General features: G+C 43.1%; 1 protein-coding gene across 1 annotated transcript; it reads right to left on the bottom strand.

Moving 5' to 3' along the window:
* Positions 1–3,301: 3,301 nt before the first annotated feature.
* On the bottom strand, positions 3,302–108,964 carry LOC124797797 (solute carrier organic anion transporter family member 74D-like). The gene is made up of 11 exons (XM_047260814.1): positions 108,682–108,964; positions 92,738–92,971; positions 89,367–89,561; positions 84,384–84,524; positions 51,706–51,879; positions 47,852–48,215; positions 42,807–42,954; positions 41,017–41,210; positions 23,560–23,663; positions 11,912–12,013; positions 3,302–3,828 (listed from the first exon to the last, which is right to left on the bottom strand). The coding sequence occupies exons 1-11, from the start codon at positions 108,950–108,952 to the stop codon at positions 3,698–3,700; spliced, it is 2,058 nt and encodes a 685-aa protein (XP_047116770.1). The 5' UTR covers positions 108,953–108,964; the 3' UTR covers positions 3,302–3,697.
* Positions 108,965–109,881: the final 917 nt, after the last annotated feature.

Raw genomic sequence — 109,881 nt, 5'->3', positions numbered from 1 at the left:
ATGTCGCCAGTGTTGGTCCAGACTGAAATACTTCCGCCACAGTACCGTAGCACGCCACTAGAGGAGCCCAAAGAAAATGGCGCAGGCCACCGGTGCAGTGGCGGTGGCTCCTCTAGCGGCGTTCTGCTGCACTGTGTGACGCATGGGTTTCAATCTGGACCGTTACCGGACATGTACCCGCACATAAACAAAACGTTAATTACGTAAGTTTCAACACTCCCAGTGCGTTAGCAAGACCAGTCACAGAACCTATTGGTGACTCGGCGTGGTTGCTAGTGGGGACACGTATGTCTGTCGCATCTCGCTGTAGGTACCTGAAATACTGTGTCCTGTGTCTTTCTGATGATGGTGTCCCCTCTGCACAGTGGAAGTGCTGGTCGTGGATTCGCCACACTTAGAATCAGGATGAATGACTGTAATGGTGTAGAACGATGTGAAGTCTGTCAGGACTTAGTAGTCGAATAATAGAGCGCAAATTTTTAAAGAGATTTACGAAATACGCTTACACAATCACTTATTATCCATCTGCGCCGTATGCAGATTACAACGGTCTTGCACTAGCGTATCGTGTCAAAACAATGACAGTTACATTTTAAAAACTCTAAACAGTGCAATAATTTAACTGATAAGGCATGGTGTACCGTGATCAGCCGGTTCTATACCCGACACGCAGCCGCTCACGTCCGCCGTTCCTTCTCGCTTTGTTACTTTAACACACAGCAGGAAACTGCTTCCTTGTGTTTTTAGCCAGTCAGAGCCTTCCGTAATGTTGCCTATATATATGCTGCCTTCTGGGGCGACCAGTGGCCGTTTTCTTATGTGGCTGATGTAATGCCACATCACCTAGGACGCTACGCAGGGCAGTCCTTGTCCCCTAGTTCATCTACCCTCTCTCTCTCACACACACACAATCCACTGGGAACATATTGTCCAACAGTGCGTAATCTTAGGTATTACTCATTGAGTACCCCTAATAACATAAACTTTATAAAGTTTACGTTTTCGGGGTGAATATTAAACTTTTATGACAGCCCCTCGTGACATCACTACTCTCCACAGCACAATCGAATAGTTTGGCTTCAAACGCGTGCATTAATAAAAGACTGTTTACACAAAGTGAGGCATCTTAGCTTCCGATTATTTGATTTACAGTTTGATGGCGTACCGGGGACTAGTGCGTAGGTTTCTTCTTCATCTCTGTACCTGTAGCTAGACTGAGGAGTACAGATGGGAAAAACGTCGAAACTTGAGATAGAAGAATCAAAGTGGGTAAAGCGTGCTGTTTTACATGCTATAATCTCAATTCATGGTTGTAACTTTTGGATTTTAACTGAAAATTTTTCACCCTCTAACTACCAGCTACTCAGTCATCGTCAAACGATACCGTAAGTAATAATACAAACTGTACTCAAACAAAATTTTCTGAATGAAAACCGGCCGCTCTTTTTTTTCTCATTGTATTACGTGAATTCAGTCTGTCCTTCATACAGCCATGTAGAAGCATGTAAAACAGAAGAAACAATTCGGTTGAGAATGACACAGAAGGTAATAGGTAATGAATGGGACAGTGTCAGTACTCATGGCGCTTCACTCCAGTTCTCATCGACCTGTTCATAAAAATCAAGTGACACAACGTGGTTGAGATGTGAGAAGGATCAAGATCTGGTCACATCTGAAAACATGTCACGGGCGAAAGCGCACCCATTTAGAATGAAAATATATATTAGCACACCTGTAAATAACATTACTGTACAAAAAGCTGAAGAGCATAATTTTGGGTTTTCGTTGCTGTTTCCATCAATTTCAACACTCAAGGAAAGGGACAGGAAGTTATAACAGAAGAGAGTAAATAATTTAGCAGATCATGAAGCAATAATCAATCTTTGCTTCGTAATGTTGAAGCTCTAGCATACTGATGGACAGACGTGTAAGTTAACTGGCACTATACTTGGTTGCAAGTTTCGCAGCATTGGTTTATTTTAGCCAGTAGTGATAGATACTCTTAATTAGGACCAAAATACTGGAATTAATTCATATACGTAGAAGCATCACGACAGTATTGCGATGGAGCTGGATGGTGTGCCTGCGTCACATGGAGAAGAAAAACATGCGGCTGAGATAAAACGAGCTATCTACGTTAATCAAAAGATTATAACTATGCAGAAGAACATGCCCACAGGGCATCATATGGACCCAGAAATTTCCAAGAACTGACACTGCTGTTGCATACTGTTATTCCAGTCGAAATAAAGGAAGGAAGGAATAATGCTCTTTAATATGTCTTGTCCATCAGTCAGATAATATACAGCTTCAAGCTCATATGGCTTACGAAGCTGTACGAGCCTTCCAGACTCTGGCAACTGAAGGTGACCTTACTGAAATAATTGCCATAAGTAACAACTGATTCAAGATTACTGAGATGGATTAGAGTGGGAAACTATTTATTTGCTGCCACAGTTGTAAATAAGTGGCAGTAAATAAGACTGTAAAAATCATTTACGACAGTATTGATATGATTTAAAAGACGTATGAATATTTGGTGAGCACTATACCCACACGATCGTGACATGATTATTTGTGGAATATAATGTGTGAACATAGTTGCTAAGACAGTACAAGGTAAACAATATACTGAGTGGACGAAGCTGCTAAGAAACAAATAATGCAATGAGTGGTCGAAGTTTCTAAGGCAACACGAACTTAATCCAATTCACAATGGTTGAGATATTCAGTTTCATATTTATATTTCTATATTTTTGAGACTCGTCGAATTGTAAAATGAAATACATTCGATTTTTAATTAACTTTTGACAAAAGAGACACATGTTAGATGAAAATACTTTACTTAAGATAATCATTCCTACTGTTGGACAATAATGAGATATATATCAGTTCTGGTCAGGAAACAATTATTTTAAATAAAATTTTAGTCACTGTAAGTGTCAGATCTCAGCCACTGTCTCCATCGTCTCGTTTACAAGCACGCAACTCACTGTCAGGCATTTATTTCTTATGTACTGTGATTAGCTTCAACACTAGGCCACACAGACAGTATCGAATATCCATTTGATACGATAAAATAACACTGAATAGAAATCTTATTCAAGTGAATCTAAAGTGTTCCGTGCTAAAACTATCGTATTTGTATGCAAAAATCTGTTATTTTTTCAACGAGTTCCCGTTCCCAATAATTTATTTCACTAGGTCTCACGGAAAATTTGATACCTTGTTTGTAGAAAGAAATATTGGATGACTGATGTGTACAGCTATGACATTTTAAATTTCTGGAGATGAAATGTAATTGCACTTTTAATAAACATTTTATTTTTCAGACTTACATATATAAACGCTTAATGACTTTCTCTTGCAAAATTGTATGCCTTATCCTGACATTTTCTTTTTAGTTACTGAATATTCCGTTGGGTGTCTCTTATGGGGACATATGATTACTGCAGTAATTACTCGAGCAGTGTCCTGTATGGTAAGATTACAAGAATTTTTCGGTGTCGCACTTTATTTCAGCAATACAATATTTTGGAGAGAGACAAGAGAGTTGCAGAGACTTTGCTACTCGATAATTCTGCCTTCTGCCAAGCACTTCTTGACTCAAAATACACTCAATTTCCTGTTGCCTCAGCTGTGATATTTACAGACGGTAATGATCACAGGTATTTTCTCCCACTGTTTCTTATAAGTGTCATTCTTCCACGACGATCTTCTCTTGCACCTCCTCCACTTCTGTCGGTTTCACTTCCTCGTCAAATATCTTCAGGTCCTTCACGAAGTACCACACACCAGCGTCAAACAGCGTCCCAATAGCTACGAAACCTATCGAAGAAATAATAGGTTAGTATCAGCGTAAATTTGTCTTCTGAGCTAGGTTTATTCATTTTCAAACAAAATATACAACGTAGGAAGTACCTCTAGACTTATTTAACACAGGAATTTCCCAAATATAGTTTAAGTTCCTTGTACGTATGAGGGGTAAAACTATTTTCTCGAATCCTCACTCATGGAGAGATAACATTTGCTTTCCTCTCTTTCCTCTCGAGCTTAGTGTACTGTTGGGTATGAACCAGTAGCGTGGTTCATTTTATTATCCCCACGATGTACTGAACTTTGACAGGATGGAGTCTATGTTTGAGAGAAGACATCTACTAGTTATCACACTATCAAATCAAACTCCAAGGCGATAATTAAACAGTAACACCTCGTTTCAAAAGCATTCTCCTAGGTGTGAGATCACTTCGTGATTTACAATAAAATGGCATTAGTTCCATGAGACTTCTAGCAGTATTTGGTTACTGTCGTATGTGTACCATATATGTGTACGACTGGATCCGCAAAGACGTTGTTAATGACAAGGTCTTCTTGGCAGCCCGCTGGACGATTGCTTGTCAGGATCCACGTGGAGAAGTGACTCTATACAGGGTGAAAATCAGTAACACCGACAAATTGCAGGGACGGATGGCTGACTGGAAATGGAGGAAAAAAGTTCTACGAATATTTGTCACGGAACAAAGGACAGAGCCGCATAGCATCCACGTCACAACATATGTTCCATGGGATTGCAGATGACAGGGATAGTAGCGTTTGTCATGCAGGATACACATAACCGTACTTTGGCTTTTACCATGTTGGCGGGCCACTTGCCTAGAGCTAGGTTTCGTCTCAGTATCCTGTAGAACATTGTCCTCCAAATCTGATGTACGCACAGTCCGCCACCTCCATGGACGTTCGTCTGTCTGAAAGGACCCATGATAATATAAACACCGCAGAAAGGGCTTGAAATGTTGGGTGATGTGCTTGGCGTCTGCGAGGGTACTTGTTTTGCATGACCATACACAAACACCATCTCGGCTTGTTCCCAGCACGCATCTCCACCGGTTTCATCCGCATGGCCATACACAAACACCATCTCGGCTTGTTCCCAGCACGAATACCGGACCATTCTGCTAATTACAGTACGCGGCGTCAGTCACACAGAATGCAAGTAAAACACGGCATGTTGTCAGAGGAACTGTCATTCGTCAGCGCTGTCTACTGTGGCAACGGTGCATTTCCGGTCACATGTTTATAGGATCTTTTTTCCTCCGTTTCCAGTGAGGAATCCGCCCCTGCAGTTTGCCTGTTTTATTAATGCTCACCTTGTGTAATCCATCGATGGAGTGTTTAATTTATTCTCTGTTCGTTGAGCCGTGAATCAGCCGTAAGCTGGTACAGTAGCGTGTTTCTGCTGATGCAATTCGCAGTGGCATATGGAAGTTGTGGGTAGTTATCATTGTTTCTAATGTGGTGTACCACGCTAGGTATTACAGCAAAGCGGCAGTATGAGGAGAAAGCAGACAACACCTGTGTCTAACGTACTTCCATCCAGAGAAGGAATTGCAGTGTGATACAGAAGTGTGTGCTTGCATGTGTATGTGTGTGTGTGAGTATTTGTGTGGTTGTGGGTATATATATTTATGAACCATGGACCTTGCCGCTGGTGGGGAGGCTTGCGTGCCTCAGCGATACAGATAGCCGTACCGTAGGTGCAACCACAACGGAGGGGTATCTGTTGAGAGGCCAGACAAACGTGTGGTTCCTGAAGAGGGGCAGCAGCCTTTTCAGTAGTTGCAAGGGCAACAGTCTGGATGATTGACTGATCTGGCCTTGTAACTGCGAACGGCTGAAAGCAAGGGGAAACTACAGCCGTAATTTTTCCCGAGGGCATACAGCTTTACTGTATGATTACATGATGATGGCGTCCTCTTGGGTAAAATATTCCGGAGGTAAAATAGTCCCCCATTCGGATCTCCGGGCGGGGACTACTCAAGATGATGTCATTATCAGGAGAAAGAAAACTGGCGTTCTACGGATCGGAGCGTGGAATGTCAGATCCCTTAATCGGGCAGGTAGGTTAGAAAATTTAAAAAGGGAAATGGATAGGTTGAAGTTAGATATAGTGGGAATTAGTGAAGTTCGGTGGCAGGAGGAACAAGACTTCTGGTCAGGTGACTACAGGGTTATAAACACAAAATCAAATAGGGGTAATGCAGGAGTAGGTTTAATAATGAATAGGAAAATAGGAATGCGGATAAGCTACTACAAACAGCATAGTGAACGCATTATTGTGGCCAAGATAGATACGAAGCCCACACCTACTACAGTAGTACAAGTTTATATGCCAACTAGCTCTGCAGATGACGAAGAAATTGAAGAAATGTATGATGAAATAAAAGAAATTATTCAGATTGTGAAGGGAGACGAAAATTTAATAGTCATGGGTGACTGGAATTCGAGTGTAGGAAAAGGGAGAGAAGGAAACATAGTAGGTGAATATGGATTGGGGGACAGAAATGAAGGAGGAAGCCGCCTGGTAGAATTTTGCACAGAGCACAACATAATCATAACTAACACTTGGTTTAAGAATAATGAAAGAAGGTTGTATACATGGAAGAACCCTGGAGATACTAAAAGGTATCAGATAGATTATATAATGGTAAGACAGAGATTTAGGAACCAGGTTTTAAATTGTAAGACATTTCCAGGGGCAGATGTGGACTCTGACCACAATCTATTGGTTATGACCTGTAGATTAAAACTGAAGAAACTGCAAAAAGGTGGGAATTTAAGGAGATGGGACCTGGATAAACTAAAAGAACCAGAGGTTGTACAGAGATTCAGGGAGAGCATAAGGGAGCAATTGACAGGATTGGGGGAAATAAATACAGTAGAAGAAGAATGGGTAGCTTTGAGGGATGAAGTAGTGAAGGCAGCAGAGGATCAAGTAGGTAAAAAGACGAGGGCTAGTAGAAATCCTTGGGTAACAGAAGAAATATTGAATTTAATTGATGAAAGGAGAAAATATAAAAATGCAGTAAGTGAAACAGGCAAAAAGGAATACAAACGTCTCAAAAATGAGATCGACAGGAAGTGCAAAATGGCTAAGCAGCGATGGCTAGAGGACAAATGTAAGGATGTAGAGGCCTATCTCACTAGGGGTAAGATAGATACCGCCTGCAGGAAAATTAAAGAGACCTTTGGAGATAATAGAACGACTTGTGTGAATATCAAGAGCTCAGATGGAAACCCAGTTCTAAGCAAAGAAGGGAAAGCAGAAAGGTGGAAGGAGTATATAGAGGGTCTATACAAGTGCGATGTACTTGAGGACAATACTATGGAAATGGAAGAGGATGTAGATGAAGATGAAATGGGAGATACGATACTGCGTGAAGAGTTTGACAGAGCACTGAAAGACCTGAGTCGAAACAAGGCCCCCGGAGTAGACAATATTCCATTGGAACTACTGACGGCCGTGGGAGAGCCAGTCCTGACAAAACTCTACCATCTGGTGAGCAAGATGTATGAAACAGGCGAAATACCCTCAGACTTCAAGAAGAATATAATAATTCTAATCCCAAAGAAAGCAGGTGTTGACAGATGTGAAAATTACCGAACTATCAGCTTAATAAGTCACAGCTGCAAAATACTAACACGAATTCTTTACAGACGAATGGAAAAACTAGTAGAAGCCAACCTCGGGGAAGATCAGTTTGGATTCCGTAGAAACACTGGAACACGTGAGGCAATACTGACCTTACGACTTACCTTAGAAGAAAGATTAAGGAAAGGCAAACCTACGTTTCTAGCATTTGTAGACTTAGAGAAAGCTTTTGACAATGTTGACTGGAATACTCTCTTTCAAATTCTAAAGGTGGCAGGGGTAAAATACAGGGAGCGAAAGGCTATTTACAATTTGTACAGAAACCAGATGGCAGTTATAAGAGTCGAGGGACATGAAAGGGAAGCAGTGGTTGGGAAGGGAGTAAGACAGGGTTGTAGCCTGTCCCCGATGTTGTTCAATCTGTATATTGAACAAGCAGTAAAGGAAACAAAAGAAAAATTCGGAGTAGGTATTAAAATTCATGGAGAAGAAATAAAAACTTTGAGGTTCGCCGATGACATTGTAATTCTGTCAGAGACAGCAAAGGACTTGGAAGAGCAGTTGAATGGAATGGACAGTGTCTTGAAAGGAGGATATAAGATGAACATCAACAAAAGCAAAACAAGGATAATGGAATGTAGTCTAATTAAGTCGGGTGATGCTGAGGGAATTAGATTAGGAAATGAGGCACTTAAAGTAGTAAAGGAGTTTTGCTATTTGGGGAGCAAAATAACTGATGATGGTCGAAGTAGAGAGGATATAAAATGTAGGCTGGCAATGGCAAGGAAAGCGTTTCTGAATAAGAGATATTTGTTAACATCCAGTATTGATTTAAGTGTCAGGAAGTCATTTCTGAAAGTATTCGTATGGAGTGTAGCCATGTATGGAAGTGAAACATGGACGATAAATAGTTTGGACAAGAAGAGAATAGAAGCTTTCGAAATGTGGTGCTACAGAAGAATACTGAAGATTAGATAGGTAGATCACATAACTAATGAGGAAGTATTGAATAGGATTGGGGAGAAGAGAAGTTTGTGGCACAACTTGACCAGAAGAAGGGAACGGTTGGTAGGACATGTTCTGAGACATCAAGGGATCACCAATTTAGTATTGGAGGGCAGCGTGGAGGGTAAAAATCGTAGGGGGAGACCAAGAGATGAATACACTAAGCAGATTCAGAAGGATGTAGGTTGCAGTAGGTACTGGGAGATGAAAAAGCTTGCACAGGATAGAGTAGCATGGAGAGCTGCATCAAACCAGTCTCAGGACTGAAGACCACAACAACAACATATATATATATATATATATATATATATATATATATATATATATATATATATATATATATATATATACGTGTGTGTGTGTGTGTGTGTGTGTATGTGTGTGCATTCAAAGTATATTCTGAGCTCCACAGATTAAATCATCTAATTTTTAACACCAAATTGCAGATACTAAATCAGTATTAGGAATCACCTCTCTGATCCTGCAATGTGTCTTTCGGCTGGAAACACAGAACTATCCACAGCTCATAAGTGTTCGCCGTCACTATCTCGCAGTACGCAGCCTTTCACACTTTTAAAGACAGCTTGGGGAATGGCAGCCCATTCTTCATGGAGTGCAGCACTGAGGAGAGCTATCGAGGTCGGTCGGTGAGGCCTGACATGAAGTCGACTCTGTGCAGGCCAGTCCATTACAGGGATGTTATTGGTTGTTTTGTGGAAGGAGACCAGACAGCGAGATCATCGGCCTCATCGGATTAGGGAAGGACGGGGAAGGAAGTCGGCCGTGCCCTTTGAAAGGAACCATCCCGGCATTTGCCTGGAGCGATTTAGGGAAATCACGGAAAACCTAAATCAGGATGGCCGGACGCGGGATTGAACCGTCGTCCTCCCGAATGCGAGTCCAGTGTCTAACCACTGCGCCACCTCGCTCGGTTCAGGGATGTTATTGTCGTGTAACCACTCCGCCACAGCCCGTGCATTATAAACAGGTATTCGATCGGGATGAAAGATGCAATCGCCATCCCCGAATTGCTCTTCAACAGTGGGAAGCAACAAGGTGCTTCAAACATCAGTGTAGGTCTGTGCTGTGATAGTGCCACGCTAAACAACAAGGGGTGCAAGCACCCTCCGTGAAAAACACGACCACACCACAACACCACCGCCTCCGAATTTTGCTGTTGGCACTACACACGCTGGCAATGGCGTTCACCGGGCAGTCGCCTTATCGACACACTGCCATCGGATCGCCACATTGTGTACCGTGATTTGTCACTCCACACAACGTTTTCCACTGTTCAATCGTCCAATGTTTACGCTCATTACACCAAGCGAGACGTAGTTTGGCATTTACCGGCCTGATGTGTGGCTTATGAACAGTCGCTCGGCCGTGAAATCCAAGTTTTGTCACCTCCCTCCTAAGTGTCATAGTACTTGCAGTGGATCGTGATGCAGTTTGGAATTCCTGAGTGATGGTCTGGATAGATGTCTTGCTATTACACATTACGACTCTCTTTAGGTGTCGGCGGTCTCTGTCAGTCAACGGACTAGGTCGGCTTGTACGTTTTTATGCTGTACGTGTCGCTTCACGTTTCCACTTCACCATCACATCGGAAACAGTGGACCTAGGGATATTTAGGAGTGTGGAAATCTCGCGTACAGACATATGACACAAGTGACACCCAATCACCTGATCACATTGAAAGTCCGTGAATCCGCGGAGCGCCCCATTCTGCTCTCTCACGATGTCTAATGACTACCGAGGTCGCTGATAAGGAGTACCTGGCAGTAGGTGGCAGCACAATGCACCTAATATGAAAAACGTATGTTTTTGGTGATGTCCGGAGATATATATATATATATATATATATATATATATATATATATATATATATATAGGGAAAATGTAGCCTCATTTAATCATCTAATAATCCAATTGACAGTTGCTAGGCTCTTCGTCTAAGTTCCAGACACTTAGAAACTTACCTTTCTTAATAACTAACAATAATAGTAGTAATGATAGTAGTAACAGTAATAATAATAACTGTTTGTCTGAAAGTGCTGTTTATGATGCTTCCACATTCAAAATATGCAGGCCGAAAATAAGTAAAAGAATCGTCGAATCTTTACAGTGCTTCGGTACTCGTAGGGATACTCTATATTAGTAACAAGAGTATAAACAGGTATTTCTTTTCGATGTCTACTGTTTCGGTATCCACATCAACTTCTCAATAGATTTTTAGACTACTAAAGCAATAAATAATAACGTACCGGCTTTGAAAGTATCAGATGATGCGCAGAAAAGTATTTAATAGCAAAAATACTCGTATTTGTTACAGATGTATTAACTGCACTTGAAAATATCGCTATTAAACATTTGCAACAAATTTTATGGCAATTAAAAAGCTTGTAATTTCTATGTGGTATACTGGACAGGTCAGCGCAGTAGTAAAGAGTAAATGCACATGCAGCCTCTAACTAACTTACCATATTTCAGGCACATAAAGCAGGTTACATACGTTCTTTTTTTGTGTAAACTCAGAAAATTTGGTGGATATTTCGTATGTATTTGAATTACATTCAGTTACTAGAAAGCAGTAATAATTGAGTGTTGTTTGTTACGTTCTGTTTTGGAATACGGTTTAAATAATTCAGAGTATGAAGACAAGGTGAACTGAACTTATTATATGACTGATACATTCCTAGACTTCGTGAGCATCGATTAAAGAAAATACGTATTTAGAATCGAGTTCCATGTGTGAAAGCAGTTAGTGAAATGAAAATATTTATTCTGCAATATGTTCTTCTGGTGAGTTTATATAAACGTACCCACAAAAGATTTTGATTTTAGGAAAATGTGTTACAATGTTTTCGATCGCAAGAAGCGCAGGGGACGACTCATCAGATGTACCTATTTCTATTTTTAGCGAAATTTATAAGTTCTCGGAAATAAATGACTGTGGCAAGTGCTAAACAACCAAGCAAGAATTTATTTTCTCTACAAAGAACTCGTCTTGTTCAAGACAGGACCACATTCACTCGACAAATAAACTGGACTTCTGGCTAAAAACATTAAAAGTATTAATTTTAGGCGATGTGTGGTAAGAGTCGTAGCCCAAGCAGACACGAGGTTTCATTATAAATATGTTTGCATTGCTGCAACATAAAATCTATGTCAGGGCCCTTATTTTTCTTTGTACTTAGAATATTAGAACCTTACTGCTGATTTTTATTTAATACAAAACTGGCATAATTCGCATATTTTGCCCTGCATTCTAATTTAGTACTTGTCTACTATACAAAACATTGAAAATTCAGTAAAGGACAATCGGTGCCTTGCGATACGGCTGCTATCGATACTTTAATTGCAACTTTTTCGAAGTGTGTCAATATCGATAGGAAATATTGCACCTGAGCGAACTGCGCTACGACTCAGTTACAGAGTGCCATTGTGCTGACTACGTGAATGATTGCGACTTACCTGCAGCCGTGAAGTTGAGCGTGTACCTCAGTGTCTCTCCGTTGTACAGCCAGCAATTGCCCGTACCCGAACACGTCTTACCCCATACCAGGCATGTAGAGTCTGCAACAACGACACAGTTTTTTATCCAAGATCGTTAACGAATATTTCTATGTATGAATATAAAAGAATTCACATGCACATCGATCTGTAAACAACGAATCAATTTTTAGCGAATTTAAGAGTATGAGTCAGCAATGCTCTTCGAATATGACAGTGAGAGAGAGAGAGTGTGTGAATATCCTGTCGAGGTTTATCTCAACAGTTCCTCCTAGGTTTTACTCGTAGATGACAGTCAAGGGTGCAGAAAGTGTTGCGGTTTATTGCTGTTAGACATTTTTCGTTAGATGGCGAGACGTTTAGTTGAGAGTGGACATTTGGTGTGACAGCAACTGTGAGCGGGTACACAAGAGCGTATATTTCGGCAGAACTGCCATTTTCAAATCTGAGAGTTTAGATGATAGCACGAAATAACGTGCGTGTATGCTGCCTATTCGTCCTTGTTACGCTACGAGTGACGGAGGGCGTGACAAACTCTGTATGTCTGATTTACAGCTGACAGTTGCTGCGTATGACAGACTGCACACGCAGATTAAGAAACGAAGTGTGAACTAAAGAAGACCGGAGAAGAACGTTATATCACACCTTTATTTAATATTTCCCCAGTGGTGTTGCAGAGTCGCGTTAGTGTCAAAAATTGATTGTTAATCTGTGTCTCTATGCTGGTGGCTTCGCTCACAGTATATCTAGGATGAACTATTTTGTCCACTCATTACGTTTTACATCTATTCATTTTAAATCACTATAATACAAGTTTTGAGCTGTACATTAAAGGACAGGAAATCTGAACACGCAATGAACAACCTGATATCTTCTCTCAAAGACCGCTTTTTCTGTCTCTGTTTTCGATAACTGAAACGGCGTGACAGACACGTCTTCGGCCTGGAATCTCATTGACTGGAGTGGAATTGTCTTCAATGATGAGACCCGCTTTGGAATGAGCCCCTATGACCTTCACCTACCTTCATAGATGACGGAAGGCTAGAAGTTACTCCGCATGATGAAAGCAGTACAGTACTGCTCCCAGAAGGGGTTGAATGCGTCAGAAGTGTGAGAGCTATTCCCAACAATACTAACGCACGCAAATAAATCATCAACGGGTGTGCTTCATGACCCACTGGTAATGCATGTGGGCCTGTTAGTAGAGAATGATAAAAACGACACCCCGCTTGTACACAAGTATCAAAGTGAGGAATAACAGCTAATACAGACTGACCTTTTAGAAAGTAAATTCTTCCAGGCTAAGATCAATCGATACAAGAACGAACTGAGTAATGTGATGTCGGAATGTGCTTTGGTGCCGTCAGAAACATCGGCTGCTGTTACAGAAGATTTACAAAGAGTGCTGGGCGAAAGACGAACTCCTCTCTCCTATAGAATTTACAAGACTCTTGAAAGCTACTACGCATTCTAAACCTGTCCTGTCAGTGGAAAAAACTCTTCGAAAAGGACATACATAAACTGCAGAATGAAAGCTATCAAAACAAACCGAAACTGAAACTGTGTCGTGCCTTGGAAACAGAAAGGTCATCATGCCAGAAATCTGGTGCATTCAGATCATCCTGTAAAGGTCCCACGCCGAAACATATTGTATTTTGCACCTTGTACGAGAAAAAAATATAGATTTAGGTTTTGTTCGGGAGCCATACTGTACAAAAATAAAATATCTTGAATTATGCGGAAGTACCGAACTCTCAGTGCAGGAAACGAAAGGGAACTCGCCGCTGTTAACAATTATCAACAGAGGAGTAGACGCACTAATGTTAACCAGTATTGATACTAGTGTACTGTGGTGGTAGGAAAAGCAACTGTATACTTAAGATTCTATTCAGTTAGCATTTACTTCTATATGGCAAAGAATATACCATCTGATTTATGAAAGTTTGATAAAATTTTGTCTATTAAGAACGAGGTTGCTATTTTAATTGCCACCGACAGTAATCCAAGGTTGAGTCTGCAGCATGATTCAGTTAGTGATAACAGAGGTAGAAATACGGAACAGTACTAAGAAGACACAGTCACTTACATGCTTGATTATTTTGCACCATCAGACGAGGAAACAGCAGATAGTGAGCACTATAAACAAATACGACGACAGACACAGAATCTATCAAATGACGGAACAAGAAGTTCTTGAAATAATAAAAGTAACGAATCCAACTAAGAGCCCTGGCGAAAACGAAATCAGCAGGAAAGATTCCTTCGAATGTTCCGACTTGTTTTAGAGTATGTAACGATAGTGTACAGCATTTGTTTAGAATCATAGTTCTTTCCCTAACTAGTGGAAGAAAGACAAAATAATACCAATAGCAAAACCTACAAAGAAGTATAGTATAAAAATTACTAAATATCGCCATCAGACTCCTGTATACGGAGGAAAAATTGCTGGAAAACTGTCAATAAACAGATGTATGCACTATGTTTCTTCACAGGACTTTCTTCACAACAACCAATATTTGTTCACTCCGCATAAAAGCACTGTAGAGGCTTTAGAAGCAGCAAAAAAATTTTTCAGACCGTCTGGTGCTTGGCCGATATGTATTAACGCTAAGCATGGAGGTACGAGAGGTCTTCAATGCCGCTTGGTAGCCTTATATTCTCATTGCTCTACGGAAATTGCAGTTTTACTGAAATTTGCACAATTTAGTTAAACGTTATTTTGACGAGCTAATGCCATTTCAGCCTGTCAACAACGTCAAGAGTGAGAGGTAAATAACGGAAGGGTGCTCAAAAGGCTTCTGTAGTGCACCACGATCTCCTCTGCTGATGATTTGGTGATACTGGTAAAAGGAAGCAGCGACTAGGCACCTGAGAGCGCTTCTAATATTGAATTACGAAAAGTCGAAGAATGGGATGAAAATACAAATTTATTTCAGTGGGCAGGAATCGAAAGCACACTACTGGCCATTAAAATTGCTACACCAAGAAGAAATGCAGATGATAAACGGGTATTCATCTGACAAATATATTATACTAGAACTGACATGTGATTACGTTTTCACGCAATTTGGGTGCATAGATCCTGAGAAATCAGTACCCAGAATAACCACCTCTGGCCGTAATAACGGCCTTGATACGCCTGGGCATTGAGTCAAACAGAGCTTGGGTGGCGTGTATAGGTACAGGTACAGATTCAACACGATACCGCAGTTCATCAAGAGTAGTGACTGGCGTATTGTGACGAGCCAGTTGCTCGGCCGCCGTTGACCAGACGTTTTCAGTTGATGAGAGATCTGGAGAATGTGCTGGTCAGGGCAGCAGTCGAACGTTTTCTGTATCCAGAAAGGCCCGTACGGGACCTGCAACATGCGATCGTGCATTATCCTGCTGAAATTTAGGGTTTCGTAGGGATCGAATGAAGGGTAGAGCCACAGTTCGTAAGACATCTGAAATGTAGCGTCCACTGTTCAAAGTGCCGTCAATGCGAACAAGAGGTGACCGAGACGTGTAACCAATGGCACCCCATACCATCACGCCGGGTTATACGCCAGTATGGCGATGACGAATACACGCTTCCAATGTGCGTTCACCGCGATGTCGCCAAACACGGATGCGACCATCATGATGCTGTAAGCAGAACCTGGATTCATCCGAAAAAATGACGTTTTGTCATTCGTGCACCCAGGTTCGTCGTTGAGTACACCATCGCAGGCGCTCCTGTCTGTGATGCAGCGTCAGGGGTAACCGCAGCCATGGTCTCCGAGCTGATAGTCCATGCTGCAGCAAACGTCGTCGAACTGTTCGTGCAGGTGGTTGTTGTCTTGCAAACGTCCCGATCTGTTGACTCAGGGTTCGAGACGTGGCTGCACGATCCGTTACAGGCATTGGGACCCTGCACGGCGTTCCGTATTACCCTCCTGAACCTACCGATTCCATATTCTGCTAACAGTCATTGGATCTCGACCAACGCGAGCAACAGTGTCGCGGTACGATAAACCGCAATCGCGACAGGGCTACAATGCGGCCTTTATCAAAGTCGGAAAGGTGATGGTACGCATTTCTCCTCCTTACAAGAGGCATCACAACAACGTTTCACCAGGCAACAACGGTCAACTGCTGTTTGTGTATGAGAAATCGGTTGGAAACTTTCCTCATGTCAGCACGTTGTAGGTGTCGCCACCGGCGCCAACATCGTGTGAATGCTCTGGAAAGCTAATCATTTGCATATCACAGCATCTTCTCCCTGTCGGTTAAATTTCGCGTCTATAGCACGTCACCTTCGCGGTGAAGCAATTTTAATGGCCAGTAGTGTAATACTAATAACAAGAAAAAGATAAAGGAGCAAAACAAAAGTTAGCGTTTTCTTGAACAAAAAAGAATTGGACAAGTTGATTTTCTAAAGTATCGTGGAATAACTACTGCCGTTAATTTCAGATTCAGTGACACACACACACACACAGTAGTAATGAGAGGATAAAGACTAATTAAGTTGTGCAATAAATTTCAGCTAGTAGTAGCAAATAAACTGTTCAAACATTTCAAGAGGAGGAACTATACGTAGAAAACACCGGGAGGTCCGGGAAGATTCCAGCTGGATTACATCTTGTTCAAACAGTAATCGTGAAACCAAATATTGGAATGTAAGGTGTATCCAGAGGCATATGTAGAATCAGATTAAAATTTAATAATGGTGAAGAATAGACTAAAATGTAAGAGAGTCGTTCGGAAGGTTCGGTGTGGATAAAAATGGGATGTAGAAGTACAGAGAAATGATGAAACACATTTAACGTTCGCTGAAGACGTGGATACTGCGACAACAAATACCACCGTACGCTGTTCAATTGAAGAGAACCGGAAATCTCTAAAAAATGTAATGTTGGAAAGACAAACATAAATACTAGGAAGCTAACGGCGAAGAAACCTTGGGTAACAGATATAATATTTCAATTGATCGACGAGAGGAGGAAGTGCAAAAATGTTTAGGGAAACACTGAAATACGGCAACATAAATCGCTCAGAAATTAAATAAATAAAAAGTACAAAGAAGCCACGGGGATAAGGCTGCAGGATGAATTTGAAGAAATCGAAAAAGAAATGGTTGTCAGAAGGAATGACTCAACCTATAGAGAAGTCAAAACAATTCTACTGTCAAACGCAGAGCGGAAAGCGGATACATGGAAAGAGTACATTGAAGACCTCTGTGAGGCGATGAATACTTGTCTGAGGACGTGATAGAAGAAGAAATTGGAGTCGATATGGAAGATATAGCGGATCAAGTGTTAGAACCAGAATTTAAAAGAGCTTTGGTAGACTTGAGATGAAATAAGACAGAAGGTACAGATTGCATCTCACCGGAATTTCTAAAATCGTTGGCGGAAGTGGTAACCAAACGACTATTCGAGTTGATATGTTGAATCTATGAGACTGGCGATACAGAATCAGACTTTTGGTATAGTAATGAAATGAAACACCTGCAGCCGTCATTTAGATGTTATTTTATTATATGACAACCAGTTTCGGTGACTCATACACCATCTTCAGGTCTGTATTCGTAAACAGTAATGATACCATCATCAACTTACCAACCATGCAAATACGAAAGACAGATTAAAAACAGAATAATAATCAAGGACAATACTCTATAAGCGAATTTACAGTAATTACTTGACAAAATGAAAATGTCGTGTGTGACTAGAGCCTCCCGTCGGGTAGACCGTTCGCCGTGTGTGTGTAAGATTTGACGCCACTTCGGCGACTTGCGCGTCGATGGGGATGAAATGGTGATGTCTAGGACAACACAACATCCAGCCCCTGAGCGCATAAAATCTCCGACCCAGCCGGGAATCGAACCCGGGCACGTTATTTTTTTTAATCTCATTTTGTTCGTTTTTGTTCGTTGTATCTGCTCGGGGCGGAGGTCGCAAGACACCCGTTTCAGTTCGTCGTTGATCCATTAACTCAGTTTTTTTTATTGAGAGGGCAGCTAACCCTCTGGCCGAACACGCTGAGTTACCGTGCCGACATTCTATCCACTGCACCAACTGTACAGCACAGCCCTTAGGCTTGACATTCTGTCGCGCTGACCACTCAGCTACCGGGGGCGGACAGCATTTGATAAAAATCAACAGATACATCGATCGATCGCCCCATATTTAAAACAGAATTATATCATAACGAATTTCCACTATATAATATTTCATGGTTATAAATTTGTAAGGTAGGTGATACACTAAACTGAAAAATCCTGATGTAACCTACCTATCTACTAAAATGGGTGTAGAAAATAATAGATACATGAAAGAAGCTAGAACATCAGAACTTAGTGATACCACACAGGATATAAGACGAGATTAGTGCTGGACTTGAACTTCTCTCCACTGAGAGATGCGCTTGAAAAACTGTAATTCGTTACAATGACAACTACGTTGTAATTCCTACATTTAGATATCATTTTTTCGAGGAAGCTGAAAGCTATTAATTTAGAGATACGTATGCCATTTATAGTAAGGGCAACTAAATTACCTGATTTTTATTTTGGTGAAATAACGTGTTCAGCAGTGAAAAACATGCATTTGTGGTGCCAGTTGAAGGTCGTATGTGGTACCCTGCAAAGCGACACCATGATTACCTGCGGCGCCCATCAGCCTTGAGTGTTGCCGTCCTATAAGGGGTTCCCCGTATGCACCTCTATCAACGTGCCGGCAGTGGTGCAACAGAGTTCATTTTGGTAGTCGTATATTTGACTGTGAATTGTGTGTTATAGTGTACTGCATTAGTACCTTTAAGTAAATCCTCCTGAAAAGAAAGATCGAGTTCCCATTTTTCTGACGTGCTTTTCGGCTTCGAACTTCACAGAAACACGATCTCTATTTCGTTAAGGAGTGTCGAATTTGAGACGTATCTCTAACCACAACAAACACATTATTTTGTTTTCCGTGGTTCAGACTTTCCAATGCGCGAATGAAATTTTTTCTCTATGTTTCCGATTTTCCAGTGTGCGAATGGTAGTGAGTGCGACATATTAAGAAAAAACGATTTATACAGCATTCTAGAACTTTGTATAGCGTCAGTATATGAAAACACTTTTTTTACCGAATCGTTAGGTAAGTGCTAGTTCACACCAAATAACGAAGTATTGGTTCCTGCTGATGTGTGTTACGTATGGTAGTCTTCAACTGTGCAAGTTACCTGTAGTTCACTTTCAAATGTCTACGCGCAAACATTAACTATTTGCTTCTGTGATACACTATCACCACTGCATTCATTTACTTGGATGAAAATATTTTAGTTGCCTTTTGTAACTTAATTTAGTTTACAGGTGAAACACAGCATTTTTCAGATTTTGATTCAATGCAAGTAAGAAACAGCGATCTCATTTTGCTACTGCAATCGTGTACGCACAATGTCTTGATAATACAGCAGTTCTCAGCGTACATTCAGCCACCTTCAGTAACGGCCTGGTGCAAATTGTATTCAAATATTTGTGACGTGGCACATAGTATACCACAGAAATGACGATGGGTAATGTAGGCCTGAAATCCTATCAAGATATTATATAAATATGACGCCTCTAATGACAATAGAAGTCCATAAATAATTCGTTCATCTGCGTTTTAGTCTTCCGGATTTCTCGCTGTTGTTGTCATTTCCCGATGGAACTTGGTCTTATGAAGTGTTAATGCAAATGTTCTATGTAGCATTTATCTACTTCTTATGATTATCGTCCTATTCACATTTACGTCTTATGTATGGCAGTTATAATTTAAGCATTTATCTACTTCTTATGATTATCGTCCTATTCACATTTGTCTCACGTATGGCAGTTGTAATTTAAGAGTATTTGATTTACTGTGAATTTCATGTGGCTGTGAATTGAGTGTGCTATTTCATACACTTTCAATTACTGCAGTTACGTGCTATCATGGAAGCGGAAATATAAGTGAAAATGTATTGTGTTTGTCATTGCAGAAATATGCATTTGTTAACTGGATTACACACAACTTAACAAAGAAAAAGAAAACTCAATATTCTTCTCTACAGAGCGAAGTTTCGCTCCTGCTTGTCTGTAGCTGTAAGTTTTCTAAGCGTATAATGTTTACATGAAGGCAGTGATTTTAGGACAGGACCATTATCACCTTTTTCACATCTCCACGATTTCTCTTAGTCATTCGACAGGTCATTCGTAAACTGTGTCAACTGAAGAAGGATGACTTAGTTTTTAGTGAAAACTATGACTTCAGGAAACAAGAAAATTACTTAAAGATAGATAATTTTTTTTGTTAAAAGTAATATTTTTTAATCACTGTAAACGGCATGAAGTATTTAAGCGCTGTGGTATGTTAGTTTCGAGCAGGCTAAAGATTACGTTGAGTAAGCTGAATATTCTGTTGCTCTCTCAACACTGGTCTTACTGTACTCAAACTTTGATCTCCCTCTACAATATGTAACCCACATACTTCCCTCCGTTATATAATTTGACCATTCTTCGATGTCTCAGGATGTGTCCAATCAAATGGTCTCTTCCTGTGTTTAAGTTGTGCCATAAATTTCTTTTCTCTTAAATTCGCCTGAATGTCTCAGAATCAGTTAACCGATCTATCCAGCTAATCTACCGCATTATAATGTGGCAACATACTGTAAAATTTTCTATTCTCTTCTTGTCTGAACTATTTACCGTCTATGTTTCACTTCCTAACACATGAATTTATACTTGACGTTAGAAAATTTCTCTTTTGTTGTTAGTCTGCATTTTGTATCATCTCTTATTCGGCCATTGCCAAATAATTTTCGGCTCCAAATAGCAAACCTAACTGACTACTTTCAGTGTCTCATTTCCTAACATAATTCTCTCGGCATAATCTGATTTACTTCGACTACATTGCGTTATACTTGTTTTAGTTTATCTTCTCAAGATACTAGCCACCCCGTTAAACTGACCCTCCAAGTTCTTTGCCATCTGTGACAGAGCTAGAATGTCATCGACAAACCTGAAAGAATGTTTTTTTTTTTATTCCTGATTTTTAACTTCTTTTCCAATTTTCTCCTTGATTTCCTTCAGTATTTGCTCAATGTATAAACCGAATAACATCGGGGATAGGCTACAACCTTGTCTCACTCCCTTCTCAATTGCTGCTTCCTCCTCGAGTTCTCGGTTTTCATAATTGCGTTCTTGTTTCCGCAAAAGCTGTAGATAACCTTTCTCTCCCCGTACTTTTTCCTTGCTACATTCAGAGTGTATTCCAGTCAAATCATCAAAACATTTCTCTAAATGTGTAGAGCTGGGCTCTCTTCACTCTGTCTTTTAAAAACCTCGTAGGGCTACTATTGCCCCGTCTTTGTGTGTCCATCCTTGTAGAAGATGATGGCTGCGACGTTGGCTGGTCAATTTGACTTAAACAGCCTTCAGCTATAAATGATGAACTGTTTATTGAGCTACCGGTTTTAATGTTATATTACGACTTCATCAGGCCCCTGTACAAGCAATGTAATCAAGCGTAATAATCAAAAATAATAAAAAGGTCAATAATCTGATGATGATGGGACAAGTAAATATTGCCAATGGGTTATGCCCAAAAGGTATATAAGAACTTATAAGAATATATATGATCAACAAAATTCAGTTCAAGCAAGGTATCTCACCAGTGCGGATGTCATAATTAGTAATATTAAAGTGGAATCCATGTAACATAATTAAAAGTAATAGGAATCAACTATACATGGTACCCATGCGATATAAAAAGTATAGAATAACAAGGATCAACACATATCAGTTGAAAGTTCACAGACGGTAAATGACAAGTTTCAAACAATATAGGGTGTTTCATTTCAGTAATAATAAAATAATATGAAACGGACTGCCAGAGGTGACTTTAACTAACTTCCAATACGTAAAATACCCGAGTAGCATGTAAAAGATAAATATGACGTTCACAAATAAAATCATAACTACATAATACTATATTCATTAAGTGAATAAACCATGTGTGGGCATGTAGGCACTAGATCAAGTTGAAATTGTTTGCACATGAAGTGACAACTTGATGTTGTACCTACCTACCCACCCATGCCTTATTTACTTCATGAATATACTCTTTACCTAGTTATGATTTTATTCGTGATTTGTCTTTTACATGTCCCTTAGGTATTTTAAATAGTGGAAGTTCGGTACGTTTAACTCTGGTAGACTGTTTCAGGTTATTTTATTATTACGGAAGTGAAAGACCATACATTGTTTCAGATTTGTCATTTACTGTCCCTTAACTTCCAATGCATTTCGGTTGATTGTCGTTATTCAATAATTTCTGTCTGGTTTGGGTATAATATATACTTTTTCTCTATTACTTTGAATTATTTTATACGGACTCCACTTTAATATTACTGATTATTACGTCCGCATTGGTGAGACACCCAGCTTAAATTGAATTTTGGCAATTACTTTCTTTTAACCTGCCTATTACATTAAGTTATTCTTATGTGTCCATTGTATGACCCGTCGACAATACTTACTTGCCCCAAACTACCGTTCGTTCATCAGATAACACACATCAAATTACACACGTTACACAAATGCACGCTGGAAACACGGTCTTGGTGATTAACGACCTCAGCATTTCACAGTGCCATTGCATTACCAATGCTCTAAAATTTTATATAAGGGAAAAATGAAAATTTTCTTTTCTCTTCATTATGGTTGATAGAGCCCAAATAGCAAAATTAATCCACTACAAATGGTTCAAATGGCTCTGAGCACTGTGGGACTTAACTTCTGAGGTCGTCAGTCCACTAGAACTCAGAACTACTTAAACCTAACAAACCTAAGGACATTACACACATCCATGCCCGAGGCAGGATTAGAACCTGCGACCGTAGAGGTCACGCAGTTCCAGACTGAAGCGCCTAGAACCGCTCGGCCACTCCGGCCGTCCTATTTATATTATTTTTTATACAGCGCCTGATGACAATTTAATGCATCATCGGAACCGGTAGCTTAAAAAAAAGTTTAAAATTCACGACTGAAGGTGTACTGCTGTTTACTATTGCCTCTCGTGTCCCTAAATTTCTGCAGAATCCGAAATGATATTCATCAATTCTGGCTTCTATCAGGCTTTCCATTCGTCTGAAAATAATTCGTGAATATTGTGAAACTCAAACCGGAGAAGAATGCCGAAACAGGATTTAGTGGAATGATATAAACGTGGAGAAGAGTCTGTTACGAATGATTTGGTTCAAATGGTTCAAATGGCTCTGTGCACTATGGGACTTAACATCTGTGGTCATCAGTCCCCTAGAACTTAGAACTACTTAAACCTAACTAACCTAAGGACATCACACACATCAATGCCCGAGGCAGGATTCGAACCCGCGACCGTAGCAGTCGCGCGGTTCCGGACTGAGCGCCTAGAACCGCTAGACCACCTCGGTCGGTGAATGATTTGGTCTGTGATGCTCTATGTACAGGTACGGACAGCACAAAGACAGGAGCCGATCTGCGAAACGTGAAAACACCCTCAGACTATACGGAAGCAACTGTGGGCGATGAAATCCAGAATGGTTGCAACGTTTTTATTTCCAAGTTGAAGAGTATGTGAAAGCAAAGTGGTGTTACTCACCTAGGAGGTTACCATAGAATATGGGGGCGGGAAGGAAGGCGAACAGGCTTATCAGGACGATGCCGACTCCCATGGCAGCAGACTTGTCCTTTTCGTCGACACACCTGAAAACGTTAAAACAACGAACCAAATGTAAGATGTTTGGTCTTGCGCATGATACCTTCTTTCTTACAGTCAGACTAAGAAACCAATAAAGATTTGTGCGAAATACACTGACGGAAAAGAAATCGCACCACCAAGAAGGAGCCGGCCGGAGTGGCCGAGCGGTTCTAGGCGCTACAGTCTGGAACCGCGCGACCGCTACGATTGCAGGTTCGAATCATGCCTCGGGCATGGATGTGTGTGATGTCCTTAGGTTAGTTAGGTTTAAGTAGTTCCAAGTTCTAGGGGACTGATGACCTCAGAAGTTAGGTCCCATAGTGCTCAGAGCCATTTGAACCATTTGAACCAAGAAGGGGTTGTTACGGATGTCTTTACACCTGACGGATGATATCTGTTCAAATTTCGCTCCAGTCGCATAACAGTGGCGTCAGAATGCCTTTAAGACGACAAAGACACCATTATCCACACCTTACTGAGTTTGAACGAGGTCGCGTAATAGGGCTATGAGAAACTGGATGTTCCTTCTGCGATACTGCAGAAAGACTTGGCAGGAACGTAGCCGCTGTACATAACTGCTGTCAGCGGCGGTCACAAGAATGTACGGTCGCAAGAAGTACGGGCTCCGGATGGACACATGCCGGGAAAGAAGACCATAGTTTTCGGCGTATGGCTCTGGCGCGTTGTATTACATCTGCAGCAGCAGTCTGGGCAGCAGCTGTCGCAACAGTGATACAACGAACTGTTATGAATTTCTTACTTCAAGGACAGCTCCGACACAACCGCCCCGTAGCGTGCATTCGACTGAACCCAGACCACCGCCATGTGTGATTGCAGTTGTGTCAAGCGAGAGATCACTGGAGGGCAGGGTGGAGGTTTATTGTGTTTTCGGATGAAAGCTGGTTCTGCCTCGGTACTAGTGATGGAAGTGCAATGGTTCAAAGGAGACCAGTTGAGAGCCCCCAACCAACCTGCCACTGACCGCTGTGGCCGAGCGGTTCTAAGCGCTTCAGTCCGGAACTGCGCTGCAGCTACGGTCGCAGGTTCGAATCCTGCCTCAGGCATGGATGTGTGTGATGTCCTTAGGTTAGTTAGGTTTAAGTAGTTCTAAGTCTAGGGTACTGATGACCTCAGATGTTAAGTCCTACTGTGCTTAGCGATATTTGAACCATTTGAACCAACCTGCCTGCGTGCTAAACGCACTGGACCTACATCTGGATTTATGGGCTGTGGTGCGATTTTGAACGACAGCAGGTGTACTTTCGCAGTTATCTCACGCACCCTGACTGCAAATTTGTACGTCAAGCTGGTGATTCGACCTGTTGTACTGTAATTCATTTGAAGGGTTGTTTTCCAACAGGAGAACTCTCGTCCATATGCATTTGCAGTGGCTTATCTCACGCTTACATTAACCTGTGACCTTGCTATGTTAATCACTTACATACGTTATCTGCACAAATGTATTCCCAAAATTTCATTACTCTACATTAATAATTTTTTGGTGCTGCGATTTTTTTCCGTCTACGCACTTATAACACAAAACAGCTCAACTATTGTCAATAACAAGAACGATGAAAGGAAATAAATAAATATCAAATGATAATTGCATTCATTAATTTATTTTGTCAAATCACCATGCATCAAGTAACTAACGTTCTCAAAAAAAAAAAAAAAAAAAAAATGAGAAAAAGGAAGTCTTAGCTCAGAAGCATTCTGAGAGTGCAAGTCTGAATCGAATTTGCTGGTGTGCCTGGTGCATTTAGTAAAGAGTTAAAGCGCGTCCCTCCGTAACATCACGGTAGCATCACTTAGATGGACACTAACACGTGCATCGAAGACAAATTTTTAACTAGTGCTTTTAGAAGATCACTGTTAAAAGAAGACTCGAGACGTGACATACAGTGATATTAACGTCATCTTGTTCTGGTTACCGATAATTTATTCTTTTACATTCTAGTTAAGTACAATCACGGTATGCGTAGCCTAACTATTTCTGTTTTCGAGACAGTTATTATATTATATGTAAATGAAATTAACTGAACCCTCTTTATGCTTTTAAATACATCCTACAAATTATCATTATCTTATCATTTCATTGTGAGGCTACCCAGTAATTATTCACTAAAACCGGGTTGATACCGTAGCCTACACAAAACTGCAAATTATATATGAGTCACTCCTGTCCTTTTATGCAAATACATAGACAGAATCAAAAATTTTAGAAAGAGATAAATGAAATAATAGTTACACAAATTAACTTAACCAAATAAAAAACCATTGTTTTGCAATTCTTCAGATCACTCAATACAAATAAAACACTTATATATGAGACACAACAGGAATGATTAAGGTGGAGAATAAACCAGTAACAAGCCTGAAATTTCCCGTATGACAACAAATACAGATAAAAGAGTGTAAGAGAGATAGCAACAAAACTAAAGTCATGCGTGTAAGCATAAAAGACAGCGGCGCTTATTCGTCTGACCTGTTTCAAGTATAATAATACACGGAATTAATTGTGAAATTAATTTAGTAATCACTGAATTAATTATGATATATGTTTACCAGGAACCGGCCTTCTTAATTCCATCGTTCTACTGTAATGCACAAAAATACACTGAATTTTTTTCTCTCTCAATTCAGTAGCTTCGTTCCCCGTGTATGGAATTACTCTAGAGCAGCCTCTGTTAATTATAACTCACGCTGGATGAGTGTGATCAACCGAGTTCATCATTTTGACAAAAATGTTCTCGTTCTTCAAACGGATGACGCAGAGTATCCCTTCAATAATATGATTCTACACAAGTGAACCTTACGCAATGAAATTTAGACAGCTATCACATAAGATTACGCTATTAGCTACATGTTGGAATGACGAAACACAGTGATGGAAATTAGTATAAAGAAACGTAGTTATTTATGAAAAAAAATGTTTGTTCAAGTATTTGGTATCGCACGCATTTTATCGTACAATTTATAACAAAGAAAAACAAAATACATTCCCATTTTACCATTAGTACTGGTACTTTAGAAATTTAATGAAACAAGACAACTTTAGAAGTGGAAGTTGTTATAAACGAACTTCTGAATGTTGTTAGAATAATCTAACGTATACAATATACAATTATGACCTAGTATTTAGTCGAACCTTTAACATTAGTACTGGTACTTAAGAAATTTAATGAAACAAGACAGCTGTAGAGGCGGACATTGATATAAAGGCACTTACGAAACCGAGCGAGGTGGCGCAGTGGTTAGCACGCTGGACTCCCATTCGGGAGGACGATGGTTCAAACTCGCGCCCGGCCATCCTGATTTAGGTTTTCCATGATTTCCCTAAATTACTTCAGGCAAATTCCGGGCTGGATCCTTTGAAAGGCCACTGCCGACTTCCTTCGCCATCCTTCGCTAATCCGATGGGACCTATGACCTCACTGTTTGGTGCCCTCCTTCAAATCAACCAGCACTTACGAATGTTGTTAGAACAATCTAACATATACAGTGTATATACCACAACTATGACCTACTAATTAGTCGAACCGCTATTGGTCTTAATAACTGCGAAACTCGTCTTAAACTACGACTGTATCTCTTCTTCCGTGATTGAGGTTCACTCCACTCGAATTGTAGTTTTCAGCTCGGTCACAGTCCCAAATTGTCGTCAAACGAGTAAACACGTCGTGCAAGGATTCGACATAGATTCTCCATGGCATTCTTCTAGTCAGCTCAGAAGTGGAACTCCTTTATCATAAAACCACTACTTTGTCTTGGCAGACCTGTGACTCCCAGCGTTATTGTACTGGCATAGTAAACTGTCATCGTCGAATCCCTCATACATACGAACCAATTCTATGTCAAGCATTCCTGTATAATGATCGTACTTCATCTTGCAGTGCAGCCATGCTATGTTGGACGTACCATTAGCACAAGATGCTTCCCAGATCTTAGATTTGTCACCGCCAATGTTTCTGCTCATCCGAACGTGTTCCTCTCTTTGGAGATCATGACAGTAATACCGAAAACCATCTGGCACATCGAAATTAAACTTCTTCTGATCACTAAAAATTGCTTCGTTCCGTTCTGCGGTCCACGGTATACGTTCTTCTTCAAATGTCATTAAAGGTGACTTACGGTGCTGTTTCGTGATTCGCATCTTGAACCAGGATTTGTCTAACATGTCTGGAAGTGACTGATAACTGCAAAATGGTTCAAATGGCTCTGAGCACTATGGGACAACATCTGTTGTCATCAGTCCCCTAGAACTTAGAACTACTTAAACCTAACTAACCTAAGGACATCACACACATCCACGCCCGAGGCAGGATTCGAAACTGCGACCGCAGCACTGATAACTGCAGATCAGACGCAATTTGAAAGGAGCACAAGCCGTTGACTTTTCATTTATGCACAATCAAACGTGTATCTGATGCTGACAGTTTTCGTCTCCGGCCATATTTGCCATTTTTGCCAAATTGTGCACCCAATCGGACAAAATAATCAATAACACAAATGGAACGCCCTAATTTCTTAGCAATATGGTGATTAGACAGGCCCACTTCTTTGTACGCCTCAATACTTGCTTGCTCGTTACCCGATAGAGACTTTCCACGTGGCATTATCACAAAATTACCCCACGACGTTAGCAGACACACCTCCAAATTGTAACTCTAGCGACATGTTGACATTCACAATTGAATGTGTCACCTAGTGGACCTGCCATTATGCCACATCCCGCCCCTCCCCACCCGAAAGACCGCATTTTTTTCAATTTTTAAGTACTCGGCCTAATTCTCATGGTGAAATGAGAATGTATTTTGTTTGTTCTGTTGTAAACTGTACCGGAAAAATGCGCGCAATACCAAATAAGTATTTTAATTACAATCTTGGAGGCAGGGGGATGGGACCATGAAACTTTTAGTTGTTTTAGTACTTCTTCACACATTATCCCTTAGATGTGACTAACTTTTCCAATTATGGATGACTTGTCGATGACCTTGATGCAGAAGTCTGAACTTGGGTTATCCAGGAAACATTCCCCTCGAAATTCATCTCGCAGTTTCTGTGTACTGGAGTACACCGATTACGCTGCGTAGTTTCCACGAGGTGCATTGTCTTGACAGCCTTCCATCACCTTCTCCGGCAGTAGTTAATCCACGTTTCCACTGCTTGCTTTGTTCCTTAGGCTCTCGGTCATAATGACGCAGGACTGCTAATTCATGATGATTACGCTGCTAAAGAAGTCATCGGGATTCGTATGACAAGGCAGTAAAATTTCCGCTCGGGTTTGGCGACCGTCTTCAGTGGGTATGAGCAGCCACGGAACCCAGCTGCCGGTGACTTTTGCTATGTTCAAAACGTCATGCAAAATGGTGAAAACTGATTCATGACCGATTTCCACTCTTTGCACTCTAGTTTCTATTCTGATACGCCGGTATTCGAGTATCGGAGTCTCTTGTCTATGAGATGTTCTGTCACTTGAATGCTCATCATTGATCCTTTCTTTGGCGGCTTCGGAACCGTTTGTGAAACTTAGCAGCTGTGTCATATTTTAACGAGCCTGCTATAATGAGATCAAAAAACATCGTGAGAAATTTCCCTTGCTTACTATTGCGCAGCGTAACTATGGGATACCGAGATGAACGCGTTCGAGACTATTGCTCAGTACATGCAGATGTAGTGGGGCGATCTTCTGTCTAAAACAGAGAGAGACTCCCTTTATTGTATTGAACCTTTAAACTATCGGTTGTTATAAGTACACTGACGGAAAACCAATAGCAACACGAAGAAGGAGCTGTGCAACAAAAGCGGAAATTGGTAGGCGTGTTTCTACGTATGAAAGGTGACGTTTATTCAGATTCGTGCCGGCCGCAGTGGCCGAGCGGTTCTAGGCGCTTCAGTCTGGAATCGCGCGACCCCCACGGTCGCAGGTTCGAATCCTGCCTCGGGCATGGATGTGTGTGACGTCCTTACGTTAGTTAGGTTTAAGTAGTTCTAAGTTCTAGGGGACTGATGACCTCACATGTTCAGTCCCGTAGTGCTCAGAGCCATTTGAACCATTTTTCAGATTCGCGCCAATCGCATAAGAATGGCGGTATTAGCATCACTACGAGGATGCAAATCAGGTTAGCTTTAAATACACGCTGCAACGGTCGTGAGCGTTAGTTACTTTTGAGGTTGGATGTGGTGAGTTGATGTTAGTCAAGAATGCCTTTAAGACGACAAAAACGCCTTTATCAATACCTTACTGAGTTTGAACTAGGTCTTGTAATAGGGCTATGAGAAGTTGGATGTTCCTTCTGCGATACTGCAGTAAGACTTGGCAGGAATGCAGCCACTGTACAAACTCTTGTGGTTATCCCACGCACCCTGACTGCAAATTTGTACGTTAATCTCGTGATTCGACTTGCTGAGCTGCCATTCATGAACAACAGTCCAGATGTTTTCCAACAGGATAACACTCTCTCACAACCGCTGTTGTAAGCCAACACCATCTACAGAGTGTCGCCATGTTGCCTTGACCTGCTCGACCACCAGATCTGTCTCCAATCGAGCACATACGGGACAACATCGGGCGTCAACTCCAGCGTCATTCACAAACAGCATTAACCGTTCCTGTACTGACTTAGGAAGTGCAACAGGCATGGAAATCCATGGGACAAACTGACTTCCGGCACTTGTACAATACAATTCAACTTCTGGTGGATACACGGGTTATTATTGTAGCACCACATCACATTTTCAATGGCTTATCTCGCACTTACATTAACCTGTGATCTTGTGATGTTAATCGCTTAAATATGTTACCTAGACAAATGTATTCCCTAAACTTCATTACTCTATATCAATTATTTTTCGGTGTCGCCGCTGTTTTCAGCCCCAGTATTTATCTTATAGATATAGAACGTTAAATTACTCAGAGATTCTCCGCTGCCAATAGGGAGGCTGTTGTAGTCAACTCGCCAAACTCACTGCCAAGAAGACGTGTATAAGCAGACTAGTTGAAAACATTTCCATAAGGCTTTGCGTAGCTAGGACATTAAACTATAGTAGTATGAGCGGTTAAGATGTTCTTCCTACTTAAATAACCTTGTCACTTCATTTATGTGCTGCTGGAACACAAATACATTTTTACAGGTAAAATGCTTTTTTTTTATTCTGAATAGGCGTTAGTTGCTAACCTCAGTAGACAACATCTATTATGTTCTGTTGTATTGTTAATTGCGATCGACTTCTTGTGCCATGAGAATCGTCTTGCAGCATTGCTGTAGAAAGTATTTCGCTTACTGCTCAGGTAAATCTGGAGTAATAGTTCGAGTATAACAATTTTTATTTTGCTACAAGACAGTGCTAAACGTCAAGGCCAAACGTTAGGGTTGGAGGGATCCAGCAGGGAGTGAAGGTAAGGATGCTCCCACAAACCTTGGCCGTTTGACAGGGTCAAATATTAGTTGCCCAACCTCGGGATGTGGCAGGGAATCTGAAACTCCACATGTTTACGTAGAACACGAGCTTCTATCGTCAATAACTTTTTTGCATATGAGCACAAAGACGTCAACTCTGTTTGAATAACATAACCAAAACTAAGTCTGATTACCCAATTATTATTGCGACCGTAGTAAGAAAAGAATTTAGTAACATTTTAACGATTGATGAAGCCAGAAAATTAAGACTGGGAGTATCTGGGTCTTTTTGTCACCAAGATGAAGATGTTTGAGGCGAAAACCAGAGACCATTGCAGAAGGTTCAAGGATATAGGTGTAGGGCAACATGTGATCGGAATAGCTGAGTGTACCGAGTTTATTACGGGTAGTGAAACGTTATCTCATCTACCGACATTCAGATGGTACCTGTTTGCGATTGTACACTAATCGGTTTGTACGTAACCCAGAGTCTTCCGCTATTTCTGCGTTGAAAGAGAGGCAACCACAAGCGCCAACAGGTTGCAAAGGTTGCCTATCTCTCGGGCGTCGGGCATCAACTCCATGCGTTCCGTCCGTGCGCTCGATTCGATTTTGAGGCGGTAAATTTCGGCGGAACGCTTTAATACGTTGACACAGCATTAGAATAAATGCCTTAATTTGTTGATCTAAAGCAGGAGATTAGTCACGTAAATTTTACCAAATGGATATTAAGTACATATGGAAACATACGGGGAATCCCAAGCCTCTATTGTTAAAATTACGCGGTCGGTAGATCCCATTTGGAAAGTAATAGTCGGAAATTAATATTTATTTAATTACTGACATGAAAAATAGACAAATTATAGCAAAAATTTAACCTTTTAGCAACTGCCGGCCGGAGTGGCCGTGCGGTTCTGGGCGCTACAGTCTGGAGCCGAGCGACCGGTACGGTCGCAGGTTCGAATCCTGCCTCGGGCATGGATGCGTGTGATGTCCTTACGTTAGTTAGGTTTAATTAGTTCTAAGTTCTAGGCGACTGATGACCTCAGAAGTTAAGTCACATAGTGCTCAGAGCCATTTGAACCATTTTTTAGCAACTCTTGTAAGTGCTGACTGCTAGTCACAATGAGTGCATTCCACCATAACAACTGACGCAACTGAGTACGAACACAGTTGGCTTCGTTGTTTGCATGCGTTTTGAACAATGTAGATTTAGTTACAGGACTACTAGTTTCCTCTGCATTGCATTTTTTGAAGTGTGCATTCAATGCGCGAGCTGAAGCGTGTTTGTTGATGAATCTCCTCCGACAAGGTCCAACAACATCTCATCAAATTAGACTGTGCGAACAGTTCTATCTCGGCAGTTCGGCCTCCTCTCTGTGTCTTGAAGGGCCCAGTTTTGCCGTAAGCTTCAACCTGCGACGGTAAACACGTCTTCTAGAACCTCACTGCGAAAGTTACCTCTGCAAACTCGTTAGGATTTCTGGGTTGTACATCTTGCTGCTTGATGCAGTAAACGAATCCTGGAATCTCCTGTAAGGAGTGATTAACTATAGAGTGTTGTGAAATTCCACTGTGGGCATATTACAGACCATTGTGTATTTTTTTAAGCAGTGTTGGCAACTTCGATGCAGAAACCAGCTATTTGTTATGAAACTGGAGCAGTTTACCATCACGAATCTCTCACACTGGTTCTCGTACAAGTCCTCGTAGCGCGTAAAATATCTACTACCCATTTCCTTCACTCACAATATTGAATTTGGGGGTCCTGTAACAACAGTATAATTTAGACCCTAAAACTGTGATATATCCCGTATGAAGATATTTTCACTAACTTAGCGCTGCGATACCGGTTTAATATGACGTAAGGACCAATCGTCATGCAGTTACAGAGTTTAGCATACAAATATTAGATCGTAGTTTTCGGATTGGCTTATGAAGGTACATCCATAATCTATCTTTGCAGACAAAAAGTAATTATTTTAAACTGTTTATTGCCATACATGTACAGTAGCGTAGAAACCTATTGTCATATTATAAGGGAAAAACATCGTGTCCTGTTATGCGAAGAAGTCCGTAAGTACCTGCTGCATGTCCTCGTGCGGCAGAAATTGCCAATTCTTCAAGGTCTTTTTGAAGGGTCGAAGGCGTGGTAATAACGTGGAGAAGGATCAGGACTATAGAGGGTGCTAGAGTGTCTACCACTTGAGTTGACGTAACTTCTGCGTTGCGACATTTGCGATATGTGGAGGTGCGCTATCATGAAGCAGCAGCGCGCCTTGGCGTACCATTCGAAAACGGTGGTTTTCGACAGACCTTCTACCGTATACACATCCCTCTTTCTCCGATAGATATCTACCATTCTTTGCTCTTCGGCAGCCAAGAAAAGAACAGCAGCACGTTGAATGTGTTTGGACGCATTTGACAGTAATATCGCCATATTTCACGAATCCGCATTTGCGACACGCACGTCGCAAAGACACGAATGCCTCACTAATCCCTTTCCTACATGGGAATACACGCATCGGAGTCTCGTATGTCGTATATACCCTCAAAGGAGTGATTAACTGCCGAGATAGAACTGATCACTCAGTGAAATTTCCCTCAAACGGAAACTTCTTGATCCGCCCTTACACATAAAACCAAATTACTGTGACTTTTCTTTTCATGTCAAAATAAAATTTTGCAGTTTATTTACTGATTTCAGCTGTAGTTTTAATGCAATTACTGACTGAATGAAAGTACTGGTTATAGGCGTTATGTGGTAGAGAATATAGCGGGACTCTACGTAGTGCTATCACCATTATTAGCGCTTCTGTGGTACCAGTAAATCCCCCACTCTTTAAAGGATTGAAGTCTGGTGCATAAAATAGCTTCAAACGTCTGTTAAGTATTTGAGAAAACGTGTATTGCTAGCCTACAGACACAGCTTACACTACGTCGTCCTGTTAGTAATACAGCGGAAATAGGCAGTTTAAGTTTCACCTTATTGGTTTTGTACAGCTGGTGTCTATCGGATTTTATACCCTATGGAATGTTATTGGCCGGGCTCATTCAGCAGTCATGCTGTATACATTTTGACAAGTATCCTTTGAGTGTATTTAGTTTTATTGTGACATCACATCATTGTGGTCCAACTGACAACGTCGATAACTTCCCGAAACCTGGGACTCCGTAATTGTCCATCTACGTTATGGAAATATAACCATTACAAACCTGAAGGTGCGTCTGTGCCGACGTGAAATGAGTAGTTGCCAATAAAACACCTTCATACAGCTACGCGGCTTTTGGAAACATCTCATTATTCTAACAATTTTTATGATAATTTGAATGTTTTGTGGGTGTTGAGTGATATTACTGTGATTCGCGATGTCTCTGAGGTGTGGCTGCCCTTCCCAGAAAGTTGTTTGATAAATATTTGAGTTTAAGCATGTCAACGATACAAAATTTAGGGACGGTTTGACATTACGCTTAGAATTTATTAGAAGTCGCCAAATGGTGTGTAATTTGCACACCACTTTAAGCAAAAGCTTGTTTGTCACGCATCTCAATGTTTATGGCGTCGTATTTCCAAAGCTATGTGTCGTACAATGACATAATTTTGCAGTTAAGGTCAGTGGTTATGTGGAGACTGTGTGCAAACAGTGTTGCGTGTAGAGTCGGTAGGACAGAAGTAATAAATTAAAACATCCTGCCTGATCCTAAAGTTAGACTGCATGAATAGCGAACATATAGTAAGCGATAAACTTCATTCAGATTGGTTCAAATGGCTCTGAGCACTATGGGACTTAACATCTGAGGGCATCAACCCCCTAGACTTAGAACTACTTAAACCTAACTAACCTAAGGACAGCACACACACCCATGCCCGAGGCAGGATTCGAACCTGCGACCGTAGTAGCAGCGTGGTTCTGGACTAAAGCGCCTAGAACCGCTAGGCCACAGCGGCCGGCAAACTTCTTTCCTTTCATCATTTTGTGGAAGGGAGCTAATGTAAGCGACAAAAAGTTTTGTGAAGATTTGAAATTATGTGTAAAGTTTCTTGGAAGTCACTGAGTGCTCTGTTCCTCCAATAATGGATGAATAAATACGTGATATTTGCGTGTTGTCAGTTACGCTGTCCCAAGACAAACATACAGGTTCTTACTGTAATAATTATCTTATTGTGTTAATTTTTAATATACGATTATACCTCTTCATATGGAGATTATGATACAATTTTAAATTTTTAACTTCGGTCAATAATTACGAAAAATATTGAAAATCAAATCTACATTGCCCCTGAAAGCCGTTAGATAGGTGGCCTGCATCTCGTATTGAGTTCTGGATAAGAGTTTAGTAATGAAGACGAAAATTTTAGACAGGAAGTCGTTGATTTTTATGGACCAACTACATTTATTCTATTTTGGGATTGCATCTGTGATTCAACAGTAAGCAAATGCAGACGTCCCGGCTTCGATGTCCGGTGATCCAGTTGGCGTTTACTGCAGTGATATCGCCTCATCTTCTTGATGTCAAACGAGAAACTGATGAATTAAACAGGCAGTGGTATTGGCACTCACGTTACCGAAGTGGCGTCAGCTACATCATAAATGCTTTTATTTCCAAATGACGTACCCATTTTATAACTCGACAAGCTTGATAGTGTTACCCCTTACAAAACTTCTTAATATATTGCTCTGAAGTGTTCAAAATAAACCTAATAACATACTTAAAGAACAAGGAAACAATGAAGCCGGCCGGAGTGGCCGTGCGGTTCTAGGCGCTACAGTCTGGAGCCGAGCGACCGCTACGGTCGCAGGTTCGAATCCTGCCTCTGGCATGGATGTGTGTGATGTCCTTAGGTTAGTTAGGTTTAATTAGTTCTAAGTTCTAGGCGACTGATGACCTCAGAAGCTAAGTCGCATAGTGCTCAGAGCCATTTGAACCAACCATTTTGAAACAATGAAGTGCCAATTCTATTAACAGAAATCTCAGGGTTCCTTTCTTGGAAGGTGCTTGTTAATGATTTCGAGGAAAACTTAGCTCTGGTAAGTGGATGTACTGGGATATCTTAGAACACGTCATTATTAAACAGTGATTGGCTTGTTGGTGAGGCCGCCATCGCACGGTTCCTGGTTGCGTCACGCTGTGCTAAGATATGCAGCCGGCTAGACAGGACAAGAGCAATGGCTCTGACTCATTGCCGTCGCTTACTCTCGTGACAAAAGTCTTCTGCAGACTTGCAACAGAGTTTAGTAGCAATGTTTCATATGACGCACACCTCTTCTCAAGTTTTCCGCAGTAGAGGTCTGTCGTGTCCCAGGTGCTATGCGAATCTTTCTCTGGACGCGACCAGCTAAGGGTTTGAGTTCTGTCAGTAGAATTGAGTGTTAGCAATAACAGTTATTCTTTTCTCTCGATAAGAAGACAGATATTTGCAGAAAAATGTTACCTTCCAATGTATTTCAGAGTTGGCCTAATAATTCATTTGTCTTCATCTCTCCCAGAACCTTCAAGTCCTACTCCCCTCTGGCTTGCAATGTTTCTGTCCCTTTGACAGAGCTCTTGTTCGTCCATTGTACCCTATCACTGATCCTCAGACGAGCACTGTGCGGCTCTCTCTCACAGTTGCCATGGCGATCGGGATGTATCTGGGGTGTCACTAACTGTGAAAGTCATCAGACGTGATAACCATCAGCAGTTTTACATCGCTAGACAAACATAAAGACATTTTGCATAATTAGGCAGCGCTTACACTCTTTGCATGCTTTTAAATGTGCTGAGACCCATCACCAGCTAGATCCGCACAGTTGACAGACAGCAACCCAAGAGGTGACGACACAATGCTCGCCACGACGGGCAACAGTCGCAGCCGGTTGCAAAAGTAAGGGAAGGTAGGCGTTCTATCCCCTGCTGTCACAGCCTCAGTGTCGTCAACATCTCGCTATCGTTGGATCCACAGTAATTTACCATGTTTTACACCCTTTTCAATCTGAGCACTTCGTTCTTGGTCTCCCAAGCTTTTTGTTCCCTCTTGGCTCTTGTACATATCGCATATTACCAGTATTCCCCTAGAGCTTATGCCTATTTTCACAGAATTTTGAACATCTTGCAGCGTTTGTCATTGTCAAACGCTTTTTCCAGGTTGACAAATCGTATGTACGTGTCTTGATTTTTCTTTAGCCTTGCTTCCATTAACAACCGTAATGACAGAATTGCCTTTCAGGTGACTTTACCTTTCCTAAAGCCAAACTGATCGTCATCTAATACATCCTCAGTTTTCTTTTCCGTTCTTCTGTATATTATTCTTGTCAGCAACTTAGATGCATGAGCTGTTAAGCTGATTGTACGATAATTCTCAAACTTGTCAGTTCGTGCAGTCTTCGGAATTGTGCGGATCATATTTTTCCAAAAGCCAGATGAATGTCGCCAGATTCATGGATTATACACACCAACATGAATAGTCGTTTTGTTGCCACTTCCCCAATGATGTTAGAAATCCTGGTGGAATTTTATTTATGCCTTTGGCTTATTTGATATTAAGTCCTCCAAAGCTCTCTTAAATTCTGATTCTAATACTGGATATCCTATCTCTTCTAAATCGACTAATATTTCTTCTTTTATCGTACCAGACAAGTATTCCCCCTCATGGAGGCCTTCAATGTACTCTTTCAACCTATCTGCCCTCTCCTCTGCACTCAATAGTGGAATTACCGTTACAGTTTTAATGTTGCCGCCCTTGCTTTTAATTTCACTGAAGGTTGTTTCGACTATATGCTGAATAGGTCCTTTTGACAATCATTTCTTTTTCTATTTCTTCACATTTTTCATGGAGCCATTTCGTTTTAGCTTCCCTGCACTTCCTATTTATTTCATTCCTCAGCGACTTGTATTTGTGTGCTCCTGAATCCCCTGAACATTTTTGTACTTCCTTCTTCCATCGACCAATTAAAATATTTCTTCTGTTACCCATGGTTTCTTCGCAATTATCTTCTTTGTACCTATGTTTTTCTTTCCAACTTCCGTGAGCGCTCTTTTTAGAGATGTCCATTCCTTTTCAACTGTACTGCCTACGAACGGTTCCTTATTGCTGTATTTTTAGCCTTACAGATATTCAAGCGTATCTCTTCATTCCTTAGTACTTCCTTACCCCACTTACTTCCATATTGTCTCTTCCTGACTATTCTCCTAAACATCAGGCTACTCTTCATCATTACTATATTGTGATCTCAATCAGTATCTGCTTCTCGGTACGCCTTACCATCCAATAACTGATTTCGGAATCTCTGTGTGACCATGATGTAATCTAACTGAACTCTTCCGGTATCACCCGGCCTTTTCCTAGTATTCTTCCTCCTCTTGTGATTCTTGAACAGAGTAATTGCTAATACTAGCTGAAATTTACTACAGAATTCAGACAGTCTTTCTCGTCTCTCATTTCTTGTCCCAAGCCCATATTCTCCTGTAATCTTTTCTTCGACTCTCCCTAGAATTCCATTCCAGTCCCCCATGGCTATTAGATTTTCACCTCCCTTTACGTACTGTACTACACTTCCACTACTATACTTCCTCTATCTCTTTATCTTCAGCTTGCGACGTCGGCATATACACCTGAACTGTCGTTATCGGGGTTGGTTTGCTGTCGATTCTGATAAGAACACCCTATCACCGAACTGTTCATAGTAACACACACTGTGCCCTACCTTCCTATTCATGACAAGTTCTGCTCTCATTGTACCATTTTCTGATTCTATTGATTTTACCCTATGTTAATCTGACCAAAAACCCTTGTCTTATTTCCATTTCACTTCACTGGCTCCTACTATATGTAGATTGAGTATTTGCATTTCCCTTTTCATATTTTCTAGGTTCCCTAAAACTTTGGAGCTCGTGACATTCCACGCCCTGACTCGTAGAACGCTATCCTTTCTTTGCTTATTCCATCTTTTTCTCATGGTCACCTATCACTTGCCAATCCTCTCCCGCAGATCCGAATTGGGGACTATTCCGGAATCTTTTGCCAATGGAGATATCATCAGGACACGTTTTTTCAATTACAAGCCACATGCCCTATGTACACACGATATGTCTCTTTCGTGCAATGGTTTCCATTCCCTTCTGCATCCTCATGCCATTGATCATTGCTGATTGTTCTGCCATTAGGGGCAGTTTCCCACTCCATGGACAAGAGAGTATCCTGAACCTCTTCTCCTACTCCGCCCTCTTTGAAAAGGCCGTTGGCAGAATGAGGTTGACTTCTTATGCCGGAAGTCTTCGGGCGCCAATACAGATTATTATTCAAGATTTAAGCCGTGGCGGGATTCGAACCCGGGACCGAGAACTTTTTTTTTACTAAACCCCTAGACCACGGGTGCAGTCCACATGAACTCACGAAAATTCAAAGAATTATTTATTGGCCATGTTGCTAATATATAATTCAGGCCGATGAAATAAAAACTTTGAGGTTTGCTGAAGACATTTCAATTTTGTCAGAGACAGCAAAGAACCTGGAAGCGCAGTTGAATGGAATGGACAGTGTTTTGAAAGAAGGATAAAAGAGAAACATCAACGAAAGCAAAACAGGCGTAATGGAACGTAGTCGAATTAAATCAAGTGATGCTAAGGAAATCAGATTAGGAAATGAGTTACATTAAGTAGTAGATGTGTTTTGCTATTTGTGTAGCAAAATAACTGATGATGGCCGAAGTAGAGAGGATATGAAATGTAGACTGGCAGTGATAAGAAAAGCATTTATGAAGAAGAGAAATCTGTTAACATCGATAGATTTAAGCAAAATGGTTCAAATGGCTCTGAGCACTATGGGACTTAACATCTGAGGTCATCAGTCCCCTAGAACTTAGAACTACTTAAACGTAACTAACCTAAGGACATCACACACATCCATGCCCGAGGCAGGATTCGAACCTGCGACCGTAACGGTCGCGCGGTTCCAGACTGTGGCGCCTAGAACCGCTCGGCCCCTCCGACCGGATAGATTTAAGCGTTGGGAAGTTTTTCCTGAAGGTATTTGTCTAAAGTGTAGCCATATATGGAAGTGAAACATAGATGATAAAGAGTTTAGTTAAAAGAGAATAGAAGCTTTCGAAATGTGGTTCTACAGAAGAATGCTGAAGATTAGATGGGTCGATCACTTAACTAATGAGGAAGTACTGATTAGAACTGGAGAGACAAAAAATTTGTGGCACAACTTGACATGAACAAGAGCTCGATTGATAGGACACATTCTGAGACATCAAGGGATCACCAGTTTAGTACTGGAGGGAGTCTGGGAGGTAAAAATCGTAGAGGGAGACAGCAACTATAGTAGTGTTCGACCAGTAACATTTGTAATTCTTGCACATTTTACAAACGTTGAAGTACTCCCCCAGATTCTCTAAAGAATCGAACTCCCATTTATGAAATAGCTACAAGATTACTTTACAAATGAGTTAATGTGTTGAACATTTGACGTGAAGTATGTAAGTGAGAAAGAGTTTATGAAATGTTTGAAATAACGTTTAAATTTAAAGTGCAAAGTTGTTAAGTGCGCTTATTATGAAACATAGGATTAACGTGGTCTGCGCAATTTACGCTCCATTTTAAGCAAAAGCTAGTTTCTCACACATCTCTACATTTTCGTCGTTATATCTCCTGAACTGCGTGTCGTAAAATGATACAATTTTGCAGGCACATTCAGTAATATATGGAGACACTTTCTGCAAAGTGTGTTGCGAAGTTAGTTAGTAATAAGAAGTAATCAATTAATAAGTCATCCTTGCTGCTGAAGTTTTACCGTGCTCCACTTGAAGCAAAAGCTAGTTTTTCACGCATTTCCTTGCTACGACGTCATAAATATAAATTATATAATTTGCATTACTCTGGCAGCTCCAGTGCCGTCTCTCCCAAACGTCAACTAGCTATTCACTCGAATGAGCATCAGCCATCGTTTTGCCAGTGACCTCGTATCGTGGCTTACCTGACGGAGACGAGGAAGTTGGAGGCGCGTCCGGTCGATCCGACGAACTTGAGTAGGCAGACGGTGCACAGGAAGATGATGAAGGGCCGCATGCAGTCGACGGGGCACGCCCCCTGCAGCACCTCCCCCCCGCTCTCGGCGACCAGCGAGCCGTTGACGCCGACTCGCGGCACGCACGAGCAGTCACTGAACACCTGCGGTGGACATTACAAGCTCCTCTAATACTGAAGACATCACCAACTCTTTTCCTCCAAGAGACATTGTAAACCAGATACAGAAATGTTTGTCAGATATCTAACTACAAACATTTATGCGATATCATGCTTATCGTTTCTTTTTCTGCTGCTTAACACGGTACACAGGCGGTTGAATGGTACAGTGATTACAGTGGTGAACAATCTTCTTTGGCGTTTTTCATTTTATGCTTCTTTATCGCTCAGTGAAAGCTATTATCTGAGACAACAGGGAAGAACTTTGGAACGACGGTAAGAAAATCCTTTGACTTAAGAACTGGAGACACTGATTCCCACATTATTTCTCGAAACATCGTTAGTGAGATGCTCATAAGAAACAGCTAAACAGAAATGGCGGAAATTATTTGCACAACTTGCGCATGTCATTCCTACATCACGACAACTACACCGGCAAGGGAGCTTTGGAACGCATTGTAGCAGCGGTTCTGGCCGGTATTGACTCGATAAGTGCCTGATAGGTTTCTGGAAGTACGCGTTATCAGATGTTTACGCATAGGTGACATAGGAGGTCGGTAGTTTGTGAGCACGGAACCGGCGCCCGATACTATAACAGATGTATCTGGTACAGATCAGGCGAACTTTGTGGCCAAGACAATAGCGTGAGTTCAGTATCATGTTACTCAAATCACGGTAGCACGATTCTGACCTTGTCACAGGGACAGTTAGCCTTCCGGAAGATGCCATCGTCGTCGGGGAACACATCAAGCCTGATGAAACAGCTTTCGTAAATCATCGTTGCCATGGTGCCCTCGAGTACTACCAAATGTCTCACGGAAGCCCAAACATAAAACATGTAACTGCCTCGTCCGTGATGCGGTGGATGTTTCGGGCAGCCGTTAACCTGAATGACGGCGTATGCGGACACGACCATGGACCTAGAGTAACAATAAAAGTGGTTCACCTAACCAGGCAACACGTTTCCATTGATTCACTGTCCAATTTCAATGATCTCGTGTCCACTGCAATCGTAACTTCGATTTCGTTGGGTCTTGGGAATACGTAGGGGTGATCTGCTACGGATCTCCACGTTCAACAAAATGCGCTAAACGGTGTATCTCAGAAGATACTTGTGCTTTCAACCACTTTACAGAGACACTTACGACAGAAGCACGCCAGTAGTCGAGATGGTTGTTTGTAGGCACCATCCCATGACGATCTACCCTTTGCCGGAGTCGCTTATGTCGGTAGATTTCACTATATGCGGCCCATATATACGCTACGATGATTACCCATTCGCACCTGTTCTGCTTACCACATCACGTGCCCGAAACACCACGAGGAGGATTTCATTCTTGCGGTGGTCATTTTTTCTGCTCTTCCGTGTAATTTCTCAGTTAAACGGGCAGTCTCGTTTCTTCGGCGTCGAGATAATGTGTATAACGCACAACTGAAGACGCAGGCAGTAAAAGATTTGAAAAGTTGAAGAGTTCACCAGGAGAGAGGAGGTGAAAGAAGGAGATATCAAACCAGTGCGTAGACTAACGACTAAAAATTCTTGTCATTAAAGACATGCGGTCAGTGGTGTGCCGGACTCACCCTGGTGCCGTCGTCGTTGACGTAGGAGGAGAGGCAGCCGGCGTGGCAGGCGGACACGAAGCTGGTGCGGCCGTCGGCGGTGCAGACGGGAGAGTACGTGACGTAGTCGCAGTGGCAAGCCGCGTTGCACTCCGTCAGCGTCGACAGCCTGCCAACAGCGTCCCGCTCAAAAGCCTGCCCACACAACCCCGTAAGTCCAAAGAGGTTTCGAGACTAGATTAATAAAGAATAGGGATGATTTAATATGACAGTTTTAATGCTTCAGGTGTACAATGCACAAAACGGTCATTAAGCCACGTAAACTGACAGAGAAGCCATTCTTTGTCAGATCGTTGATCCTTACTTCATCGTTTTGTGCTAGGTTCGTAATGATAACATCAAATTTCGTCACCCGTGACGATTTTCTTCGCAAAACAACCGTTTGCGTTCCGTATATCAGTCAAGTCGCAGTAGGCGTCCACGCGTCTTTCTTTTTGTGCAGGAATCAAGGTGACAAAATTTGCACACACTTTTCTCTTCTTGAAAACCTTCCGAAGAGTGTCTTAAACACTAAATTTAGAGACGTTACTCCATCGCGATTTCTGACACAACAGCTTTGACACACTACGGTCGCGCGTCCACTGCTGAACACTGCCTGCTCACAGCTGACTGGTCGAATCCACATCCTTTGTTTACAACAGTTAGCTCACGTAGTTACTGAGGACATGTCGCTCATACGCCACAAATAAAACCACTCTTGGAACTTTATAGACGGTCGGTGTATAACTCAGTTGTCTACAGAGAACGTTACGTTATTTACGACGATCACGTTGATGCCTATTGAATCCAGTGAATAACATCTATAGTGTAGGTATGAAGCCCAAGTTGATCGTAATTTTGGGCAGACATTGTGTCCTAAAGTTATTGAAGTTTAACTAATTGTGTTACGAGTGTGTAATTCACTGAAACGGAGACAACAGTATTCACTAAGGTACATGTATTTGTGCTTTGGGATCATTTTGACCATCGTCAACTTAAGTTGTCATTGCAATGACTTGAAACAGCACGTATTCAGGTTTCTAGTCATAAACTTACCAGCTACATTACTTTCTTATTATGCACCGGTTTAGCAGTCTTCCGATTGAAGACAACAACAACAACAATAACCGTAGTTCACGAGTCTGTCGCAGGAGACCTATTGCACAGAACATATACTTGATCCGACACCAAATGAGAATCATCCAAGTTATGACCAATCGATATATTGAATACAGGGTGTCCCAGTTATCTTGTCCACCCAAAATATCTCTGGAACAATAACAGCTATTGGAAAACGACTTTCACTGGTATCAATGTAGGGCTGGGGCCCATGAATGTACATATTTGGAAACATTATAAAACGAAAGCATAAGTGTTTTTTAACACAAACTTATGTTTTTTTAAATGGACCTCCTATATTTTTTCTTCAGCAATCCATAGCATGACAAAGCACATACACAATGGCGTTGATTGCATCGCAATATTCCCATTACATCCCGAGATATTAAGACGCGAAGTTGACGCTTGAAACACCCGACATGCGCTGCTAGCGCACGTCCTGAGGCTCAGGCGTGAACCCCATGCTGCCCGTAATCGCGATGTGATTGACATGCGTAATCACACTTCCATACTTATCAACTTTTTTACGTAAACAACGGTAAAACTTTTAGTCCACTTGCTCGTTTCACTAAAACCATCAACATGAATTTTACTATTACGAGTGAATGATTAACTGTCACTTGCGCTAGATCTACAGTAAAGTAAAGTTTTAACGTTGAACGGCATTACCTTTTTAGTAACGGATTAACGATAAGCGAAATTAACTTCGTGACTAACGTTGCGGTACACAGATATGTTACAGAACCGCATCACCCCTAGCCTATGGGATAAATACCTGTTGGAATGTACGACGTTAATGCAGGATGGCAGCAGACCGTATTATTCGTTTCGGACCTCTTGATAAGTATAGCTGTTATTGTTCCAGAGATATTTTGGGTGGACAAGATAGCTGGGACACCCTGTATAATTCACTTACCTGTAGAGGCTAAACTGTGCACTGAATTAACCTGGTGTAAATATAGCTACCACCAATAAAAACTGACAATTATTTTGATCTTAATCGACCCGGAAATATGAGATACGAAAGAGTAAGCTTCACGTTTCCTCGAGCCCGATCGTACTTTCTTGACGTTGTTCAGGATCTGGCGGGATGGTAGCTTTATTCAGAGGTCGTACGGAGGTGGTAGGCCAGATAAGTAAAATTCTTTGGAGGAACTTTCTGGAATATTCCTTTTTCAGAAAAGTAGGAAAACGTTTCCCAGCAAATTGCTAATGTTTGTCAGACCGGTACTAGAACCCGGGACGTGGCCTTTCGCGAGCATGCTCGTGCCTAATTTCTCCAAACAATAACAAAAGATCGTATTTAATTGTTTAAACACTCCACACGTTTGAAACAAAACATTAAATCTTCAGTAACTGAGCGCCATGAATTCTGTTATCACGAAGTAGATTTACGTTAAGGCAGTAATTATTAGTACATGCCGTCGAAATCCGTTACAACGAGCTAAATTCCAACGGATGTTACTGCTACAGGCTCCCGGGTATATGGATTTCAGCTAGCCTGCAACGGATTGTGGGGACAGTAAACAACTCTCTTGGAGCTGCCTTGGCCTTATTTTTGTTTTTGTACTGCCCATCAACCAACGGGAAATGACATAAAGGCAATATTATGAAAATGGAATAGGAAATATATGAAGAGGAGACGGGAGGTACTGCGAGAATAATTTGACAGAGCAATGAAAGAGCAAAGTGAAAACTAGGTCACTTTGAGTAGACAACATTCCCCCAGAATTACTGAATCCTTGCCGGCCGGAGTGGCCGAGCGGCTCTAGGCGCAACCACTACTGTCGCAGGCTCGAATCCTGCCTCGGGCATGGATGTGTGTGATGCCCTTAAGTTAGTTAGGTTTACGTAGTTCTAAGTTCTAGGGGACTGAAGTCCTCAGAAGTTAAGCCCCATACTGCTCAGAGCCATTTGAACCATTTTTTTACTGAATCCTTGGGGGAGCCCGCAAACACAAAACTATTTCTCGTGGAGTGCTGATGTGCGAGATATGTTAGAGAGGTGGATCACCTTAAGATTTTAAGAATGTAAGAATTCCGATTACGAAGATAGCAGGAGGTGAATGTTAGTGAACCATCAGTTTAATAAGTCATTGTAGCAAAATACTGACAGGAATTATATATAAAGAATGGAATGACCAGTAGATACCGACGTCGGGGAAGATCAGTTTGGGTTCCGGAGAAATGTAGGAACAACCGAGGCAATACTGGCCTTATAACTTATCTTAGAACATGGACTGAGGAAGGATAAACCTATTTTTATAGCATTTATAGCTTTGGAGAAGGCTTTTGACGGTGCTGACTGGACTACACTCTTTGAAATTGTGAAGGCAACAGTAACAAAATACAGGGAGCGAAAGGTTATTTACGACTTCTACAGAAACCAGAGTCGAACAACATGAAACGGAAGCAGTGGCTGAGAAGAGAACGAGCAGATTTGTAGCCTCTCCCAGATGTTACTGAATCTGCACATTGAGCAAACAATAAAGAAAATTAAGGAGAAATCTGGAAAAGAATTTAAAGTACAGGGAAAGAAATAAAAATTGAAAAATTCCTAATGACACTGAAATTCTGTCAGAGACTAAAAGGAATTGAAAAAGCAGTTGAAGGCAATGGGCAGTAAAAATAGATTATGAGATGACATCAACAAAAGTAAAAGAAGGGTAATTGAATGTAGTCAAATGTATCAAGCGATGCTGAAGAAATTAAATTAATAAATGAGACAATAGAAGTAACGGATTAGTCTTTACTATTTGGGTAGCAAAATAAGTGATGATGGTCGAAGTAGAGAGGATAAAAAAATCAGGTTGGCCATAACAGAGAACGCATTTCAAAAAATGAGGAATTTGTTAATATTCAACACAAATTTAAGTGTTGGGAAGTCTTTTCTGAAATTATTTGTCTACATTGTAGCCCTGTACGGAAGTGAAGCTTGATCGATAAACAGTTCAGATTTGCAGAGAGTAGAAGCTTTTGAAATGTGGTGTTACAGAAAAATGCTGGAGGTCAGATGGATAGATCGAACTGAGCGAAAAAGAATTTTACAGGACAACTTAACTGAAGGGAATGAACAGTTATTAAGGCACGTCCTAAGGCATGAGGGAGTAGTCAGCTTAGTGGTGGAGGTAAATGTCGGGTAACAACTGTAGAGGGAGATTCATAGGTGAATACGAGTACATTAAGCTGGTCGAAGAGGATGTAGCTCCTAGTACTTATTCAGTGATGAAGAGGTTTGCACAGGCTCATCAAACTAGTAAATCACAACAATTACAACAATTGTCAGTCTCTTTGGTTTTCTGCCATTCCTTCCTAACCAAAGGCCGATGGCATGTTAATGGCAGCCTGAGAGATTTTTACACTACAATTCAACTTCTTCGTAAAAAGCGCGTGAGAACCCGAAGCCGAGTTTCGGCTGTATTGAACCCACTCCATCAGAATTTGGCCACTACAAAACCCCTAAAGCAAGTCCCAAAAGTGGCTCAAAATATGAAATTTGTTGAACAATTAGAAGAGGGAATGTCGTGATATAAAAAACCAGAACATTTTGCTCCCAGATTAAAGCGAATTTATAGCGCAATAGTTCACCATAAAATAAAGCTGTCACCAAATCTAATGTTGGTTTGATATTACTGTAGTTCAGCAGACATGATTCTATTGTAAGCAGTATGCCCTTTCCTTCGTCTTACCTTCGAAATGGCGTACCTAACGAGATACCTGCTTAACGTGGACCCCTAACCACGTTGGAACTTGACGTTTCTCAACTGTACAAATCAAAGGTGAAAGCAGCAGCAACTGACAGAGAAAATCCTCAATATCCGTGTAAGTACGTACGCAGATTCTGGCACCCACCTGAGCACTTAGCGACTTACAGTACAGCGCAAGGAAATGATAAATGGGCTCACTCACTCTCCAGTGGGCAGCAGGGTCTTGTGCGTGTCCTCGCTGGTGTTGCAGCCGAGGAAGACGTAGGAGATCATGCCCATGACGGTGATGATGCCGACGATGACGTTCCAGGCGGCGAGGTAGCGCGCGCGCGGCCGGAACTTGGAGATGACCAGCCCCGAGGTGAGGATGCCCACGGCCGAGAACAGCAGACCCACCGTGCCCGTCACCAGGCTCGAGACGCTGGCCGACTGCCGGAACTGCGTCTCGATGTACTTGGGCATGAAGATCCAGTACGGCGCGTAGCCCACGAAGTAGAAGATGCCCGCCAGGTTGTTGCACATTAGCGTCGCGTTTCTCAGCAACCGCCAGAAAGTCTTCACCATGTCTGTTGGGTACACGAGGAGCAAGTAACAGCTTTATAGCTGTATTACTGTTGATCGATTTAGCTGTCACGTTTTGAATGTGATGTACCTCACGAACGCATAGTAGGACCTATGGTCTTGACGTGCTTATTGTATTGAGCAAGCCGCAGACAGCAGGAGCAAAGTAAGGAGAAAACGGTACTTACTTCGTCCGTACATGTTACTCAGAGATGTAGAGAATCTAATTGTTGGTCTACTGGTCCTTAACCATTTTCTCACACTCAACACAATTAAAGATATGTGCCCCATATACGAGAGGACTTGAAAAAGTGAGTTACACGTTACACTGAGGTGAAAAAAGTCATGGGATACATCCAAATATCGTATTAGACCTCCTTTTGCCAGACGCAGAGCAATAATTAGATGTGGCAAGGACTCAACACGCCACTGGAAGTCTCCTACAGAAATATTGAGTCATGCTGTCTCCATAGCCGTCCACAATTGCGTATGTGTTGCCAGTAATGGATGTTTTGCACGAACGGACCTCTCGATTATGTCCCATAAACGTTAGATGGGATTCGTGTCGGGCGACCTGGGTGGCCAAATCATTCGCTAGAATTGTCCATTCGTTCTTCAAACCAATCGTGAACAATTGTGGCCCGATGACATGACATCGTTGTTTGAGAACGTGAAGTCCATGAATGGCTGCAAATGGGAGTCCAAGTAGAAGCGCATAAACAGTTCCAGTCATTGATTGGTTCGGTTAGACCAGGCGAATCCGTCCTTTCCATGTAAACACAGCCCACACCATTATGGAACCACCAACACCTTGCGCAGTGAAGATGGACCAGAGTGCCCGGTCCATTCCATCATCAGTTCTTAATGATTGAAATCGGAACTCATCTGAGCAGGCCAATGTCGTCTAGGGTCCAACCGATTTGGTCACGAGCCCAGGAGAAGCGCTGTAGACGGTGTGTTCTTAGCAAAGGCTATCGCGTCTTGCGTCTACTGCCATTGCCGATTAACCACAAATTTCGCTGCACTGTCCTAACGGATACATTAGTCGTACGTTCCACATTGATTTCTGCAGTTTTTTCAACCAGTATTGCTTGCGTGTTAGCACTGACAATTCTATGTAGACACCGTCGCTCTTGGCTGTCCATGGTGACATCTAAAGCCTGAAATTTGGTGTTCTTGGTACACTCGTGACACTGTGAGTCTCCGAATACTGAGTTCCCTAACGATTTCCAAAATGGAATGTCCAATGCGTCTAGGTCCAACTACTATTCGATGTTCAACGTCCGTTAATTCAGTCATGCAACCATAACCACGTCGTAAACCTTTTCACATGCAATCACCTGAATACAAATGACAGCTCCGCCAATGCAGTGCCTTGTTTACGTGATACTACCGCCATCCCTATACGTGTACATCGATATCCCAAGACCTTTCTCACCTCGATATAAGACACACATAAAGTAACTAATCATCGTCATTATCCACAAATAAAATCGTTGTACACTATTAAATATTGTAAAAATTGTCGTCCATATCTCACAAATCAAATTACACATCCTAAGCTCAATTGTTCTGCTTGCGGAGGCGCGATCTTGTATGCACACAGACATCCATTCCTCTGGCGTACCACAGGGGAGTGTTACTGGGCCATTGCTTTTCACAATATATATTTATAAATGACCTCGTAGATAGTGTCGGAAGTTCCATACGGCTTTTCGCGGATGATGCTGTAGTATACAGAGAAGCTGCAGTATTAGAAAATTGCAGCGACATGCAGGAAGATCTGCAGCGGATAGGCATTTGGTGCAGGAGGTGGCAACTGCTCCTTAACACAGACAAATGTAATGTATTGCGAATATGTAGAAAGAAGGATCCTTTATTGTATGATTATATGACAGCAGAACAAAGATTGGCAGCAGTTACTTCTGTAAAATATCTGGGAGTATGCGTACGGAACGATTTGAAGTGGAATGATCAGTTGATATTAACAGTTGGTAAGGCAGGTGCCAGATTGAGATTCATTGGGAGAGTCCTTAGAAAATGTAGTCCATCAGCAAAGGAGGTGACTTACAAAACACTCGTTCGACCTATACTTGAGTATTGCTCATCAGTGTGGGGTCCGTACCAGGTCGGGTTGACAGAGGAGATAGAGAAGATCCAAAGAAGAGCGGCGCGTTTCGTCACAGGGTTATTTGGTAAGCGTGATAGCGTTACGGAGATGTTTAACAAACTTAAGTGGCAGACTCTGCAAGAGAGGCGCTCTGCATCGCGGTGTAGTTTGCTGTCCAGGTTTCGAGAGGGTGCGTTTCTGGATGAGGTGGCGAATATATTGCTTCCCCCTACTTATACCTACCGAGGAGATCACGAATGTAAAGTTAGAGATATTCGAGCGCGCACGGAGGCTTTCCGGCAGTCGTTCTTCCCTCGAACCATACACGACCGGAACAGGAAAAGGAGGTAATGACAGTGGCACGTAAAGTGCGCTCCGCCACACACCGTTGGGTGGCTTGCGGAGTATAAATGTAGATGTAGATGTACATGTACTGTTCGGCGTGTCGCTAGCAAGTTTGGCGCACAACTAGCTACTGAAATGGACTGCAAGAATCGCTTCCCTGGGGTGTCATTCGACGCTAAGTTGATGGCCCAGGAAGTGATTCGCCTCCGTTTCATTTTTCAAATATACTCCAAAAAATTAATATAAAATAAAATTGTGGTGATAGTTTGTTATTGAGAAGTTTTTCCCCATGATTATAAAAGAAACCTGAAATATTCTGTATTAATAATTAAATAACGAAATTGCTGGATTGGACACTCTGATCACCTTCTACCACGGCAGCCACTCAGATTGAAAGACTGTTAAGTTGGTACAGTTTTCCACGGTAGTTGTACTCGTAGTACCAACTCTGGTTCGTACCTCATTCCACCTCAGTACGTCATGGATTAGCCACTGCAATTTCGCTCAGATTTGATATCAAGGATGGGAATAAATCTTGTGACCCCCAGAGTAAGAGACCTTTCGATGTGCTACAAGGCTTATCGACTTACTAGGGTCTTCGCGATGCAACACCTGTCATAGTGTCCGAGAACCGTGCCGGAGCGCCACGCGATGAACACACACAACAACCTACAGGTGTATCGGTTATCAAAAAAATGGTTCAAATGGCTCTGAGCACTATGGGACTTAACATCTGAGGTCATCAATCCCCTAGAACTTAGAACTACTTAAACCTAAGGACATCGCACACATCCATGCCCGAGGCAGGATTCGAACCTGCGACCGTAGCGCTCGCGTGGTTCCAGACTGTAGCGCCTAGAACCGCTCGGCCACCACGGCCGGCGCATCGGTTATCGCTCAGTGCCGGACAAAGTGCTTGAATCCTACGTGAAAAAGCCTGCACTTTGGTGCAAACGGAATCACCACCGTCTTAGTGTTGCATCGAGGTGAACAGGCCTCTGTTTTCGCCAGCTGCGACCAGTGAATGAAGGGCGCCTCACCTGAGAGCGACGTCCGGTGCGGCTCCTGCGCCGCCCTGAGCGCCTCCTTGTCGCCCTGCGCCTTCAGCCTCTCCTGCTCGATGAGGCGGCGCACGGCGGCCCGCGGCAGCTGCTTGGGGAACATGCCGGTCAGCGTCGACATCACGAACAGCACGCCCGCCATGATGATCCACCCTGCAACAGGAAATAATCAGCTTGCTCCAGTCGCCGCAGTCGGCAAACAGTGTTGCTGTGCTGTGAAGATACATAGCAGCAACGCATTGTTGTTCGTAGTCCTTCCGGACAGATAGAAGAATGATTTTTCCAATTCAAAACCTCCAGCGTTACCTCTGAGTTCTCGTTGGGACTGCGTTTTGGATGTCTTGGTGAGCCACCTATTTTATCCAGTAGATAATATCAGGTTAGCATAGCGCTACTGAGGAAGAAACGTGACCACCCACAACACCTAGAAGATAAGGAGATGTTCAAGTCCAGGGCGATCCTTCCACACGTCGGCAACCTTTCGTCTAAAGTAAGCTGGATCCTAAGAAAAGATCAACTTACAGTAATCTTCTGGTCATTGGCGAAGATTGGTGCCCTCCTCGGTTCGTTAAAGGACGATCCAGGTCTGCAGAAGGCTGCAATTTACAAAATTCCTTGCCCCTGGGACGAAGCTTAGATAGATGCCATAGGCGAGGTGGAGTGCATGGCGTTCCAGGATTTGAAGGGATTTGTAGAAGGTAGGAGGGGCGGAGATCCAGGCGGGATGGGCATAGCAAAGGATATGGCTGTGTGCCCCGCAATATTGGCGGTTGACCTTGAACGAGTTTCGCTCGGCCGCCGCTAGAGCTCGGAGGATCGCGCTAGAGTTTTAACTAAGCGCGATCCGCAGTTAACTGTGCAGCTTCCGGCCGCCATGATGGATTATCAGCGCGCTACTTCCTGCCGCGCCCAGTTTGGCGGCGCTTATCAGTAGGAACTTCCGCAGTGCAGGCAGCTGCACGCTCATTCGACTCGAGGCAGCCGCACTGAGCACACAGCCATGCCGAACAGGAGGTATGGAGGATGGTGGAGGCGTCCAGACCCCATGTGCGGCCAGAAAGGAGCTGGAGGAGACGGAGTCGGGAGTGTGCCTTGGCTTGGATTGTTCAGAGGTGGGGGCTCCAGGAGAAGCGACGGTCAAGGGTGACGCCAAGGTACTTTGAAGGTGGAGGTGAGGTTGATCGGACCGCCGTAGGTGGTAAGATAGAAATCAAAGAGACGGAAGGAAGGGGTGGTTTTGCCAACAATGATTGCCTGGGTCTTTGAAGGTTTGACCTTGAGCAACCACTGGTTACACCAAGTGGTGAACCGGTCGAGATGGGATTGGAGAAGGTGTTGCAGGATGGGGGTGAGGGCGTACTGGAGAAGGTGCAGGGGGGGGGGGGTGAAGGCGGCGGCATGTCTGCCGTACATAGAAGGTAGAGAAGAGGGGAGAGGACGGAATCTTGGGGCACACCAGTGGAGGGGTAGACGATGTAGGAATCCGTGTTATGGATGGTGACATAGGAAGGACGTTAGGAAAGAAAGGACCCAATCAGACGGAAGTAGTTAATAGGAACGGCGAGGGTTTGGAGCTTGAAGAGGAGATCGGAATGCCATACACGCTCGTAAGCACGTTCAAGGTTGAGGGAGAGGAAGATGGCGGAGCGACGGGAGTTGAGTTGTTCGGAGAGGAGGTGAGTGAGGTGAAGGAGAAGGTCATTGGCAGAGAAGGATGGCCGAAAGCCACACTGGGTAATAGGAAGGAGGCGGTGCTTGCGGAGATGCTGGTGGATGCGTCGAGTGTGGATGGATTCCAGGACCTTTCTGAAGACCGAGGTAAGGTTGATGGGATGGTAGGAGGAGGCAGCGGATGGCGGTTTGTCGGGTTTGAGGAACATCAGGATCTGGGAGGTTTTCCACAGGTCGGGGTAGACTGATCATTGTATTACCACATGACATTCTATGGGTCATTCTGCCACATATATCTTGGCCCCGGCGAGATCCTTTTGGGATTCAGTAATTAAAGAATCTGTGGAGATACGGCTAGCACAAAATCTTGTAAATTGGGTCGGCTGCTTTCAGCTGGACATAGCTTGGGACCTAGTGAACTCTTTAATCTCTTCTGAGAGAAGACATTTTATTCATAATGAGACGTCTGGCGACATCTGACGTTTGGTTTTGGCGACAAGAGCGCGCACGCCGACATAGGCGGACATGTTGTTTCATCTTTATGCATGTGCCTCGGCGCCACAGATGGAATGGTATTTGCAGAGGGCGCGGATTTCGATAGAGGACGCTCCTGTGACGGCCGCCAGTGCGCATGCGTTTCCGCGCCAATTTTCGCTATGAACCAGACATCGGCAACTAGCAGTCTTCCCCTCCTAAATTCCTATATTCTATAAAGCCCTCCAAATCCTTGAACACAATGAGCTCCATCTCGCTTCCCACATCCATCTCCCAATCCCCACGAGGATCCTCCCACCCCTTCCCCTTTTCGTTGAACATATCCGTGTCCTCTACACCAACCACCACCTCAATCCCACTCACCCCCTGGTGTCTCCTTTCCCCTTCACTCCCCGCCTGCTGCAGCGCCTCTACCAATGTGTTCCACCCGCTTTCCATTTCCAATCCTCTCCTAAAGAAACTTCCGTCTTCCCATCCCCCATGATGTGCTTCACCCCGATATTTATCCAACTCTGACCCTCCTCTTCCCCTCCCCTCCTCCCTAGGGATCCCTCTCCTTCGCCCTCCCCTTTGCTGTTTCGTCCATCCTCCTCCTTGTACTTCTCCTTTCTTGGCGCTCCTTCCTGGCCTGCATCCTCCCCATCCTCCCTGTCTCCGCCCCTTCCTCCTACGCTCCTCGGCCGACCTCTCTTTCCTCTCTTCCTCCTCTCTGGCCTCCCCTCCCTTGGCAGGTCCTTCCAATTTTAATCCAGTTACTTGGTCGTGTTTTGGTGCCCGCCATGCTTGTAACGTACTTGCAGTGTGTGTTCAGTGTCGCCGTCCCGTGTGGCTCTCACTACTGTGACGCCGTTTTATAATTGTGCTCTTCATGCCGTCAAGGTTTATGTGGTACGTCTTCGTCGAGTGTCATTTTAATTATATGTGGATTTTGTGTAAACATGCCTCGTGAAACTACCCCTTTTTCTTTTTTTGTATTATATTAACTTCCATTGTATCCCTTTTTCGTGTGGAAACTTAATCTTTTATCCCAGTCTTTTATTATTTAAAATGTAATGTTTTATTTTATACAGTCTCTTGGCTGAAGAGCGGTGAGTTCTGCCGCTGCCATCCCACCCTGCCCACGTGGGGCAGGGACATGAAATGTCGATAAAGGAAAAAAAAACTAGTAGTCTCCAGTGGCGAACACTCACCTGGAGATGGATGGACGTTTGCCAGTCGAAATATTGGGGCAAGAAGTCGATATTATCCAAATGCAATCTCGAAACCTCAATAAAAATCTGCGTTGAGAATCGTAGAACGCCTTCATTTTGTTCAAATAACTCAAGGGAGTGCAGTCTGGTTAAGTTGTCTACAACTGCCGATATTTCGACAAGAGCACATCTTGCCATTTTCAGGGCTAAACTGTAGCAAGTCAGCGCTGTACAAGGAAAATTAAAATCGCAGTTTTCAGATAAACTACGGGAAGGTAGCAAACACACACGCTGTAAACACTAGCGTCATTACAAACCAAAGGTGACCGACGTCAGAAATTATGGGTAGCGAAATTAATAATCAACGGATGAGGTAGCATAAACTCTGTCCCCCTGTTCCTTGAAAAAGGAGAGAAGATCATCTAAGATCAGAGTGCAGCGTCGTATTCTGCGCGTTTAAATATGTCTGTATTTGAATACGCATGCCAATACCAGTTTCTTTGGCGCTTCAGTGTATAACGTGATGATAACTAAACACGAAAATACTGTAAACACCAATATGACATTTTCCATTTTGTTATTACAACAAATCGTACCAATAACGATGCGATCTAGAGGCAGTCAATGTGCTGCCGCTTAGTAACAGCATAGGGTGTAAAGTATAATATGAAACCAACCGAATATGGGGTTCTACTGAACAAAACAACTGCAATATGGTGTCTTGCTTCCCCTTTCCGCCGACCTCGAGATTTCTGCTTGTGACGTAGGGGGCGTTCTTGCTTCCTATTGGTTCTGCCCTACATGACACTTCTCCGATATATCGCAGAACTTATTTGGTGTTTCACGTGACGAAATTACTCCTCATCTTGAAATAGCTGGAAGTAACGTCACAAAACACGTAGAGCACCACGTCAACGTTAGCTAATGCGTCCCGTCTGGCGACGGTTTAAGGCAGATTTCTACCGTATTTCTTTCAGTTGTGGCATGTCTTAAATTAGTAAGACTATCAGTACAGTGCAGGACTTGTGTACTCAGCGGCACACACCCTTACAACTGCCGAGCAAATCCGCCATTGCAGAATATTGTCTTGGCACCGGCCATCCTACGCAGTATAACAACACGAACATTCTGGCATGCACTTCCAGCTGTTGGGATAGTGTTGCTGTTGAAATTAAATTAGCAAGTAGCTTTATAACTAGAGTGGGTGGTTTTTGTTTAAATTATGCATGGAATCCTGCTGTCATCCTTGTCAAGGAACAGAGGGATAGAGTTTATGCTTGCTCACCCGTTGATTGTTAATTGCATTGTCGATAACTTCAGACGTTGGTCATCCTTGGTCTGTGATGACGCTAGAATTTACAGCGCATGTGTGTTACCTAGGTTGCACAGCGCCTACTTGATGCATTTTTTGCTTTGAAAATGGCAGTGTGTGCTCCTGTCAAAATATCAGCTGCTGTCGACATCACTCGTCTGCAATTCTTCAAGTTATCTGAACATTATATACGCCGCGAGAAACTCAGGTCTTAACTTCACGTTGTTCCTGCGTGTTCCTCACGTCGTGGGTGGAGTAAGGTACAGAGTTCAGATATGTGCCAAGCGAGCACATGGCGATTATTGCCACTGGCGTGGGGGCGCATTAGAAGAGATTTCGCGGAGTACATTACAGAGGAGTGGACATCCTTCCGCGATCAAGATACAAATTGTGCGAGTCATCTTCTACAGGAGCGACATCTGTCATGTCTTATGCTAGCAAAGGAGCAGCTCATTACGAAAATTGCTGTCCACATAATTTTGGACGTGGTTACGTATAGCAAACATTTTGCGCAAAATATGTATAGCATTTTCCTGCCTTAGGAAAGATCCAATTATAGTTGAAAAGTGTATTAATCTCAGCGAAATAGCAAAGATCGAAACCACTATCTTACGTCAGCCTTTACTGGCGTCGAAACGTATTGTTTAGAGTTTAGACCGTAATCCACTCACGTAAGGACTAACAAGCGAATGCGTGTGCCCGAAGAAACCAAAGCACACATGGGTGAGAGCTTTGAAACAGAAAATGAGAATGATACTGGTAGTGTTGATAGATTACTACAGATGCAGAGAACTTACGTTCGAAGGACAAATGGTCACCGGCTATTTCTACAAAGACAAGTGTGTCATCCGTATTACAATGCAGGAAAAAGTGGTTGCTGCTCTACGTAAAAGCTCAACGACTTTTAAACTCTTTATTACCAAAATGTAATTGACAGAACTGCTTCATCTCCTATCATCACCCAGTGGCGTTGACGGATATCTTTTACTTCCTGAAAGTAGAGTGTGTCTCACACGACTCCATGACTTAACATCGAAAGATTAGTGACTGACCACCAGAAAGTTATTTGAAAAGAATATATCTCAGATTTGTTCCAAGTAATAGTTGACGTAAACAAAGCACGTATTGACGGAAAAGGTGAATATGTAAAAAGTTAAATGACTAAAAGATCTTGCACATCCACGTGCGAGTCATTATTCACAAATCCGGGAACTTACTACGCAGACTTTGTGGTGAAGTAGGATATCGAACTGGGTTAAATAAAGGCATTTTGTTTCTGTAGCGTAAATATTGCGTACCTATGGAGTATAGTCTCAGTTGTGTGACCGGGTTCGTGACTGCATGTCAGAGAGGTCAAATTTCCTAATGACTGACGGAAAGTCATTGAGGAGAACACAAGTGATATCCGGCGTTCCCAGTAAGTGTTATAGGTCCTCCGTTCTTCCTGATCTACATAAACGATTTCGGAAACAATCTGAGCAGCCCTCTTAGATTGTTTGCAGATGATGCTGTCATTTACCGCCATTTAAAGTCCTCAGATGATCAAAACGAATTGCAGAATGATTCAAACAACATATCTGCAAGGTGCAAAAGGTGGCAGTTGACTGTAAGTCATGAAAAGTGTGAAGTCATCAATATGAACACTAAAAAGAATCCTCTAATTTTCAATTACTTGACAAATTACACAAATGTAAAGGATGTAAACTCAACTTAAGTCTTAGGGATTACAATTACGAATAACTTAAACTGGAACGATCACATAAGTAACGTCATGGAGAAAGCAAACAGAAAATTGAGGTTTATTGGCAGAACACTTAGAAAATGTAACAGGTCTACTAAAGATACTGATTACACTAAGCTTTTCCGCCCTCTTCTGGAGTATAGCTGTGTTTGTGAGATCTGCATTATATAGGAATGACGGAGGACATCGAAGAGGTTCAAAGAAGGGCTGCCCGTTTTGTATTACCGCAAAATAGAGGAGAAAGTACCACGGATATGATACTTGTGGTGACAGTTATTAAAATAAATGCGTTTTTCGCATCGGTAGGGCTTTTTCATAAAGTTTCCATCACCTTCCTTCTCAGAGGGTGAAAATATTTTGTTGGTGCCCACCTATATAGAGAGAAATGATCATCATAACAAAATAAGAAAAATCAGAGCTCGCAGGAAAGATTTGAGTGTTGGTTTTTCTGTGTGATGTTCGAGAATGGAACGATAGAGAAGTAGTTTAAAGGTGGTTCGATGAACGCTCTTCCAGGCACTTACTTGTGAACTGCGGTATAATAACGTAGATGAAGGTGTATATCATAATCATCTTCGTCATTATTCAGCAATCACCAGCCCTGCATACCAAGTGCTACCTCAGTAAGTTACCTCCATCTCTTTTATTAACAGGCTCTTGAAGTGTCCTATCTTTTTACAGCTCAGCCAGGTAGCGTGCTCTTTGTCTGCTAAATGGGCGTTTTTAGCGATACTTCCTTCACTGTAACACACGGCATAGACTCGTCGGGCATTCTTGCCGAAGGGCCAGCCTCCCACTCCTCAATATATCTGTGATGATGATCTTGCATCAATCTCTTCGTTTTTCTAGTGTCTCCACTCTTCCCCCATCTTTCATTGAAACTACGAGGCGTCTGGCAGCTGCTTTTCAAATTTTCCGGCTTCTTTTTATCCTCCTACTTGGTTGTCCACGTACGCCATAAAAAACAAGTGGTAGAATGATGCCGTGTTGTATCTTGGCCTTACTGCTACTTGAGAGCACATTGGATGCCATTATACTCCGGCCTCCTAAATATTGCATAGGAACGCAAAATATGTTGAGTCACAGATGTACTAGATGCATTCATGTGTACTTTGGGTTATAACTGTGTCTCTTCGGAGGTAGCGTAGCTGGACTTCACGTTCTACGCATATTACGCATTATTCTGGCCTTCTAGTTTCTTTTGTAACGCCTTGTTCTTTCGTGAATAAACGTCCATACCACATACCATGTGTTAGACGTCTGCTGCCAACAGATTTGTATCATATTTACCAGCAACTAGGGGACTTTTTGACTAATATATTCCATGTTGTAAGCCAAGTGCAAGAAGGCAGCCTTGCAACATCGTTAGCAGCATTGTTTGCGAACTCGGCGCAGGAACAAATATAGAGAAAGACATTTTAGTTCATTTGAACAGTTTGGACACAACTTCAGTGTCGACAAGAGCGCTGAACACGCTCATATCCTCATAAGATGGAACTGCGGTCCGCGAGTGATACGCAAGTTCGGTATGATCCTCGAGTCCTAATTACTAAGCTTAAAACTACAAATATAATGAATCAAGTATTATTACGTTGAAGCAGAAAATCAGTACCGTGCCATTCAAAGCTCCAGGCATTTACAGAAGTTGTAGAACAGTGACTATGGAAATTCTATGAGAATAGGCCAATACACCTGCTGTATCTGGTTATATCGCATGAAACAATTTTTAAGAAGTGAACAGTGCAGATATGAAAGCGCGAATCGGCTCTCAGAATACAACTAGATTAGCTACTCTGTAGTAAGAGACTGGAGTGCTGTGATCGTACCCTGCTGGTGGTTAACTCATAGTTGCGTTGTGCGCCAAGCGGCCGAGCGAGCAGGTCGTTGTTTACGTATTCGCTCCGCCGTAGCATCGCAAGTGTTTGGGAGTTTAATGCTTCAGTGGTGTTTGTGCCTTAATGTGTGTGACATCGTCGTTGTCTCGTCCTTCGGTGTATGTCTGACAGCTGCCTAGTCCGCTCCTGTTTTTCCTCATGGCGTCCAAGAGTGCTCCACGGAAAAGTACTGTGAGTTTTTCGTTTGAGGTGCAGCCTAGTCCTTTAGAAACCCATGGCTGGTTAGTTGAAACTTTCCATGTTACTGCGGAACAAGTGCATACAGCCGATTTTGATACTGAGAATTGAGAGTTCTTCGTGAAATTCGAAGATGCCCTACAAGCTGACACGTTCCTATTTGAGCACGGTACTCACGTTCGTTTCCGGCATATCTACTTCTACATCTACATGGATACTCTGCAAATCACATTTAAGTGCCTGGCAGAGGGTTCATCGAAGCACCTTCACAATTCTCTATTATTCCAATCTCGTATAGCGCGCGGAAAGAATGAACACCTTTCCGTACGAGCTCTGATTTGCCTTATTTTATCTTGGTGATCGTTCCTCCCTATGTAGGTCAGTGTCAACAAAATATTTTCGTATTCGGAGGAGAAAGTTGGTGATTGGAATTTCGTGAGAAGATTCCGTCGCAACGAAAAACGCCTTTCTTTTAATGATGTCCAGAAATGATTCGGTTAGTATGGTGCTGCTTGTGAATGTGCACATTGAATCTACGAAGGTTCGAACATTTAATCTTCATCGTGAGGTAGAAGATATTTCTCTTAAGGAAGATTCGGTGCCACATGATGAAGCGACTCATGTCTTTCAGTGCTCTGTCAAACTCTTCACGAAGATACTGCGTGAAGAGTTTGACAGAGCACTGAAAGACCTGAGTCGAAACAAGGCCCCGGGAGTAGACAACATTCCATTAGAACTACTGACGGCCTTGGGAGAGCCAGTCCTGACAAAACTCTACCATCTGGTGAACAAGATGTATGAGACAGGCGAAATACCCTCAGACTTCAAGAAGAATATAATAATTCCAATCCCAAAGAAAGCAGGTGCTGACAGATGTGAAAATTACCGAACAATCAGTTTAATAAGTCACGGATGGAAAATACTAACGCGAATTCTTTACAGACGAATGGCAAAACTGGTAGAAGCCGACCTCGGGGAAGATCAGTTCGGATTCCGTAGAAATGTAGGAACACGTGAGGCAATACTGACCCTACGACTTATCTTAGAAGCTAGATTACGGAAAGGCAAACCTACATTTCTAGCATTTGTAGATTTAGGGAAAGCTTTTGACAATGTTGACTGGAATACTCTCTTTCAAATTCTAAGGGTGGCAGGGGTAAAATACAGGGAGCGAAATGCTATTTACAATTTGTACAGAAACCAGATGGCAGTTATAAGAATCGAGGGGCATGAAAGGGAAGCAGCGGTTGGGAAGGGAGTGAGACAGGGTTGTAACCTCTCCCCGATGTTATTCAATCTGTATATTGAGCAAGCAGTGAAGGAAACAAAAGAAAAATTTGATGTAGGTATTAAAATCCATGGAGAAGAAATAAAAACTTTGAGGTTCGCCGATGACATTGTAATCCTGTCAGAGACAGCAAAGGACTTGGAAGAGCAGTTGAACGGAATGGACAGTGTCATTAAAGGGGGGTATAAAATGAACATCAACAAAAGCAAAACGAGGATAATGGAATGTAGTCGAATTAAGTCGGGTGATGCTGAGAGAATTAGATTTGGAAATGAGACACTTAAAGTAGTAAAGGAGTTTTGCTATTTGGGGAGCAAAATAACTGATGATGGTCGAAGTAGAGAGGATATCAAACGTAGACTGGCAATGGCAAGGAAATCGTTTCTGAAGAAGATAAATTTGTTAACATCGGATATTGATTTAAGTGTCAGGAAGTCGTTTCTGAAAGTATTTGTATGGAGCGTAGCCACGTATGGAAGTGAAACATGGACGATAACTAGTTTGGACAAGAAGAGAATAGAAGCTTTCGAAATGTGCTGCTACAGAAGAATGCTGAAGATTAGATGGGTAGATCACACAACTAACGAGGAGGTATTGAATAGGATTGGGGAGAAGGGATGTTTGTGGCACAACTTGACTAGAAGAAGGGATCGGTTGATAGGACATGTTCTGAGGCATCAAGGGATCACAAATTTAGTATTGGAGGGCAGCGTGGAGGGTAAAAATTGTAGAGGGAGACCAAGAGATGAATACACTAAGCACATTCAGAAGGATGTTGGCTGCAGTAGGTACTGGGAGTTGAAGAAGCTTGCACAGGATAGAGTAGCATGGAGAGCTGCATCAAACCAGTCTCAGGACGGAAGACCACAACAACAACAACAACAATGATGAAGCGAGAGGCATTAGCCGTGAACGTTGGTGAAGTCAACGCAAATTTTAAAATTTGTGGTAAGGTCTTATGGGACAAAACTGCTGAGTCATCGGTGTCCTAAGCCTAACTTAAACTAACCTACTCTAAGGACGACACATACAGTCATGCCCGAGGGACGCCCTAGACTGCGCGGCTACCACGCGCGACTGAAGTCAACACAAGCTACAATGTTATGGCGTGATACGTTCGGTGCAAATGCTATTCAAAAAGAACATTCCGTCTCATTTGCATGCATTCTGGCTATAGTATTCCTGTTACGTATAGGGGACAGGTGGGTACCTGTTTTCTGTACAAAGAAAATGGCCATCTCTGAACCAACTGCCCGAGGTGAGTTTTTGTTTTACGGTCTTCCTTGGAACAGCGCCACAAGTTAACGGTTGCTGACCTTGTTCTCTCTAGAAACAACCTTGGGGCTACATCTTCCCTCCTTTCTGGACATCATCTGACAGTTCCCATTATCACTGATGGTGACTGTCCGCCGATGAAAACAAAGACTGAGCCAATTCCTGCTTCTGCTTTGACGGCGGAATGCGCGATTCATAATAAGCGCGCCACACTCAAGATGATGATGAGTTAGTTGTGCTTTCGCCTGTCCCACCTTCCCCTGAGCCACGTTTGTCTGTTATTCCCACCAGGAGTGCGGTACCATTTGTCCTTGGCGAGGTGGAGATCGGGGAGGCAGCATCAGGTATTCCAGCTGCTGCAGGGTGGCTCCCATGGCGCCGTCTGGGAGCGAGTGTGTGTCAGAGTTGTCTCTTTCGCAGCCTCCACTATATGTCCAACCAGTAACACAGCAATGCCCTCCTGTTACTCTGTGTGCTCTCGGCGATGGATTTGCCGCTCATTGCGACTCCCGTTGCGGAAGCTGTTGTCTCAGAGTTGCCTCCCGCTATATCTGGGATTCACTTTGATTCCCCTCCATTAGGAAGGCATGCCTTGCAACGTGACCCTTCTGTAAGGCAGGCCTTGGACCCTGGTTAGTTACAGACTGATATGAATGTGGTGTAAGATCCGTCTACGCCGCTACTGCAGAGGTTATTACGCCTCGCAGCCGACTTAAACAATGTGTGCAACCGGAACGTGCAGTGGTGCAAGAAATAGCCAAGGATAAATTAGTCAGCTGTGGCCGGTACTGGCCCCCCGTTCTCGGATTAGTTATTGGTCTCCGCGACGGATTATGCCGGGTGACAGTGCTACGCTGTTGTTCTTTCTGTGTTCTTTCCTTTGACTAATGGCTCAGGCGTATATATTTGTCACACTGACTGTTAACAGAGTGGTTTCAGAGCTGCCCCTAGATTCGATGCGTCAGTTTATATATGACTCCTGTGCAGCTGTAGTGTTCCTGAAAGAGGTTTTATTTACTAGTTTTCCGCTTCGTGGATTTCGCATGTTTTTAATGTGGAGCCGGAGTTTTCTACGAGAATTGCCTTATTCTTTCGAAAAGGTATTCCCATTGATGAGGCAGAAGTTCTTGCATCTGATAAAGCTGTAGACTTGTTGAGCTCACCTCGGTTGTCTTATATGCTCCGTCTGGTCACACAGTGCAAAATTCGCGTTTTTATAAAGAGGAGATTATTTATCTTTTAAGTAGAAGTTCGAAGTCTGTTGTTGGGAGGTGGTTTTCATTGTGTTCTGCGTCCTATTGATCAGTCTCTCCATTTTAATTACTGTCGAGATTTAAATGAAACGATACACTCGAAGCACTTGAAAGATGTTTGGGAGTGTAAATATTCGACGTTGGTTAAATTTACGCATTTTACTGCGACTTTTAGTAGCAAGATTGACCGATTACATTCATCGGATTGGATGCGCGGCCCCATTCTTGCAGTTGACGCTATCCCTACTAGCTTTTCAGATCACTGTGCTTTGGCCGCCACTCTCCAACTTGAGCGGCAACGGGTGAAACTATTTCGTTCCCCGTCGATGTTAAATGTCGCTCAGTTGGGAGATCCTTCTCTCGATGATGTGATACACAATGTGTGGGAGCGTAGTATTCGATCCGCTGCGAGGTACTGTATACCACTCTGGAATCGTCGTCTGTCCTAGCTAAACCGAAGCTCCGTCAAACATTATTACTTATTGTACAACTAGGGCAAGTAATTTTTGGATAACACCTGAATTTTATTATTCTCTCTTGCGCAAATTGTATGACGGTGCGGATCGTAGCCCCCCCTCCTCCACTGAGGATTGCAGATGTGCGATGCTTGAAACCAAAATTGTTGCAGTTGAAACGGCGGCAGGGTTGCGTGTACGATCGAAACCACGGTCACTAGTGGTGGAGGAACTGGCTTCGTTACACCATTTGCTTCGACATCAAGCTCGGCGTCACCGCTTTTGCACTACTTCTTTTACAGCAGCTGGCGGCCGTCAGCTAACAGCGCAAGCTGGCATACTTCACGCCTTTCATCAGTGCTATGTGGATCTTTACGACGTGAATGCACCTAGCGACTTTCCCTTCGACCTGGCTATTGGAACCGTAAGTACGCCACTAACACCTGAGCATAACACCGAATTCTTGGCCACCTTTCACTCAGATAATGTACACGATCTCATAGTTACCTCTCTCTCACACAAATCGCGAGGTGTGGATCTTTACGACGTGGATACACCTAGCGATTTTCCCTTCGACCTGGCTATTGGAACCCTAGGTACGCCACTAACACCTGAGCATAACACCGAATTCTTGGCCACCTTTCACTCAGATAATGTACGCGATCTTACAGTTACTTCTCCCTATCACAAATCGCGAGGTATGGAAGCGCTCCATAAGGAATTTTATGTGCATTTTTGGCTCCTCTTGGGCGTCAAATTTATGTTCATGTTGAACGAGGTTATCGAGGGGGAAGGGGGACAGTTTGCCCATTCCATGCAAGATGGGGAAAATTGTGTTGATACCTAAACATCCTGGTGGTAATACTGCTGATAGTTTTCGTCCTCTCACGTTACTGAATCTTGGTTATAAGTCAGTGGCGAGGGCGGTTAATCGCAGGATGTCTGCATTGCTCGCAGCTGTTCTCGGCGAGTATTAGAATCGTTTCCCTGGTCTCTCTATTCTTACCCCTGTGACCGAACATCGTCATGTGGTTTCGGTTGCTGCCGTTACTTCTGTCCATCGTGCCTTTGCCGTTTTGGAATTTTAACAAAGCTTTCTATTCTGTAAATCATGACTTTCTGCTTCGGATTTTGGAGTTGATCGGGTTTACTGTTGAGGCTGATAGAGTATTATCGAACAGGGGCATTGCAGATTCGGTGGTTGTGAATGGGCAACTAACGCCCCTGATTTGCATCTGTGGGGAGTACCACAGGGAAGCCCACTCTCGATATCTTTGTGTTATCTCTGGAGCCGCTGCTTCGGAAGGCTGCATTCCAGCTTCAGGGTTGGAGGCTTTCTGGGAGGACCCTCGCTGTTCGCGCGTACGCTGATGATGTGGTGGTTTTACTCCGTCGTTCACCGATGATTATTGCCTTGTCTCGGGAGCGGACTTATCGAGGGTAAAAGTCAAGTCCTTAATTTAGGGGGTTTCTTTAGAGCAGTAATCACGTGAGTCACTGCTGTGGATAGTCACACGTCACTAGGAGTTGTTACTGATCGTTGTCCGCTCCAAATGGCGACTCTCAACTGAAAATAGCCTAGTGATAAGATTCCACGGGAACTACTGGAGCATGAACGACTCTCTCTTGCGCTTCTTCAGAAGGTACGAATTTTGGATGCATATGTGCTGTGCAAGGCTTATTACACAGCACAATTTTTCCATCTTCCTTCTTTGGTGGTTAAGAAACTGAAGCAGTTGCCTGGTCGCTTTTTATGGAAGCGTCATGTCCTTAGATTGTGGCGAAGCCACAGTCCCTCGGCGGATTGGGCCTTTCTAATATTAAGAGGAAGGCGTCTGTCTTATATGTTCGGCATAGCATTTTGACAATTACTCAGAAGGTACCTACCTTTACGCCTCGGCTGTTCGCCTTATTGCGTCGAGCGAGTCTTGATCCCCTGTTGATGTTAGTCGTCTACATTTTACACTGATACACATTCGAGAGTTCTACTTAGCTGTGAGCTATTTGGGAGCTGACGTGTTGCAGCGGCTGGTGCTCACGACTCTCTGGTAAGGGATTCAGTGCCCCAATACTGTTGAACAATTATCACCGCATATTTCCTGGGAAACTGTGTGGGCCAACATATGCTTCTCAGTTCTATCAATGGCAGTAGTCTCCTCCTGGTACAGGGTGATCAACAACTTGATTTCCACCAACGAGCATTTATATCATTTAGGGATGACACTGATAAAGGCAGTAGATGTGCGTTCCTAGATACGCTGCAGCACCGGTTTACTTGTCCTGTTCACCTAACGAACTGGTGTTGGATCAGGAAGCAATTGGCTTTCCTCACTCGTTCCGTTGAAGCTGCATATTCCACTGATATCATTTTGCAGCTGGCTATTTCGTTTTTCCGAGGACGAAGAATAATATGGTAATTTGTCTGGTTGATCATTTTGTACATTTTGTAGTTGCTAGTAACAGGACAAATTGACGAGGCAGTGGAAACCCTTACCAACGCCGTCCGGGACGCAATGGCAGGCACCATACCTGATCGCACCTCACGCAGTGCGGCCCTGCCCCAGGAAATTCTGGGCCTAATCTCAATGAGGAATCGCCTCAGGAGACAATGGCAGCGCACCAGGCGTCCGTACTTCAAACGGCACATTAACAGACTACAGGGCATCATACACGATAAAATACAAACACATAGAACACAACAGTGGAATCAAAAACTCGAAGGGCTGGACACCGCACGACCTGGCGTGTGGCAGCTAGCCCGACATTTCACCAGGGAGAAAATATACACCCCAACACTTCAAGGGGCTGACGGACCTGCATACTAAGCGGAAGAGAAAGCAGAACTAATGGCTCGAACACTCGCAGCGTCATTCACACCGAACCTGGTACCATCAGATCCAGTGTTCACACTTGCTACTGACCAAGAGGTTACACGCATTCTAGCCCAACCATCGCGCGAACAAAATTCGACACGCTAGCACAGCCGAAGTCGCCTGGGCTATAATGCATTCCGCTGCTAGGAAAGCCCCTGGTCATGATGACATTCAAAACCGTGTCCTCCAGGAGTTCACGGATAAAGCAACTGAGTACCTAACACACATAACGAATGCCATACTAAAACACCAACACTTCCTCGCCTTTTGGAAGACGGCCAAGGTCCTGATGTTCAGGAAGCCGGGGAAAGACCACAGCCTCCCACAAAATTACCGACCCATCAGCCTTCTGAGTTCGCTCAGTAAGATTGTTGAGAAGGTGATTCTCAAACGCATCACTAGGCACTGCATAACAAATGACATCCTGAGACCGGAGCAATTCGGCTTCAGGAATCACCACTCCACAACACAACAACTCCTACGGGTCGTTGAACATATAACACATGGCTTCAACATAAACAAAGCTACAGGGGCAGTGTTCCTGGACATCGAAAAGGCTTTCGACCGTCTATGGCACAACGGCCTCATCCGCAAACTCAGCGACGCGGGATTCCCTGACGGGCTGCTGCGTCTAATACACTCATACCTCACAGACAGGAGTTTCAACACTGACGTGCAGGGAAAACAATCAACACAACACGGTATACACGCGGGAGTACCCCAGGGAAGCATCCTAGGGCCCCTGCTGTTTAACCTCTACATAAACGATCTCCCAACCACACACAACACAATGATGGCAATCTACGCGGATGACACAGCCATCCTTGCGCAAGATTGGAAACCATCAAACATTACGTCACGCCTACAGACTGCACTCAGAGTGGCCGAGCCTTGGTTGGAGAAATGGCGTGTTAGAGTAAACGTCGACAAGTGCGAAGCCGTTCTGTTCACTAGAAGACCGAAGCAACTGCGCAAACACCGCTACCGCAGACCAATAACTCTACATGCACGCCCAATACGTTTCCGTGAGAAAGTCAAATACCTCGGTGTCTGGCTGGACCGGAAATTACTCTGGGGGGACCACACACAACACATGACCAACCGAGCTAGCGCGAGGCTCAAACAGCTCTATCCTATGCTCAACAGGCGTAGCACACTGAACAGAAGGGTGTCGAGGTCCATGTACATGACACTTATCCGACCCCTGATGACGTACGCAGCTCCTGTCTGGGGATACGCTGCGCCTACACGTCTGCGCCGTCTGCAGCTCATACAAAACAAAGTACTCAAAATCATAAGCAATGCTCCACGATACACACGCATCGCGGACCTTCACCGGGAATACCGACTTGAGACTCTCACGGAGGTAATCCACAAACTCACCACAAGACTATACAGAAACTCCAGACATTCGCAGAACCCGTTTATTCTGAATCTGGGGAACTACGACCACAACCATAGATGGAAACATAAAAGACCAAAAGACATACTTGTAAGGACATAACATCTATGGCCTAGCATACGCAAACATAACGGCACAGGCGAGCCCCTGTTAATCAGACCCATTACTGGATATCCAGCTGGATTGGAGTACACTGCCGAATAACTGGCACCACACAGGGAAGCCGTACCGTACACTGCATGCAAACAAGCTCCACACATCCCCCACACAGTGAGATGATCTATGGCCGATCTCCCACTACTGTATAACGATCTTGATTGTTCCAGGAATGCAGCAGCAGCAACAACTGGGACACATCGCCATCGCTTGTCATGGTAATGATGCATGATACCTATACTAACAAATCCAACCTTGCATGAACTATCGCAGCTAGTAAGCCACTACTGCTCTTACTACCCATACCACTGTCGCAGAGGTTTTTTTCCCACGGCACGTGCCATGGCACTTTTTTTCCTCTGCTCTTCAAATCGCTACCCTCACTCGCGTTTCGTCCACTATCTATCACCTGATGGACCGTGTTAATGCGTAGCCTTACCCAGACGCACGGACAACATCACAGCCCAGCATCCTGTGATCCACATACTAGACAACTAACATGTTTACGGAGGTGACAGTAGAACTTTTGGTTTGGTCACCACGTTGGTGCGGGCGTGGAGGGGCCCCATCTCTTACGTGATGCTAGTGAGCGTTGACGACCTTTCGTCTTTTACCCAATTTATGTCTACGGCTTACGGTTCCTGCTTGCAACTGCTCCGATTTCGAGAACTCTTTGCCAACATGCTGAATCCTACCTTTCAAAGACAGGACGTCGGATAGTTCCAGCAGCAGCTGCTATCCTCATTGTGCTTTTGTTTTATCGTCTCGGTTTTTCCTCTGTATTCCTTCCTTTCGCGCTACTGGTATTATTTACTTTTTACTTACTTACTTATTAATAATAATGTCGTGTGACTAGGGCCTCCCGTCGGGTAGACCGTTCGCCGGGTGCAAGTCTTTCGATCTGACGCCACTTCAGCGACTTTCCCGTCGATGGGGATGAGATGATGATGATTAGGACAACACAACACCCATTCGCTGAGCGGAGAAAATCTCTGACCCAACCGGGATCGAACCCGGCCCCTTGGGATTGACATTCTGTCGCGTTGACCACTCAGCTACCGGGGGCGGACACTTACTTACTTACGTACTCACTTTTTACTCACAAAACACAAAGAAAACGGAAGATATCAAACTATCTATGTAAGAGAGCAGCTCAGTGACAGAAGAGCAGCTCAGTGACAGAGAAGGGTGAGGCATTCTGGCCAGCCCTCAGGGTTCGACGCCTGCCCACCTTGTCTCCGCCAGCCTGAAGCTGCCTGTGACCGTTGTTGCCAGCTTTTTGTGAAAACCATTTCCTGTTTGCACGAATATTCAAACCGAGCATTTTCTAATTAATTCTAATTTCCTATTTAAACTATGTCGAGCTCTTATTTATAACCATTTTTTCAATGTAAGTTAACTGTACATGTCACCTACTCAAAACATTCCTGTTATTAATAAAAAAACTGATAAAGGTACCTGCTTGGAAACCGGAAAGTCAAGAGATCGAATCCCTGTCATACAGTCTGCATTTACCGTAGCTTTCACGTTTTAATGGTGTGAAGGTTTATCAGGAACGACATTTGGTTCGAATTGTGCGTCAAGTTATATATCACCTTTCCCAGACAGGATTATTAGGGTACGTTAGGGAGTCCAATTGAAAGACGTGGCCAGGTCATTGAGCCACGTCGAAGTATTATTACAGTTTTGTGAACATGGTTAGGTTAGGTTAGTGTTGTTTAACGTCCCGTCGACAACGAGGTCATTAGAGACGGAGCGCTAGCTCGTGTTAGGGAAGGATGGGGAAGGAAATCGGCCGTGCCCTTTGAAAGGAACCAACCCAGCATTTGCCTGAAACGATTTAGGGAAATCACGGAAAACCTAAATCAGGATGGCTGGAGACGGGATTGAACCGTCGTCCTCCCGAATGCGAGTCCAGTGTGCTAACCACTGCGCCACCTCGCTCGGTTTTGTGAACATAGCCAAAGCCTTGCAGACAAACAAAAATTACGCGAAGCGAAATGTAGTGTGAGGAGGGCTATGCAAGAGGCGTTTAATGAATTCGAAAGTAAAGTTCTATGTACTGACCTGGCAGAAAATCCTAAGAAATTTTGGTCTTATGTCAAAGCGGTAGGTGGCTCAAAACAAAATGTGTAGACACTCTGTGACCGAAATGGTACTGAAACAGAGGATGACAGACTAAAGGCCGAAATACTAAATGTCTTTTTCCAAAGCTGTTTCACAGAGGAAGACTGCACTGTAGTTCCTTCTCTAGGTTGTCGCACAGATGACAAAATGGTAGATATTGAAATAGACGACAGAGGGATAGAGAAACAATTAAAATCGCTTAAAAGAGGAAAGGCCGCTGGACCTGATGGGATACCAATTCGATTTTACACAGAGTACGCGAAGGAACTTGCCCCCCTTCTTGCAGCGGTGTACCGTAGGTACAGTTCCCCACAGTCGTTTAATGAACAAAGTAAGAGCATATGGACCATCAGACCAATTGTGTGATTGGATTGAAGAGTTCCTAGATAACAGAACGCAGCATGTCATTCTCAATGGAGAGAAGTCTTCGGAAGTAAGAGTGATTTCAGGTGTGCCGCAGTGGAGTGTTGTAGGACCGTTGCTATTCAAAATATATATAAATGACCTTGTGGATGACATCGGAAGTTCACTGAGGCTTTTTGCAGATGATGCTGTGTTGTATCGAGAGGTTGTAACAATGGAAAATTGTACTGAAATGCAGGAGGATCTGCAGCGAATTGACGCATGGTGCAGGGAATGGCAATTGAATCTCAATGTAGACAAGTGTAATGTGCTGCGAATACATAGAAAGAAAGATCCCTTATCATTTAGCTACAATATAGCAGGTCAGCAAGTGGAAGCAGTTAATTCCATAAACTATCTGGGAGTAGGCATTAGGAGTGATTTAAAATGGAATGATCATATTAAGTTGATCGTCGGTAAAGCAGATGCCAGACAGATTCATTGGAAGAATCCTAAGGAAATGCAATCCGAAAACAAAGAAAGTAGGTTACAGTATGCTTGTTCGCCCACTGCTTGAATACTGCTCAGCAGTGTGGGATCCGTACCAGATAGGGTTGATAGAAGAGATAGAGAAGATCCAACGGAGAGCAGCGCGCTTCGTTACAGGATCATTTAGTAATCGCGAAAGCGTTACGGAGATGATAGATAAACTCCAGTGGAAGACTCTGCAGGAGAAGCGCTCAGTAGCTCGGTACGGGCTTTTGTTGAAGTTTCGAGAACATACCTTCACCGAAGAGTCAAGCAGTATATTGCTCCTTCCTACGTATATCTCGCGAAGAGACCATGAGGATAAAATCAGAGAGATTAGAGCCCACACAGAAGCATACCGGCAATCCTTCTTTCCATGAACAATACGAGGCTGGAATAGAAGGGAGAACCGACAGATGTACTCAAGGTACCCTCCGCCACACACCGTCAGGTGGCTTTCGGAGTATGGATATGGATGTAGATGTAGATGTAGGTAGAATGTTAGATTGTACGCGATGTTGATGTAGTGTTTAGAGCCGATGGAGCATGATGACAGCACGTGTGGATTGTAGGAGATAGATGAGATCCAAATAAAAGAGTGAAGCGTTTCATTACTGAACAGTGCAGTAAGCGCGAGAACGTTACAGCAGTGCTCTCTCTGCTCGTAGACGCTACAAGAGAGGCATTGTGTATAAGAGAAAAGTTTATTATTAAAAGTACGAAAGTTTGCTATCTAAAAAGAGTCAGGCGACATATTGCTCTCAACTACCCACATCATGCGAATAATTACGATGAGAAACTCAGAGAGGTTTGCGCTGAGACAAAGATTTAATGTCAGTCGTCTTTTTTTTCTTGCGAAGTAATGGAGTGTGAAGGGTGATGTAGCATAAGTACCCTTCGCCACACAACTTGATTCCTGAGCGGAGGAGAAATAATTTGTACGCTGCTATGATTTACTCCTTTATTTCAAACGTGGGCTGATGTTATTCCGATTATATCTCGATTCTGATGCAGTTCGGACACCTTATTTCTTCAGTTCCATCATCGTATAAGACTACAATACTCACTGGAATACCGCCTAGAAGTAAAAACTGTTACTGTGTTTGTTTCCCTGAATCTGTGCATTACCAGTACAAAACCATCCCGGTGACATTATCACTGCTAATCTTAATGGTCTCTTTGCCGTCTTGCTTAAATGCGAAAGTTTCATGTACTGTAATTTTACAATATTTTACGTTTTTCCATCTTAATAAACTCAAATCTTTAGACGAATAACCTCCCTATTTTCGACTTCTACAATTATAGTTGTGGGTAGTTTTTAACGCTTTTAATAATATTTAGAAGTACGACATACGTAAGTTAACGTCTGAAAAAATGGCAGTTTTCTTTTCTTTTTTATGATCTGCATCTACATCTGCATCCATACTCCACAAGCCACCTGACGGTGTGTGGCGGAGGGTACCTTCAGTACCTCTATCTGTTCTCCTTTCTTTTGCAGTCTCGTATTGTTCGTGGAAAGAAAGATTGTCGGTATGCCTCTGTGTGGGCTCTAATCTCTCTGATTTTATCCTCTTGGTCTCCTCGCGAGGTATACGTAAGAGGGAGCAATATACTGCTTGACCCCTCGGTGAAGGTATGTTCTCGAAACTTCAACAAAAGCCCCTACCGAGCTACTGAGCGTCTCTCTTGCAGAGTCTTCCACTGGAGTTTATCTATCATCTCCGTAACGCTTTCGCGATTACTAAATGACCCTGTAATGAAGCGCGCTGCTCTCCGTTGGATCTTCTCTACCTTTTCTATCAACCCTATGTGGTACAGATCCCACACGGTGAGCAATATTCAAGCAGTGGGCGAACAAGTGTACTGTAACCTACTTCCTTTGTTTCCGGACTGCATTTCCTTAGTATTCATCCAATGAATGTTAACTTAAAAGGTATTTACAGCCAATTATTAGTTTTAGAAATCTGTTCATACCCGTAAAAATCAGCAACTCTTTACCATTTTTATGACATCAGCAGAGCTAACATGAATGGTCTTCCTAATTGCCGCCTGGTTTAAATACGAAATTCCCTTCCAGTTTGAAATGTGTTACCTTCGTGGGCATACGCAGATAAGTACGTGTACAAATATGTGATCTGTAAATGTATATATATGTTTTAAATACTTTAATCTCCATGTACTGCACTCCAACTGTTGTAGACGTGAGAAGAATTGTACCACCACGTATGAAAGGTATGTTTAATCTGCGTTATTATAGGTCAGTCTTAATGACATTAATAATATGTTATACACATGACACGCGTGTCCACGCCTGTAAAAGTGGCAATTATAATTTTAATTTGTAATTTTACTGTGTAGCCATAAAATTATTTTAATAATTGTGTATGTTTTTTAGACTCGTATGTATGAACGCCCGAAAAAGCGGAGGATGTTTGCCATACTTTACTAACATTAGTGGTTTCTTTGTTACGTAACGCTATCATGAGGTAGTTTCAACGATGCGCATATCGATAGAGCTGTGACTTTCTGGGGAAGAAATGGTATCTCTTGCTGTTTAATATCAAAATGCACCTGACAAGAGAATTTACTTCAACTGCACACAACCAACTTACTCCGTTTTATGCGTAATGGTAGCGCTATACACATCCAGATATTTGTAACGAGGGAGCCTCAGCCACGTCATATGACTTACGTGGTTGTGTGTTGAATCTGTTGATTTATCGTATTGTACTGTGGTGTAACACATTGTAGTTCCACAGTTCTGAAGATCCTCGCATTGGGTAAGTGGAACACGTAAAATTAAGCTTCTGGACCTCTAAAATATTAATTATCAATCACGTCAGTGAAACGCGGCGTTAGCATTTCGACATTGTCAGCAGTTTTGTGGCTCGCTTGAGACTGAATGTTTCATTTACAAATTAGAACAGATATCCGCCTCACACGCAACAGTCTTCTGAAGTAAACACGGCATTAAAACGCTGTTTAATTAAAAAGCGTGAATAGGGCTAAGACAAAAGGGAGCACTTACGAAGTCTTATCTTGGCCACGGGGATACCCGTAACGACAAGAAGTTTCCTGAAAATTTACAGCTCGTTGTCTATTCTCAAACTTATATAACGGCTCAAAGTCTCATTTTAACTCTCAAGTTCCGTATACAACAACAACGTTTCGTAGAGATGCAACAGTGCACAGTAATGGCATCAAAATATTCTTGTTGCACAGTTGTGAAAGTGAACACGTACGTAATGAAGAAAAGCACTACAAGTCGATGCCTCTGCAGAGCAGATTTACGACGATTGTTGCAGCAAGAGAGCGTCATTCGAGTATCTCTTTGAAAGTAAATCAGTTACCAGAAGATCGGTCCCAAACTGGGCTTGATCCTAATGAATTTAGTGTGTTTTCTCTTCCTCCGACATATAAATCTGCTTATACAGGGTGCAAATGTTGACAAACCAGAATAACTCGAAAAATAAGCTTCACAAGAAATTATGTATAGAATCCAAAGTTGATTACTTTCGAAGAGGACATCTGCTGGTTCTAAAATTTGCCCCCCCCCCCACAGCCCCCTGGGAGTGTGGAGGGGGGAAACTTTAAAATCTCAAATGGGAACCCCCATTTTCATTGCAGAATCAGATTCCGCTTAAGAAACTACCTACATTTTTCTTAAACATTTGTTTTGATTCTTGGTAGTTGGCGCTGTAATTCAAGAAAATGTATGTTCTTATTTTTGCGTAGGATATGGCTACGAATAAATAAAAAATACTTATTTACTTCGTAAATTTTGAATCGCTAAAACTAAAAATCTCTCTCTCTTTCCATAGGGTGAGGTTTGAGAGAGAGGGATTAGAGTTCTACAAATGTTGACCCAAATATTAAGTTAATATTTGGGTCAACATTTGTAAGTATTTTTAAGAATTTTTATTTATCCGTAACCATATCCCACACAAAAATAAGAACATGGATTTTCTTGAATTATAGTGCCAACTACCAAGAATCAAAACAAATATTTAAGACAAAATGTACGTAGTTTGTTATGTAGAATCTGATTATGCAACAAAAAATAGGGGTTACCATTTGAAATTTTAAAGTTACCTCCCGCCCCAGCCCCACGGGACTGGGATGGTGGGCTAATCTTAGCAATAGCAGATGCCCTCTTCGAAAATAACTAATTTTGGGTTCTACACTTTTTTCGTGTGAAGCTTATTTTTCGAGTAATTCTGGTTTGCCAATTTAAAATTTACATCCTGTATAACAGAGCGCCCCTAATAACCTGTTAACGAGTATTCCAAACCACAGTGTGATATTGTATTTGACATATATTTGTGACGCTTCCAGGATGAAAGCTATGTTTAAGCTCGTTAATAACACTTGCATCAATGGTATATCAACTGTAGTTTTGTCGCTCACCACCATCATCATCTTCCATCTGACTGCATTGTTCCCGGCGTTCCCCAAGGAAGTGCTATAGGCCCTCTGTTGTTCCCGATCCATAGTAACGAAATAGGAGACAATCTTAGTAGTCGTCTTAGATTGTTTGCAGATGACGCTGTCATTTGCCATATTGTAAAGTCATCAGATGACCAAAACGAATTGCAAAATGATTTAGATAAGATATCTGCATGGTGCGAAAAGTGGCAATTGACCCTGAATAAAGACAAGTGGGAGGTTATTCACATGAATACTAAAAGAAATCCGCTAAATTTCGATTAGAGATCAGGACCCACACAGAAAAATTTAAGTGCTCGTTTTTCCCGCGCTCCGTCCGAGAGTGGAACGGTATAGAGACAGCTTGAAGGTGTTTCATTGAACTTTCTGCAAGGCACTTTATTGTGAACAGCAGAGTAATCATCTAGATGTAGATGTAGATGAAGCCTCCTTTAGACATTTCTATGTAAGTGGGGCGTTCAATAAGTAGCAGAACACTTTTTTTTTCTTTTTGTAAAAACAGATTTGTTTTATGTAGCATTCCCCATTCTTTTGGCTACAAAACCCTATTTTTGAATACTATCTCCGCTCAATGCGACGGCCTTACGTCATCTTACTGGGACGACCTGTGTGCTCGTACGGTATCACTCAAATGGGTTACGTCGAAGCCAACGTCTTGATGCATCAATAATCTCCCATCCCTCATGTACTGCTTCCCGTGGAATGCATCCTTCATTGGGCCAAAGAGATGGAGGTCAGAGTGTATGATGTCCGGGCTGCAGATGAATCAGGGGAACAGACCAGTGAAGTTTTGTGAGCTCCTCTCAGGTACGCAGACTTGTGTGTAGCCTTGCGTTGTCATGGAAAAGGAGAAGTTCGTTTGCATGTTTGTGGCGAGGAACACGCTGAAGTCGTTTCTTCAGTATCTTGAAGGTAGCGGGATACACTTTGGAGTTGATAATTGTACGATGAGGGACAACATCAAACAGCGTGACCCCTTTAGAGTCCTAGAGGACCGCCACCATTACTTTACCGCCTGAGGGTGCGGATTTGCACTGTTTCTTTGGAGAAGAGGTGGTGTGGATTGCCGTTTTGTTTCCGGTTCGAAGTGGTGAACCCATATTTCATTGACGTGTCGATGTGAAATTTTCACCATCAGCCTCGTAACGGCAAGCAATTCCATACAGATGGTCCTTCATTGCTCTTTGTAGTTTTTTGTTAGGAGGAGAGGAAGCCGGAGGGCACACTCTTTTGAGTGCCCCAAGTGGTGGATGAGTTTGTCACCACTACTAACAGAAACATCAATTCAATCAGCGAGGTGTTTGATTGTGATCCGTTGATCACAAGCCTTTGAGAGTGTCCACACGTTCCACGCACGAGGAGTCACAACTGTGTGTTGTCAGTCGACACGCAGCACATCGGACAGGTTTGCGCTACCTTGTTGCGATGATGATAGACGCCTAACCCAACGACTCCCCGTGCTTTTGTTCACTGGCAGGTCATCGTAGACATTCTGAAAGAGCCTATGAACATGTACAATTCTCCGGTTGTCCGCCAAGTGAAACTCAATGACATTTCTCTGCTTGGAACTCATCTCCGTTACAGACGCCATTTTTAAGGCCACACTTATGGTGAGTGGCTGAAGCGGGAATATTCCGCGATGTCTCAAAACAAATTCCGTATTTTTTTGACCTAAAGTGGCCGACAAAAATATGTTGCATTACATACTGAATGCACCTCGAACAACAGGCTGGAGATACACGCACCCGTGTTGCTCGTCCATTACTTCCACAGTCAGCTACCCCACTGCGTTTACGTTGTGAGTGAACGAGGTGGTACAGTGTCTGAGCCACTGGTCTCGCATGCGGGAGGACAGCGGTTCAAATCACGTCTATTGGTCCATGCTTTCCGTAAATCACTTAAATCCAGTGCAGGGATAATCCCTTCGAAAGAGACACAGCCGGCTACCTTCGTTATCGGTCCCCAATAGGAGATTGTGCTACATCTCCAATGATATCATCGTCGAAGGGACCATCAATCCCAGTATGCATGGATCTCTTAGAATCCAGCAAAGAGCTTCTCTGGTCCATCTACCATCTACTCAAATTACTCCAGTCTGATAAGTGGTCCCAAACCTTTCCACTCAGCAAAGAAGACACTCGCCGATCTTGCATCGCACTGAAATGAGTGGACACTAAAAAAAGGTAACAGTAAATCTCTGATGGTTTTGTTTGTGAAATCTTCTAATAGAATATCACACCGTCACATATTGAACAATTTTTTTTTTTAGGTACGTTTCCGTTGTGATTCAGTCTTCAGGAATTCCTATGTTCGGTGCAGTTAGAGGAAGAACACTGCTCCGTCACAGAAACCACAAAATTACTTGAGAACGGAGTAGCTCATGGTATGTTCCTGTACAACATTTGCTTACTCGTACAGCGCAACGCCCAGCGTGCTATCTTGAAATCCAAAAGGAGTGCCAGACCCGCATCGAATCTGCGCGATGGATTAGCGACCGTCATTGATGCAGTGCCGGGCCTGAGAGCGGTTTTTCAGCGGTTCCCCACGCTTCTTTAGGGAAATACTGGGCTCGACCCCAATTTCCGCATCACGATACACATACAGTTAAAATACGATCGCGCACATAACAAAGCTGGAGAAGGATGGAACCAGGGGTTTACATTGGCTGCAAATTAATGCACTAAATAATCACTTTCAGACACTATTGTCCAAGCGACAAGCATGGTAACAAGTCATTGTAGAGGAGTTTGTCCTTAATTGTTGGGTCAGTAACATGTTTGCGCTTGTTTTTCGCGCGCACGTCGCAACATTAATAACTGTTTATCTGCAAGGTAAGCGAAAGTGCCTTACCTATTTGTTTTCTCTTTCATAAAATCTCTGAACACATGTTAAGTGTTTTATTTTAGTGCGTTTGGAGGACGTTTATTTTTTCAAAAGGCTTTGTGCATTCTGAACTGTACTTAACCTCAGAGGTCGGGGCGTAACGGAACGAAGTTCTGTTGTGCCCCAGGTAGCGTACCATTCTTCACTGGTGTTTATTTATTAGTATTCATATTTATTCTAACACTTCTAAGATACGTTACTATATTTTCAGGTTTTTCGTATTGCTGATAGTGACAGTACTTCTTTCATAGATGGTTAGCAGATACGAACGCAAAACTAATCATCAAAGTTGGTCTATAAAAAACATGGTGAAGGCAGTGACAGCTATTCTGAAAAAGGAAAGTTGATTTAGGAAAGCCAGTATTCAGCACAGCCTTCCTAAAACAACTCTTCAGAGGGCAGTTCAGAACGAACTTCAAAATGAGACTTTCCAAACTGATAACTGAATGGGAAAATTTCGTTGTGTTATCTGGAGTGAGCTACTGTTAGAGAATGTCTGTTATTTAAAACACATAGATGGCAGATTGTTTGAATTGACAATGGAGGAGTTCACAGCGTTAGCTATTCAGTTGGCAGAGAAAAAGAAACAAAAGCACTCGTTTACTAACGAAATGAAACTGACGGGTGATCAATGGATGCTTCAGTTTCTGTCGAGGAATCTAGTACTCTGCGGCTTGTAAATTCATATGCTTATTGTGTTTTTGCTAACTGTAGGAAATATGATTAGGTTTTAGTGTTTAACTCACACTATATTGGAGTTATGATTCAGGTTCCGTTCTGTCACCGGTATGGGGACCAGTTCTCATCCTGTTTCAATTTTTTTATACTATGTGCCATTGCGGCTTTACACCTCATTCCTTTGTTTCACTGTTTAAAGTATGCATTAAATGTCATGCAGATTTTTTTGGCTTCTTCTCTGCTGTTTCAATTGAACTCTGGTCATTTTAATATTAGCGTCACCCTGCACAATTCACAGACTGGTGGAACACTCGACTTACCTGCCTCAGGTTGTGGCGACAGGAAACGCATCCGTCCTCAAAGTTAAATATTAAAAACGAATTGTCAAATCTTGAGTGTAGCGAGCCCATCCTAGATGAGTAATCGCTAAGACGAAGAAGAACAAGGAGAAGAAGAACAAGAAGATGATGAAGACTGTACTCGTATAACACCTAAAGACGAAAAAGTGCAAAAGCAAAAAACCCATGACAGGTGGTATGGTGTTTGTGCAGTCTAAAGTAATAAACTAACATCATTCACCGTACATGGTATCCGTCACGTTTATGAGTCAGATTTGTATAGATACATTTAGGGGTACGTTGCAGTATTGAATAAGGGATTTAGCCCACTAGAATTCATCATGCTAAGTTATCTGTTGATAATACACAAATCAAAAAAAGTTTTGAATCAGCTCGGTTCCAAGAGTTCTGGAACCTCTATAGAAAATTGGAATAGAGGTCAACATAAACATCATTTCCGCCCTTTTTATTGCTCATGAAAACGACACATTGCATGTTATACCACCATACAGGGAGATCTTTAGAGGTGGTGGTCCAGATTGCTGTACACATCGGTACCCCTAATACCCAGTAGCACGTCCTCTTGCATTGATGCATGCCTGTATTCGTCCTGGTATACTATCCACAAGTTCATCAAGGCACTGTTGGTCCAGGTCGTCCCACTCCTCAACGGCGATTCGACGTAGATCCCTCAGAGTGGTTGGTGGATCACATCGTCCATAAACATCCCTTTTCAATCTGTCACAGGCATGTTCCATAGGGTTCATGTCTGGAGAAGATGCTGGGCACTCTAGTCGAGCGATGTCGTTATCCTGAAGGAAGTCATTCACAAGATGTGCACGATGGGGGCGCTAATTCTCGTCCATGAAGACGAATGCCTCGCCAATATGCTGCCGATATGGTTGCACTATCGGTCGGAGGATGGTATTCACGTATCGTACAGCCGTTACGGCGCCTTCCATGACCACCAGCGGCGTACGTTGGCCCCACATAATGCCACCCCAAAACAGGAGGGAACCTCCACCTTGCTGCACTCGCTGGACAGTGTGTCTAAGACGTTCAGCCTGACCGGGTTGCCTCCAAACACGTCCCCAACGATTGTCTGGTTGAGGGCATATGCGACACTCATCAGGTGAAGAGAACTTGATACCAATCCTGAGCGTTCCATTCGACATGTTGTTGGGCCCATCTGTACCGCGCTGCATGGTGTCGTGGTTGCAGAGATGGACTTCACCATGGACGTCGGGAGTGAAGCTGCGCATCATGCAGCCTAGAGCACAATTTGAGTCGTAACATGACAACCTGTGGCTGCACGAAAAGCATTATTCAACATGGTGGCGTTGCTGTCAGGGTTCCTCCGAGCCATAATCCGTAGACAGCGGTCATCCTCTGCAGTAATAACCCTTGGGCGGCCTGAGCGAGGCATGTCATCGACAGTTTCTATCTCTCTGTATCTCCTCCATGTCCGAACAACATCGCTTTGGCTCACTCCGATACGCCTGGACACTTCCCTTGTTGAAAGCCCTTCCTGGTACAAACCAGCAATGCGGACGCGATTGAACCGTTGGATTGACCGTCTAGGCGTGGTTGATCTACAAACACGAGCCGTGTACCTCCTTCTTGGTCGAATGACTGGAACTAATCGGCTGTCGGACCCCCTTTGTCTAATAGGCGCTGCTAATGCATGGTTGTTTACATCTTTGGACGGGTTTAGTGACGTCTCTGAACAGTCAAAGGGACTGTGTCTGCGATGAAATATCAACAGTCAACATCTACCTTCGGAAGTTCTGAGAACCGGGGAGATGCAAAACTTTTTTTGATGTGTGTATTTCAAATACCCTCTACAACCAGGTAGAGGCGGTGAGATAACCGACAGCAAAATCTTCCCCAGTTGAGTACTAGTTCTTGTAAAAGTTCATACGGCAGTCCTTCCCTGCCATTAGTTTTTATTGTACTGAGAATTTCTTATTTGCATATCTTCTTTGAATTGATGGACGGTGATCGTAAATAAGAATGAGTTCACAAATGACAAGAGCGAGGGGCGTTCAATAAGGAATGCAACACCTTTCTTTTCTCGGAAAATCTGAGTTCAAAAAATGCATAATTTGTTGTGAGAGATCGTGGAATATTCCCGCTTCATCCCCTATAGTTCCATGAAGTTCCGATAGGTGGTGGCGCTATAATTAGCTTTCACTATGACGTCTGTAGCGGAGGTGCGTTCGAAGTAGACAGCTGTCACCGAGTTTCTTTTCACAGAAAACCAGAGCGTTTCATAGCCGCTTGCAGACTGTTTACGGAGACCTGGCAGTGAACAAAAGAACGGTGTATCGTGTTTCTAGGTGCCTATCATCATCGCAACAAGGTTGCGCAAACCTGTTCTAATCTCCCGCGTGTCAACCGACCACGCGCAAAAGTGACTCCTGCAGTGTTAGAATGTGTGGTCCTCGACGGATCATAACCAGACGCCTCGTCGCATAACTTCTCAGTTGATAATGCTGACATATTCGTCCATCATTTGCTGTACTCAAAGGGGTGTGCCCTCTGGTTTACTCGCCGCCAAAAAGAAGACCATAAAGAGCAACAACGCTTTTATGAACCAAATCGTTGATGTATCATATAGAGAAGTAGGCTACTTCATCGTTTGTATCTCTAGGAGCGAGCGACAACCACATTCTAAACATCTTCTTATTCTTTGTGACTCTCTTAAACAATTTTTCGGATTCGTGGAGATGTGTTCCGTCTATGCAACTAATTGAAGGCAGTTTATTCCCATAAGCGTTTCGCTTCTTTTATTTGTGACGCATGACCACAAATAAAGGAAGCGAAACGCATATGGCAATAAATAAACTGCCTTCAGTTAGTTGCATAGACGGAATGTACCTCCGTGAATTTTCAAGCGACTAACGAACGACAGAAAACAGAAAAAATTACGAATTTTTCGGGCGTTTCTATAGATGTATTTGTACAATGTGGTACTACACTCCATTCATAACTCATATTCAGAAACGTAAAATCCAAAACAACACGTCGTCTGAATGAGAATAAAATGGCATAATGTGACATTTGCGACAGTTCCAAGAACACAGAGAATACTGTGTCGTTATCATGCATTCATGGAAGCCCGTGGCCAGCGAAATCTGAACAGTATTACATACTCTAATCACACTTTTCAGTACTGTGAAAAATGGCATGCCTGTGTCGGCTGCTAGACGCTTCGAGTTCGTGCCGCTGTGGCGCTGCAGTGCGCATGCGCGGATCTGAGGCAGATTGCTTTTCATTGGCTGGCGCGAGGAGAATTGACAATAGCGTTTCGGTTCGCTAGAACCGTTCGGCATCGCTTTCGAAATGCTTACTGAATCATGTTGGGACTCTGTTTCGAAAACAAGATTGTTCGGTGCGGTCGAGTACCGAACCTATCGGCAAAATGGCGGAAAGGTCCAGAATAGGGCCCAAGGATATTGAAGAAAGGACTTCAGCCTGTTCGTCGCCACAAACATGCAAACAAGCTCCTCCTTCTGTAGACAACGCGAGGCCTCACACAAGTCTGCGCACCCGAGAGGAGCTCACAAATCTTCATTGGACTGTTCTCCCTCATCCATCCTACCGCCTAAATCTCGCACCCTCTGACCTCCATCTGTTTGGCCCAATGAAGGACACTCTCCGTGGGAAGCAGTTCGTGGATGATGGGGAACGTTATTGATGCAACAAGACGGTGGCTCCGACTTCGACCAGCAGAGTGGTACAGGAGGGCATACAGGGTCTCCCAGTAAGGTGGCTCGCACTGAAGGACGTTGAAAAAGAAGGTTTGGTTGCCTAATCATTGGTCAATACTATGATGTCTTGGAATCCTGAATAAAACCAATCTGCTTCAGAAAAGTGAGTTGCATTACTTCTTTATTACTGAATGGAGTGATTCCCACTAAATGGGATTTAAAAGAAAAGAAATATTTTTGAACGGCAAAGCAACCATAATAACTCTATACAGTTGACGGCAACTGAACACCTACTTATACTCTGATACTGACAATCGCATGTTGCTAACAGAAGTACATTGGATTGACACTGCCATCATCAAAGTCAGATAGCTCTCGAAACTTTTGGTGCGACCCCCGTAGAGACGCTGGTTACTTACCAACCCACCAGGCACCGAGCCAGCGTGGGTCCTTAGTGGTGATGGTAGGCGTCAGGGCGGGCGCGATGAAAACTCTCAGGCACGCTGACGCCAGCGCGTAGCCGATGGCTGGTCCCAGCATTCGCAGGAAATACGAAAAACCTGCACATCGAAAACCAGCACACGTCAGAGGTTATTACAATGAAGGAAGCTGAAGTCAGGACATCTGTAATGTTGCAATACTTAACCTTGACGAAACGCTTTTCAGATAATTGTGATTCAATTTTCTCCAGTAGGAAGCATGCTATTATCTAAACCGTTTTCATATGCCACTAGTTTCTCTTTTCCGATGTATTTATTACGCCTCATGACCCTACCACTTCGGTAAATGCACATTCATTTTTAATTTTTATTGTAAGAATCACTAAAAATAAATTAAATTAGGATCAGAAGTCTTTTTCAATATATTTTTGTTTCTGAATCTAACAAAACTATCATCAAAAGCAAATATTTTTAAAAATACAAATACAGAATATGTTAGGGAAATTGATGTACATTTTTATTTTCCAGTACAACTCTGGCACATCTAGAACAGTTGTTACACATATGATGTACTACTCTGGAAGGAACTGCTGGTAAGGTTCTTCTAACATTCCTACATGTAAGGGTGAGAGTGAAATCACAGATTCCTGGAGTAATTCTAACCATAATCGACGCACGTATAATATACTGTCTTAAATAAAATGCTGCTGGAACGAGACCCCTAGCAGCTCTAGGTGTGGGAGTAATGGCGGAAGGAGATGACATATAAAAGCAAGAATAATTCTGGAACGTCTGGAACAATTTCTAAGACAAGTCATACACATTTCACACTCTAAATGGAAAAGAATAAATATGGAATGAAAGACTCCTAGCATGGCTAGAAGGGTTTGGGGAGCAATAAAATCTCTGCAACAGGTACACAAATGACTTAATGCCAGAAAAAAATTAGTGTGGTAGTACGACATGTGGTGGACCGCCCGGATAGTCACGCGCTCTCACGCATTGCTTCCCGAGCGGGAAGGCGTGCCGGTCCCCGGTACGAATCTTCCCCGGCGGATTAGTGTCGAGGTCCGGTGTGCCGGCCAGCCTGTTGATGCTTTTTAAGGCGGGTCCCCTTATTCCGCCTCAGTTACACTATGTCGGCGATTGCTGCGCAAACACAGTCTCCACGTACGAGTACACCATAATTACTCTACCACGCAAACATTTGGGTTTACACTCGTCTGGTATGAGACGGTCATGGGGCGGGGGGGGGGGGGGGGGGGGAGGTGGTCCACTGTCGGTCGAACCGCACCATAACCCTGAGTTCGGTGTGGGGCGGCGGCGGTGGGGTGGGTGGACTGCTGTGGCCTGTCGTGGGGTTGTGAACCACTGAGGGCTACGGCGGGACGAAGCCTCTCCTTCGTTCCTATGTCCCCTGTTCAATACACCATACACACAAAACATGCGGACCACTTCTAACGGTGCGAACTAAGGAGTCTGCGAGTAATTTCAACTAAAATTGTTTTACTGACTTGAGTAATAAGAAGAGAATTCAGTAAGGGTTGTCACTCCATCGCCCTTACGTTAGGGGTGTGATGAGAAGGTAGTGAGATTCCGCCTCATAAAGTCCACAGTATAATAATCAGAAATAACCAATATCTGTCTTGAACTCAAAGTATTATGTGTTGATAAGCTGATCGGTGACAGTCGCGATGTCACATTTGTTAAATTAATAGTAGGTAATTAATTTAGAGTTCATTTTATCACTGTTCGTCAGAGTTGCAATTAAACAGATCAAAGATCTTAAAAGTTCGACAGCCATCTGGCTTTGATCACTACCTATGAATAGTGAGGTTCGCTGCAAACTATAACTACTGTGGAAATAGGGTTCTGTTTCGAGTACACTTTTCTAATTTAACTTGTATACATGTTTCGGTGAAGTTTTATCAGACTCAGACACACGCACAAAGACACACACACCACAGAGCCTGCTGTCAATATAAAGTTCGAAATTACCGCCCATAGCATTTACAGATGAATACCTCGTAAACAGTTTTGCAGTGTGGCACGACAAAGTGGAAACAACAAAACGTGAGTGCACAGAAAAAAAATGGCTCTGAGCACTATGGGACTTAACAGCTGAAGTCATCAGTCCCATAGAACTTAGAACTACTTAAACCTAACCAACTAAGGACATCACACACATCCATGCCCGAGGCAGGATTCGAACCTGCGACCGTAGCGGTCGAGTGCACAGAAATTACACTCACAGTCCCCCACCATTCACCAATTTACAAAGCCCGTCACAAATAACATGCTCTCAAAACATTTTTGAAAGCTATTACATTAACCAAGCAAGAAACAGTTGAAGCAGGGCTCTGGCCACGGCGTGCCAAACTTCATGTGTGAAGCGTGTGCGAGCCCCATACGGGTCAACGCCTGCTACTCGGCTTTGTTCGGTCATTCTCGGTGGCAACCTCAAGAGCGCGACATTTCATTTAGCATTTCGATGCGGCATTTTTCTGTCAACACGACTCTGTGAGTTCGGCAGAATCGTGGTATCAGCGCTGTTCACATTTCGCTTTTTCTTCGTGGTATGAAGAACATTCACAGGTCCAGTAGCTGTTTGCACAAAAAGAGGCAGTCCAGCGACCTACCGTGACAAGCCATTAAAGTGAATGGGAATGACAGAAGTGACAGATGAGCATTCACAATTCACATAAGCGACGGGTACTGCATTTTTGTTGTGAAATGACATTACAACATCATGCAGATAGAATTTAAAGATTCATTTGACAATGAAATAGCAAAAAATTACAACCATCAACAGATTGTGTTCGTTGTCCTGTACGCAAGAAGAGCACTGAGCTAAATTTACAAGCATGCAGCATGTGAAGAAATTGGTGGTACGAATAGCAAAATTTCTGAAGTCGCTCGCATTATTGTCACTTGCAACAGTTTTCAGTAGAACTGAATGAAGAGTATGAAGGCTTCATTATGTTACTACACAGTACGTTGGTCAAGACAACGGGCATGCCTGGAATGATTTTTCGATTTAAAACTCACTTTTGTTGACCTTATGAAGGAAAAACGAATTAACGAATTAACAGCCTTTGAACCCGGATAGTACTTGGAGCTAGATGCATGGGACATTTCATTTCGGAAATCGGTAGCGAAATCAGAGTACCGAGATCCACAGTGCCAAAAGTATGCCGAGAGTACCAAATTTCAGGTGTTGCCTCTCGCCACGGACACCGCATTGGCCGACGGCCTTCACCTAACGACCGCGAGCAGCAGCATTTGTATAGAGTTATCAGAGCTAACAGACAAGTGACACTGTTAGAAATAACCGCAGAAATCAATGTGGGACATACGACGAACGTGTCATTTATGGCAGCAGATGAGAGACGCGAGTGCCTTTGCTAACAGCACGATATAGTCAACAGCACCTCTCCTGGGTGGGTGTACATATCGGTCGGACCCTAGACAAGTTCAAAACGGTGGCATTGGCAGATGAGTCCCGATTTCAGTTGGTAAGAACTGATGGTAGGGTTAGAGTGTGGTTCAAGCCCCACGAAGGCATGGACCCAGCTTGCCATTAAGGTACTGTGCAAGCTGATGGTGACTCCACAAAGGTGTGCGGTGTTTACATGAAATGAACTGAGTCCTCTGGTCCAACTGAACCACTCATTGACCCGAAATGGTTATGTTCGGCTACCTGGAGACCGTTTGCACCCATTCATGGACTTTATGTTCCAAACAACGATGGAATTTTTATGGACGACAAAACGCACGTCACTAGGCCAGAGTAGTTTGCGAATAGTTTGTCGAACATTCTGGAAAATACGGGAAAATGCTTTGGCCATCCACTTCGCCCGACATGAATCCCATCGAAGATTTATGGAACATAATCGAGAGGTCAATTCGCGCACAAAATCCTGCTCCGGCAACACTTTCGGCTATGGAGGTCGCGTCGTTCACTATTTCTTCAGGGGACTCCATGACACGTCGAAGTTCTGCTCTACGTCGCGAAAAATGAGGTTCGACCCGATATTAAGAGGTATCCCACGACTTTTGTCACCTAGGTGTATTTCACATACGTGCAAATACAACCTTATGGGCCGGCCGGTGTGGCCGTGCGGTTCTAAGCGCGTCAGTTTGGAACCGCGTGACCGCTACGGTCGCAGGTTCGAATCCTGCCTCGGGCATGGATGTGTGTGATGTCCTTAGGTTAGTTAGGTTTAAGTAGTTCTAAGTTCTAGGGGACAGATGACCTCAGTAGTTAAGTCCCATAGTGCTCAGAGCCATTTTTTTGAGCCACAACCTTATGGTACTTTTAACAGTTAAGTTTGGGACCAAAATTTTCTTATACCTTTCACAGTTGTTCAATGTATTCAGCCCGGATGTACACATAGAGTTCCTCACAAAAGAAAAAAAAAAAACTCCTACGACTTACGGTGAGATCAGGTGACCTTGGTGGCCAGTGGTACAAAACAAGGTTCATACGCCGCTTACAGGCGATCCATCATTGAGACCGCTCGTTGTCAGGAAATATTCTTACAGGAATGCGTAACTGACTTCCACATGTTGAAATGGAGAACGCAAGATGTCTTTTGTTGCCGTGTTGATGTCATATCGATTCAACGGACATTGATAATGAACGATCAAGAGAACGAGCAAGCTGCACCGGAGAGATTGCAACTTACTATTCGCGTCAAGATAAACTTTTAATTTCCATGAGTAAGTTAAAATTCAGTCCAGATTTCTTTCTCGTGCATGTGGAAGATGTAGTCCTGTGAAATCAGATGCTTCTACTTAAAACAAATTTTAGTAAATAGCACTTGTAAATTATAGTTTTGGGACATCAGTTGCTCTAACAATAATTGATACCTGTGAAATTTTACTGACATACTGTGTGTATAGGCGTAGATTTCAGAGTGAATGCAGAGTAACATAGGCGCATGTTTCTGCGTGACTCACTGATGAGCGCCGGCGTCTTGGACTTCTTGATGTTGTCGTCCATGTAGGTGGTGCCCAGCGTGTAGTAGACGGGGTTGCCGAGTCCGCCCAGCAGGCTGGCTGCGAACATGATGGCCTGCGGTGCGAAGCTGCCCGCCGTGTCGTCACAGGGCACGCCGCCCTCCGGCTGGCACAGCGCCTTGCGCCGCTCCTGCTCTGCAACAAGGCAGAGGCTATCACTTCACCACACCTGGCGTGTCCAAGCTGTCAGTAACCACAGGTGCCTATGCATCGGGTGTTAAGATGTAGGGCTGGTGACGTCCGTATGGTGACTGTGACAGGTCTTGGGATTTTTCACAGTGGTGGCACTGTGCAATACCCGTATTTCTCACCGAATATCGTATGGAAATCAAGATGCATCATGGATGAGTCGTTTGAAGTGTGGGGCCTTTCACGTACATGGAGTCATCGACATTGGTGAGCCCTTCCGGGCCATGACGAAGTCCCAAGGCAGATCGCAGAGTGTTTGTCGTTGCAACTGTATTCGGACTTTCCAATACTACACATGGTGGTAACGCATGTATGACGGCAACGGAGGCGTATGGTAGCATGAACGTGTAAGCATACTTCCTGCGGAGTTGTCACATAAAATGAAAGGACTCATTCCGACACGAATATAACGTGGCCTTTGGTGAATGCTGAGACTGTCTTTTGGGGATTTCGCATTTGCTAGCAACCGATGTGCCACCGGGATTGTAACGTAGCCTCTAGCCAGACTGCAAAGAGTTTACCCTAAACGTACCTCTGGATTTGCCAGTTAAGTGTGTACTGACAGTGGAAGTGTGGTGTAGACGTAACGCAAAAATGTTCTCAACGGCGGCTCTTCTAGCGCGGGGAATGAAATCTCCGAAGATGAGTACTTCAGTATGAAAACCAAGGATTCCTAAGAAGTGTCAGAAGGCATGGGGTAGCGGGGTCTCAACAGTGGGGGGTGGTGACGGAGAGGGGAGAGGGGATGGATGGGGAGGGAGAGGGCTACGTTGAATGGAATCGCCGTGACGAGGGACTGGGATAACCTCAGGCTTGGCACTAGTTGGGGAGTGCGTAGGACACTTCATCTCCAAGATCGCACGTCGCTTATAACGTACCGAGGTGACTTGAGTAGCCGGCCGAAGTGGCCGTGCGGTTAAAGGCGCTGCAGTCTGGAACCGCAAGACCGCTACGGTCGCAGGTTCGAATCCTGCCTCGGGCATGGATGTTTGTGATGTCCTTAGGTTAGTTAGGTTTAACTAGTTCTAAGTTCTAGGGGACTAATGACCTCAGCTGTTGAGTCCCATAGTGCTCAGAGCCATTTGAACCATTTTGACTTGGGTGGTGCTTGGACTAAAACGGGACATTACAAATTCCTAATGTGAGAGCTTGAGCACCAACCCGCTGACACGTTCGCAATGTAGTTTTATAATTAGAACTGAACCACTACAAGTTGTATGTCCGTTTTCTCATAAAATTCCGAGTGTCGAGCTAAAAGTAGAAGTATTTGATTTTTTTTCAGTTATGTATGTCTTGACGGATTGTCTTATAAATCATTGACTGAAAAGTACCAGACACGCAGAGTAAGTGCCTAAAATCCTTGAGGATCCTGGCAAGACGAAACCTGATGCAGAAAGTTGCACACACACACACACACACACACACACACACACACACACACACACAAATATACACACACTCAAACACATACACATGCACGTTTCGTTTCAGGTATCAGTTCAACAGTTCCCATAATGATTATAAAGCGATTGGTTGCAGAAGAAGCGTGCATGCGAGCAATGAGAATTTGATAATTAGCTCGAGAATTCATAATTCCGTAGGAAAATTTGACACGTCGCCGTAATAATATTTTTTTAAGGTGAAAACGTACCGGCATCGACAAAACTGCAGAAGTTACACATCGCTTGAAAGAAAGAAGTATATTTGTTTCAAATTTTACTTACTCGTTCAGTTCGTACTTTTCTGATATTTCTGATGGACTCTAATTTGTCATCCCGTGTACTGAGTGTCTTAAGTGCGATTCTTTTTGGTGACGGGTTCGTACGGAGTGTAATGAACTGTGATGATGTCGAGGGAGATGATTGATGGTCATGATTCATTGATTGCCATATTCATCCCAAACTGACAAAACGCAAGTTCCAAACAACATGATGACGTTATTGCGAAAAAGAATTAGGCTACTGTTAATTCTTGCAGCTGTCTTCAAAACAACATAGAAACAATATAGCCTTCAAAACCGATAGCGCAATTCAAAAAAATTAAAGTCTGTGACAGAAGAGGGAGATAAATGCTATTGTTCAGGGGTATATGGATTAAAATGTTATTGCTCCAACCATAAACATACTGGAAACTCTGTAATAAATTTTAATATCAGATACAAAGACCATATAGGGCCACTCTACATATACGGAACATCTAATAAAATAAAATCATCGCCACTTTGGGGTAAAAAGAGACGTGCCAGTCTTACACCGTAATAAAAAAGGAGAAGGAATGCTCGCTTTCCGGGTCGAGTACTTCATACAGAAAGCCATAAAGAAAAATGAAACTATGTTAAATGACGAAAAAGCAAAACCGGAGGACTATGTTGTCACTTAAAACGAAAGAAAATAAAACATGGTTGAAACACGCAGAAAGAAAGAAAGAAAGAAGGAAACAAACACACACACACACACACACACACACACACACACACACACACACACACACACATAGTGCCCCCACAACCCACCCTCCCAGCACGTCCAGCCGAGCACATCGCTCCACTCTCAACCTCTACAGCTCCCATGATGCCTCAGTCAGGCACAGAGCAAGTGAGCGAGAGCATGTACAGTACATATCAGGACAGGTTATGTGTATTGAATTGTACAAATGTGACCTATCAATTAGAAAATTATACCGAGTGCAGCTGTTGCCTACAGAATAACTCATGGATACAAGGAAAGAATAGGAAAATGAAAGAGCGATAAATCACAACTGTATATTTGCAAATACTCATTGTCAGCTAATTTAAATGTGCATCTATGAAATCCTACAGATGTCTTAATAAGGTACATAAAATTAAATAATTTTCTTTGTATTATAGATCACCGACGATATACATTTACTTAGAAACAAAATAAACAGTCATTGGCAAAGGATGAAATTTTTATTACACTTATAATAAACATAATTCAAGATTAAATTACAGCATGCACAGAGACATTTAAATAATCGTTTTGCCCTTTGCTCGCATGTGAAGGAATGGGAAGAAGCCATTTATTAAATAGCACAATAGGAAACGTGATCTGGCATGCACTTTAGAGAGTATAAAGGTGGACATCAGCAGCGGACGTGCTTACCGATGAGCTGCAAGGTCTCGCTGACGTTGATGGTGGCGCCGTACTCTTCGGTGAGCCTCAGCGACTCGTCGCCCGCGCCGTACAGCATGTGTGGCAGGGCGTTGAGCAGGCACGAGCCCACCACCAGGTACATGCCCAGCGTGATCCAGCGCGGCCGGTGCCCGCTGCCCCCGTAGTACGTCACCACCCCCGACACCAGCACAGTGCCGAGGTCACCCGCGACGAAGATGATACCTGCCACGACAACATCACGTCTTCGTTACTCCCAACAATGTACGCAGTTGCCGTATATATACACGAACGGCGTGAGAAAATCAATCTGCAACTGCTTGCTGATGATGCCGTAATGTATGGTTATGTGTTCCCATTGAATTACTGTAGGATTGTAAAGGATGATTTAGAATTTCTATTCCGTATCATGAACGACAGCGTGCTCAGAATGTAGGGAAAATGAATAGGAAAAACTATCCCATAATTTTCTATTACAATATTAGTAGAGTGCCACTTGCCATAGTCACGTCAATTGAATATATATGTGTAATATTGCAAAAGCGACACGAAAGGGAACGAGTTCGTAAGATCAGCTACAGGGACGGCGAATGCCCTATTTCCGTTTATTCGGAGAATTCTAGAAAATTGTATCTAAGACGGCCTACGGAACACTCGTGTGAATGAACATTTAAGGAGAGAAGAATAAGAAAGTGTACTTCATTTATAAAGGACAATACTTGTGCGACCTATTCTTGAGTACTGCTCGAGTGTTTGGGATCTCCACGAGGTCGGATGAAAGGAAGGCATCGGAGCAATTCAGCTACGTTTAGGTTTTATCAATATGCGAGTCTTACTGAAATGCTCTGTGTACACAAATGAGAATCTCCCGAGGGAGGAAGACGTTCTTTTCACACAACCGTGTTCACAAAGTTTGGAGAACCGATATTTTTGATAGACTGCAGAACGATTCCACTCCATCAATATACATCTCGAGTAGGACAAGATAACAGATACCAAGGTTCGTACAGAACTATAAAGACACTTCTTTTTCTTTTGGTTTATTTGCGAGTGGAACAAGAAAAGGAACGACAAGTAGTGATACAAGCTACTCTCAGCCATGCGCCGTACGGTGGCTTGCGAGGTATGTGAGCAGATGGAAAGAACAGCTCTACGAAAAACAGGTTCAGCACCTACGGTATCAGCTTTCGGACTTCATGTCGAGAAACTCGTATTCATTTCCAACCACATTTTATTAATGATGCAAGTTTAATTCGATGCACTTCCACCCAGTTCACGTCACGATGGGAGGCCAATTTCATTTTACGGACGTCTTTAAATGAACGCCAAGAAATCCGGTGGCTCTTGCGGATTCGCGAGCTGTTTACTATCGTTTCAAAAACCCTCGAAAAATTTGTGATAGTAATGAAATGTCTGATGCTTATATTGAAACGCGGCAGTCAATCCACCTTTCATAAGATTTTGTAGTTTTATACAGTTCGGTAGAGCGTCTTTTCTCTGCCTATGTTTTCTCGTACTTCTATCATACCGAGAGGGGGAAATCACTCTAAGAACTGAGATACGTGAGTGTTATTTTCATTATTATTATTATTATTGGTGGCCACCATCCCATTAAACATTAACTACCTTTCCTAAATATGGATGACTGTTTAATTCTATGAATGTGGGTGTAGTTGCAAACGCATGCACGTTAGTGAGTTCAGGTGGGCTTTCTTGGTTCAGCCTTGTAGCAAGGCCTGTGGAACGACCGCGGTGTTTGATTTTCGAACTTAGGTTGAGGCGCCAGTCTGTCGTGGTATTTACAGGAAGTTTCAAAAATGACCGGTATATTTGAAACGGCAATAAAAACTAAACGAGCAGCGATAGAAATACACCGTTTGTTGCAATATGCTTGGGACAACAGTACATTTTCAGGCGGACAAACTTTCGAAATTACAGTAGTTACAATTTTCAACAACAGATGGCGCTGCAAGTGATGTGAAAGATATAGAAGACAACGCAGTCTGTGGGTGCGCCATTCTGTACGTCGTCTTTCTGCTGTAAGCGTGTGCTGTTCACAACGTGCAAGTGTGCTGTAGACAACATGGTTTATTCCTTAGAACAGAGGATTTTTCTGGTGTTGGAATTCCACCGCCTAGAACACAGTGTTGTTGCAACAGGACGAAGTTTTCAACGGAGGTTTAATGTAACCCAAGGATCGAAAAGCGATACAATAAAGAATCTGTTTGAAAAATTTCAACGGACTGGGAACGTGACGGATGAACGTGCTGGAAAGGCCGGGCGACCGCGTACGGCAACCACAGAGGGCAACGCGCAGCTAGTGCAGCAGGTGATCCAACAGCGGCCTCGGGTTTCCGTTCGCCGTGTTGCAGCTGCGGTCCAAATGACGCCAACGTCCACGTATCGTCTTATGCGCCAGAGTTTACACCTCTATCCATACAAAATTCAAACGCAGCAACCCCTCAGCGCCACTACCATTGCTGCACGAGAGACATTCGCTAACGATATAGTGCACAGGATTGATGACGGCGATATGCATGTGAGCAGCATTTGGTTTACTGACGAAGCTTATTTTTACCTGGCCGGCTTCGTCAATAAACAGAACTGGCGCATATGGGGAACCGAAAAGCCCCATGTTGCAGTCCCATCGTCCCTGCATCCTCACAAAGTACTGGTCTGGGCCGCCATTTCTTCCAAAGGAATCATTGGCCCATTTTTCAGATCCGAAACGATTACTGCATCACGCTATCTGGACATTCTTCGTGAATTTGTGGCGGTACAAACTGCCTTAGACGACACTGCGAACACCTCGTGGTTTATGCAAGATGGTGCCCGGCCACATCGCACGGCCGACGTCTTTAATTTCCTGAATGAATATTTCGATGATCGTGTGATTGCTTTGGGCTATCCGAAACATACAGGAGGCGGCGTGGTTTGGCCTCCCTATTCGCCAGACATGAACCCCTGTGACTTCTTTCTGTGGGGACACTTGAAAGACCAGGTGTACCGCCAGAATCCAGAAACAATTGAACAGCTGAAGCAGTACATCTCATCTGCATGTGAAGCCATTCCGCCAGACACGTTGTCAAAGGTTTCGGGTAATTTCATTCAGAGACTACGCCATATTATTGCTACGCATGGTGGATATGTGGAAAATATCGTACTATAGAGTTTCCCAGACCGCAGCGCCATCTGTTGTTGAAAGTTGTAACTACTGTAATTTCGAAAGTTTGTCTGCCTGAAAATGTACTGTTGTCCCAAGCATATTACAACAAACGGTGTATTTCTATCGCTGCTCGTTTAGTTTTTATTGCAGTTTCAAATATACCGGTCATTTTTGAAACACCCTGTATCTACCCGAGCTTTCTTCTCTCTTTACATGCAGCTTCGAGAATCGTTGCTTCAGACTCACGTGTAAAGCAAACACTTGTTCAAATTTTAGACATTTAACCGTTGAAAAACTTTGAGCAAAGGAGACATATTGTTTCTCCTACCTTCTGACTGGAGAAGACACCGGGTATCACTGAAAAATCCGAGTTTTTTCGGTCTCTGCGCATGGAGGCGAGGCAGGTTGAATTTTCTGCGGGGATTACTTCGTAGCTGAGTAGACGCTGTGCTGGTGACTGATGAGTATGACATCTCGCTTCTGTACGCACTTGAGAAATAATTTTGGAGGCGAATTAGTTTAAGTTATTCGTGTTAGGAATTTTTTATAGTTTTTAAAGTCACTTACTAGAAGCATTATGGGTTTCTCATCAGAGATAATTTTGCTATGGTTTAAGTAGATTCAAAGCCGCCGACTTTGATCATTATAGAGTCACGGTTTATCTCATGTCGCTCCCAATTAAATTTCGTGCTTTGTTAGGCTGCAAGTCACAAGCAACGTTTGATTACTCAAGTTTTGCTAGAAAATGGTGAATTTTGCCGTCGGTTATTCTGTAAATGTTTGAACCTTGGGTATGAGCGTCCATGTTGCATTCCTTAGTCAATTGAATCCACGCTGAATAATGATGATAGCTTCTCAATTAAGGACTAGAAGTGTTAGGATTTTATTCATGTTAAATTTTTACTGAAGTTGAAGAGTACACTTCATAAATGTCAACTGGGAATCAACTCAGTTCGTTAAAAGTCTCCCTAATGTGCTTACCAGCGTGTCATCTCACCTCCTGTAGTCATTGACCTCTTGTACCAGTAAGAGAAAGATGCTACGAAGTATTTAGTAAAGTTTAATCCCAGATCGGACGATCTGAAGTCTAGTACTTACAATCATCTTGTGATGTAGTTATTATTGTTATGTCCGTGCTTGCTACGAACATAGGACGAGGAATTCCGCCTTACGCAAGACATCTTTTTTCTGTTTTATTTACCCAGACATGTTTCAGCGCTTTTTGTGCTGTCTTCAGTGGGTTATTTTTTTATTTTCTGACTTACATGATGCTATTGGACATTTATTTTGGTAGCTATTCTGTTACACAATCTACAACTTCTCGTGGTTTTGATGTTGTATTGCTCTCTCACATTTGTTGGCGAAGTGAATAGGCTGGTTTCGTGACCTATGGTCGCTTGACACTGCTATTTCACCGATTTTTCAAAACATAGACAGAGTTTTCGCCGCAATCACATGTTGCTGTGGACGTAATTGCGGCGAAAACTCTGTCTATGTTTTGAAAAATATTGACTGAATGGCCGATGTGGGAAGATCGAGTTCGCCGAAAAGTCGGTAGAGGGCGAGAAACCTCTCGCTTCCGCAGTAATCGTAAATTTGTCCACGTACTGTTTAGCTGCCCAAGTACGGTGTCGACAGGGCAGCATCTACAAGTACGTTGTTGCGGGGAGCAGGCGACTTCGAGGCATCGCCAGCAGTCGTGGGCAGTGGGCGCCTACGAGACAACACCTACGGTCTTCGGATCCGACAGAGAGCAGCCGTCGGCAGTCCACCTGACTGCGGCGAGTCGGAGGCAGCAGGATGGCTGTCATCGGCATCGTGAAACCAACTCACCGCAATAGTAAAATATATCGGTGAGTCGTTTCGAACGGGCAGCGACTTTTATTAGTGAAGTGCAAAAGCTGTTTCTTGTAATCTTGACTGTTATGGGTATTAGTAATTCGCGTTGATAGACAAGAATGATATTTGTCTTATTTGTTATTAGCGCATGGTGCAGTATATTAATTAAAAATGGAATCTGATAGAATCCAGATGTTCAAAGAATTAAAGGAACAACTTGAAAAGGATCGAAGAGAAATGCGAAAAGAAAATAAGACATTTGAAAAGAGAACTCTCTCAGCAAATGTCCAATAATAATAGAGATTGAAAAAGGCAAATCTCTGAGCTAATATCTTGTCAGATATCTGAACAAATATCTAATAGTTGTAAAGCCCTTTCCAAGCAATTATCTAATCAGATCTCAGAGCATGTGCCTGATAAGATCTATGAGATAACATTTAATAGTAATAATGCTGTTATTTAGAAGGTAACTGCTAAGAGCTCAGCGAAAACATCTAATGGTAATTTAATTTTGAAATTAGAGATTTCTGAGAATATATCCGAGGCTGGTGCTCAACTCCATTTTCACATTAATGAACCTCGAGCTGACAAAGCGAAGCTGCGTAATGACGTACAGAAATCAGCATAGTAACTTCCCAGTTTAAGATTAAACCTGATCAACGATCTCCGAAAAGATAAAGACAATCTACGTACTGGAATAAATGCAAATATAAATGTAGCTAGATGAGACGCCCTGACATACATTAACAGAGTAAAACTCACTTTTGGTAAGACGCGAGAAAAAGGCTTGTCTAATTGGAGGAAAGAATTCCGAGCAGAAAGCGGTAGCCATTGATTTTGTAGTCTTCTAAGATTCAAACAGGTGGTTGTAGTACACTTGATAATTCACATAAGGGTGGTTAAGTACATTAGGAGTGTCTCACGGAACTGGACAAAGAGAAGGAAGAGTGTGAAGTGTAGAGACATTCGGTTAGATCCTGAATGTAATCTCAGAGAGTTCATACTCTGAGTGAACATATAGGTGACGAATACATAATCCAGAGGCGTTTGGTGTATTTCTTCTTCCTTCTCTCTTATTTTCTGATGTTTTTACAGATCTCTTAACATCTTGTCCCTTCTTCTTGTCAGAGTTTTGCCGACTCTGCGGAGAACCTCATGCTTCGTATCTTATCACTCCACCTTATTTTCAACATTCGTCTGTAGCAGCACATCCCAAATGCTTCGATTCTCTTCTCTCTCTCTCTCTCTCTCTCTGTGTGTGTGTATGTGTGTGTGTGTGTGTGTGTGTGTGTGTGTGTGTGTGTGTGTGTGTGTGAATTCCTAAGGGAACAAACTGCTGAGGTCATGTGTCGCTAGACTTACACACTACTTAACCTAACTGAAACTAACTTATGCTCTAGGGAGGACTCGAACCTCTGGCGGGAGGGGCCACGCAATCCATGACATGGCGCCTCTAATCACGCGGCCACTCCGCGCGGCTCGATTCTCTTCTATTCCGGTTGTGCCACTGTCCATGTTTCACTACCTTACAATTCTATGCTCTCAACGGACATTCTCAGAAATTTATTCCTCGAATTATCATCTATATTCGATACTAGCAGATTTTTCTTGGCCAGGCATGGCTTTTTCGCCAGTGCTAGTCTGCTTCTTACATCTTCCTTGCCCCGTCTGTCACGGGTTATTTTGCTGTCTAGGTATCAAATTTCCTTAACTTTCATCCACTTCGTTATCCCCAATTGCGATGTTAAGTTTCTCACTGTTTCTCATTTCTGCTACTTCTCATTATTTTCCTCTTCCTTCGATTTATTCTCAATCTGTGTTCTGTACTCATTGGAATTTTAATTCCATTCAAAAGAGTCTGTAATTCTTCTTCACGTTCATAGAGTCCGCCCCCGGTATCTTAGTGGCGCCGGCACGGTAGCTCAGCGTGTTCGGTCAGAGGGATCTGTGCTCTTTGTAATAAAAAAACTGAGTCAAGGAATCAACGATCAACTTGAACGGATGTCTTGTGACGTCAACGGACTATACCGAAAAAAAAAAAAAAAATGTGGTCAGCGTGACAGACTGTCAATCCTAAGGGCCTGGGTTCGATTCCCGACTGGGTCGAAGATTTTTCTCCTCTCAGAGACTAGGTGTTATGTTGTCCTAATCATCATCATTTCATCCCCATCGACGCGCAAGTCGCCGAAGTGGCGTCAAATCGAAAGATTTGCACCCGGCGAACGGTCTATCCGACGGGAGGCCCCAGTCACGACATTTACGTTTTTTACTTTCACAGAGAGAAGCAATGTCATCAACTAATCTTATCATTCATATTCTTTAACCTTTAATTTTAGTCGCACTGTTGAACCTTTCTTTTATTTCCGTATAGCTTCTTCGATGGATACACTGAACAATAGGAGCGAAAGACTACATTTCTGTTTTAAACCCTTTTTAATCCGTGACCATCGTTTTTGGTCTCCCACTCTTACTCTTCCCTCTTGTTTCTTGTACATATTGTACATTATCCGTCTTTCCCTATAGCTTACCCCCAGTTTTTCTCAGAATTTCGAACATATTGCATAATATTATACTGTCGAACGCTTTTCGAAGACGACAAATGCTATCAATGTCTTGATTTTTCTTCAGTCAACCGCAACGTGAGAACTGCCTCCCTGGTGTATCGTTCCTAACACCAAACTGGTGGTCGTCTAATAGTTCCTCAATTTTTTCCACTCTTCTGTATATTGCTCTTTTTCCATACTCCACCATGCTCCACTGATATCCTCTAAATATCCTATATCTACTATCTGTAGTTTCTTCGACTATCCGTTTCTTTATAGGTAAACTAAGGGGGAGGAAAAGATCAGTATGCAAGAAATAAAGCCCTCGTAAACCTACTGGCATACTGAATTGTAACCAAACAATATTATTGAGGAATAGATAACTAAATAAGTCATAATGCCCAAATATAAGTACGTTTATATTCAATTACGAAACAGTAACACACACATAAAAAAAGGTTTTGCATCACTCCGGTTCCAGAACTCCTGAAGTTAGACGTTGACTGTGGATATTTCATCACAGACACAGTCCCTTTGAATGTTGGGAGATTCACTAAACCCGCTAAAAGATGTAAACAACCTTGCATGAGCAGCGCCTATTAGACGGAGGGAGTCCGACAGCCGACCAGTTCCAGTTATTCGACCAGGAAGGGGGTACACGGCTCGTGTTGTTTGTAGTTCAACCATGCCTAGACGGTCAATACCGCGGTTCGGTCGCGTCCGCATTGTTACTTTGTGCCAGTAAGGGCTTTCAACAAGGGAACTGTCCAGGCGTCTCGGAGTGAACCAAAGAAATGTTCTTCGGACATGGAGGAGATACAGAGAGACAGGAACTGTCGATGAGATGCCTCGCTCAGGCCGCCCAAGGGCTACTACTACAGTGGATGACCACTACCTACGAATTATGGCCTGGAGGAACCCTGACAGCAACGCCACCATGTTGAATAATGCTTCTCGTGGAGCCACAGGACGTCTTGTTACGACCCAAACTGTACGCAGTAGGCTGCATGATGCGCACTTTCACTCCCAGCGTCCATGGCGAGGTCCATCTTTGCAGCCATGACACCATGCAGCGCGGTGCAGTAGGACTCAACAACATGTCGAATGGACCGCTCAGGATTGGCATCACGTTCTCTTCACCGATGAGTGTCGCATATGCCATCAACAAGATAATCGTCGGAGACGTATTTGGAGGCAACCCGGTCAGGCTGAACGCCTTAGGCACACTGTCCAGCTAGTGCAGCATGGTGGAGGTTCCCTGCTGTTTTGGGGTGGCATTATGTGGGACCGACGTATGCCGCTGGTGGTCATGGAAGGCGCCGTAGTGGCTGTACCTTACGTGAATGCCATCCTCCGACCGATAATGCAACCATATCGGCAGCATACTGAAAAAGCATTCGTCTTCATGGACGACAATTCGCGCCCACATCGTACACATCTTGTGAATGGCTTCCTTGAGGATAACGATATCGCTCGTCTAGAGTGGCCAGCATGCTCTCCAGACATGAACCTTATCGCACATGCCTGGGATGGATTGAAAAGGGCTGTTTATGGACGATGTGATCCACCAACCACTCTGAGGGATCTACGTGGAATCTCCGTTGAGGAGTGGGACAATCTGGACCAACAGTGCCTTGATGAACTAGAGGACATTACGCCACGACGAATAAAGGCATGCAACAATGCAAGAGGAGGTGCTATTGGGTATTAGAGGTACCGTTGTGTACAGCAATCTCGACCATCACCTCTGAAGTTCCCACTGTATGACGGTACAACACACAACTGTGATTTTCACGAGCAATAAAGAGGGCGGAAATGATGTTTGTATTGATCTCTATCCCAGTTGACTGTACAGGTGCCGGAACTCTCGGAACCGAGGTGATGCAAAACTTTTTTGTAGTGTGTATTACCGAGATGTAACTTACATAAAAAAGTAGTGCTCAACAGAGACTTAGATACAACGAAGTAGCTATAGATCCTTTGTTCCACGTTAGGGATAAAGATACGTTACAGACTCAGCTAGAGTTCTAAGCTCCATAAAGAAGTAGGAAAGTTTCCTCATTTATTTCAAGGAGCTTGGGAGGCGATAAGCATTCCGCAACCAAAGGCCTTACATTTATATTATGGTATGAGTCAGTCTATTAAAGGACTATGCTTTGCATCACACGTGCGGAATTATTTTGAGGCAGAATTTACAAGATACCTAGTTACGAAACAATGTAAAGAAAATAAAAAACTCAACAGCATAGTAAAGACAATTTCTTTTCTAATTTCGTAGGTCCTTTACTGACCAGTAGTCAATATAGAAAACATTTAATTTTTTAAAAGGTATTGTTGGTGTAAAAAGAGCAAATAGTGGCCAGTACCACCAGTGGTCGATGGAAGTATGTAGTAAAAATAACGAAAAGTAGATGAGGTCTACATTAGAGTAATTAAGCCAAACACGGAGGAGTGAAAGCTAGTAACGACCCTGAATTTACCTTTTTTCTGGTAACCTGTGCAGAAACCGGTTTCAAGCCTTTTACACAGTTGTTCTTATTGCTAGGATCTTTCTTATTTCCATCATTGTGCACAACTACACAGCAGGATAAGCAGCTGCTTCCAACCCGATAGCCAAGTAGGATTGGAGAATGTCATAACATTCTGTCGCAAAGGCAGGAAAGTGAGAAATAAGAATGACTCAATTCTAAGAACTGTTGCCAGGCTTGATTAATGATCGTAATTAGTCACCCTGTAAGGAAGCGAAAAGAAAAGTATGCCTATGCTTAATAATAATCGAGGTGAAAGTTAGGTAAAATAAGAATAATTCGAATATGTACATTAAAGTGTGCAAGAAAGAGGGGAGAAGGTTAGTTGGAAGTTGCCAAGTGCTCTTATCCTCAAATACTGGACTGGAAAATTTGCCTGCCGTGTGTTACGGTACCTCAAGAAACAAATACGATTTCCAACTTTAATACTTGACTTAATGCGTTAAACTTTTAACATAACATTATTCCTCTTAATGAGTAGATTATGACAGCATTTAAAATGTCTAGATTTGGCCACTCGTGTCAGGAAATCTGAAAAAAAAATTGTTGGCCCTGAAAGCTGCTAGAGAGGCAATCTGCAGCTGTGATTTAGTGACCGCGTGACCGTTTTAGCCGTTTAGTAACATAGGTTCTTCAAATGCTCAGATAATCTGTTGGTAGCGTTCACGTTGATCCTGTGTGTTTGGAAATACTTTTCTCTTTATATCCACCAGTATGAAGTGGAAGTTTCATTCTGGAAGTATCCCGTAGCATATTTTCGTCATATTCGTGCTGCCTGGAGTTCTACAGTGCAGGAGATCCTCAGTGTAGTTTGGAAGAAGGGGAGGCATAGAGGAAAGTCGGGTAGTACAGGATTCGTAGACTTTCTAAATACTGTTTTAAGTTTTTGAAGGACTGTATCGGACATAAAAACTGTAATGTTTAAGTAAACATTTCGTTGCAAAAAAAAGTTTTAATTCGATTGCATTCTACGATCCTATCGAGGAAACCGAAAGCCTTCTGTTTGGCGAACAAGTGCCAGGCACTTGAATGTGATTTGCAGAGTATCAGTGTAGATGTAGATATGCAGGAAGGTGGACTGCAGCGGATCACTGCAGGGTTGTCGTCAGTGAGAGGGTGTTATGCGCTATAAACATTAACTTGTCCATCAGCTGACCCTGTCTGCCAAAGAACCTGACAGCTTGTTCCTTAATGAAAACTGCTTCTCGCTGCAAACTGAAGGGTCCAGCTGTTATCAGCCTTAATTCTTACTGTCTTTAAAAAAAGTTTAGGAATAGTTTTGCCACCATTTCCATTTCGTATAACCGAAGTTTCATGGATTCCTGTTGGTACTCATTTGGGTGACTTCACACTTTTCATAATTTCGAGTGAATTGGTATTTTTCGCTTCAGACAGATATCATAACAGACTCGTTTTGCAATTTGTTTTTATTATATGATGACTTTGTTAGACGTTAAACGACAGCATCATCTGCTAAAAATGTGAGAGTGCTCCATCCGCAGCTCGTGGTCGTGCGGTAGCGTCCTCGCTTCCCACGCCCGGGTTCCCGGGTTCGATTCCCGGCGGGGTCAGGGATTTTCTCCGCCTCATGATGACTGGGTGCTGTGTGCTATCCTTAGGTTAGTTAGGTTTAAGTAGTTCTAAGTTCTAGGGGACTGATGACCATAGATGTTAAGTTCCACAGTGCTCGGAGCCATTTGAACCATTTTTTGAGAGTGCTCCTCGGATTGTGTGCTAAACCATTTATGTAGATAAGGAACAGCAGATGGCGTATAATACTATTTTGGGAACGCCAGAGATTACTTTCGTTTTATTCCATGACTTTCCGTCAGTTACTACGAACCGTGACTTTATTGACAGGAAATCACGTATCCAGTCTCACAACTGAGACGACAGTCCATAGGCACGTAATGTTATTAGAAGTCGCTTGTGAGGTTCTGTGTCAAAAGCCTTCTAGAAACCTAAAAATATGGAATCAATTTAACATCCTCTGTCAATAGCACTCATTACTTCGTGAGAATAAAGAGCTACTTGTGTTTTACAAGAACGATATTGTCTGAATCCACGTTGGCTGTTAGTCGATAAATCGCTTTCTTCGACATAATACACAGTTTTCAAATACAGTATATGATCGAAATCCTACTGCAAATCGAAGTTAGTGATATGGGTCTCTAATTCAGGAGATTACTCCTATTTTCTGTCTGGGGTATTGGCGTGACTTGTGCAAATTTCCAGTCTTTAGGTATGGGTCTTTCAACGAGCGAATCACCAAAACTGGCAAAGTTTTATAGAAGTTCGAATTACAGCGCGTACTTCAAGGCGAGGTGCATTTAATCATATCCACGACGAAACTCTGTTTCGAAATCTGGCAGAAAACCCAAAGAGGTTCTGGTCATGCATAAAGCACATTAAAGGCAAGACACAATCAATACCTTCGCTGCGCGATAGCAACGGTGAAGTCACTGATGACAGTGCCACTAAAGCAGAGTTATCAAACACGATTTTCCGGAACTCCTTCACCAAAGAAGACGGAGTAAATATTCCAGTGGAGAACAACCACCAAGATGAGAAACATAGAAGTAGATATCCTCGGTGTAGCAAAACAGCTTAAATCACTTAATAATGGCAATGCCTCCGGTCCAGATCGTATACCAGTCGGGTTCCTCTCAGAGTATGCTGGTGCAATAGCTCCATATTTAGCACTTACATACAACCGCTTGCTCACAGAAAGATCCGTACCTAAGGACTGTAAAATTGGTCAAGTCGCACCAATACCCAAAAAGGGAAGTAGAAGTAATCCGCTGAGTTACAGGCCCATATCAGCGACGTCGATTTGCAGTAGGGTTTTCGAACATATACTGTAATCGAACATTATGAAGAACCTCGAAGAAAACGATTTATTGACACATATTCAGCACGAATTGAGAAAATATCGTTCTTGCGAAACACAACTAGCTCTTTATACTCATGAAGTACTGAGTGCTATCGACCGAGGATGTCAAATTGATTCCATATTTTTATATTTCCAGAAGGCGTTCGACACAAGCGTCTTCTAGCCAAATGCCTACGGAATATCGCCCCAGTTGTGCGACTGGATTCGTGATTTCCTATCAGAAACGTCACAGTTCGTAGTAATACACTGAAAGTCATCGAGCAAAACAGAAGTAATATCCGGCGTTCCCCAAGGAAGCGTTATAGGCCCTCTATTGTTCCTGATCTATATTAACGACATAGGAGACAATCTGAGTAGCTCTCTTGGATTATTTTCAGATGATGCTGTCATTTACCGTCTTGTAAAGTTATCCGATGACCAAAACGAATTGCAAAATGATATAGATAAGATATCTGTATGGTGCGAAAAGTGGCAGTTGACCCTGAATAAAGAAAAGTGTGAAGTTATTCAGATGAGTACTAAAAGAAGTGCGATAAATTTCGATTACACGATAGGTTACACAAATCTGAAGGCTGTAAATTCAATTAAATACTTAGGGCTTACAACTACAGATAACCTAAATTGGAACGATCACATAGATAATGATCTGGGTAGAGCAAACCAAAGACTGCGATTCATTGACAGAACACTTAGAAGGTGCAACAGGTCTCCTAAAGAGAATGCTTACACCACGCTTGTCCGCCCTATTCTGGAGTATTACTGTGCGGTGTGGGATCCGCATCCGGTGGGACTGTTGGATGACATCGAAAAAGTACAGAGAAGGGCAGCTCATTTTGTATTATCGCGAAGTAGGGAAGATAGTGCCATAGACATGATACAGGGATTGGAGTGGCAATCATTAAAACAAAGGGGTTTTTCGTTGGGACGGGATCTTCTCATCAAATTTCAATCACCAGTTTTCTCCTTTGATTGCGAAGACATTCTGTTGGCACCCACCTACATAGGGAGAATTGATCATCACGATAAAACAAGAGAAATCAGGGCTCGCACAGAAAAATGTAAGTGCTCGTTTTTCCGCGAGCCGTTCGAGAGTGGAAAGGTGGTTCATCGAACCCTCTGCCAGGCACTTTATTGGGAATAGCAGAGTAATCACGTAGATGGAGATGTAGTTGTAGATCGGTTGTATATGATTGATAAATATGGAACTATTGTATCAGAACACCTTGAGAGGTACCTGACTCATATACAAGCAGAACCGAAGACCTTGCCTTTAGTAAGTGATTTAAGCTGCTTTACCACACCGAAAACATCTCCTTCCAAATTATTGATTTTGGCTGTTATTCTTGTTTCGAATTCTAGAATATTTACTTCGTCTTCTTTCGTGATGGAATTTCAGAAAACCGTATTTATTATCATTGCTTTAGTGTCACTGTTGTCAGTAACATCACCATTGTTATCGCACAGCGAAGGTATTGATTGTGCCTTTCCGCCGGTGTACTTTACATGCAACCAGAAACTCTTTGAATTTTCTACCAGATTTCGAGCGTCGTAAGTAACTGATAACGCATTCGAACATAAGAAACTGAGAACACTCATATGTATGCCTCTGTACTTGAAGGAGAGATCTACGAAGCGTGTTTTTTAAGTAAGTACCGTTTGAAATTAAAAAAAGACGTTCTAAGACATCTCAGTAATTTTATTTTTACATGAAAGCCTGTACCTTAATCTACTTTTCTACATAATTTCCGTCAATATTGGGGCACTTGTCATAACGTTGTACCAGTTTTGCAATACCCTCCTATAGAAGTCTGCTGACTGACTTGTTAACCACTGCATCACCACTTTTTTGACTTCGTCATCGTCTTGAAGACACTGACCGCCCAGGAATTTCTTCAAGTGCATGAAAAGATGGGTAGTCACTGGGCGCAAGATCGGGGCTGTACGGAGGATGATCTAGAGCGCCCCATCGAAAAGATGTGATGAGATCTTTGGTATGATTCGCCACATGCGGACGGGTATTGTCATGCAGCAAAACGATGCCCTTACTCAACTTCTATGGACTGTTGCTTTGATTCTGGTGTGACGTAGGCCACCCATGTTTCATCACCCGTAACAATTTGGCTTAAGAAATCATCACCGTCGGTGTGGTACCGCTCAAGGAAAGCCAATGCACTGTCTAAACGTTTGGTTTTGTGCACATCCGTCAACAGTTTCGGTACCCAACGTGCGCACAATTTTCGGTAATTCAAGTGCTCGGTCACAGTGCCATACAAGATGGTTCAAATGGCTCTGAGCACTATGGGACTTAACTTCTGAGGTCATCAGTCCCCTAGAACTTAGAACTACTTAAACTTAACTATCCTAAGGACATCACACACATCCATGCCCGAGGAAGGATTCGAACCTGCGACCGTAGCAGTCGCGTGGTTCCATACTGTAGCTCCTAGAACCGTTCGGCTACACCGGCCGGCACAATGCCATACAAAACACCACGGGAAACATTAGGAAAGTCATCCTGCAAAGAGGAAATCGTAAAGCGTCTGTTTTCTCTCATCTTATTGTTCACTTCCTACACCAAACTTTCGTTTCACATTGCGCGGCCGTCTTTAAATGCTCTCACCCACTTTCTTACCATTCCATCCCTCATAATGTTTTCTCCGTAAACTGCACAGATCTCACGATGAATATCGATCGCTTTTAGGCCTTTAGCACTAAGAAATCTTATAACAGCCCGTACTTCACAGTCGGCGGGACTCACGATTGTCGGAGGCAACTTAAACACTCAGTACACAACGTAAGCAATGAAGAATCAGACTGTAATAGCGTCAGTGAGTAGATTAAGGTACAGGCTTTCAAATAAAAATAAAATTATTGAGATAGCTTAGCACGTTTTTTTTAAATTTCAAAACGGTACTTATTTAAAAAACACGTCTCGTATTACAACACAACGGTCCTCGTCTACTTACCTATGTTGCGACTGGGTATCTTGAACCGCTTCTCCAGGGTGGTGATTGTGCCATTGTAGTAGGCGAATGTGGCAGACAGAATGCACCCCACGATGCCGTTGAGGAAGACGAAGGCCTTCTTGTTGGCGAACTTCTGCAGGAAGGCAGACCGCAGTGGGCCGTAGCCGCACGTTGTGTCGTCGGTGAGGGGGTGGTCACGGTACAGCTGTTCCTCCTCCTCGGCCGTCATTTCGCCTGGCCGTTTCTTGGTGGCTCCATTCGGCTCTGCCATTTTCCTGACAGGGAAAACTGTAACGTGTGGGAGAGGCCTCTAGCGGGATGCTGCTGCTTGTGCCACAATGAAATGGGTGTTCACAGGCAGCGGAGGTCCATGGTCTCTCTGAGGACCGGTGTAGGCGTGGTTCCCAAACGGAGCCGCAGAGAGCCCGAGGTACTTTGACACCGTTCTTATACCGTGTTGTCGGTTGTCGACGCACGGTAGGAGATAACGGGGCGCTGATCTCCTCTGCGCGTGGTGCCAACAAATCCTGCGAGATAATGCATCTTCCCGTGAAAGGCGGTGATGTCACAGGAGCTAACACAGTAGTAACCTTGAAGATTATTCCAAATGACGAAATATGGCACAAAAGTGGAGATCTTACATGTGGAATGACTCATCGACCCATCCAAACCATTCTGTACAGCTTTTGGAAACTAGTAACTGAAAGAGGAAGCGTATTCGATAATCAAGATGGGATTCTCAACTTACTTCCAAGCAACAGGACACAGCTGTCGCCGGCCGCTGTGGCAGAGCGGTTCTAGGTGTTTCAGTCCGGAACCGCGCTGCTGCTGCGGACGCAGGTTCGAATCCTGCCTCGGGCATGGATGTGTGTGATGTCCTTCGGTTAGTTAAGTTTAAGTAGTTCTAAGTCTAGGGGACTGATGACCTCAGATGTTAAGTCCCATCGTGCTTAGAGCCATTTTTGACCAAAGGTGTGACGTGGGCAACGGCACCTGTTTTACAATACCAGATATATGATTTACTAACGAGAAGATAAGGACATGTTATACACATGTACTGTCCAGAAACTGCAACAGAAGATAATGTTTACTCACTGTTCCATTTATTCTTCGTCGGCGATGTTAAATGCAGTCAAGTTTCTTACAGATAACTTTGAGAAATGAAAGGGACTGTATGATGTTACGTTACGACAGCGCTTA

The sequence above is a fragment of the Schistocerca piceifrons genome, chromosome 1, assembly GCF_021461385.2.
Source record: "Schistocerca piceifrons isolate TAMUIC-IGC-003096 chromosome 1, iqSchPice1.1, whole genome shotgun sequence".
Classification (NCBI taxonomy): Eukaryota; Metazoa; Arthropoda; class Insecta; order Orthoptera; family Acrididae; genus Schistocerca; species Schistocerca piceifrons.
This window is presented reverse-complemented; position numbering and strand designations above follow the sequence as displayed.

Coding starts and splice junctions, on each gene's coding strand:
- LOC124797797 (XM_047260814.1), bottom strand. CDS start 108,952: ATGGCAGAGCCGAATGGAGCCACCAAGAAACGGCCAGGCGAAATGACG. Junction 92,972..108,681: donor GATACCCAGTCGCAACATAG/GTAAGTAGACGA, acceptor TTGTCGTGGCAG/GTATCATCTTCGTCGCGGGT. Junction 48,216..51,705: donor GCACCGGACGTCGCTCTCAG/GTGAGGCGCCCT, acceptor TGTACCCAACAG/ACATGGTGAAGACTTTCTGG.